Source organism: Phasianus colchicus, chromosome 1 (genome assembly GCF_987193195.1).
Source record: "Phasianus colchicus chromosome 1, bPhaCol1.hap1.1, whole genome shotgun sequence".
Lineage (NCBI taxonomy): Eukaryota > Metazoa > Chordata > Aves > Galliformes > Phasianidae > Phasianus > Phasianus colchicus.
In genome coordinates this window covers 94,194,495-94,316,390 of record NC_143436.1, presented here as the reverse complement: position 1 = coordinate 94,316,390, position 121,896 = coordinate 94,194,495, and the positions used below count along the sequence as shown (strand labels likewise).

Sequence of the window (121,896 nt, the reverse complement as noted above, 5' to 3'; positions counted from 1 at the left end):
CGCCCACTGCACCTTTTGCAGTCTCCTCACAGTTAGCTGCTAGTGACTCTGCTCAGAGAGCAACTGCAGTTGTTCTTCAGCTGATTTAGGAGAAGCAAGGCAAAGCCAGATACACACAACCTTGTTGCCACGAGGCAAGTACTTAATTTATCACTTTCCGACAAAGCAAAACTACAGTGAGGGAGATCTGGGTTTCTTGCAGAGAACATTTCCTAGTGGCCGAGGCACTGGGAAGGATTTCTGGGCAGCCTGGTGGCTCTCTGTCATTAACGGCTCCTGTGGAAGAGTTGAACAGCTATCAGGAAAAAAGGAGAGGTACTCATTCTTGCAATGAGTTGGGATCGATGTGATCTGATGGCCCTCCAAATTTCCCTTCTGTTTATGTCCATCTAGGTGTCTAGATCCGTGTGTGCGTAACATACCTAGCATATACAGTATGTGTGCTTTATAGATGCTATCAAGAAACATGCAATGCAAATATTAACAGTAACAGTTACACACATAAATCAGCAGGGGATTGTTTTTTACCCCCCTGGGCTTTTTAATTATTTTCACAAATCAGAACGACTGGCTCTCCCTGGGAATGAATACCCAGGATGCGCTGGCAATTTCAGGCAGGAGACAGCAGCTGTTTTCTCAGGGAAGCCCGAATCCCTTGCACCAAATAATGGTCCCTGAGAGACCCCCCTGCATGCAGCACCGGCAAGTACTGTGCTCCAGTGCGGAGGGGCACGTTACCAGCACTGGCTCTCTTTCCCTGCCCAGGTGAAACATGTATGGACAACGCACTGAAACTGGACCCGAGGAGACCAGAGACCTGGAAGGCTCCCTTCAGCCCCAAGGGGGGTGGCTGCGGGGCCGCCATGCGCTCCATGTGCATCGGGCTGCGTTTCCACCGTGCTGCTGAGCTGGACACGCTGGTGAAAGTCAGTATTGAGAGCGGCCGGATGACTCACCACAATCCCACCGGCTACCTGGGCTCTCTGGCCTCTGCTCTCTTCACTGCACTTGCGGTGAATGGCGTGCCGCCCCTGGCCTGGGGGAAGCAGCTGCTGGATGTGCTGCCGAGTGCAAAGGCCTACGTGCGCAGTGCTGGTTCCTTTGTGGAGGAGAACATGAAGCACTGGTGAGCTGCTGGGATAGGTTCTGTGGGAGCAAAGTGAACCTAGAGCACAGGAGGGCGAGCTCCGTTCGTTCCTAAGCTTGAGGAGTCACGTTATGGTGGACTCTGAGGAGGAGGAGCTGAGGGCTGAGATCGCTAAGGTTGAAGAAGGTTGCCATGGGATCCAATGGGCTTGGGAAAAATATATCTAACATACAAATGGCAGGTTTAGTGTCACATAGCGTTTTTTGGACCTGATATAAGGCAGCCAGGCTTTTCATCTCAGCCATGATCTGATGAAAGATGAGAAGCAGGGCTGGGGAACAGAACCAGGCATGGGGCTGAGCTCAGTCTGAAAGTGGTAACCAAATGGGGACGTGCACCCAGTGTGGCTCTGCACAGAGGCACTCTGAATCTTATGGGTGACTCAGTTCTCGGTCTGAGCCTTTAAATCCTTTGAGGTGACAGCGGCAGGTGCTAGGCTGCCTTCACCCATGTGGCTGAAGAGAGGGGAAATCTCAGTGCCTCTTACTGTAAATCCTGTCCCTTCCAACAACAGGGGATGCCTGCCATGATGCTGAGCTGCTGCTCCGGGCTCTTTTGGAGGCATGTTTTCAGGCAGTCAGGCTGTATAATTTGGCAGCAGGACTCCTCTTATTGTAGGTTCAGGTTGGAAATTAGGAAACATCTCTTCTCAGAAAGAGGCAGTGGGACAGGCTGCCCAGGGAGGTGGGAGAGTCACAGTCCCTGGAGGTGTTCAAGAACCGTGTGGATGTGACCCTGAGGGACATGGCTAGTGGGCATGGTGGGGATGGGCTGGTGGTTGGACTGGGTGATTTTAGTGATCTTTTCCAACTGCAATGATTCTGTGCTTCTAGGTCTTACTTTGAAGAGCAATGGAAAGCGTACCTGAAAGAGAGAGGCATCTTGGACGGGGTCTCGCCACCCACTTTCCCCTCCAAGTACGGTGTGGAAGAGAGGGATTCTTTTTACACCTCCCTCAGCTACAGTGGCTGGGGGGGCAGCAGTGGACATGATGCCCCCATGATTGCCTACGATGCACTGCTGGGTGCAGGGGACTCCTGGACAGAGCTGGCTCACCGTGCTTTCTTCCATGGGGGAGACAGTGACTCCACTGCTGCCATTGCAGCTTGCTGGTGGGGGGCCATGCACGGCTTCCGTGGCATTGCCTCCTCCCTCTACTCTGACCTGGAGTACAGGGAGCGCCTGGAGCAGGTGGCCAAGGAGTTGTACCGTATTTCCCAGGTTTAATATATTTGAGGGTAGGTCAGGATGAGGCTTGCATTTTCTGTCACTGTTTTCGCTTCAGCAGGAAGACCATTTGAGGGCTTGGTGGGGGTTTGGTGGGAGCATGCAGCAGCATACCCAACCTGCAAGCAGCTGAGCTGAAAATTCCCTCCTCCTCTGCTCCTCAAGCAGAGGAGCACCCACTGCAGCGCTGCCAGCAATGCTCCAGCAGCTGGACAGGCAGCAAAATGCACACAAGCTGCCCCAAAACAGGGTCCTCCCACTCTAAGCATGCCAAAGAGGGTCAGGGATTCTCATGCCTGACTACAGGGCTGGCAGAGATGCTTTGCAGTAAACCAGCGATGGCTAATACAAGCTCATTACCTTGTACTGTACTGTCAGCAAGAACTGTCACCAGCTCTAAAAGCTCTCCTCTTCTGCACAGTGATTACAACAGATATTGCCCCAGACAGCCCACTAGGGAAGGGAGCAAACAGCCAGTTGCCTCAGGAACAAAAAAGCCTTCTTACCTGATTATTTTAGCAGATTGCATTTTTTTGTTTGTTTTGTATGAGTGTAGAAAGAAACAGAAACTCTGCTGCTACATCTCGAGTGCATTGTGCAGCTTCATGGCACTATTGCTCTATGTGTAGGAATGTATCATGCTCAGTTCAGTTAACAGGGGATGTAGGCCCTAGTGACCACACCTGTATGTGTGGTATGGAAGATAAGGTATGGAAGATAAGGTATGGAAGATAAGGGTGGGTATAAAGAGAACATTAGGAGGTTGCATTTTACATCAACTTCAGTAGCTTCTGTAGTCAATTATACTTATCTGCTTACAGCAACGATTATTTGTGTTAATGGTTATTTGCTTACCACTTACCATGTATTACTCCATTAAAAAATGTTTCTTTAAATCCAGACTATTGCACAGTAAAATACTTATTATTCCAAGAACAATTTCAAAAACAGCGTGTCCCATTCAATACATCACCTTGGAATGTCTCTGTTAAACACTATTTTCCACTGAAGAAGGGGATGGGAAGGGGGAGTATGCTGGGAGAGCCAGAGGGGACACGGTGCCCATAGGCTCCACCTGGATGAGTGGTGAAGCACTGCTGGGGAGGATGGAGTTATTGCAGTGGAGAACAGGGCTGGAGGGAAAGGCTGCCCAACATGGGGAGTTGGCTCTGGAATTCAGCACACCGTTATGCAGAGACTGTGCATAAAGGCGCAATGAAACCCCAGATCAGACAAACAGCAGCAGCAGTACGAATCACAATTTCAACACAGTTTACTACAGTTCTCGGGTGTGTTGTATAAAACATGTTTTAGTGCAACATAGTACAAAGTTTTTTTTTGTTCTTTAAAAAAAAATCCCAAACATTTTTCCGACATCATGCATGGATAAGCTATCTCTCTTTCATCTTGGGTTCATAACAGAAAGTTACAGCAGAGAGAGTGGTCTGAAAAGCTTAATGTTGAAACTCATTAGAGTCCGCCTATAAAAACAGAGACGTCTGAGACTGGGCAACACACTGCCAAAACAATGAAGAAACGTCACTGGCAAGGTACTTTCTGGACCATCACAGGTGCCGCTTCCTGGCAAAACCTGGGCTCGGTGCAAGAGCTGCTGGGCTGGGGAGGGATGATTTTTGGCCATGGGGAGGGGGCCAGAGGAAAGCCCTCCACCGGAGCCCTGGTCTGGGCAGTGCTGTTGGGGCAGCAGGCTGGGAGAAGGAGCTCGGTTCAGATGCAGCGCATGCGCTGGAAGAAGAGCTCCTGCTGACTTTCTCTTTTTCCTTTAAAGCTGAAATGAATTGCAGTTCCTGCCCTGGAGCAGTATGTACAAGAGACACTACATTTATGAAACAATACCCACTGGCTGCAGCTGCTGTTGTTCGTGTCATGGTTCTTCAGTTCCATTCACTTTTCATCCCACTCCTCTCTTTGCAGTTTTATCCAGAAAGGGAAGACAAGTGCGTGGGTGCGTGGTATGTATATATATATATATATATATATATATATGTATATATATATAGAACTGTGATATTATGCATAATTATGCATATGGGGCCAGTAAGCAATTATGTCTCAAGGAGAGAGACTCTGCAGAGGGATGAGTTAAATTTGGGCTTCTCAGCAGAAGAACCAAATACCATTCTTGTGAAGGAGTAGAGGTGGTCGACATCAAAGGTCTGGTGGGCTCCCCCATCGCTGGAATGGGACTGTCTGCATCCATGTGGGAAGATGCAAGCTCCTCTTGTAGCTCATCTTCTAGAGAATGTGCTGTGCAGATCTCCCACCTGAGGCTTCACCACCTCCAGAATATCAAGGCATTGGGGATCAACCCATGAGTGCTACAGAGCATCTGCTGAAGTTCCCTTCTCTTCTCAAAGAGCTGTCTGACCCTCCTGAAGAGGACAGCAGCTGTAGGCATGGCACCTCTCTCAGACGAGGCAGGGGGTCTTGTAGTTGCACCCATCTGCCCCAGTTGGCTTCAGCCATGCTGCAAAAAAGAAATGGCTGGATTTGCCAGGAAGACATCAAGGAAGACAACAAAAGGCCGTTTTTGGCAAACATTTTCTTCCGCCAGACAAAATGCTTAGGGTGTATCGGGGAGGAGGCGGTTTCCTCCACAGGACACAGCAAGGGTACTTGGCAGTATGGGGTACTCGAACACAGGTGCCCCATTTGGAGAGAGCCCTGGTTTGCTTTGTGAGAGCCATATCTTTCACAGAAAGAACAGCATTTACTGTCACAGAGGTGGTGCACAACAAGAGCAGATGACTTTGCCAGGAGAGAGGTCATATGATGAAATGGTTTCTCCTCCTGAAGTCCTGGAGATGGCATACGCAGACACACACATAGGAGATTTCTCTCAACCCAGAGGGACATGGGAGCCCCCAGGGAGTAAATGTGCCGCAGGCCCCTTATCCAGTCCAAGCTCGCACTGGGAAGCAGTGCAAGGTGTGGGAAACCCTGGTGACACGAGGTTACCTGCATATCCTCACTGTGTGGCTGCGAATGGGCTCCTTGGTTGAGCCACCCAGGGAGTGGAAATCCAACCTCTGGTACTTTCCCCCTTTCTTTAGTCACTACTTTGGTCAAGTTGAAGCCTTCAGAGACTGGATCCAGCCACCCATCCCAGGCAAGCAGGGCACAGAGGGGAGCTGCCTTGTCAGAGGTGGCAGCATAGAGACACGGAGAAGCCAATCTCTGGTATGCTGGACCGTAAGAGGACTCTCTTGGCAACCAACAAAGTCAGAGCTTTCAGGTATCTTCCTTCCATCCCCTCATTCAGTTCCTGGAGATAAACAAAATTGCTTCTGTCCTCATTGTGATGCACTGAGCATTCAGCTTCTCCAATACCAGGAAATGCTCCCAAAAGGTGAAATGCCTCCTCCTTAGAGAACAGTAATGCGGAGGCACAAAGATGATGAGGACAAAGCCAGTTTTGAGATGGACTTCCTAATACCCCAACCTGCCCGTTAGGACGTGGTCCTGGCTTTATCTGACATCAAAGAGGGAGTGGCTGGCTCAGCACACCTTGGGAAAAAGACCTTCTTCACCATGGCACAGAGTAATGGGAGGAAAAACAAGGTCTGTTTTGGTAAACAGACACATTAACCTCCATAGAGATGGTCCCAGGACCAAAAGCACCCTGGGAACTTCTTGCTCTGTGGAGAGAGGGGGAAGCCTACAGCTCTTCAGGAGACTAAACAGAAACGACGACAAAAAAGTAATGTCCCAAAGGACAACAACTGATGGGATCAAAAATTAACAAGAGGAACATCTGCTATGTACAGCAAACGCACAGGCCTCCGGTCTGTCTCAGTGGCTGGGTGCGTTCTCACAGGTGCTGGAAGAAGCCTCAGACCTTCCCATCCACGCTGGCTGTGCGCTCCACAGAGCTCAGCTGCTGCATTGGAGCACAGACGCTGAAACAACTGAAACATGAACAACAAGAACCACTCTTCCTCAGGGCTCCTGGCGTGCCTCTGCCTCTCTCTCTCTGCATGTCCTCCTGAGAGCCTCTGCCCCTTTAGTCTATGGTTCCTGGGTGGATGCTGAGCACCGGTGGCTCTAGGCAAGTGGGTGAGTAGTTGAGGTGCGGCTCTTTGATCCACAGCAAGGGAACCCCATTCTTGCCCTCCGAATTCTTGCTGGAGTTCCGGCTCTTGAACCGCACCAGGAGGATGGTGATGATCAAGATGCCGAAGATGGGGAATGGGTAGAAGAAGACAAAGTAGAAAAGGGCATCATTGGAGCAGATGACAGACTGCAGGGTGGAACCTGAAAAGATGAAGGATGTCACATTTTACACCTTCTCTGCAATGCAACAGCCTACAAGCTTTCAGAAACATAAAACCAAATGCTTATTAATCTATATCAATTCAGGTGATTGCACTATGAGAAAGACATCAATACTGGAAAACGAAGTACCAGAAGAAAGGCATTACAGGCCATGTTTCAGGTTTATCTCCCGCTAAGAGTTTCATGAGTGCTAGAGAATTCCCTAGAGAAAGGGTGGGATGCGTGGGGACATCGCCTCTTCTCACCTGCATCCTGCACATGAACAGCAACTGTGCCTGACTCCTCCTCAGCCAGCCGGTACCACACGCCGCTGGGGTCTGCCAGCCACTCCTCCACACGGCACGAGTAGTTGCCTGTGTCAGTCCCACTGGCCTGCAGCACTGTCAGGCGGAAGAGCACTGCTGAGAGCCGCTGGAAGCACAGGCGGTCCTGCCAGCGACCTGTCCCGGAACTGAAGATGGTGTCACGGCCCACGCTCAGCACCTCCTCCTTTCCCTCCTCTTCTTCCTTCTCTTCCTCTTCAGCACGGCCACCCACCTCTTTGGCTCGGAGGTTGTACCACGTCACTGCAAAGTGAGACTCAGGGCTGGAACGGGACAGAATAGTGCAGTCCAGCTGGAAGGACTCCCTCTCCTGCACTGTGAGGTTGGCAGTGGCCGTGTCCACCTGCAAGGTGGGCTCTGAGATAATGAAAGAGGAGAGGTGAGTGTGGAGCAAAATGCTGTCTGCAAAGCCACCTTTTCCCAGCACAAACACATAATCACAGAATCATTAAGGTCAGAAAAGACCACTAAGATCACCCAGGCCAACCATCAGTCCATTCCCCCCATGCCCACAAACCACATACCTCAGTGCCACATCTACCCTTCTCTTGAAAACCACCAGTTGCAATGCCGGTGCAACTCAGGCAAAATCCAAAAGCTTGACACAACCTGCCGAGTCCCACAGGCACCCGTACTGCCAACCCCACAGAAGCAGCATCCTCAGCTCGCTGTGCTCTGCCTGGCCCAGAGCCAAAGTGGAGCTTGCTAACTGACAGCTCTGTGTTGCTGCAGCTCACACAGATACACTAAAGGATGTGCCGGGAGGTATCAGCAGGCACTGAGGAGTAATCACAACTGCTCAGCTGCCAGAGCACAGTGTATTTCACTCCACTCTTAGCATGCCCAAAACTGCCCAAAGGACTTGAAAAATCACTATGTCTAATGCGTGTGAGGACAGATTTTTTTTTTTTCCAGTGAGTAGGGAAGTTAATTAGTTAATAGGCATCTCTGCAGAAATGACCGCAGAACAAAAACAGCAAGGACGCTTCCTAACGTTTCTCTGTTTTTTTTTTCTTGCTGCAAGGCTAAAGGGATGTTTTTAGCTAACTGAGATACAGTAGCCAGAACCTAAGATGAGTTGATTAAAGGCTGACTTCAGGAGCAATTAACATCTGATTTAGTCATCCTGCCAGGGAACGCATACTCTGGGGATCACAATCAGCCCAGATCTAAGCTTTCATTTAAAGATTAAAAGCCCCTTCTAATGCACGAGTTCAGCACGAAGGGCAAGGCAGCAGCTCACTGAGAGGCTCCTTTCTTCTCTAACACTGACAGCAGGGCAAGCCCTACCTCTTGCAGGTAGCTGGGTGGGAGAGGGCCCTGTGGGAGAGGACACCAGGTACTGCTGTGCCCCAGAGTGAGGTCTACAGGCTGTGGGTGCCCTCCCCAAGGAGAAGGAGAATGGGCTTTGCACTATGGCACCAGTCCTATATGTTTTCCCTGTGGAAAATTTTCATTAAGGCCAGAGCTGTTAAGGCTGTAGGCAACAGCATTTTCAGCTCCCATCTTCCTCAGGAGATTCCTACAGGAATGAGGTAAGCCTTGAGATTTCAGGGACTTCTGAGGTAAAAAGGAGGAAGGGAAGGAAATGGCTTGTCAAAACAAACAGCCTCCCCCATCTCAGCAAGTTAAACAGAAAGAGAACTGCACTCTGAAGATGCCGAGAGGCTTTTTTTTTTTTCCCTCTTTGCTCACAACTATGGTACTGGAAAATGAGTATGGAGATCCTCACTAATGAGATGTGAGTCACAAGCTATCTATTTTTAAATTCAGTCATTTTTTAGGTACCGCCTGCCATGAAGGAAAAACAAACAACAACAAAACACTTCATACATATCTATATATCTTGAATTAGTGCACCCCCAACTCATCCTCTTCTTCCCACTCCACATCTTCCCACAATTCAGAAAGGGTCTAAAGGATTTCCCCTCATACTCAGCCCCTCATCCACTAAGTCTGGCAATGTTTAGCCTGAATGAGGAGCTGCACTCACACTGTGCAGGCACACAAGGTACAGGGACTGCCCAGGGGCTCTGGGGACCCTCTGCTGAAGCCATCTCACACAGAGAAGCTTTGAGAGCAAGGACTTTGAGAACAAAAGCTGGGCTGTCCCCTGAGACAACTCTTGCTCTGCAGCATAAATCTTCTCTGCAAGGAATTATAGCAAAAACCTTCCCAGAACTGTACTGTTTTGCCAGCTCTGTGGCAGAGCTACATGGTTGACACCGTGCTGAAATGTGCAAGCATATAGCACCAAAAGATACTTGAAGAGTGCATTTTTTTTTAAAAGCTGGAAGGTACCCAGCGAGTCAGGACTACAACTTTTGTTGGACATACAGCCTTCTTTTCCAACAGGCATTTAATATGGAGTCACTTGCCTCAAAGCTAGAGAATCTGTATTTCCCAAGGCAAATTGTCCTTGCCTCTTGTTATTTATTATTAAAACTGACAGAACTGGAATTTTCTCCCTGCTTTGAAGTTCTTCAGCACTTTTTCCCCCAAAGTCAAAGGAAAGTATGAAAAACATCCTGATCCCTGCCACTCTGAGTCTGGACATGGCCAAAACAGTGTTATGGAACAGAGGCTACCTGAACCACTATTATGGCTGAGAGGGGGGCCTCTCATGCTGCCTGGCCAACAAGTATCCACTTGTTCATACTGGCTGGCTCTTCCTAGCCAGTAACCAGTTGCCTGGTCTCAACCCACAAAGCCATGGAGCTGCATGCCCTACATGTGCTTCTTTACCTGTGGGACAGGGAGCAGCATCATGCCAAACTGCCTGCACATCAGCAAATGCCTTGATTCCACTGCTGCTTTCCTCCTATGCAAGGACCCTGCGCCTTGGGCACATGTCTGAGAAGCACAGAGTGCTTCTGTTGTCTCACTTTCAATCCAAATGTGAATAACATCTAAAGTTTATTCTACTGAATTTGACAAATGTGCTGTTAAAAAAAACAATAATAATACAGGTGTAGTGGTGACAAAAGCTTAGATAGATCTGGGATATGTCTACAGCATGCTTCTTTCCGAAAAATAAGGGGGTAATGAAGACAGCCAAGAAAGTGTTGTCATGGCCCAGAGCACAGTGCTCCCACCCTCTGCCCAGACCCACCACCAGTGACACACAGATGGTGCCCTGTTGCACTGATCCAAGAGGGCACAGAACTTCTCAAAGCCAGTGGCATGAGACCCTCCTCACCTGGCTGCTTCACGATGAGGGTGGTGAGTCCAGAGAGGTCCTCTGCCCGCTTATACCAGCGGTCGCTGGGGTCAAGCAGCCACTCCTCCACACGGCAGTCATAGGCCCCGCTATCCCGCACAGTGGCGTTCTGGATGGAGAGGAGGTAGAGGCCCGGTGATGGGCTCTCCAGGTGGAGCCGGCCCCGTAGATTCCCCAGTGTTGCCAGGTCCCCGTAGCGCAGAGTGCTCTGACGGCTCAGTCGGGCCACGGCTTCCTTCTCTGGATGGCCTGGCCGCCAGACGTACCATTCCACCTGGAGCTGTGAGGAAGGGCTGGTCCGGCTGCTGACCTGGCACTCTAACATCACCCACTGGTTCTCCAGCACTGTTATGTTTCTGTGGGTTTGGTTCACGTGCAGGCGGTTATCTGCAGGAAAGGACCACACACACACACACAAAAAAAAAAAAATAAAAAAAAATTAAGATTATGATCATTTAGTCAACTGTCAACTCATCACCACCATGCCCGCTAACCACTTCCCTCAAATGCAAAGTGACCAAAGGCTGCAAGGGTCCTTTGTCTCCCCACACGCCTTTCCCTCAGGTCTACAATCCTATAGTGTGATGAAGAAAAAGAGGAAAAGGAGGAAAAAAAAAAGAAAGAGAGAAGGAAAAGAAAATAGACTGGAGTTCTTCAGGGCCTTCTGACCATTTGGCATGGAAAAGTGGGAAACCCCACTTTTTTCTTCTCCTACTAGGTCCTGGGGGGTCCCGAAAGCATGAAACTTCGTGAAGAGAGGTCACACCTCAATCTTCTCACATTTTCCTGTTGTGGAAGGCACGAGCCTGGTCACACCCCAACCAGTAAGCTCTCCTGCTTTGGGAAAAGGGAAAAAAAAGCAGAGGAGGGACAGCTGATTATAGGGAAACACCACTGCAAAACAAGAAGTGGCACAAGGGCAAAGTCACACAGTGTTTCGCTGCACTGGGAATGCCCCTGGTTTCTGCTCCATAACTTCATTGATACAGCAGGAGTGATTGCAATCAGCTCTTTTATGCAAAATGACGTGTGGTACACTCCTAATTCCTTCACGGCCTCGATGAAGGGGCACAGCTTGGACTTTCCTGGTACAGTTGCCGCAGTAAGCAATTGGCACTGCACAGTGAGAGGTGGGTGATGAAGAGGAGGGGGCAGATAACAGTTTTCCCCTCCTGGACTGCCCCACAGCCATCTTGGGAACTTGCAGATGGAAACAAGCAGCTGGGACCAGCAATGAACAGTGTGCTCTGGCACTCTGTGTTCCCTGCACAACCAGGAGAACAAACACTTTGGGCATTGGCTGTGGACCATACCCGATACCCTTCCCACACCCTTTCAGATATAGTCTACACAGAGCTAGCCAAATCCAGACAAGAGAAAATTCACTTAGCATCTCACTCTGGTCCTGCTATCCAACTGTTTCCTCCCTTCCTGAAGGATTTTCTTTTTCTGAAATAGGGGCAAGCAGGAGCACGGCAGGCTTCTTTGTGAAGTAATGACGCTCTGCCTCAGTATGCATGGGGTGCAGACTGCTCTCAGAGATGGTCCTTGCCTCTCTGCCTCCCCTCTTTGCATGAAATCAGGGCTCTGTCCCCAGCTTATGCTGGCCTGTCATTACCAGAGATGTCCTTTACCACAGAAACCACCACCAGAGCAGATTTCTCCCCTCCTGGCAGCCAGCTCCCCCACCTCATTAAGCTCATTACTCACATCTCATGCATACAGTGCAGAGGGAAAAGAGATAAGACTCTCTATGCCTGCCAAGATACAGACTGTGCAGCAAAACATGACAATGCTTTCCTAGGCAGGCACACAGCAGTTCTTTCTCATTAGGTCGCTAGCTGACACTCTTGCTACATGATGCTCTTGCGGATAAAGAAACCAGGTTGGTTACCGCAGCTTTTCTGATAGAGGGAGGCTGACATCCTTCATGTGGGACGCTGGAATGTACATCAACCCAGCCTAAGTGAAGGAGGGTCACAATGCTGGGGGAATGTCCCTTTGTGCAAGGATGAGGCATGAGGATACAAAGAGTGGGTGACAAAGCTGAGAGGCAAGTAGAGTGGGGGACCTCAGCTGCTCAGCATGAGATGTGCACGAGAGCAAGCGCTCAATCAACCAGGGAGGAAGCCACCAGCGCGCTGTGCAGTACCTGGCTGCTTGACGGTGACCTCGGTCCGTCCCGACACCTCCTCCGCCAGCTTGTACCAGGCGTGGTTGGGGCTGAGCAGCCACTCCTCCACATGGCAGTAGTAGCTGCCGCTGTCGCGGACCTCAGCCCGCTGGACCGTCAGGCTGAAGAGCCCTCCCGACGCCGAGCGCTCGAACTGCAGCCTGCCCCGCAGCCCCTCCTCCTCGGCGTAGGTGCCGTACTCGAAGGCTGAGCTGTGGGTGGTCTTCAGGATGAGCTTGCCATCGGCGTCGGAGGGCTTGTGCACGTACCACAGCACGGCAAAGTGCGAGTCGGGGCTGGTTTGGGATTTCACCGAGCAGTTGAGCGGGATGGGGCGGTTCTCCACCAGGGTGATGCTCCGCTTTGACTTGCTCACCTGCAGCTTGGTCACTGCCAGGGGGAGACGAAGGAAGGTGAGAAAAGGTGAGGCACGAACACAGAAGAGAAACTCACCTGTTTGGGGAGGACTCTAGAGCTCTCCCCTAGCTGCATGTGTGGCTGCACTTGCCTGGGTCCCACTTGCACTGGACTTTCAGAACAAAAGCATTTAGATGTCCTCTCACCAAAGCTCTTTTTTTTGCTTTCCTTCTACTTCTGCATCCTCCCATCAGGTCCTTTCAGCAAGAGAGTTGCTTTTTTCATAGTTTCTCCTCTAAAATCCTTCCTTTCAACTCACTGTGGTCTAAGGCACCAAAAGTAGCAAGAAGGCTACACCCAAGCTCAACTTCCCTGTCTCTACAACGGTTCTCTAGACACAAGGGCGAGCTTTTTGACGATGAAATCACACAACTTACAGCTTATACCAATGAGCTGTTGAGTAGTTTCACAGAAAACCATTTCCGGGAAGAGTGAATTAAACAAGCCTCTACTGCTGTCACACTGGCGGGACAAGTAACCCACAGACACACTACAGCCAAGGAAGTGGTCAGGACTGCCAGCCCCAGGTCCACCATGCATTGTGTAACCTGAGAGAAGCCGCAGACACACCACTGTTCTTGCTTCCCAAGCATGACGACAGTCCCCATCCTGCTCGCTGAGTGGTCACAGCATCAAGGACAACATTAGGTCTTGTCCATGTAGGGAAGAGAGTGACACTGGTTTCCAATTTCCCCCTCCCTGTAGGAGCAGACAGAGCCTTCCCCTGCACGTGTTCAAGCAGCTGCAGTGAGTGTGGACCAAAGGCACTGCTGCTTGCAGAGGATACAAGGCGCCCTCATGTGACACTTGCACTGGGTATGCCCTGGAGGAAAGCTCACCAGCTAAAGGGCAGAAGAGACATGCAGTTTCTGCCCCCACTTTCGCCTGAGTGTCGACATTCAGGCATAACTGATGAAGGGTGTCCCAATAACAACCTATAATGGTTTGCGATAGCTGAGACGCAGAAGGCCCATAGCACTGTGCTGTTCCAGCCAGCCCATCTGGACCCCTCCCAGCTCCACCACCACCTCGCATGGCTGCACCCCTTGAACAGGGGGCTGCTGAGTGAACAGTCCCCGTGCACAACTTGCCAATCTCTTAATGAAACCCAGTGGGTACCAGAGGCACGACATGAAGCGCAGCACTACAGGCACAGAATACTGAAATCTGCCAGGGGAGCTGTGCAGATCCATGCCCTGGAAACCTGGCCCACGCATCCCGTGTTTGTAAGGAAGACACGCTGCCTCCTCTCTCACTTCAAATTCTGCCTTCCTTCCAGCTTCCCCTGGACCCCAGGGTCTCAGATGCCTGCTGGCACAAGTGATGAGTGACGAGTCCAGGGGGACAGAGGGTACACACAAACAACATCAAACAGAAAGGAGAAACTCCTGCTATAGTGACACTCTGTGCTTCAATACAGTATCAGAGATAGGCATCCTGGTAACTCATTCCCCTGGAGCCCACCCTGCCCACGGCATTAATAAGTATGCTAATAAAGCCTGGATGGCTGTGTTGCGGGCATGGCACGCAGACAGTGGAGGGAGAGAAGGAGGGAAAGCAGCCCCTTGTTCTTCCTCTTTAAAGACTTCAACTTAATGGAGAAATTTAGCATCACATCACTGTATTTCTGTGGCACCCCCCCCACCCGATGCACACCATGCATCCATCCCCTTTGTTTCAGCCCAGGACAGCAGCCTCAGCCACCCGCCCATTCCACCTTCTGGGCTCTTAAGGAAGGTTATTTCAGGCATTAATCAATCTTCTGAGTCCCCGAGAGAGGAGCCAATAACGTGGAAGGTGATGCTCGGCAGCTTCCTTTCTCCCCCAGCCCCCTTTCCAAACAGTTTATTTTTAATTGGTGCTGGATTATTTTCTGCAACCGTTACTAAGGAAACCTCTGTTACTATAGCAACTGTGTATGTTAAGTCAGTAGCCCTATATCTATTAAAATGCAGCATATACACACATGCTGTATGTGGTAGGGTTGCTCAGCACCAAGATATGTGTTGGAATTGGTGCTACCCCAGTGCCCAGGCCTGCAGCGATGGGACGATGACTTCTGCAGTGCTTCCCATGGGACAGAAGGGCCCGCAGGGAGCCACAGCTCTGCCATACTGCTAGTTAAGATTGCTTCAGTGCAAAGAGAATCTCATCATGCCCCGTGCGATTTGCCAGGTCATGTTTAAGTTACCACATGACATGGAAATTGCTGTAGTTGCTGAATGTGACATCCCAGGCACTCAGCCAGCCAAACCTTGCACTCTGACACTGGGAAACTCCCTTTCCTGGCCTGGGGATGTATCTGGGCATAGAGCCAGGAAGGGGCTCAGCCTCTACCTGCTGAACTGATACAGGCTGCCCCAGGGCACAGCATGCTCCACTGAGCACCCAGTGAGTTTGTGGGTGCCCCCTCTCAGGAGCCATTCGAGGCCAAGCTGGATGGGGCTTTGAGCTATCCCTACCTATAGCAGAGGGCTTGGCACTAGATGAACTCTAAGGTCCCTTCCAACCCAAATCATCCTGTGATTCTATGCCCAGAGCACCAAGGTGGTGGGTGCAGCTGTGTCAGCTGGCAGGGTTACGGGAGGCTGCTGCTGTGCTGTCAGGAGGCTGATGTTCTCTTAGCAGCCTCCTGAACATCTGCTTAGGGAGGGAAACAGGTGCACGTGTCTAGGTGAAACTACTCTGCATATTATCGACAAGCCATAATCCTGTTGCCACAACATCTCTCAGCTCCCTAGAGGGTGCCAGTAAAGAGGATATCATACTTTGACATGCTGTAATTGGCCCTGCATACGCTTTTGAGGCTCTCAATTTACACTGGCAACAAGTCACGGATGCAACCCTCATATTTTTCATAAATCAGCCACACAAAACTGAGTGAGTTCTTCAACTGTGCCGGGGTCCTTAAGCCGGGACCAAGACTGCAGATATCGGCTGCCCACTGACACAGAGAAATGCTGTCCTGCACCAGTGTGGGCATCCCATCACTTCTGCTGGAGGACAGTGGGAGGCTAAATGGATGATGATTGGAGCTGGAGCCTGGCCAGAACGTGAGGATGCTGCATCCCAGCTCGGGTGGCAAGGATTCTATGTGTCCACAGAAGGTCTATACGCTCTCTGGCCATCTCACCTCACACAGTGCTCTCCGGCATTACAGGCCCTTTACATTACTTCCCCGGCTAAGGGTCGGGCCCTGGAACAGGCTGTGGTCACAGCCCCAAGCTGCCAGAGTTCAAGGAGCATTTAGACATCACTCTCAGATATAAGGCTTGAATTTTGGGTGTTCCTGCACCGAGCCAGGAGCTGGACTCGATGGTCCTTGTGGGTCCCTTCTAACTTGGGATTCTATGAGGTCCTGGAAGCTTGCACCTGTGGGCTGAGGTCCAAGCCTGGCCCACCCTACAGTCACAGCAGGTGACAGTGTGGTTAGGTACTCTGCAATCTAATACATATTTTGTGGGTTTTCTGAACACCACAAGGCAAGCAGTCTCCTCAGGCCAAGCATTAGGCAAGCACAGTTATGCAGATATTTGGGGAAGGGAAACCAGTCATCAGAGAAGGAAGACATGATGTACAGTTCTGCTGCTGCTCCTCACAGTTGTTAAGGTGGGTGCCTTTCTTGCCTCTATTTCCTAATCATCAGGCAGAGGTTACAACACTTACCTTTATTAAAGCACTTTGCAATCTGTAACTAAAAATGCTCTGATACAAAGATGCTCTCTCTCAAGACTCTTCACATCACCTTCCCTCATAGCTGACAAGAAAATACAACAGCAGCCCTCTGCTAAAAGTTTACCTTCCATGTAGGGACCACTATCACTGTTGTGGCAATGACATAACTGTGTAGCTGTGTAGCTGAAAGTGCACTCCCCCCATCAGAGAAAATACCATACAAAACCCAACGTGTCCCCATTGCAAAGGAGAAGAGGTCTGCCAGCTGAGGGGCAACTGAGCTCTCCATGGCCCTGGGCAGCTACCACTGGGTAGAAGGAGCGGGTATGGAGAAAGCCATCAGCAACCCACAGAGTCCCCAGGGAGCCTGTTCTGGGCACAGGAAGGCAGCAAGGACTGCTGTGTCCCACTTTGGAGACCGTGACCCTCTGGGGAGTGCTCCTCCAGATGATGTGCTTTTCTGGAGAGAACTGGTGAAGTACTGCACAGTTTTCCTGGGTACTGCCCTACTTCTAAAAGCCTCCACTGGGATCTCACTGCTTGGAGGTGAGGGCTATAGGGAGAGAAGAAATGGGGACAAGCCAGCCTGAGCTCACACAGGGTTTGACAACAGGGATGGTGTCTATAAGGTCAGCCAGGAGAGACCTATTTCCAGAAGCCCCAAGATGATGTTCACGCATAGGACCTGAGGGGCACCAGTCACACTTCAGCACAGCTGACAGTGGCCACACACCCAGAAGTGTCTCATCATTTCCCCAAGAGCACTCTGTGCCCTAAATCCTACTTGCCTGGCTCCAAGAGACTTGTATGCAGGTGACCGCTCTGCCACAGGCTGAGACATGTTTTAACACTTGGCACCTCTGCCACTTCTTCCATAAAACACAGATGAAGAGCTTCCTCTGCCTTCTCATGTGTGTGTTGCAAGGGCACACACTGATGACCGTGGGGAACAGTGGCAATGGAAGCAAGCAAGCACAAGTCAGCACAGTGACCACATGACAAGGGATGGGTGCCTTGTGCTCACTAGGCTAGCTGAAAGCAAGTTAATGCACAAAGGAGAAGATGTAAGAGCTGCAAGAAGTGGCCCTTTCACAGAAGAGAGGAGCCTGAGGGATGGTGTTCACATTAAGGAGAAAGAGGAATGGGTCCTATGAGGAACTTGCTCGATAGGCTTAAGTGTTGCACAGAAATCACCGCAAAGACAAAGACTTCCAGTGCCAGCACAGTCTCCCAGAGGGGCCAGGAACATGGCAGCACAGCTACCGACTGCTGTTATTCTCTTTTAATAGAACACAATCCCTACTGAAACTGGATTAGTGAGTTTGCAAATTGCATTAGCCAACATGGGCCTCTGCTGGTGCAACAGGAGTAGGAGAATGGGAAATAGCATTAGACTTTGCCTGCCATTATTACTGCCGCTATTAACTTGTCACTTTACTGTAGTGTTCCTATAACAATGAATTATTGCCTGCAAACAGGCTGACATGATTGAATTACTGCGAGAGCAGCTCCACGGAAAGGAGAGGAAACGTTAACCCTTTCTGGAGGAGCTGTTGCCCCTTCTCAGGTGGGCCAGGCCTTGGTGAAGCGTGCATTTGTGACCTAGAAAGTCTCCTTAAAACCCAGGAGCATCTTCAGGCATAGCTGGAGAACGCTGTGTGGGATGGAGGAAGCTGGGAAGCCACTGGCTCTGGGGTCGAGGACCTGCAGCTAAGCCTTGGGACAGGCCTCACAGCCCCCCTGAGAAACCATGTCTCCCTGTAGAACAGCAAGGACTCAAGGACAATTTACCTTAGAGGAATAAAAACAAACACAGATATAACCCAAATCAAAATGCCCCACAGCTCTAAAATTAGAAACCTTGCTGTCAAACCCTGAAATAAATGTGTAAGTTGTGCAGGAGAGGGGAGGGGAGGGAATAAACGGCTCTCAGCATGAGTTGTGCCTGCTGTCAGAGAACAACGTACGGCTCACTGATCACTTGTAAATTAAAGTATGGAGATAGGATCACCAGAAGATAAATTCAGTACCAAGCTACAGCCGCCAAGGATAAAGAAAGGAAAAAAAAAAACCAAAACCACACAGATATTTTATCAGCCCTTCATCAGAAAGAATTCGAACAAAAGAGTACTACGTCAATTAGGAGCAAAAAAAAAAAAAGTAATTAAACATAGCCAAAGGGCAAGTTACAACACATATGGCAGCACCACGCACAAACCCCCATGTCATTCTGGAGTCTGGCTATTAATGGCCACAATTCCTCACCGAGTGTCAGAAAGACACCTGAAAAGTTCGAGGTGCATCCTAGCATAGAGCTGCTCCCCCTAACTGTGACTGCAATTTGTCCTCTTCCTGCTCACTATGTTTGACTAGTGCTGTTTCAGAGGCACCCACTGAACAGCAGGCTGCTACACATAGTGAGATGAGACGCTAAGAGTGACATGAAATGCCATTTTCTTGCCATCCAGGGAGATAGACCTCACATAGGATTATGAGGCTTTTTGTACTACCTGCACCAGCTCTGCCAGCTCCAGCTATCAGTGCACAGATACTGAGGAAGAGACAACCAAATCCATACAAGAGCTCAGTCACTCTGCTCATTGTTAATTATTTCTTTTCACCAGGTTAATTTGCTGCAGTGGGATCAATAGTGACATAAGGAATGGAACAGGACCATGTAACCAGCTTAAGTGCCAGAGCTAAGGATCATTTCCCTCTGCACAATCAAGTGCTAGATCAGCTCCACTTGCCTTGTGAAACCTAAACTCATGATTCATGAGTTCATGATACTGCTGCCTCCATAAACTAATTGATGAATCCATCTACTGTGTGGAAGAACAACTAAAAGAAATGAGCCATCTGACATTTCTCAACACATTGTCATCTTAAACTTCTTAAGGACAGAGGAAGTATTACAGCGGGATAGACTACAAATCCATCATTCTCTCCCTATTATACAGGACAGGGAAAACTGTAGGAATTTTCTTTGACAGCATCCCAAATTCCTATTTAAGCAAGTACAATGGCCCTGGGAGACAACTGTTACATATACACATTAAGATGAAAGACTCTAAGCCATAGATTTAGCATGTTCATACTCTCCCATTTTGACGTAAGCAGGCTGCAGCTTCAATGAACCTAGCATTTAAGTCTTCAACCAATGACAGAACAGGCAGAAAACCAAAAATAATCAGTCCCTTAAGAACCAAAGTTCTTGAAAAACACTGCTATAGAAATCGCCCTTATATGTTCTGCTGACATAGAGCCATTAGCTTCACAGGTAAAATTGCTGCTGGAAAAAATGGCTAGGCTTGTTTTACTGAAGTTATTTCCTTTACATGGGCATTGCTAAACCACCTGACTACGCAGGTGACTGTTGTGCTGAAGAGCAAAGTTGCTGAGAAGCCATCACCTGCAGTAGAAGACACCCCAGCCCATCAGTCGAACCAACACCCATGGAGGCCAAGAGCAGGGGATTCACAGTAATAGGGACTGGGCTACTCATCTCATGGAGCCCATCAGAAGGCCTTAGGCTCCATGGACTGGGGAAAAGAGAAGAGAGAAACCAGTGCTCTCTGCCCAAAGCGCTGGCCACCCTGATGGCTGCTTTTGAGAGCTTCAAAGACACGAGGGATGCACAAAGCTTTAGAGTGAGGAAATGCTGAAGGACTGCTCACTGCAGAATATTCTAGTTCAAGGAGAGCAAGCAGGAAATCAGTGAGAAGCTGAGGAGAGTGGGGAGAAGACATTCAAGACAACATCGAAGAAGTTTTATGGGCGCAGTCTGCCAATAGGCTGATATTCTGCTTCTGTATAAGCGTTCTCCAAGCAGCAGTGGAAGGCCACTCATGAGGTATCAGAGAGCAACACGGAATGCTCTAAAATGGAAGTGAAAAATGTGAAGTGCAAAAAGTAACTGGGAAGAACACTAATTTGAAAGAGCAGCGTATTCTGCACACAGCTCACATCTGATGTCATCAGTGTTGTTTGAGGGCTGAGAAACGAGACGTCCTGCAGTAAGATCAATGGGGACACATGAAGCAGGTTGAGCAGAGCTAAGGTCCTGCTAGGTGCAAGGATGCATTCCAGCTCCTCAGCTTCGTCAAATTAATCAGAGGTGCTTCACGCATTTAAAATCCAGCTTGTCGTGCTATGCTCTTGGGTGCATTTTGCAGGCTGAAGCCCCAGGGGAAGCCCTGATTTTTAACTGACTGCAGTCAGCAATGTGATCATCAGGCTTACAGCAACAGTTCAAAAGCAAACTTGCAGAGGAACCAAGTACATTCCCACTTCAGCGATGAGAAACCAATGGCAAGGGCAGGTGAAACCCAGCTCTGATCCCACAGAGCCAACATCAGCACCCCTGCCACAGGACCGGGAATGTCGCAGCACATTCAGCACGAACTCCTTCCCCCCACTCACAAGTGGGCTCATGTGGACATGGCAGTCTTTTTGTGGGAGCTTCCTCATGCAGATGTGTCCATGGGCAAAACTGCACCTCGAATCTGTATTTACAAAGCAATGCCCTGGAGACATTCAACGTGAGGCTTGATAGGGCTCTAAGCACCTGACCTAGCTGTTCATCACAGCAGAGTTAAGCCAGATGACCTTTAAAGGTCCCTTCCAACTCAAACAATTCCATGATTCTATGATATCAGAGGGTATGCTACACACCATAAGAGCAGTGAGAAGACTGGGCCCTCAGTATATGACAATAACAATACAGAGAGATGAGGGTGTTGGGAGCAGGTGTGGAGAAAAAGCACACCAGGGTACCAGTCCGAGATGAATAACTGTGCCAAACAGGCAGCAGCAAGTCCAGCTGCCCCAGGACACCCAACCCGGGCAAATGTGCAAGGCTGAGAGGCTGCCATGAATACGAGCCCAAGGGAAAAGAGGTGGAGGAAGCAAACCCACCTGTGCCAACTGGAGGAGAAAAAGGGCTCCAGCTGGGCTGTTAATGCAGGTCTGCACAAAGGCACAGCCCTGAATCATGCACAACCGAGCCCCCTCCTCCCACTTGCTCAGTGTGCTGAAAGCTGGCAAGGGAGGAGCAGCAGCGCTGAAGCAGGACAGCAGGTCTCACCTGTGGGCAGCAAGGTGGAAGGAGTGAAGTTCTGAGCACATGGAGGACAGGAGGCTGCTCTGCACCACAGTCACGACTGCAGACGAGCAGCCTCCTGTCCCTGCTGAGTGCCTCTTGAACTCCTCCATCACTCATGCAAGAGCACAGCTATTTGCCAGATGGAGCAGAAGGCTTTAAAGCAGGGAAGCAGTGCTGCTCTACAGAGCAAAACCACTCTGAGATCAAGCAAGCAGCAAACTTGAGATAAGTTTCCAGACTCCACTTGTGCACGGAAGTTTCCACCTCATTAACTTTTGTTGTTGAACTTTATTGTTGGATTCTGCCAGCAGCCAAAAGCACTGGGTTTTAAAGCATGCATCTTGTGGTCCACGCTCATTAGAGTCTCCACTGAAGAGTCTGGGAGTGGTCAGTACACCACTGGCCATCAATGTAGAAAAGGCCTTTTCCACATCCAAACACAGGAGGAGTCCTTGCACATAGACATTATTAAGAAACCAGAAGGAAGAAAGATAGTAGTACCCAATTTTTATCAATTAGAGAAAGTTTCACAGACCTCTGCAAGTGTCTTGGCAACTGTTTGAAAAATCCCGAATACCTCTCTCAATGTTAAGAATGCCATAAGGCAGTTTATTTTTCTTGTCCTTCCAGCATCGCCAGCATCACCACCTGCTTGGCTGCTGACCATGTCTTTAGAGAAAAGGATGAGTAGGATGCTGATCTGCCTCTCTGCAACCACCAGGGACATCTTGGACCACAAGGTAAGGGTCCTCTTCCCTCTCCTCAGGTTTCTCCAGCCACCCAAACTCAGCGAGGCTGCTGCCAGGGGTCACCTTTAGAGCAACAGCTCTGCACCCCTCCAGGCACAGCCTTGTCTCGTGCTCCCAAAGGCACAACTGTTCCCCTCCGCTCCAAGGCCAGCTGAGGAGCCTTCTCCTCTCCCTACATGTTAAGTTTCAAAGACAGCTTCTCATAAACCAAACTTTATGGAGCAGCCCCTGGAGAGACCCTGGAAGCTAATTAACGCTCTAATGAAGAGCCTGACGTCTTGTTTGCTCAATGGCTCCCAGGTCAATCAATCTGTCGTAGCCCAGCTTGCGAAAAAGCAGCAAGGAGCCCAGCACCCTGGAGTCTACTCAGTTCTCATCTCCCTTCACCCCTCCCCATCCTTCCTCCCACGTTCATTACTGTCAAAAAAACCCAGTAGCAAGAGGACAGATTTATAGAGGTGATTGCAGCTTCTCCCTTTGTGCCAGCCTCAGGATTAGTCACGAAAGGGCCAGCAGAGAGATGACGCCAGGAGGGAAGAATGGGAAGGGCAGAAGATGGGAAAAAGAAATCAACTTGTGGGCACAAGGTGGCCATGCATTTATCAGAGGCTAACTTTCTGCATGCAGCTTGCAGTGTGGGGCCAAGAAAGGCTGTGTCGAGCTGTACATGGGGATGGGGAAAGAGTGATCCCTGCAGTGAAGCCAGCCCACCTCCCCAGAGCCAGTTCCTGTGAAGGAGCTGTGATCAGACCCCCAGAGATCTGCCAAATCACCCCACACTCACTGCAGGGGAAAGATAAGTCAGGGAATGCACACAAGGACAACAGCAATTTAATACACCAGTACAAATCTGCTAGAGCCTTCGTGCCAAAAGAATCATACCCAGACATCCAAGCCTGCTCAGATCACAGCACAGCCCCCACCACCTACTGTGCTGCCAGGGACTGTCTGCTGCCCTTGTCTGTGTCCCACAGACTGCACAGACTCACACTGCTTGCAAGTAGCCTGCCCAGTCTCAGCTGCTCCACCTCTGTAAACTGGCCAGGGAGAACCATGATCTGCGAAAGAGCCCCAAACTAAGCAAGCCTGCCAAGCTCTCAGGTCCTCCCTGTCCCCCGTACACCTCCCGCATCCCTCTTGGGCTCCATAAGGCATCACAGGGCATGCGTTCTCCCAGCAGTGTGTGAGGAACTGATAAATGCACTTACACCTGGATTCAAAAGGAACCACTTGCACCGCATCTTCCTCTAACACCACAGCATCAGGGAGTGCTCTCATGTCCAACCCCTCCAAGGAAAGGGGTGCCAGGAACCCTCAGAGGAAGCCCCAACTTCAGGGGCTGAAAGACCCAGGGTCTGCAGAGCAGGAAAATGGAAGCCTCTCAAAAGGCTGCAGGTGGGAAGAGATCTTCACCCCAGCACTTGGGGCTTGCTCCAAGCTCAGCCCACGCTCCTCTGCGTGATCTCCTGCCAGCTTTGGCTTTGGGGAAGCAGCTGGCATGAACTGAATCGACTTATATTGTTCCTCCCCATTTGCTGCAAAATGAGCTCACCAAGAAAGAAACAACAGGCAGCTCACAAGCTGGAAGGAGAACACTGCCTTGGAAGGACATGAAACAGCTACAGGCAATCTAGCTAGTCACTCCTCTGGCCCAAAATCCTTCCCAGACCCCCAGAACCACCCCATAGAAGTTGCAACCCAGCACTCATTCTACGGCAGTGCAACTTGCTCTCCATTGAAAACACACAGCCTGTGGAAGTGTGCCTCTTAGCCTGACACTATGGAAGTCAGCCATGAAAGAAAAATACTGGAGCTTCAGGTATTACTGTTGCTGCTGGTGGGCATCCATCCACCAGTGTGTCCACCACCAAGCAACAAACGCCATGCCCTCTCAATACTTTGTTTTTCTACAATCTCTGACACATACAGATCACAACCTCTACAGGGCTTTTCTCCATGCTGCTAGTCCATGTAATAGCTTCATTCCCCAAGGGAACACCACACTTGAAGGTCAACTCTAGCTCCAGATGTCACGCAGGACACTTCTGCCATTCCACCTACAGACCTTCAGTTCAAAGCTGGGCTCTCACAGCCATTACCTGCCTTATTCCCTTGCAAACACCACTGCAAGACTGCCAAGAAGAGATGGCCAAAGTGCTGAAACAGCAAACCAGCACACCAAGAGAAGCTCTGGCACCTAAACCCTTGAGGATGTGGGACTTCACAAAGCGGAGAGATTAATGAAGGAATCGTGCAGACACTGTTATGCCTTCCTCACCATAACACACTTCAAAAGCAGACATATATCGACTGCCACTTCTGCACCTGGAACCTGTCAAACAGAAAGGTCACTCTGACAAATAGGGAGCTGAAGTTTTAAGGGAAAACCAAAATCCCAACATTAACTTGCAGTCTGGAAAGACATGCTAGCTCAATTTGCCAAAAGACCTCCAGACATGCCTTCTTCATTGCATATCCCCTAAGAGATCTGTAGTGGAGATAGCTCACCCCAAACTCACTGGTCTATGGGTCAAGGCGGGGGCTTAGGGCTAGTGGCAAAGGAAAGGAGACTGGGACAAAAGTCGTATCAGATTAAGGGGATGGGATTTCTGCGGCCACAGGCTTGGACTGTGACAGCATTCTCAGATGCTCAACTCTGTTCAGGGACCCAAACGACCTCTTCTGAAGAAGAGAGAGCAAGAGGAGCTAAGAACTATAGAGACCTAAGTCACTTGTTCTGTTATCCACTTGATGGTTACTACACCAGTAAAGGGGAACCAGCTGTCAGAGCATAGTTTAAATGTCCTCCTGGCCACACTGAGCTGTAATACAGAGGCTCTCTTCCTCCCTGTCTCACACACATACGCATGCACAGAGACATGCCATAAAGAAGCATATTACTCCAGGGACCATCTCCAGTCACTGCTGTTTCATAGGGAAATATGCTAAAATGATGAACATCAGAAACATGACCTTGAGAGCAGCAAAACGTCTCACAAGGCAGGATAATCAAGACAAATAGAGAAGATTAAACTGGAGATGAGGGCAAGGGAAGAGGAAGGGAGGGAGGGAGGCGGGAATGGAGGGAGGGAAGAAAGAAGGTAGAGAACTCATGAGGGAGCATGCAGCATCTCCTGACTTTTGCAAAGACATGCAGAGGGTTGGTGAAGGTGGAAAAGTACAAAAAAAGCTACTGAGGGAAGAAAAACAACCCTCAAGCCAGAAGACAAACCCTAGGGAGGCATTCCTCCGCACAGGAACAGGAGGGCAGGACTGACATTATTACAGAGACCTAATCCAAGAGTCTCGAAGGTGCAAAAAGCCTCATCTCAAACAGGAACTCCAGCCCTAAGGCCAAGGCAGCAGTAAATCATTCTGCTCAGCAGGGTTCCACAGCTACCCTGACCTCACGTCTTGGCAGCCTTCAAGGAGAACAAGGGGCACCACCCACCAAGAAGTCAGCAACAAAGCCTGCAGAAGGTGCCTACCACTATTGGCTGCACAGGTTTTCTCATAGGTTTTTTGACTGCCTCTGCCAAGCCAGATCCTGGTTGCCTAGATGGTGCACACTCCCCATTGCTGCACACCAAGGACTTGGTGACTTCCAGCTGGACAGGGCTCAGTTTCTAGCAGAGATGAAAGTCAGGCTCTTTAAATGCTAGCTGCTTTTGAAAATGTCACCAACAGTGCAAGAGATACAGCCAGTTACTAAGAGCTGCAGCACACCCTCTGTGATAGGTGTGCACATACAGGCTCTGGTGCAAGCATCACTCTTCTTTGCTCCTGTCCCTCTTGAGAGTCCGCTCTGATGAATGGATGAGGCATTCTGAAAGCCATCTTTGTTTCACAGGAATAGCCCACAGACTTGATTAAGCCTCACCCACCTTACCTCCCAGAAGCAAACCTTGAGAACAGCACACGAGGAGCAAAGAAAGTACACAGTTCCCAAAGGTGGAGAAAGAGACTCCGCCATATCCACCAGCAAAAAGTGCCACCCAAGTCTTTCCCAATGGTCTGACATCAGCTGCAGCCACAAGAGGGGTCCATCCTTTGGACAGACATCCACAGCACTGGCATGTCCCCATCCCATGATGCATCTCCCTGCTGCCACCCTGTGTATTCTCAGCACTTACCTGGCCGTAGGACCCTGATCTCCAGCAGGTTGGAGGTCCTGTCTGCCAGCCGAGTCCAGCTGCTGTTGTAATTCTTCCTCCAGAGCTCAGCCACACACTGGTACTTGCCAGCCTCCGTGTCGCTTGCCCGGCTGATGCTGAGGCGCACGTTGTTGCTAGACTCAGCCTTCTCAATGGCCGTACGTGTCCGGAAGCCCAAGTACCTGTCACCCCACTGGACCCCACCATCACGTGTGAAGGTGACCAGGTCATGAAACTCGCTGCTGCCTGCTGGCTGGAAGCGCCACGTCACTGACACCGGCACCCAGGATGGATAGTGTGGTTTGATGATGCACTGAAGGTCAAAGGACTCGTTGTAGGTTACCCCGGGGGTGCGGGAAATAGCTGTGACAGCAAAACCAGCCTCTGCAAAAAGAGAGAGAAAAGGGCCTTGAAGCACAAGGCTCGATGTTGCATGAGGAACAAGGATGTGCACTTGTAGGCGCCATGATTCACAGCATCTCTTCCAAGGGACCCTCCCCCCTTCTTCCCTGCTCCAGGTCTGCAGCTGCTCACTGCAGGTGAGAGAAAGGTGGGAGAAAGTGAGAAGAAACAGCTTTCTTCCACACTTTGGAGAGGTTATAACCTGGCAGAGGTTACGGAATCCCAGGATGGCAGCAATTTGAGTGAGAGAAGCTGGTTACTTCTCCACATAGCATGTTTTCCATTCTCTTCCAGATCACAGCCTTACAGTTCTATGATATATACAGTTATCCTCACACATGTACATCTCCACAAGCCAGTCAACATATTTTTACTTGTCTACCCCCAGTACTTTGTTGGTTAAGGGGAGTTTCAAACCAGCAGCCTATTAACAATTTGAAAATAGCAAAGATAACATATTCCCAGTTGACTGGCTCACATTTTGGGTCAGGGAATTTCCATTGCTCATTTGTTCCGAGCTGGAGAGAGAAAATACTTTCTGTTCTGATACTTCAGCACAGCCTGTAGACATAGCAGGGACCTTGTTCCCTGCCAGCAGCTTCTCCAAGAAGCGTTCATTTCCTGGAGGGCTCTGCTGGGTGTCCAGGCAGGCTTTGGTATTCCCTCCCTCTCTCACCTTGCTCGCCCTCTCCTTCCCATCAGTTGAGGACTGAAATCCCTTCTAGGCACTTGAGAGCCTCTGAAGTCCAAGCACAAGTAGTCTCACCTGAAAGCACATCTCTCTTCTGGCTGCTGCTTCAGAACCACAGAGTATCTAGATTTATGGATTTAAATATCATCTGTGCTGGTTCAGCTAAAGAGTCTTATACCCTGGCAGACTAGCAAGCGATTAGATCTTAACTTGAAATGTGAGTGTCAGTAAACCTACTGCATTTTTTTTTACTAGCATTTTTTGGTAGCAATAAAACTCTCTTATTCTTTCTTAGCACCTTCCATTTGAGTTTCTGAAGACATTTCGAAAGCATTAATCTGAACAAAAGATATCAAATTTGGCGGTAGCAAAACAGTATTTGGTATTTTCGTCACTGAACCTTACTGAGCTACTTCAGCTTTGTAAGTTATAGAATGAAGACCTTCTCAGCACTTGGCAGGACGTGCTCAACAGTCAGAAATTTCTCTGGAACAAAGGATGGAGGTAAAGGGACAACCTCCTTCCAATCCCACCTTTTGGAACTGCTGGGCAATTTCCAGCATCTTAAATTTTAGCATGACTAAAAATGATATGTTTTAAAATTTCAACTTCATCTACTCATTGTTTCACCTCCATAAACCTTCCGAAGTTGCAGAATAAAGAGAACGTCCAACACATGGACATACAGAAGGCCAAATGCCACTGATCCCAAGACAAAGTTACTGTCAAAGCCAGGTGAGAAGCTTCCTTGAGTTCTTCACAAAGTAATGTCCTTAACTGCCTTTGGATGCTTTACTGCAATGCTTTCTAGCTCTAAACAGAACAGCCTCTGAAAGAAGGTCAAAAGCAAAGGGGAGGAAAGGAGAAAAAAAGCAAGATTTTAATCAGAGTATTATATGACTTTAAAGTCTGGTCTCTCACACATCGTGCCAAAACTTAAGATTAATACTGTAGAGAATAAAAAAAAAAATAAAATTATATCTTGACTTTTCAACAGCATGCACCAATTGTTTATAGCTCTGGCATTCTGTAAATCAGTGGCCTTGCAGGAACAGTCATCAGTTCTTCAGTCTCCTGCAGAACAATTTGGGAACCAATCCAGGACTTGATATAACAAGGCCTGAGCAGGACCCAAGTAATACAGTCTGTGCAAAACCCCTAACATTCTACCTACCCCTCCCCTTACACTGATGTCGTTCATGTTTGAAACAGATGAGCTTTTTGGCAGAGCAGAGTTCCAGACTCAACGACTACGGCTTCTACTCTGGCTTGGCTTCAAGCAATGGTGCAGTTCTGGACCAGCTGCTCAGGGCCTCCCAGCAGAGGCAATGAGGACCGGTCCCATTACGTGGCTCCTGTGGGCTTCTGATGTCGCTGGAGGTGCTCATGATTTCTGGTGGGTGGGCCAACAGATACCTGGTGTTTCCTTCTCCTGATCTAGGGAGCTGAGCTGAGGTTTGCCCAGGGCACGCAAGGAGGTTTTGATGCACATGGGTCACAGATGGAGAACCACCACCTCACTTCCCACAGCCCAGCTCCCTTGCTGGTGGAACGTAGGGCACCGCGTCAGTGCAAATCACAGTATGGCCAGTTTGTTTCGTTGGAAGGACAACAGCCACTTTGCCTTCCTCAGCCACCCCCTACTTTGCCCCTGCCACAGCTACCCCTCAGATTTTGCCTTCAAACACCATAGGACACGCAGAAGTTTTGCACCAATATATCCAGAAGCTGCGGGTGGACAGCCAGTGCCTCCGTTTCACTGGCAATGGGGGTGAGCCAGGCTCCAAGGGGGCACAGCCCCTCTGCCCCCACACCTTGAGTACTCACCAAGAGCAGTGATGGTCACCGGGGTGCCAGCGTGTCGCTCCCCAGCTATTTGCCAGTCCCCATCCAGTGTCCGCATCCACTCGGCCACCCGGCACTCGTAGTGGCCCTCGTCTGCCCTGACACTGTTGAAGATCTCCAGGGTGAAGGAGCCAGGCCGGACCTGCTCCATCTGGATGCCGCCATAGCTACTGCGCTCAGCGTATAACGGCCCGGGCTGCAGGGTGCCGTCTCGATCCAGGCGCACAATTTCACTTCGCCGGTTCTGCTTGTCCACCAGCTGCCAGGCGATGGAGAGGCGGCTTTGGGGTCCCACATTTGAACGCACATTGCAGCCAAAGCGCAGGCTTTCCCCTTCCAAGACACTGCTGGCGTTGTTGATAATCTCCAAGGAGATGCTGGTCTCTAAGGAGAGAAACGCATACACACACAGGGGAGATGATACACACTTGCCACTTCTCAGTCTGCAAGAAGGACGCTGACGGCCAGAGAGGTATTCTACCAGGTGCAGGAAACTGCCCACGCATTTGGGTCCAGGCACGTCTTAAGCTCAAGAGTGACCACATCCAAAACCAGCCTGTGGGCAGCGAGCTGCTCCTGGTGACTTGCACATTCAAAGCACGTGTTTGCCAAAGCTGGGGAAAATCTCTGCCTATGGCTCAGGAGACACAGCCACGTTTTCTGGTCGCAGGTCCAGGCTGGGGTCTCAGCAAAGCTTGAGGGAATTTGTGTTGCTATAACATGCAGGGCATGCAACTGGTTTTGCAAAAAAGAAAAGCTTCCAACTCTCTGGGCTTTTCAGTTGGTGTCAATCTGATCAGCATCTTGCCACGTCCATTTCTGCAACACCTTTTGGGCGAAGCTGTTGCAAGCTCGCATTGCTACCAATACTAGAGGTAGCTATCAATGTTTAGCAACATCAAAAACTGGCATTCTGAGCTTCCCAGAGATGTGAGGCTCTATGGCTAGTTTTTCAGAGATACTGAGTGCTGGTTACTCCTATTGTCTTCCATTGGAGTTATGGACACTTAGCACCCTTGAAAAATCACATTTGTTCCTAGAGCTGGTGTTGTAAGAAATTTCAGCAATCATACGTGCCTAGCTTTGCTGTAAGTACTGTATTTTAGACAACTGTCCAGTGTGAGATTTCTAATTAGAGTAATTTTCAATGCCAAACAAATGAGACCAAATATTGGTAAGAGAGAAAATAATGAGAATTTATTTTGGAGAAGTGAGGAGAAAAAAAGCTAGAGGAAAGGGCTGCACTTCCCTACAAGCCTAAGTGAAAAGAGACAAACACTGCAGTAAACTTACTCCCAGACTCCTTCAGTCTGTTTGGTCAACCCCCTGGCCAGGGTAACTGGGGCAGCACTCTTGCCTAGTTTGCCATGCCAAGGCTACCTGCGTTATAGAGACCCCTCAAGTCAGTTGACCCTCTTTTCTCACTCTGCTATAAACCTTATTCATCACATCTGCCTGATAAAGACAAAAGGCACACAGGTGAGCCTCTAGCAGGGCTGTTAACCAAGGTTAACAGACACACAGCGACCACGACAGGGTTCCACGCTAAAGAGCAAAGCGGAGCTTGAGGAAGAGGTGAATCCTGTTTTTTTTTGCATTGCAGGGCAAAACCCCAGCACCCCGTACAACAACCAAACAACAGCCACTGAACGGTCTGCAGGAGCTCAGCAGCAATTTGGATAAAGTAGGGACAAGCCTGCTGTTACACCTGCTGAATGTTTCAGAACAGCTGGCTCTCTGCAGGGCAACGTGAGGGGAGAGATGCAAGGAGCAAGTCACACACACTTTCAGCTCATGGTCGAAACTGCCAGGCTGGGGTGATTACAGAGGTGGGGAGCATTTTCCTCCCCTATGAACCTGAGCAGCACACATCCTTCTTGCTTTACCCTTCCTTAGAAAAATGCCTTACCAATTGGGATTTCAAGCCTCCACAACATGCAAACTCTTACTCTCCCACTCTTTCCCCACTAAAGTCTAATTTGGGCTGGACACACCACGGCCTCACTAGCTGGCTGCCCAGCAGAGCAGGGTTCTTGGCAGTGTCCTGGGAGAGGGTGGTGAGGTCCCTACTTACTGAGAGGCAGGACGGTGATGGGGATGTTCTTTGGCCGTTTGCTCTCCTTGTCAATGAAGTCCCCTGTCACAGTCTTCTCCCGCTCAGTCACCCGGCAGTTGTACTTGCCACTGTCCTCAAGGCGGAGGCGGTAGATCTTCAGTACAAAAACATTGTCGCTTTCTTTGGCTACCTTGAGCTGGCCCAGAGCCTCACGCTGGGCAAATTCGTTGTTAAGCACCGGCACAGCGTTTGGCCCCAGACTGGCGATGAGAGAGCTGTTGAAGGCCCAGGAGATGGAAAAGTAGCGGTCAGGGATGTTCTGTGCCTCCAGGATGCACCGAAACTCCACCGGCTCGCCCACAATGTACATCCGCTTATCCGTCTCCAGCCTGACGCTGAACTCCTTATCTGGGGAGAGACAGAGCAGCTCAAGTCAGCTTGGCAAAGCCAACCTGGGGAACCAGCACACCTCACATTAGGTGGCTGTAACTTACTGCACTCCTGTGACACATGCATGCACCCACAATATGGAAGGCCAAGTGGTTTGCTTCAGCTGTGAGAGGCAGCTTGCTGCTCAGCAGCCAAAAATTTGCAAGGCCTCCTCAGCCAAACCGCCTTTTTCCCAGACCTTCCTCCTGGGAGCAGCTCTGCTGCCAGGCCAGGATCCAGTGGCACGGAGGGATGTGTTCTGGAGCCTGTTTCTACTTGTACCCTGCTCACCAGCTCAGCTAGGGGCAAAAGGCAGGGCCTTTGGGGGATATCAGAGGGGAAAAAACACTCATCCAGGTTTTTAGATCCTCAGCAGGAACCTGTGCTGCTGGCTGTGGAAGGATTTTGACTTGCAAATGGACCTCAGGGAATACAGAAACATTTTATTTTCTGCTCTGTCACTCCTATCTCCTCACTTCCCAAAATTCTCATTGCCTGTGCTAGCACCAAGAGCCCAAGGTATATGCTTCAGCTCCTGTTTCAATCCAGATCACTGGCTGCATAAGGCAGTAGGGTCTGCCATCAAGCTTCCTTGCTGCCTCGTTCTTCCCTGGTTGCTATTTGCTAGCATCCCCCCTGCCCTTCACCCTGCCAGCTCCTCTCAAGCAAGGTCATGTAGCAGAGGAGGGAGCATGGGCTGAGGCAGCCACAGGCACCTTCAAAGGCCATGCAGAAGACTTGTCAGGATGGCCAGGCAGAGGGAGACCCCTCACCTCACTCCAAAACATGGCTTTGTGTTGCCCTGCTCCAGGAGTGGCAGGAAAAAAAGCAGAGAATCTGTGGTGGAAGATGCTACTGGTCCAGGTCTCAGTGGTGCTGAGAGAAGTGGGTCTACCCTGGTCCATCTTTGGTTACCAGCAGTGAGGGACCTCAGCAACCCTTCCAAAAGCAGCTGCCACCCATGAGTGCAACCAAGTAGCGGCTGGGCTTATTTTAGGAGACCATAAAACCCCCATACACTCAACAGAGAACCACAGTCTGAGGCAGTGAAATCCCAGACCATGCATGGATTTGCGAGGCTTGCTCCACTCCACTGTTAAGTGTAATTCAGACCAAGGGAAGCTCTGCTGCTGGCCCTGCAGACTCATTTGTTTTGCCAGTAACAGCAAGCTGAAAGGGAATCTAACAACACACAGCGCTGTTTTCCACCTCCTCTGCTCTCTCCCACCACCCAGCCAAGCGAGAAAAGAGAAAGGAGACACTGACCAGTTGCTTGCACGTTGACGATGGTGCCCTGAGAACGTTTGCGGGTCATTGCATACCAAGACTTGTCCGGGTCCTGGATCCACTCAGCTGCTTCACAGTAAAACTCGCCTTGGTCTGAAGGGTGGAGGTTGTAGATTGTGAGCTTCGAAGTGGTTTCCCCCACCTTGTCCAAGCGCACGTCCCCTGTGGCGTGCCGTTGGGCGTAGGTGCCCCCTGCCCGCAGGACGAAGTCGCGGCTGAGGGAGATGATCTCCACGGGTGCCTCGCCGCCCCGCTGCCGGTACCAGGAGATGGAGACGTGGCTGTGCTGGGCCGTGCTCTTGGACACCTCACACTTCAGCTCCAGGGAGTCGCGCTCCACTCTGTGCAGCGTCTGCGGGACCGCGGTCACTCGTAGCGAGTCTGGGATCACTGCAGCGAAGGAGCAGAGCATTAGCGTGAGGGATGCTGAAACGCTGACCCAGGGAAAGGACTACAACCTGGATGCATTAAAGGAAAGGTTTCTTTTTATGCTTGTAATTAATCATGAGCAAAGCCTGTCCTTCCCAACCCCTTCTTGCCCACATCTTTCAGCCACTCCAATGCCCCCATTTGCCCTTCTCCCCTTAGTCACTGTTTGGCCAAACTAAATGTATTTAGCTCCTTTAATCTTCCCTCATAAAGAAGTCAGAAGATGCAATTCCCCTCTCCTTTGTTTATATCCTTTCACATCTTAATGACCCCCTCAGGCCAAGCAGAAGAGTTTCTGCATTCGGAGGGAACTGAATCCTGCATTCAGAGAAAACTGGCTCCAGTGAGGGCAGCAACTCAATTGCTGGGACAAAGTCACAGCCAGACACTGACTAACAAAACTGCCAGCCAAGCTTCATTTCGATTAACAGAAGAAAAGGGAGAAAATGCCAGGAGCCCAGCCCATGAGGAGCCTGGGCACAAGGGGAACTGCTGCTGCTGCTGCAAAGTCAATGGGTCACAGAACCAGTAGGCCAGGGCATGAAGCACTAACAGGGACATGGTATGGGACAGAAAGCTCTGTCATGTCTTCTCCATGGCAGTTTCAGAGGTGGGCACATCAGTGCAAGCTGAGGCCAGGAGGTATCCCATCCCAGCTGTGTCATCTCACTGTGCCTGCAGTGACTGGATGCAGGCAGTGACATCTGGAGAGAAGGGGACACATTCCCAGCAGACAGGCTTTCTTAGAAGGAAGTATTTCCTCGCTGGCTCGGGAAACATCGTACAGAAGGAGCAATGTAAGCCTTCCCCTAAAGTCTGCAGACAAGGCAGCACTAGTGAACCTGTCAGTGCCCACAGTTCCACCACGCACCAAGGGAATATCATTAACACATCTCAGCTCAGTTTCATTGACAACACTGGAAGATCTGACAAAACTGGTTACGTTGCCAAAAGCTGCATCTGCTTCATTCAGGCACTGCTAGAGAAAGCAATCAGTTGCCATGAAGACAACCGCTGGTGTTATTTATGGCAGCAAAATCAAAGAGAGGGAAGAAAAAAGCCACAAGATGGAGTAAACAAGAGGGAAATCTTTACTTGCCCAGCCCAGCCCAGCGCATTTGCTTTGACCAAGTGTGCATTTCCCAAGGAATTTACTGCCCCAGCAGTGCAGGGTTGGCAGCTGGCAGCCAAACTCACCAGCTCGCTGTGCCTGCACGGAAGACTTCAATTTCTCATTTTGAACCTTTCTGAATAATTTCCAGAGCAGCGCAGCTCCTTTCTCTTTGCCCTCCAGCTATGGACTCTCATAACTTTTCTTAGATTGTTTAAATAAATTAAATCCCATCACCGTCATCTCTCTGGAGTCACTTTCCCACTGGACTGCTTCATAGACAAAGCTCCCTCCTACACCTGCCTCCCTACAACGATGGGTGAAGGGAGTGCTCTGCCCACCCTCCTTCCTTTGATTTGAAAGCCCTGCAAATGCAACAAGAGGAAGCCTTTTCCCCATGCAAAGCCCATGGCAGCGGCTGCCCACGGCTCCCATGGTGGGAAAAGTGGAGGACTACAGACACGTCTTGCTCACCATCCCACTCCCCAAGCTGTTTACAGGCTGACACACCACCGTTGTGCCAACTGGATTCCATATTTCCAGGTCATAACCTGGTGGGAGGATGAGCATCTTACATACCGTGATTATTGCAAAATGCATTCCTGGTGGAAAACGCGGTGTGTAGCTCTGTCTCTCTGCTCCCCTCTCTCCTGCCCCATGCTTCTCCCAGCGCACAGCCTGGTCCTTAGCCCACCCCTCACTGCTGTCATGAGTCAGCAGGGTAAGAAATACAGCATCTCCTATTAGCCCTGAGCCACCAGCTGCTGCAGAGGGGGTGACCACAACCCCCAAGTTTGAGGAGCTGCTGAAATATTAGATGTCAATATTGCCACTAGAGGGTGTCAGGGACCCAGCCAGGGACAGGCCCAGAGCACTGCTGCCAAGAGGAAGAGGAGGAAGGAGCCCAGCTGTGCTCCCCAGTCCCCTCTTCCCAGGGATACCCGTGAGCAGCCCTCTGCTGAACACACAAGCTGCAGACAAACCCAACTCAAACACACACATCTCAATAAGGCACAGGTGAGGAGCACCTGTGAAGAAAGCAGGAGTATAGGCAGACTGGGAATGAAGATGTTTGCTTCAGGATAAAGAACTGGCTTACAGTCTCCAGGAGCACAGACCAGAGTCTGGACTCCCTACACACCTCAAGCTCTCCAACACACTTTCCTCCAAACCCCAAAACCAGCCCCAGTTCCTGAACTTTACCTCAAAAGGACAAAGAAAACCCAGGTGTCTCCCTTTCCCCATATTTGTTCTGGTTTGTTCTTGGCTATCCAAACCTCAATCACCCACAAGGAGTAGGCTGCAAAGCTGTTCTGTGCCAGCCACAAATCAGAGAGCTACTAACATCTCATGTGCTCCCAGGAAAGGCAGTGAACCTGGGTGGGATGCCATTTCCTTGTTAAGTGATGAACGAAGAGCAACAGGCTGGGAGCCAGAGGCTCGGGCTGGTAACAATCACTCATTTCTATGGCAGCGTTATACTGCAGGCTCCTCAGGGGTAAAGCTACTTAGAGAGGGCAGCCAGCACAGCAGGGCTATCTTGAAGGCCAAGCAAAGACCTACCAGCCTCTTCTTCCCTTGGGTTTCATTCTTGCTTTTACCCTCCAAGACACTTTGGAGGCACTGCATGGTGCTACTTTGTGTCCCCAACTGCCCAGTTCCAACCTTCTGGATAGAGCTATGCTTGCCAAGTGTCAAGTGTGAACTACTTAGGAAGAACAAATATGTGCACTCCCTACTCCTAGGGAGCTGCTTTTGGCTGAGAAATACTGCTCTGGATTTTAACAGGAATTAGTGCAAGAGTTATGTCTCCATCTGCCCTGTGACATCTTGCTGCCCCACAGGGATCCCAGCTCAGTGCCACCAACCCCCTTCCCATCCCTCCGGTTGTGTTTGCAAGACAAGCTGCTCAAGACAAAGCATGGTGCCAGCACCATCGGCTTGAGGCTGTTCAGCCTGGAGAAGAGAAGGCTCTGGGGAGACCCGAGAGTGGCCTTTCAGTACCTAAGGGGGGGCTGTAAGAAGGAATGAGACAGACTCTTTAGCAGGGTCTGTGGTAACAGGACAAGGGGAAATGGTTTCTAATTGACATGGGGGAGACTTAGACTGGATATAAGAAAGACGTTTTTTACAATAAGGGCGGTGAGACACAGAAAAAGGCTGCCCAGAGAGGTGGCAGATGCCCCAGAGACATCCAAGGTCAGGCTAGACAGGGCTCTGAGTACCTGATGGAGCTGTAGGTGCCCGTGTTCACTTCAGGGCAGTTGGACTGGATGGCCTTTAAGGGTTCCTTCCACCTCAAATGACTCTATGTGTGATTCTACGGTAATACAATTCAGAAAGGACAGGAGCCCACCACTCAAGCTGCCCTGAGGCAGCAGAAGGCGCCCTGATTTCCATTCCTTATGGAAACCAAATACCTGCATGTGTGTGCGGCACAGGGAGGGGTGGCAATGAGGCTGAACAGATACCTAGATTAGTGGTATAATCCTCTCCAGCCCTCATTCCTGGCAATTAGCTGCACATGCTGCTAATCCATACCTGCTGCAGCACACCAGGCACTTCCTACCTGGAATGCCTTCAGAGGAAGAAAATGTGCTGCTATATGCTGCAAAAGGAATGAAGACCCCCAAATGTCACCTCTGCAGGTGGACAAAACCAAGCAGATAGTGCACTGACAATACCTTCCGCTCACCTTATTCTCAAATTCCTCCTAGAAATCCCTGGCACCTTCAGCAGAGAGCAAGGGGAGCAAGAGAAATGGTCTCCACACAAAACTTGTCCTTTACCTCACCTAGCAGCACGTAGTGATGGGTTCCTGGTGCCACGAGGGAAATTCACAAGGGTCAACAGCCTGCTCGGGGTGGAGATTATTTTTCTCCAGCAAAGCCCAACCTGCACTGTCTTGTCTGAGAAGTGGGGATAGGTAAAGGCAGCTTTGAAATAAAAGGCAGCTGAAAAAATACTGATTTTTAAAACCCCTTTTAAAAAGAAGTCATGTACTTATTAAAATTGGTGAATTCCCTTCAGGATCCTGACAGGGAAGGCAGCATTTGTGCTGGGATACAAAGAAAAGCGGTCAGAACATGTTTGTAATTCCAGTGTGAACGTTTAAGACTTGCTTCGAATGAGAAGCCCAACCAGAGTCACTTTTACTTGCTCCACAACCAAGAAATCCACGGTGAAACACTGCAACTGTCTGCAATTATACCACTGCAGTATTCAGCAAAGAAAGCAGGAAAGCAACAAACCAGCACAGCCACAGCTCCCTAAAAGGGGCAGCTTGCTACCAACCCAGCCGCAAGCAGAGGCGAATGGGGAAATGAAGAGTTAAGTAAGCGAGATGGCACAGCAGTTGTTTCACAGCAGCGGCAATAAATCCCCAGATTACAATAGTAGCCTTGTTTGTACATTAATGACTGGCTGGAGTGATTACAGCGACAGAAACGCTTTTCTCAAAACAGCCAGACAAGTTCAGACAGACAGCGGGAAAGGGCACAGAAGACAAGAAAGTAGAAGAAAGGGGAGAAAAGAATCAGATGGAGGATGTGTGAACTGCAAATGAGCTCAGCTTTCTGACTCAGGGCCTGAACTTCTCCCTTGGTGCTGTGGGGCTTGTTAGTCACACCCACCCTGCCCCATGCTACCCATTACTCGCGCTCCTCCTGGTCCTGCTGTACCCATGCCCCAGCAGCAGCACGTTCCCTGCCAGCACACCCTATGTGCCACACATTAGGATGCACCAACTTATCCTGTGGAAGCATTCAGCTGCAGCATGCTGAGCCCCAAGTGAATTGGTGGGGATCAGTGCTCCTTCAAGTTGCTGCTGCCCTTTCCCTTGGCTACTCCTGATACAGGGGTAGTGCCCCTGTTCTGCCATGACCTGCAGCTCCTCTGCTCTCAGCCAAAGTAGCAAGGGGCAGGCTCCTGCCAGCCAGCTGCTTCAGCTCTCCCCACACACCCAGTCCCAAAACATCCTGAGGAGCATCTGGTTATTAGGACAGATAACTGAGGTGAAGAAGCTCAAGTGACTTCATTAAAAGAAAACAGAATGGGGAAGCCAGAAAGGAGTGGTGTGTGAAAGGGGGAGGTGGCACCCAGCAGGGAAAGTCATCATTTCTACATTAAGCAAAAATGAACCAGAGCAACGTTGGAGCCAGCCTTGAGGACTGGGATGCTCAGGACGCAAAAGTTTCCAAAGAGCCCAAGCATGTGGCAGAGACAGAGAGTAGGGAGGGAAACCTCCAAACGTGCATGCTTTTTTTGCAGTCCTGCTCCATGGTTGCAGCACTGCAGGAGCAGAGGAAACGACCTCCTGCAGCAAGTCGAGGTGACTCAGCTCCCAAATCCTTCTTCCAGAACTCACCTCGCTGAGGGTTTAGCGCTCCCTCTGATCCTGAGCTGGGCAGCCACCAGCAAGCCACTGCAGCTTATGCAAGCCTAAGCCACTGCAAATACAAGGGCAGAGCACACACCTCTTTCACACAGGGTTAAGCCGATGTGTTTTACTTAACAACACTTGAGAGCTAAGAGCAGAGATGTGGGAACTGACTGTGCCAGAGACCAGTGCCTGCCCGTCAGGGCTCAGCAGGCACATGTCAGCAACAGAGGTGGGCAAGCAGCGCATGCCTCCAAAAAGCTGGCCCTGGATCTCCTGTCCTGATTTGTCCATCCCCTCCAAAACCCTCCTTCCTAATGATCACCCAATAGAGCATTTTAGTCCCCACAGGCAAAGCACCAAAGGAAGGACAGAATTAGGTTTAATTTACATTACAGGCCTCATTCCTATTCAGCCTTTGTCTACATCTTAAGTTCCCAAGGGAAGATAAAATAAAAGTGCTGGCTTTCTGCTGCACAGAGAGGGAAGGAGAGACCAGAATCAAATACTCATGTTTGTCTCTAAGCAGACTGTTGACAGCCACAGGGTAGCAGATAAAGCCCAATCCCTCGAGACATCCAAGGTCAGGCTGGACAGGGCTCTGAGCACCTGATGGAACTGTAGGTGTCCCTGTCCACTGCAGAGTTGGGCTTTACGGGTCCGTTCCAACGCAAACGATTCTATAAGCAGAACGCAGAAGGCTCTGAAATCAAAGGACAAGAAGATCCCATAAAGACTACAATTGGATTTTTTTTTCTCTAACAGTCCCATTCAAAGCACGGAAATTGTTTATAATATAATATATAAATATACATCTTCACCAGACAGTAAGCTGTCTACCAAGCCGCAAAGTCAGCATGAGTTGGAGTTATTTCTGGAGCTGGAACGAAGGACATTGGCCCTTCTGGACATTTCCAAGTCACCTTCTTCCAACAAGGCCTTGGCAGCCTGGAGCTGTTACTTTGAAGCTAGCACCCTGGTGATGAATGAAAGGCACAGTCCATCTCTTGCAGGATGGAGGCCAAGTTCTCCAACCACGAACAACACCTGCTCTCTTCCTGCACTGAAGACAGCACAAAGCAGAATTAAGACAGGCAAATTCAGCTAAATAACTGACAGACTTCTGCAATCACAGAAAGGTTCCACAGATAAGTCCAAATAATATCCACTATTGCAAATCCATTTTCCCAATGAGTTTTTTTCTACTGTACTTCTATCATCTTGCCTCTTACACACACAGCAACAGCCACCTCTTCTCTTTAAGCTCTTCATGCTCCAAGCTTTTTCTAGCTCAGGTGGCAGTGATTTAGGACACAGGGGATAAGAACAAGAAGAGAGGAGCCAAAGTGCTGTGCTTGGTAGTGCTCTGGAGACTCTGTTAACAGCTGTTCTCCTGCTTCAGCTTAGCAATCAACCCCTCCACAAAAGCTAGGCTGGCTCACACATTTTCTGTTGGGCATCTTCATACTGAAAGCTTTTAATAAATATATTTTTCTTTATAACCCAGTGGTCTGGGCATCTCGAAATACCCAGTGCCATTCCCTTCCCTCAGACTCCAGCTGACCTCTCCGGTTGTCACCCCACCAACAGACAGCCACCATAAAATTGCTCTTCCTGCAGAGCACTGCCTACAGGATTTGAACAGCACCCTTCCAACAGCTACAGAATGGGACACCGCTTTGTCTACCAACTGTGCTACGTTTGAAGGAAGTGAAGAAGGGAACAGGGCTTCTTGAGGTGGTGGTAAGTTGCAAATGAGGACCATTTGATGGAAATGATGACACCTCTGCCACGAAGTTCTACACTGCTCTGGTAAGGTATGCAAAGAAATCCTTTTGCCTCCAGGACAGCTGCTCCGATGCCAGGCAGGCAGGCAGAAATGATTCACTCAGTAGTTCCTGCTGCACAAATGACATATCCTAACTATTTTTATGGCTTGTCACTAATACATCTCACAAAGACCAAAGGTCCTGAATTCTGCCCTTAGTGAATTCTGCCTCCCAACTTGAGGCACGGGCTGGTAGGTCTGAGTCTTGCAATATACTTGTAGGTCTTCTAGAGGTCAGGGCTCCAGGTTTTCCAGGCTATCCCACACACTTTGTAGTGCTGAACAAGGAGACGCTTTTAAATTTTAAGTATTCAGGAAATAAATTGTCCATTAAATAAAGATGTTTTTGGTGCTGCCATCATTAATCCAAAGGAACACACTGTATCAAAGTAGTGCATTAAAGCAAACAAACAAACAAACAAAAAAAGCAAAGAAAATAAGTCAAGAATAAACTAGTAAATAGGAAGTTTCTACGATGTCTCCAGTGCAGGATCAATATCACCGACTCCTGCAAAATCCAGGATTTTATTTATAGTGCTTCCAGCCTTCTACTGGTGAAACCTCTGAGCGAGAGCCAAGCACAGCTGACACACTGCTGTCCCCAGGTCTCCAGACAGCTCATTTTTTACCAGTCAGTGCCTGTTTTGCTACTGCATCAGAGTGCAAAAGGCGCTGAAAGCTGTCAGCTTCCCAGCTGCCGTTCACCGCCCTGTAGGTAAATGGCAAAATGACCAGCACAAAGCTTTCCGCTTGCTTTGCTGCTCAAGTGCTTGCCCTCAGTGGAGGCAGGCTGAGAAACTAGCCCAGGCAAAGCACAGATGCTCTGCTGGCTGTCACATGCTCAGGGGCTGGGAAAGGCAAAGCACAATGGAAACATCCAGTGTTTCCCATCCAGAAATGCCACCAGCTCTGCCTGCTCCTCACCTGAAGCTCAGCTTGCTCAGTATCTGTTCTCTCCAGCACCAACCAAGATAACAGCTTGTCTCACAAGCACCTATAAAGACTGAAGGCTCAAGATTCCTCATGCAGAGGAGCTATGGTATGCAAATAAAGAACATACTGTGAGCCTGATAAGACACATGATCTTGTATCGCCTATGTCCTGGGGAGACAACTTCTCTTAACTACCTGATCCAAATGGCTTTTTTTTTTTCCTTACACAAGCAAGCAGAACTGGATATGAACACAGAGAGATGAATAGTAGTCTCAGAACAAACTCTCACTGGTTTCATGAAACAGCTGAAAAGCAGAGGAGATACCCACTGCACAGAACTATTTCTCAGGAAAAGAGTGTAATGTTTGTTCAAACCTCAAACACCGAAGAAGTAACCCTAAAGACAACCATGGGAATATCCCAATCAAGGAAAAGCAATGATTACACTTTATTAGATACCCAGGAATTCAACCACGAAGCAAAAACCACGGAAAATCAAGCTTTACTAGTCCCTCTACTCACATCTTCCCCTCTTTCTTTCGTAAAAGAACTCTTACCAAAACTCAGCCCTGGTACCAGCACCAGTGGGGACCCATTCATCCACTCAAACAAAATAAAACCACCAAAGGTAGATTCAGGAGCACTGTTTGTGGCACAGCTAGGACACATACTCCCACCTTGCCTATCAAAGTCTTGTTCCCCAAAACCTAGACCTATAAAGTGGGCCAGTTATAAAGGCTATCATATTTCAAATTGTATCTAAGTTCCAGTAAACATAACCTTCAGAAAGGAGGAAGAAAAGAGCTTTTGGCTGTTCCCTTTTCTGCTACATTAAAATGACAAGAAAGATTTATTTTTCTTAATTATTCTGTACTTTTTCCAAAAGCCTTGCCTGAACACATTAGGTATTCTGGTCTCCTGTGCCTGGCAGACTCAAGGGTGACTGAAGAGCTCACGGCAGCGCAGAAGGAAGAGTGGGGAAATCAATGAGGGAAGAGAGTTTCTGTCAGACTCTGAGAGCTCTTAAGTCCTGGCTTATTTCTATTAACAAAACACCTGGGAGAAAACTTTGAGGAAGACATGATGTCTGTGACCATTTGCAAAGATGGGAAAAGGGCTGACACCTGAGGTTCTAGACAGTTCCACCAGGCTGCTGCTTCCAGATCATCACTCTACAGCGAAATGAATTGCACAGCATTGCTGCACCCTGCTTCCCCTAACATAAACAAGCATGGAAGTGATCAAAAAGGGCAAAAACAGCCCTTGTTTAAGAAAAATGTTCATTCTTCTAACTGTCACTGAGGAAAAAAAACAACGTAAAAGAGACAGAAAGCCATTTTCCCTTAAAATTCACTGCAAGTTTATTTGACTACTCGATCATCCCCAGACATCCTGGATCTATTAATGACTGGTTTATGCCAGAAAAATCCATGCAAAGTGATTTCAGTTAAACTAATGCAGCCTCTTATACTTGCATGTTAAAATAGTTTTACTGCATACTTCAATCCATGCAGTTTATTTTGATAATCGAAGGATGTCCACATGGAGGAGGGGGTCTTGAAGAGACTGAAAAGGATATACAAGTCAAATCCAAAATGAACTGCCTCCTACAGCGCAAGAAAAAGGTAAACCTCCAAGTTGCCAACGCCAACTCAACCTCCAAGAGTGACACAAAACAGTGTGAAAAGAATTTGAAGAACTTAAGAGGCTGACAACCATAGAAACGCAGACCTGTTTGGGTTGGAAGGGACCTCAAAGCCCACCCAGCCCCAGCTTCCAGCCACAGGCACGGCTGTCCCCACCAGCTCAGGCTGCCCAGGGCCCATCCAACCTAGCCTGGAGCACCTCCAAGGATGGGGCAAATAATTGCAAAATTTGAGCTTTGTTTGTTTTCACAAAGCCTCCAGTACCTGTCAAATATTAGAGGTGATTATGGAGCTTCTCTGCTGACATGCTCAACAGCACACACCTGCAAAAACCTCTCATTTCCCTTTTAAGTGTTTCTCTCCTTCCTGCCTTCCTCTTTTATTTATTTGTTGCTTCTTTGCAGGTTCCTCATTTACCTTCAGACTCAACCATTTAATTTTTAATAAAAGGCTTCACTGTCTATCCCCTTTCTCTTCAAAGGCCCAGTTTTATTCTTCTGCCTCCTCTCAGTCCCCCCCCCGTCTAATTGTTATTATTATTTTCACCTTCAGTAGTTTCATTTGCTTTTTTCTCCGCTCTGTTCCTGTTTTCCCCTTCTGTACTAAGTCCCTTTCATCCCTCATCTCCCTCTTGCCCCCGGCCAAGCATCCAGATACACACGGAGCAAGCGTAACCAAGCAGAAATATGAAAGGGATCATCAAATGCTTGCCCCTACCTATTCAAATATTTGACTTGTAATGATTAAGTTCAAGAAGATCATAAATATTTTTTTATAGAGCTCTGCATGTCTTTAATAAACCCCAGCTTCTGCCTCAATGGCAGGCAGGACTGCAGTTGCTGAGCTGTTTCCTATGCATTACGGGAGATTTGCTCCAAGGTAAAAGAGAGGGATGCCCGAGCTGGGAGCTTGAATTATAAGCAAGGAGATTTCATTCCCCACTGCTGCTTGATTGAAATTCAATGCCTTCCTCTCACCTGCTGCTTTGCAATGCTAACCTCTCCCAAATGGCCCACAGTTCCCCTCCACGCATGGCAGAGCAGCCATGCTCTCGCCCAACCCAGGGACCCTCACCACCCAAGATGCACAGGAGGCAGCTCAGCACAGCCTCTTTCAGGGCACGTCCTTGCTATGGAAGCAATGACTTCACTTCTTGCCAACCAAGGTGCTCAAAGCTGGCTGGAAAAGGAAACCAAAGATGATACACTTTGGTTTTTTTTCAGTGTTTGGTAACTTCTCTGTTTATTTATTTTAGGGGAAGCAGGGAAGCCCCTCCATCCCCAGACACACAGGACAGGCTCCTGCCAGGAGATGCAGCTCCTGTTCTCCCTCTGCAGGGGAGCACATGCTGCTGTTTAGCATCCCACAGGAAAAGCAGGTCCTGCCAGCACAACAAGCCCCACAGCAGCAGGCCATGAACACTGCACAAGACAAATCCTGGAAAGCACCCTCAAGCCCCTTATCCTGCTCCCAGTGCTCCCCAGATGTTTTCCCATAGGACAGAGCTGCTTGCTGGGACCTCAAAACGGCCTTCTGCCAGGAGGAAACAAATAAATGAAATAAAACATGCCCGCGTACGGGCTCATGCAATTTTAATCAAACTAATGCCTGCAAAAAGGGGGGTGGAAGGGCGGGGGCAGGGAGGGATTACGGTGCCACTTGTTCAAAGCTCTCCTGTTTATTCCACATCTGCGATCCCTCCTGAGCTCCCACCAGCAGCAAGGAGCACGAGACGCACAAAGCGAACACGCTGTGCGCACCGAGCTGTCTCTTTGTTTTAGTCACTGTCTGCCACTAATGTCAGCCAGAGAGCACTCCTGGGAGCGATGCTCCGCTGCAGCTAATGACACACCGACAGAAGCACGGGAATGAGGAAGGCAGGAAACTCAGCACCCCAAAGGCAGATGGAGGAGCAGCAAGTGGGAGTGTGGAGCCTAGGCTTGCTTCCATGGAGCTGGGAGAAGGGGTGCCAGGAGCACACCCTACATCCTGCTTACAAGAGGGGGGATGAGGGACATCCACAGCGATGTGATGGGGATGGAAGCAAAGCAGCAACGCTGATGCTTACCTGTCCTGTGGGAATCATTAGGAACCATTTGGGGAAGCTGGCCTCCACTCAGTGCATCACTTCCCTGTGATACCCAAGAGCTGCCCACCTGGGCACAGACACCAGGAGCAGGACCCCACAGGGCTCAGGCCTGGGCCTCAGGCACCAGCCATCATTCCCAGATGGGGATTAAAGCCAGGGAGATGGGAATTCCAAACATGCAATAGGCAAAGCCGTGTGCATTCCCCAGAGAAGCAAATAATCAGGTGCCAAGGAGGAGATTAACCCAAAGGAAACAAAGGCAAAATCTGCTGAAGAAGCTGCTGCTGTTCCCCCCAGAGGAGCACCAACATGATGAGTAGAGATAAGGGCAGCACCCGCATGAGCAGCACTGACTGCTGCCAAACACAGACTCCTGATTTTACATGGCTGCACAACAAGCAGCATGAACAACTTTGTTGGCCCAGCAATGCAATAGTACCTCACCAAGAGCAACACGAGAGGCTGCCCTGGCAAAGAGACTCTCTTTGCACGCTGCCAGCAGGCTGGTGACCAGGAGACACATTTATACGCTGCCTCTTCAACGGCCAGATGTGTGTCATGACAGGCTTCAAGTGACATGTCCCCAATGCCAGTGCTGCTGCCGCAGAGTACAGCTGCCTGCAGCAATACCACCTTGGGCTGTGATGCTGTCATGTCTCATAAGCCTAACCAGGTTGGGTTCTTGGTAGCACAGAGAGGCTGTCCCACTACTCCACGCACACACCCCAACAGCAGTCCTGCATCCTGCCTGTCAGCAGGAGGACTGGCATTTCTGTCCCGACGACGTTACCTCACAGATGACAAGGGATAGGACAAGGCTCTGGCCATGCCGGACCCCACAGATGTGAGCCCAAGCCACGGTGCTGCTACCTATCCCACCACACCGATAGCCTCCCGATTCTTCCTCTCCCCTCCACTGACATCAGACCCTTGGCAGGAGCCTCTTGAAGCTGATGAGATCTGACGAGCCCCAGGTCTCTGAGGATAGGCAGACAGCAGACGCTGCTCCGGCCGCAGACATAAGGGAGTGGAAATGATCTGAGAGCAAAGAGTGCCAGCATCTCATTTCCTACAGCTCGCCAGCCCGTTACTCATAAAGCCACTTCAAAAGGAGCTCCTCAAAGCGTGCCGTGCTGCCTCCTACTTCCCAGTCGCAAGGGGAGAGGAAGAAAGGGTGGGAGGCAGTGCAACAGTAATTACTGCATCCCGATAGCCCTGGTGGAAGGCAGTACTAAAATTCTACTCTCCTATTCCAGGGTCAGGAGCATAAAACAGTACCTAGGGTATTGCTGAAGGACACGTGAAAAGGGTGGCAAAAAGCCCCTACAAGGCCCACAGCAGGAGACCAGCCAGAGGTGGTAGTGCCATATTTCTGGCGGGCCTCCTCCCACTGCAGGAGAGAGTGAGCATGTTCCCTCCACCCTACCTTTCATCGTCCATCCCTATACACAGCCCTCCCTTTCTCCAGCACCTCCTGGATGCCACTCTCCTACACATCCCACTGTTCTTCACCACCTACACAAGGTCTTCCTCCCACCTGCCACTTCCACATTCCCTCCTCCTCCTCTTGCCTTCCCATCCCTTTTTCTCCCTGCCTTTTACTAGATTCCAACTGCCAGCACAGCACTCTGATAATCACCAACTTCCCCATCCCATCACGGACAGAAGCTCCTCCATTCACCCTGGCCAAGAGTTCCAGCTCTGCCTTGGCTCACTGTGCACCCCAGAAAGAAAAGGTAGAAGCCCTTCATACACAGGGGCACTGGTTACACAGGACCACCTGTACCAGTGCAACATCCTCTGGATGCATTCACACACTTGTGTGAGTTCAGCTGTCAAATGAGGCTTTTTGGATGACTGGCAACCTTACCTCCTCTCCAGCCTTTTCCCTGCATGCAAGTGCATCACTGCCAGGTGGGTCATCCCAGCACACAGCCATCACCTGTCATTTTGCAGGGAGGTGTACAAGTGCACAAGTGGCCTCTGTACACCTGGGAGCTCAGAAGGTGACAATGCAGTGCCAGACAGCTGGTGGTCATCTGCGGTACACTGACACAACACTGGATAACAAGGCTCCAGTGTCTCATGTTAACCCTCTAATTTAATGACAGCCTTACATTAACCCCCCTTAATTAAACCTCTAAATCATGGTTACCTGCTACTTTGGGACCTGCTTTCAGTTTCCACCCTGCAGCACAAATCAGGTGGACTTTGCACCTTCTCACCCTCAGCAAGAAGAAATCCAGTATTACAAGTTACAATCACAACACCCATTTGGTAAGGGATGGTTCCTTAAATACCTCGCTCTCAAAGAAGAGGCTGGAAAATCTGAAGAACAAGGTCTGAGAAGATCTGAGCACACACCACACCTGGGACAGAAGGATGTCCCCAAGGCAGTCATCCCTACACCACCACCTCTTTGCAGAGCCCTGCGCTGACATTTTAAGCAGCGTGAATAAAGCCCTACAAGACACAGGGAGCCAGAGTGCGGCCATCCCATCAGGGCTAGAGATGCTGGTTCTGGTGCTCTTCCCATTTGAAGGTGGCACAGAAATCCAGAACTGGGTGAAGGCATTAGCGTAACCATGCTGTGAGGTCAGCTAGCTGGTTCAGGGGCTGGGTAGGAGGGGGGAGATGCAAGCCCCTCCCCAGGGGACAGAGCAGCACTCTCACGGTTCTTGCTGCTCTGCTCCCCGTTACATCCACTTGCAAACAGCTGTCTGGCAGCATTACCAATCAGTGCCGCATGGAATAATGTTACATTTTCCCCAGCTCTGCTGTGCTATCTTCTTTTCTCCCCACCTCCAGCTGCTGCCTTCCTTCCACCGCCCCCAAGTTGGAAAGCAGTAGTGCATTCCTTCGTTTTATCCAGGATCTACTTTTCTAATAATGTAAACAATTTACTTGTAACCCATGCAAAAAAAAAAAAAAATTAAATACAGTTAAACCCACTTAAAATAAATACTTGCTGAAGGAATATCAGCTGGAGACTGCTCTCTGACTTATAATAATCCCACTGCGCCCAGGGAAATCCTCTTAAACCTATATCAGATAAAGATTGTAAAACTGTTATAGGGCTAAACTGACAGGGCAGCCACAGAGTCAAGATGTAAAAATTTCTCCCCCACCAGCTTTCTTTGCCCCCATCTCAGCTTTGGCTCCCAGCACATCTGAGGTCCTCCTGCACTGGGCCTGTGCCACAGGGCAGGAGGCAGTGGGGAAACTGTCAGAGTTTGGGACAGGACTGCAAGCTGTTCAGCAGTGGGCACTGCCCTTCCCCTCTGCTGTATGGGGGCTTTGTCATTCACCACCAGACCTGCTTTCCCCACAACACCCAAGCAAAGCATTGGCATCCTAGGAAGATCATGGAGCGGATCCTCCTGGAAGAGATGTTAAGGCACATGAGAGATGTGGAGGTGATCTGACTCAGCCAGCATGGCTTCACCATGGGCAGATTGTGCCTGACCAATGTGGCAGCCTTCTATGATGGAGTGACGCTATGGGTAGATGAAGGAAGGACAACTGATGTTATCTCCCTGGACTTGTGCAAGGCCTCTGACATGGTCCCACACCACATCCTTACCTCTAAATTGGAAAGATATGGATTTGAAGGGTGAACTGTTCAGTGGGTAAAGAGTTCATCTGATGGTCACAGCCTAAGGGTTGCAGTCAGTGGCAGGAGGGTCGGACCCAGATGATCTTCAAGGTCTCTCCAACCCAAGCCATTCTATGATCAGCTGTAGGAGCAGCTGCCCTCACCATTCTGGGCAGCAGATCAACAGGAATGCAGGGCAATCCAACCCAGATTGGCACCAGAGAAGAGACAGAGCAATTCTCAAGGGAAAGTGAAGATAAAAGGAGAAGAAAAAAGGAGCAAGCAGAGCAAGATGTCCCCAAAGAGGTAGCAGGGAAAAACCGGGCAGCGCAGAACGCAAAATTTTGCTGTTAACAGAAAAACGGCCAGCTCCATCGTGGGATTTCTCAAGCACCACAGCTGGCAGGAGCTGCAGGGATCGTCCTTCGCTTTCAGAGTTCACCGAGCAATTGCTGAGAGCAGGGATGGCTGCCATATGCTGCCAGCTGCACTCCACGTTAATGCTGAGAGGCTGTCAGGAGGTGGGGGAGAAGAGCACCCCACTCCCCATCAGCCTGGAAGAGCTGCCAGAAATGCCAGTGGGGTATATCAGCAGGCATGGCGTGGTCCCTGGGGCAGAGCCACCAGACTGACTGCTACTTGTCACATGCAGGAATGCACGACAAAGAGATTGTGCCCCACGGCCGCCCTCATCCAGTCAGCTGGTTCAGCTAGGAAAGGGTGAGAGCATCCAGAACCTCCATTTGGGGAAAAGAGTCCGGGACAACCCAGATGCCCTGGCTAAAGATTTTTCTATCTCACCTTAAAAACCTTTGCATCCTTTACCTCTTATTGACACTGAGCACCCAGACATGATGGCATCTATGTGAACAGCCTGTACACCACCCATTGCTCTTCTCAAAGCAACAGACTGAAAGACATCCTATTTATAAATAGGACATTTAGGACTACCAAATGCCTCATTTCATTGGGAACTGGCAAAGCACACGGGGGAAATGCTGGCAGGATAAGTGATACGGGCACACAGGCTGTTGTGCACGGCTCTAGCAGCAGAGGATGGCAAGCCTTGCACTGGCACCAGGTGAGCATCCTGGCCCCATTGGTTGATGCTGAGCAGAGCCAAGTGTGCCCCAAACCACTGAGAGACCAGGCTGGAGGTTGCAGCCCTGAGCCTCCTGGAACCAGGCTGCTGCAGGCTCTTCTCCTTTCCAAGATCATTTTGGCTGGCTGGTCCCACTTTACTATTCAGGTTCAACACTGCACGGAAACCTACTCAAGCCAAATGCTGTGATTCTTCACCAGTTGAAGGCACATTTCCATTTGGGCTTTTGCACTTCCCTTTATGACAGGTAAAAGGCATCATAAGTCTAGGAGGGAGAGGGTGCATTTTAAAGGCCTAAAGGCTAGAGCTGAGAGCAGAGTGCTGTGCAATCGCCCGAGTCTGTATTCATTTCCATTTTTAGAAATGCATTTTAAAATACATTTCTTTCCTACACAGTGCCTATGCATAAGTATACAGACACACAGAGAAAACAGCACACATTCCCACCTCAAACCTGTTCCACGTGCCAACTCAATTTTAAGAAGTACCCCAACTGAAAAGGGCCAGTGTAGGCAAAACATATGGAACACAGTGATGTGACCCCAACGTGTCTCATGCCAGGTTTCCCACGAAGGGGTAGGTGGGTGGGAAACGAGAAAGGGTTCATTCCACAGTTGAAAGCCCAAAGGTGCCATGCAACTGGGCTGCCTGCAGCTGAGAGTAATGGGGCAGGATGATGAGGAAGGGGAAAAATGCCATGACATGAAGAAGGGAGAGAGCAAACACAATGGGTTATGCATTTGTTCAGGTACAATCTAGCTAAAATTTATTCTATTTTGCCTGCAGATATAGAAGCAGAGATACGTAATACGATAACAAAAAAATAAAACTCAGGCAAGCAATCCCAATGTGAAAAGAGACTGCATGTTGCAACAAAACAGGAGTAATTGGAAGCATTTAGCAGGAAAAAATAACAGCAGAGAACAAGATAAAGATGCACACAATAACAAGTGAACCTTCTCCAGCAACGCAAGGATGCTTGGAGAGATTTCTGTTACAAGCTTTCAGTTACAACCAGAATGGCACCCACAAAAAGGTATTGTAAAAAGCACACAGAAGAACTGGCCCGTGCAATTCATTGCCAGATTGTCTACAGCTAAAGCCAAGATTAAAAATAAAAAAAAGAGAGGGAGGGAGGGAGGGAGACTGGCTCTGTGAGCAGGTCTTAGTGCCTTCCTCCTGCAGCAGGGTCACAGCTGGCAGGGCCCGGTGCCCCAGCCCTGCAGCTCCTGCTATCTGCACCACTTCCCCAGGGCACAGCCAGCGCAGAGCTGGAGCAGCACTGCTTCCAGGATGCAGAGCTGGAAACGAATCCCATTCAGGATCATTACCAGGCAGAGCAGAAATATAAGCCTTTGTTCCTAACTCCCGTTATCTGAGGAGCTCAAAGCACTTTACAATTATTTAGCTTAGACTTTGTGAAAGGCTTGTACGGCTTGTACGCTATTATCCCTAATTTCACCAGCTGGAAAGCAGGGAGGGAGATGGGGGGGGGCTGCACCCCGGGAGAGGCAGCAAGCTGGCGACTTGGTGCAGGGAGGACCTGATGCCCCAAATCTCCCAGCCCCACACTGCTCCAGAAAATGGGTGCTGTGCTTTGCTGCTGCCACTGCCCAGGCTGCGTCCATAGGAATGGCTGGAGGTAAATATGCTTAACCGTGCTCCCTGCTCCCTTGTAATCAAGCACTCCTTCTCCATACATAGGAATAGAGAGAAAAAGCAGAGCAGTGTAAGTCAAATGTTTTTTCTTTTTTTTTCTTTTTTCCAAGACTACTACAGGGAAATGTAGTCACGTGAAGGAGGATGGTAAGAACAAAATACCCTGTGTCTGGCTGCAGAGGACCACCTAGGAGAAGGTATTTGAATTTTTATTTTATTTTTTATGCCAGCTAAAGGGGAATTTGAAAGTGAAGGACATTTTACTCCTCTGGGGAACTAATTAGTGCAACAAGCACAGCCCGAACAAGCAAAGATGAATATAACTCACAGAGCAGGAATTTCAACAATAACCAACCCTAGAACTTACGTTGGTTAATTGACTGCTTGGCCAAATAAAACATACACATGCTTCACAGAGGTAGCAAAGCCACTGAGATGGCCTCAGATTTCCCAGCCTCTCTGAGATTAGGATCTCCAGATTTCACCTTCATACAAAGTAAGCAAGAGATAAACTCCTGCAAACTCTCAAAAGAAATATGAACATATGAAATACAAGAAATAGGCCAGAAAAAAAAAAACACCCTTCCATACCACCTAGTGCCTAATACTGCTTTCTACTGCCCCACAGCCTTTCTACTGCCACCATAGCACAATGCAGGGTGGAAGAGGTGGAAGGGACCTTCGAGGTCTGCAGTCCAAACTGCCCAAGCAGGGTCAGCTCCAGTTGCTCACTTGATCCTTGTGCTGAAAACTCCTAGAGAGGTGGTGGTGTGCCACCTCACTGGGCAGTCCGAACATCTTATTTTGATTTTCGTCTCCTGGCTCATTCTTCTACTATGTAGAGCTGGTAAGGATCTGGTTTCTGTCTTCCCCAGGATGAAGCCTGCTGGCATGTATGACACTTTCCCCTGTCCCTCAGAGAGAGAAATAAGCAAAGGCAGCATAGAAAAAAGCACATACTCAAATCAGTAGATCCTTGTCTGCATGACTGTCGTCTTACTCTTTGACACCTCCCTTCGGGGAAGCCACCTTCAGCCCAGTTAACAACTGGAATCATGCACAGCCAGTGAAGTCCATGAGACCCATGTGAGCAGAAGTGACTACTTTCATAGTGAGTGACCCCAGGCCCCCAGGGCAGCTGCTGCTCTCCCCAGCACAGCAAAGCTGGGTGAAGGCATATTCCCTCAGTCCTGTGTGCAGACAGATCACGTATGGCAGCAGTTGACAAAGAGGAGAAGCTGCTGGCAACAAGCAGCAGCAGCTGTTACAGGCAATAAAAGTTCACTTCATTCTTTTTGCCTCTTACGTCCCCTTCAGCTCTCCAAGACAAGTTCTTGAGATTTCTGGTTGCAAGTTTAACCAAAGAGAACAACCCTCTTCTCTCAAAAGCCTGTCTGAGACACACTTGGCTCCTTCCCTTCCAACACTGAGTGTTTGGCCTATATAAATCTTTACCTACAGCACCTCCAAAGTTTGTGATGCTGAATACCAGGACAAGAGGCAACAGGCCCAAACTTGGACACAGGAGGTGCCAACCAACATCAGGAAGTGCTGCACTGTGCAGGGACAGAGCTCTGGTTGCCTACATAGGGGGTGGGGTCTCCCTCCTTGTGACCTTCCAAAGCTGACTGGATGTGGTCCTGGACAGCCTGCTCTGGGCTGGAGGCAGGTGGCCTCCAGAGGTGCCTTTACATCCCAACCATGCTGGAATTCTGTGAAAGCCTCTCAGGTGCCCAGCTCATGCTAATGCTCTCTGCCCTCCTTTCATCAAACCCTGGGAAGACAGGAAGGACGGCGACCATCCCTGCAGGCACCAGCCTGTTCCTGCTCGCTGCCGAGGCCAAGTGCTGCTTGGCTCTCAAGTCTGCACCAATCGCTCCTCCTCGTTCTAAAGTACCTTGGAGGTTGCTATGCATTTCCCTGTCCTGAACCCTTTCATTTTTTTTATTTTTTTTTTTGCTTTAACTTGTTAAGGATTGATGCCGCACAGCTGCTTCCCCAAAAATACAGAGTTCAAGAGCTGCCACCTCCTCAAGTGCTTTGAAAGGCTTTCTCCCACTCTGTCGCTACCTATTAAAGAAAAACCTCAAAGCTTAATTTCCTCCCTCAAATCAGTTACTTTCTGAAGAAGAGCTCAATGTTTTTTGGAGCACAGATAAAAAACCCACTGAGATAAAAGTCTGAAACTTCTGAAGAGGTTAGACCTGGGCCTCTTGGCTGTAATCTAAGTAAGCATACAGGCACACAAACAACCCACTGCAGATACAGAGTGGAGTACAAATTTGCAGTGACTCACGCACTCTGAAGTAACTGCCATGTGCTCACTTCCACTCCTCAGCAACACACAAGTTTATTTACCCATCAACATAAGATGAGAAGCACAGGCCAGAATCTCAGACTGCACGGCACTGCTGCTGCTTCATCCAAATTACTGCACAGAAACACCTCACCAGCCACTACAGGAAGAACTTGACACTAAATGCCACATTAAGGCTCTCTTTTCAGTCAACCTAGAGAAAGATACCATAACCTAAACAAAGATGGGGTGCTCTCCAGGTTTGCCTCTCTGTCCTCTGACTGCAGACACTGCCTCAGCACCTAGCTTAGACAACATACATGGCATTAGATGAGTGGGACAACACTTCTGTAAAAAAGAAAACCTTCCCCACCCCCGACAAATAGCTTCAGCAATTTCATATTGGCCTTGGAGAACTGTACTCTATCAGCTCTACTCAGAAGGCAAACAATGGAGCTGCAGCTACATGGGCTTAATCCTTTCTCATAAATCAGTCACAAGGCCATGGTTCCATAACATCCAGCAGAGTTGCACCTGTTTGGTTTTTTGGTTTTTTTTTTGCTGCCTCACTCAGCACTTGCAATTCATCTAAGATGTGCTGGGAGGAAGAACGCAGGACATCTCCCAGCCTTCTTCCCAATGATATTGTTTGGGAGTAGAAGAGAGGCAACAAGATACAGGGAGAGACTTGTTTTTGAAGCAATTGAAGTGAACTTAAGGCTGATTAAAAACATTAAGCCTTGATATACATTCCCCTATAGCAGAAGGCCCTTGAACCACTTTACTGGCCTAATTCCTAGCATAGGCAAGATCAGTGCTTGTGATATATGCCTAAATTCAGATCAGTGGAGATTACAGTCACAAGAAGTGCCTGGGGAGCACTGTTTACTCCAGGCCATCACAGAATCATTAAGGCTGAACAAGGCCGCTAAGATCCTCTAGTCCAACCATCAACCCACCAAGGCCATGCCTGCTACACCATGTCCCTCAGTGCCACACCTACCCTCTTCTGACATCACATTAGAAAAGCAGTGCTAGATTCTAGCCAAGATCCCCAGTGAATAAAGGAACCTCATGATGAGACACCAAAAATGGTAGGGGGACAACCAGACATGTTTGATGACCATAAGGTGCACTGAGTTGTATTTTGAAGCCCAACTAGCTACCAACTCTCTTTTTTAGCAACCTCAGAAGCCCTTGATACTGCTCAGAAGGCAAGAGCAAACACACATCCTAGCCACTGCTGCAAGCCGAGATGTGCTGGTACTGAAAGCAGCCCACGTGTGAGCCTGTACTGCTGTCTCATCCAGCCCCAGCAAGCTACCCCATCACAGGGCTGTGTGCCTTGGTGAAAAGGGGAAAGTCTCTTCCCTCAGCTCTTTCTTCAAGCCACAGGGCAAAGGAACTTAAAGATCCCAGTGCAGTGAGCCTAAAACCATCCATTTCACACATAAACAGAGAGAATAGAGATGCTAACAAACCTATCTCCCTCCAGGCTTTTTTGCTGCCAAAAAAGAGCCACTCAATCTAATGAGTCAATTAAAAATTCATAACTGGATGAAAGAAAAAAAAAGTTTGGTTCTGTTTCTGAGAAAATGAGAACAATAACTCTCATATGTAGCATTCATGTAGCTCTTCTTGACTAGGGTCTGTAGCAATGAAGCCAGCTTGAAAACCCACCACCTGCTGACCCTTGTGTGCAGGTCCTCTCACATAGACTCACTGCCAGAAAACAGGACTTTGCAGGGACACCTCACAATGGCTCCCATCATTGCTTTCAGGCACGTTGCATCAGCAAACAAACTATTTATAAGAGACAGGGTGGCACACATGGTCCTGGAGCACAGTGGAGACACAGCTGTACCTACACAGCTGCAAAAGGTGCCAGTGGGAGAAAGGCTGAGGGTAGGAGCACAGGCTGGAGGTGCTGCTACTGCCCCACCCTCTATGAGGGCTTGTCCTTCATGAGGCATCACATGAGGGCACAAAAGAATTCAGTTTCTGTCAGAGTTTTGTTAAACCTCAGCAAACACGTACATAGATACACACTCAAAATGCGTGACCCGAAGTTAATTCTGAAGTGGATTTTTGGAAATGAATTAAGCTAAAGCAAATTAGGGCCACACATTCTGAGCGTGAGCATTCACGAAGGGGCGTAAGGCGATTTAACTAATCCACTAGAAGTCACTTTAGATCAATTTCCTTGACTATCCCTGACACACGTAAGCCCTGAAGCTGATGTCCTCAAAGCACTAACCATGGATGTCTTCAGTGCTGAGACCCAAGTTCCATGTGCCCTGTGTACCAAGCAGTAAGGGCGGGACAGAGCACAACCATCTCACCCAGAAAGCCCAGGGCTGGCCACCAAGGAAGCTGCTGAGCAACAATTAAAATTTGGAAGGCACCAGTTCCTGAGCCTTAGGGACTAAGGTAGCATCAGACATTGGCTATGCTCACTCATATCCCCTCCACACTGCACTCTATGTCCATGGCTAACACCAGTCCTCTCCCTTGCTCTCTGCTTTCCTCCAAGGACTGAGGCTCAGATGCTGACTCCTTGAGGTATAGTTTCCTGAGAGATTAGCCCAGTACAAATCCCATGGCCACTACCTCTCTCTGTCCCCAGGCACTTTCTGTTCTCTAATGGGTTTCACTACCCCAAGTGCTGTGCTGTGCCAGCCCTCATGTAGATTTGTTTGTATGAGGAACCACAAATCCAGTTACCTGAAGTAAGCCACCTAATTACAATAAAGGAGTGTTTAGGTGTGCACCTCTCCACTCATAGAAGCCATACACTGATAGTAAAAAGGAAGGCAGCCACCAAAATAACCATCTGAACTGCAGCCCTTGTGGCTTCTTTACAGCAGGTAGGAAAGTGGTTTTGCCACTGGCATGATACCAGGTTAAAGGGCTTACAGTTGGATCATTTTCTTTACTTCTCCACCCTGCTGATTCTTCTACCCTGTGGGTTCAAGTCCCATCCCTTGACCTAAGAAAACACCAAAAGGTAACACTCAGAGCCTGAGAATTCATTCTCTCATAAGTGCTGGGATGTGAAATAGTGGCTGTTGGGCTATGAGACAGTAGACGACGTGCCACAGACCTGCAGGTGAGCACATCTCCCCATGTGCAGTGGGAAACCTGTCTGCATTGAGACCCATACACACCCTCATGTCACTGTATACAGAACAGCACATCCCCCCTGGTAGCTTTACCATCACCTTGACACTACCAGTAAGAAAATGGACAATCAGCCAGGCCCCACAGAGCAAGCCGTCCTTTGAGACCCACCTGTCAGGTTTGTCTTGGCACTGTAGCTCCCAAAGTACCTCTCGTCGGTGTTGGGCGTGTGGCACTCGTACTCCCCAGCATCTCGGTCCTGCAGCTCCGTGATGTGCAGCAGCACCGCGTCCCCCTGCACCCGCTCCACGTAGATCTCCTGGGCGCGCACCCGTTGTGTGTAGATGGCGTAGGGGAAGGAGGGGTCGGCGGTGCTGACGATCTGCACCTCCCGCTCCGAGGCTGAGGGCAGGTAGATGGACCACTGGAAGGTCTGCTCTGCTGGGCCCTGGTAGCCGCTCACCTTGCACCAAAGCGTCACGTGTGAGCCCTCTGTGCGGTAGAGGGGCCCCTCCTGCACCGCCACATGCCGCTGAGCAAAGGCCATGCCTGTGGGAAGAGAGCAGAGCAGAGCAGCATTACTACCTAGCAGGCTGTCTGCGTGTCCCTCCCCCAAACGTATCATGGCCACAGTCAGTGGAAGCTCCACCAGCAGACTTCCAAACCCCACACAGGGCCACTGTGGCTGGCGAGGCACTAGCTTGGCACCCCAGAGGCGACACCGGCCAACTGGTGGGACACAGCAGAGATGTGTGTAAAGGCTCAGCTAATAGTGAGAAGCTCAGCAAGAAGATGGCAGCTCCATCACATGCCTGCAGCATGGGGCTTTGTGGGGGACTGCTCTGAGCAAGGCTGCATGTTCTCAGCAATGCTCCGCCCTCTCCACCACACAGCCACCGTTCTGTTATACCGTGCTCTGACCCTTCTTGGGTTTCAGGCCACAAGCCCCCTCCTCCATCAGTAAGCCTTGCAGTTGCTCCAGCTGGTGCAAAATCCCAATTTTTTTTCCCTCATATCCAGCACACCTTCATTCACCAGCCTCTCAGTCACACTTGTGAAGGCGTACCAGGATACACCACATTCCTAGCACTGCCATTCCAAGTCTATTCAAAAGGAGTATATTTGGTACATAACAAAAACAATTAAAGTTAATGGAGGAAGCGGGCACATTACACTCTAAGGCTCACCACCCCTGGCTGCTGGAAATCAAGACCTGGTATTGCACGCTGTACACATGCAAAGTCATAGAGCTCTGAACAAAGACAGGGCAGCAATTTGCTGTATTTTTACACAGATTATGGATGGCTGGCCCTTGGGCTCATGGCACATTACCAGCAGAGCCCTCCAGGGGCCAGATAAATTACAGCAATCTATCTTGTTTGTTGCTACATCAAAGGCTGGAGGTCTGGAGACCACGGTGGGTGTTCATCGGTTATTGAGTTACCAGCAGCATGTGCACATGGTGAGGCCAATCACCCTGGCTTCTGTGACTGCTTGCTTGCCATCATAAAACAGCAATAAGCTGATTTAAAGCAGGTCCTGCATAATCACGTTTGCAAATTTCATCCTCCCTGTGTTTTTGCACACACATGGTGATATTTTTGTTTTCTCTCTCATTTTTGACAACAATGTTCAAGACCAGAAAAGAATTTCATCCTTCAAAAACTTGCAACTTGCAAGCAAAAGCATCAGAGGATTAATGGCTCCATCTCCCCCTCTGGCCATCAGTGTCCAGACAAGTTTTTTTTGACAGACACCTTGGATGGGAGCCAGGAGAGACGGTTCTTACCAGCTTAAAGCAAATGGTGAAAAATGGGTTCAGTATGTCCATCAAGCCATGCAGCTGAACAGATGGAGTGCAATACAAACTATTAACTTGGGCTCGGCTAACTGCTGCTCAAAATTACGTTTCTTTTTACTCTCTATGAAATAATGTGATTTCAAGAAATGGCTGGATGGATGGGGAAATCTAGCACATTTGAAAAAATAGCGAGAGGAACTGCAGAGGCAAGCACCCTCCCCACTTTGCTCTCCATCCAATCTCTTCATCCTGAAGACAGATGCCACCAGAGACAACTAACATCTATGGTGCAACCAGACCCTCCTCTCTCCCTGCAAAGGCCAAAAGACAAAGCAAAGACTACTGCCTTTGAAGTGAAGAACTGTTTTTAAAGCAGGAAGGGCAAGATCTTTATTGCATACAAAGGTGGAATACACATTAGGGAGGCACATCTTAGCCTTATTGTAGCATTCAGACACCCTGCTTGCAAGAACAATTAAAATTGCACCACCGCGCAAACATGCAGTGGCAGGAACTAACAGTTGCAAAACCAACACTCATTTAGTTATTTCTGAGTTTCTAAGTAGATGACTGTTTTACAGTTGGTTTTGTCTAGGAACGCTTTGAGGAGCTCTCCAACCAACCACTGCAAAACGACGTTCCATCAGAGACTGACCCTTACTCAAAGGCAAAATAACAACCTCAGGCACACAAACTGTGGATCTCCATGTCCCAGTGTGTGCAGATAGGATCCCCTGAGCTGCACAGCAAGCACTACGGTGGGCTTCTTCCTTCCTTTGCCAGTGGCTTTTGGGAACTAGCAGAAAACACTTCTCAAATGAATAATGTAACTGAGAAAGGGGAGGAGAAAAACAATCAGCTTGAGACAAGCATCCACCACTATAAGGGCTCTCCCCAAATGGTTAACTTCTTGTGCGGTGAAGTACGCTTGGCAGTTTTCAAGCTCTGGGAATTGCTGAATTCAGGCACGCTCAGTATCAAATAGCATTTCTTAGTGAGCAAGCGTTTTGATTAGCAAAAATAATATGCCGAAGATCCCATTTTAAACTCTTATCTCGTCCTCTTGAAGCGAGAGAAGAGCTCACTGAAGGAAGAGTTCTGTGCTCCACACCTCTCCTTGGAAGCCTGGGAGACGATTAAGGTTGGCATTTGGCTGGTACTTCACTGGCACAGCTGGCTTTTAATTGCAAATCCAATATAATTTACTGACAATGCAAGGGCTGATACGGAGGAGGTAGAGAGCCAAGAGCAACTTTAAAATTAATAAGAAGTGATATGTTCATGCATCTGCTTCCCCACCCCTCCTCCCCCCAAAAGAAGTCAGCAAATACTGCATGCTTTAGAGGAAGCACTCCCTGATCCTTATCCCTTCCAGATAAGGGCTGAGTCATGGGCCTTTTGAGCTAAGAGCAAGCAAAGCAACAGCTGAGCAAGCCCCTTACACTTCTGCTGGCATTTCTCTCTCCCAGACCCCCCTTTGGAGGACAGAAGGTGCACAGGGAGAGGAGGTCTCATGCAACACAACAATAAAGCTCTGGGTCACACTGCAAGGGGATGGGCAGATGCTCATTCCCAGCACCTCCCATACGCTCAGCAGTCTCCACGGGCTGCAGTTTCATGCTGAGCAGCTTGGAAAGGCAAGCAAAGAGGGATAGCTTCAGCAGCACAGCAGGGGAGAAATGCAGTGTCTCAAAGCCAAGACTTCAATGCCTTTCTGTTCAATCAACAGGCCAGAAAGGAGCGTTGAATATCCCTGTTAGTTAGACATTTCATCTAGAAGAACTGCAATTCAGTCTTTTCAGAATCAACACCCTCCCAATAGTGTCAACTGACTACAGCCAGAGTAGCCTTTCCACACACAGACACGCAGAGCTCAGGTGTTCAAGCACAAGTGGTCCCATCATATGTGTGATCTGAAACACTACAATGATGCCACCTTTCAGAAAGGGCCAAACACTTATTCTCTGGGAAGGAGGCGGACCTTCAGTTTTGTCTTAGACAAACAGGCGTACAAACTGGGAACACTGACACAAGGCTTATCACGAGAAGTAAGTTTCTACGATGTAAGAAATAAACTACCACAGCATCCACTCACCCATAAAAATTATGGAAGAATCACAGATTCATGAAGGTTGGAAAAGACCACTAAGGTCATCTAGTTCAACCACCAATCCACCACCACCATGTTCACTAAGCCATATCCCTCAGTGCCACATCTACAATGAGTTATCAGAAGCTTCCTGCACAAACAATCCCCCCACTGCTGAAAGCGTGGGTCACATCCGCACCGCACCCAAAGGCACCATAGCAAACTGCATCAAGGTATATTAGAAAGCAATAGTCATTGCCAGCATAACTTTAATCTAAAAGAGAAACTCAGGAGTATTATCCTGGGCCTCTAGTCACTAGAGAGCAATTAAAAAAGTCTTCATATTTTCTATATCTTCCAGAAATGTAGGGCTGACAGCTCTGAACACCAAATGGATTACACAGCTTAAGGGGCTTTTTCTAGTCCTGCAGCTTTACAGCAGTTCTCCTTCTCTTGGAGGCTCTGAAGCAGTATTTGTCAATAACTGAACTGCATGCTAATAATCCTAAATTCTCCTTAAAAAATTACTTTGTGCTATTGACTACAGTTAGCAGACAGTAAACATTTCCAAAGAGATCCCTCTTCCTCCTCTCACGGCTGCCTGCACAAATACACAGAGCACATTTGTGGTTTCTTTTGTTGTTCCTATTGTTTGTTCAATTTATGGGTTTTACAGGAAGAGCTTCAGAAGAAAGCAAGAAGGACAATAAATGGTAGAGAACGGTCTCTACGTAAGAAACTATGGGGCAGGCAAGGCCTTGGAAAATGATAATCTCTGAGGAGATCTGACAGAGGTCTGTACAACTGTATGTGTCATGGAAAGGACGGTCAAGAAGTGACCATTTATCATCTCTTCCTGTTTAAAAACCTAGGGCTGCCAACCAAAATCAATCAGGTCCAGTTTCACAACATGGATCACTCTTGCAAACTGTACACAGCTGAGCTGGGGACTTCTGTGTCGAGGAATACTGTGAATAGGAAAAGATGCCCAGGTTCATACTGGGATGGGAATTACTTAAAAAAGGACTATAGGTAGGTAGTAGATCCCATCAGGTTTGGGAGGCTCCCAAGATGAGCTACAATTCCATATTAAAGCTGTCCTCGTGCCCCTTTCATCTTTGTAATTACAGGCAATATCCTTCAGTCATACAGCCACATCTGATCTACAGGCTGTGCTACAACAGGAGCAAAAAAAAAAAAAAAAAAGACACCATTACAGCTTTTTTCCTAACAGCACAGCCACCTCAGTTCCAAACATGGCAAACTGAACTGGTTCCCCCCCAGATATCCTCCGTACTAAAGCAGGAAGCATCACCTGTGTGCAAGGCAGGGAAGGGGAGCATGCATAAACCCCATATGGCTATGACAAGGGAATGTCTGAATGAGACCACAGGAACTGGCAGGATATTTCCAATAATGAAGACAATTCATGCACAAATGCTAAAGAGCAGCTGTGCTAAAAACATCTACTCCCTAACCTGAGTGAGGCTCCAGGCAAACAGCACCCATGAGCAGGCGCCAAGCACACCATGCATAGCGCTGACCACAGCACCATGGGAGATGCCATGCCATCATGGGCAGAGCACCATGGAGAGCAGTAGGGCAGGTGGAAGCATCCTTGAGCTGCAGCAGCCCGTGTGTTGGCCACCCTCATACCACACTGTTGGCTGCAGCCAAGCAAACTTGGCATCCCTGCAACCAATTCCTCCTCCCTGTTGCTATTCCCCCCACCCCAGAACAGGAACACCGTGCTCTGCAGTAACCTGGCTTAGTTCTGCTGCAGAGCCAATGGAATAATCAGACATCCACAAAACCCTGTTTCCTTTCACAAAGGCTCTTCCAAGCTCACAGTTGTCTGGCCACTGACAGCACTTCCCCAAGTGGCCGTCTTAATTTTCATCGACTGAGGACTAATGTAATCTCTACGGGTGACCCCACTACAACAGGCAACACCAAAACAGGGCCAATCTTCTAGCAATGCACACCTGCTATTCTGTGAAGTCTCCTGTTAACATGCACAAATAAAAATTAGGTTCGAGCTTAATTTTTGCATAAATGAGTCACAGCAGGGAGAATCTCTGTACGCTGCAACCTGCTGCCAGATGGAAAAAACAATGCTATCAGAAGAAAACATGCAGCATACCCCTTTGTTCCCTCCCCCCAACACCATTATTACTGTGAAGCCTCATTCTGGGAAAACAGTATTCTGCTCGATGCATTTCTTCTCATGCCAGGACGGTTCACTGTACCAATGGACTGGATGGAACCAGCTACAGTACAACCCCATCCCTACCCTCTTGTTTTGATGTTTAAATCATGGTATCAAGGGGGCCTGATCCTGTCTCCTCCTCCTTCGCTCTTGCCACCATCCCACCACTCGGACTGTCCCTCCTGAACTGACCCCAGAAGCTAATCATTCCTCGTTCAAATTCCTCCCACTGCTGAGCCAACTAAGGATGGCTAAGTGGCGAGGTCAGCCAGGAACAATTTATACAATAATTGGTATGGAAATATCACAATCAGTAGGGAAATATCAAAGCGCAGGGAAACGAGACAGGAGCAGCCAGCGAAGCCCTTTGTTCTTCCAACACAACTGCTTTCACTCATGTCTGCATGCTGCTCCCTTTCACATCCACTCAGTTCCACAGCAGATGTTTACTGTCTTTAAAGAAAAATGTTTTCAATAAATATGAAAGAGGTGACATTTCTTTTAATCACCACAGATTGTTCTGGCCTGTGACTAGCTTTCCAAGTTCTGACTGCAAAAGAGGTCTTGTACCTCTCTTATAATTATGCAGCCAGTCAAACATCCAAGCCCCTCACCAAGATCAGAGTCATTTTTCATCCTTTGGTTCCTCTCAGATCTGGTCCTTATATTGACAGACGACTCCCTTCCTTTCCACAGTACAGAATTGGTATTCTGCAGCTGCAGTGTTAAATGTGATCTGCCCTTGGGATTTTTTAAGCAAACCTCATATTATATGAATGTCACACTCCTCTAACTGCTCCTTCTCTGCTCCTACAATTAGAGATGTTAAGATGCACTAGTTTTAAACACCGTCTTAGAATGGCATAATCTCGAGCCACAAATCATCTCTATTGCTACAACTTGTACATTTCTGCAAGTGCTGGAAGGAAGAAGGAAATCATTCACAGTACTGGATGTGGAAAAGACAAGAAGCAACAGACTTAGGTGTGAACAAGAGCGATTCAGGTTGGACATGGGGGCTAGGTATATTTCTGACTTCTCAGCAGCCAGAAAAGCGCGGCACCAGAGACTGCTCTGTGAGATTATGAAGTCTCTCACACTTTAGCTTCCTCTAAAAGACATTCCACTTCATCAGAAATATCCTTGGTGGAGATCAGCCTGCTATGGGAGATGTACAGGACAAGAACTCCTGCTCTTCCACTTCCATTGTTCTTAATCAGCCCATCAGAAAACACATCTAAAACCTACTTGACTGCACTAATTCTGAAACTGTTCTTTAATCTAATATAGCTTCACTTGAAATGTCAAGGAACCAAGCACACAGAAGCCAGCCAACTACACACACGGTCAGAAAAAAAGGTGAAACCCCACTTGAGCAAAAACAAAGGAGGATGACAGGGCACCCACTCTGCACATAGATTCCTGAGCTCAATGGGCCTGTGATGATCAGCCTCCTAACTTGACATGGCCTTTAAGGAAGTTGGTGAATCAAGCTGTACCTGATATCAAAGATGGATAACATTACTTGATGAAGTATGAGGGAAAGACTGAATTGACTGTTCTATTGGTTAGGATTCATAACGGTCAACACAATTGCTGAGGTCTCCAGTATCTCTGCAGCACACCCACTACTTACTATAGTTTAACTGTTTTCCTGCAAAGTTGCTGAGAAGATTTCCTTGTATTCTGAAATCCTTGTATTCCCCAAAGAACACGTCAGTTTTGACTAATCCTAGAAGATGGCCGAGCACTCAAGTAGCACTATAGGCATGTTTTGCAGCATGGGTTCCACCCTAAACGTTGGGCCTACTTAATCAAGCATTTCTCTTCTTCCAAGGTCAGAACAGGACTTTACCAGCTCTTGGATCAGCATGTTCTCCATATACCGTTCCATCATTACCCTGATCATGATGGGAAAAATACACAAGCAGAAGCTCTCTAGCAGATTATATTTATATTGGGAATATGAAGGCAGGAAGTGTTGATTTGCCCACGCATTACTTAAGACACAAGGAGCTGTGCAAATTTTATCCTTAGAAGTGTTTTTTCCTCCAGCACACTGAATACATGCCCTGGTGACTTTTATCGCTGCTACTTGTTCAAGGTCTGGTTTAGCACTACTGTACTGACAGCAGCACTTGCAGAGGCCTGGCCAGAACATCCAAGGTATCGCCTACTTTCATATTTTGCAAAGAAAGGCAGCTGCGGTTCCATTACTGCCTTCCCAGCCTGAGCTTTGAAGCCATAACCACAGGTGCTCACATTAAGATTAAGAGTAGACCCACACAAAAAAGAGAAATCTCTCAAGATTGATAGGTGTGTTTTTTCTTCTGTTCTTTCAGGCTCTCAAAACATGTGTAAGGGCACACCATTTATTCTAGCGCCTCTTGCAGCGCTCTCAGACTTCTAATAGATTCAGTATTGTCGTGTCAGTACCAAAGATGCACAGCATCAACACACACTTCAGGCCGCTGGGCTCTTAGATGGTCTGAGCTCCCAACCTATCCAGAGGGGGACAAAAAATGATATGTTAGAGCAACAAAGCTAGCAACAAAGCCAGGCAGGAAATTTCTGACATAGTTCCTTATGCCCTGCAGCCTCTGAATTTCTTTTTATTATCCTTCTTTAGTCTTCAGGTCCTGCATGTTCAACAGCCAGGGTCAGTTCTGTGATTGCCAAACACTACTCCCTGAGCAATCACTCCGACAATAAGAAACTTCGTTTAGTTTCACAGTCAATAACATTTTAGTGTCGCTTCTTTTTGCATTTTCCTGCATGCTCTGCAGTCCCTTCCAACAACAGAATGCCCTTATTATTGCTGTAATTCACTTCATAACATCCCACGTGCTTTAAACATTCTCCTAGGAGAGAAAAGAGTAGAGTCCCAAGTCTCACCTTCACAACATCCTTGCCAGAAGGAAATGCTTTTTACTACCTAGCCTTTCTTTAAAGGAATCCCCTCTCTTTCATGAGGAAGTCTTCAAAACGCTTCTGATCCATGAAGAGCTTGGTTCCTTATCTTTTCTTGAACTTCCTTTTTCCCCAAAGGAAAGAAAACTTTTTGCTGTCTTCATGTGAAGCAAGCACATGCTCCATCCCTCACCCCAAATCCTCCTTTTACCTTCCAAGACAAACTTCATTGTTTTGGTCCATCTTTACATGCTCATGGAATTTGCTTACTTGGCTCCACCCCCTTCTAGTTCTGATCCTGGGTTTTCACTCATTTCGCTAAGGATGACATTTAGGAGTTTAGCACTCTAAGACCTTTACTTGCATGTTTCTTCTGGGATGGGGCAAGAGCATCTCCTTTTCACACTGTGATCCAGTTCCTTCAGCTGTACATCCCCAAATCATTTCCTTACTAAGAAGAGAGATTTAATAATATCTTAGACACAAAAAAATTGAAAACCCTGATGACAGATTCCACTGATGCACACTCTTCTCCATCTGTCCCACTGTCCCCAGTAGCACACTGCTCCTCCAGCACTTTGACAGGGTCCTTTGGCACAGGCTCTGTGCTTGGTCCTCCCTCCCTTTTTAGGGCATAGTTCTGTAGAAGCAGCACAGCAAGAAGTTATGAAGTGTGATATCTAGAAACAAACGCAGCCAAGAGCAATCTCTCCTGCTTCCTCCTAGTGTGCAGAAGAAACATTTGTGCCCCTCAGCCACAGCCATTAGCATGAGAGAATATCCAATTTGCAAGGCAATGCTGACACCTTGTACCTCTTCTTCAGCAGAAACAGCTTTCAGGTAAACAGTAAATTAAGTTATCCCCAAAGTCAAGTGTACTGCCTAAAAGCATTCAATTCTTTAAATAGATTTTCCCGTCCCACCACAAAGGATCACAAGAATGCAAAATGTGGCTGTACAACAGCAGACAGTTTCCATTTTTTTCCCCTAAATTCTCCTGGGTTCCACTTTGTGCTCTATTTGTCAGCAGGGTGCCAGGATGCTGCCTCTTGAAATTTCTGTGATTTGGTTACAGACCCTCCCTGAAAGACAGATACAGATCAGGGGAGATTCTTCAGCTACTCACTGCCTCATACTGCTAATTAAGATGTCAGAACTCTTCAGCTCCTTACACTATAATTTATTAGTTTGACATGCTACAGAGACTTCCAGCAGTTGTCACCAAATTACCAAGGTTCCCATTTCAAAAGGGAGGACAGGTGCTTTCTGTTATTTGGGAATTAAAAAAAAAAAAAGGGGGGGGAGGACGGGTATGCAGAAGTATTTACATTACTATTGCTTTCAGTCTAAGAAAAAGGCACAGTCCTTTCCCCTACACCCCTTCATAATATGATGCTATCATCGAGGAATAGGAAGGAGAACCAGATGCAATTCCCCACTCTTGGAAGGAACCACTCCCTGCACCATGACACACTGGGGCCACCCATCTGGAAAGCAGCTTTGCAGAAACAGCCTTGGGGGACTTGCAGACACCAGGTTGAACGCGACCCAGCAACGTGTCCTTGCTGCAAAGGTATCCTGGTATTCTGGGCGGCATTAGACAGCAGGCAGAAGGAGGTAATGCTTCCTCTCTGGTCAGCACTGGTGAGGCTCTCTGCAGTGCTGGATGTATTTCTGAGTCTCCCACTACACAGAAACAAACTGGAGCGCATCCAAAGAAGGGTCACAAAGATCACAAAGGGACTGCGGCACCTCTCCTACAAGGAGGCTGAGAGAGTTGGGGTGGCTCAGTTTGAAGAAGAGGTGACTCAAGAGGGATTTTACCAATGTGCATAAATACCTGCAAAGAGGATGAAGCCAGGCTCTTTTCATTGGTGCCCAGTGCCAGGACAAGAAGCACTGGGCACAAATCAGAGCACAAGAGATTCACTCTGAACATCAGGAAGCACTTCTGTGCTAAGTGAGTGATGGAGCACTAGCACAGGCTGCTCAGAGAGACTTTGGGGTCTCCTCCTTGAAGATCCTCCAAGGCTGTCTCCAGGGTGCTGGGCAGCCTGCTCTGGGTGTCCCCAGGACAGGAGTTGGACCGGATGGACACAGAGGTCCCTTCCAGTCTCAGCCATGCTCTGATGGACACTAAGATGGGATTGCATTCACTGCCGGTTGCATTTCATCAGCAGCTGCAGAATCTCACGAGCCCTGCCATGGAGCACCTTCAGGCAGGCTGGGAGGCCGGGGCAGGCCATGCTGGCAACCTGCATACGCCCTGTGGCACTGCACCAGGTGAAGCAGCACACTGGAGCTGCTTGCTGCAGGCCGCTCCCAGGCACACTGGAGAAAATAAAAGGGCTCTGAGCCATCGCTTTCAGCAAACAGCCCTAAGAGCAAGGGACTTAATGAAGCCTAGTTTCCTCTGCCAACAGGAGGGAGGCTGTCTCTAAGACTAATGATGCAACTGGAAGTTTCAGCTGAGGCTTTTGTCGCACTGGCACAGTAATTTGAAGGCACAGCTAGAGCTCGTGAAGAAAAGGGTCTCCTTCAGTCCCATCATCCCCTTACACTCAGCTACCTCCTCTTCACAAAACCTGTAGGAACTCGTTTATCTCCAAGCTCTCAACTACTGTCATATTTGCCTGAAATTGGCCAAAGGGCTCCCAGGTTATCCAGGAAAGGGAGGCAACACGATCAGATAAGCCACGATTCTCTGAGAAACAACCCTGAGGAAACCAAACTAGAAGGTGGGAATCACACAACAGGGAGAGCTAAGGCTTCAGCACTGCTAAAGGCAAGGCAGAACGAGAAGAAGGGCTTTGAAAGACAAGCATCTTTCAATTGGCAGGGCAGAGGGGGAGGAACTAATTTAAGAGTTCACAGGAATGAGCAGAAAGCACAAAAAGGTGAACAAATTTCAGAGGCAGAAACAGATAGGAAGTGCTGCAGTGCGAACAGAAAGACAGGCGGGCACATGCACATACATAGGTGCTAGAGACAGAGGTCAAGATTTTGGCTCAAAGGGAAGTGTGAAGCCAGTTGTAAAGCCAGCAGAGGCTGGTCGAACTTTAATAGTGGATAACATTACCCTGAGACAGAGACTCCAGGAAGAGGTGGGCAGGATCACGTAGAGAGCCCCTTAAAGCCTGAAAAAAAAACACCCACAAACAGTTCTGAGGCTCAGTAAAGAATACTCATGAGGACGTCAGAAAGGCTCTCCTGGAGAGGCTGAAGAAAGCACATAAAACAGGACATGGAGAATACTGCTCCAGAAAGAACAGATGTGGTTATTGCATGGACTATTGCTGAGCTAAGGAAAATAGTGTTGGAGCACCACTGAGATACACAGCAGCAGGATCCATCAAGAAAATCCTTGCAGTGTAAATCATGGAGACGGAGTAAACTGGCAGAGATCTGGGCTGGGAGGTAGAGCTCCAGACAGAGCACCCCATGGGGCTTGCAGAAACAGAACAGCTGCTGAAGGAGGAGGGGATAAAGCAGATTTGCACTGAGAGAGGGAGGCTCTGAGTAGCAAAGCAATGGCAGACACGGGGAAAATGAGCAGGAAGCCTTAAGGAAAACAAAAGGGTTAGAAAAGTCTACATTTGGCAAAGGCATGGAGGAGAGGAGCAGAGGATGAACAACCAGGTCAAGGCAGGCTTTGATCTGCATACCAGACCTCTTGGTACCGGTTGGTACCATTTGAGGAACAAAGCTGAAGGTGGAAAAGGGGCTGCCCAGGGCAACCATCATCAGTGTCACCCAGCAAAGCAGGAGAAGCAAAAGCATCTATGAAGAACACTGCAGAGAGCAGGAGCCGAATACTCTCTGTGATGGTGAGGTCAGCGTGCCCAGGAGACATACGCCAGCGCCATGTCACTGTGTGACAGCAGGAGCAGAGGCAGCAGATGGTGAGGACAGGAGAGAGGGTGGGAAGTGTTCTGGGGTGGGGGCAGGTGCCACTGCCTCAGTGGTGTGAACAGCTAAGGGATACATACTGATGGAAGGTAAGGGGGAAAAAACAACAAAAAAGTTAAACTGGCATTCATGAATGATGGTCGTGACAGGGAAGGGAAAAGCAGAATGACCCAAAGGTACCCAAAGGGTAGAGTAATGTTGGCTGAAAACCAAGACAAGCTTAAGCCCAGCTGAGCACTAACAAGCCAGGCACCTGGCTGCTGCAAGTGGGAGCTGGGTTCAGGGGGGAAGGACCCCAGATTAACCAATAGCCTCTGATGCACCAGAAGGACCCCAGCCTCCAGCACCACCCCAAGAGCTGGTGTTGGAAATGAGATGAAGAAAGGGGCATGCCCTCCATAACCACAGCCACCAGGGGCTTTTGATGGATAGAGGGAGTCCAGAGAAAGCTGCAGGCTGGATTTTTTCAGGGTGACAACATCAGCTCAGCCACACCACAGCTTGGGAGGCACAAGTCCAGAGGTCCTCCTGCTGCAGCACTTCTCAGCATCCATGTGGCATGAGGTCTGCATGGCTGAGATATGCTCCGAACACAACATTTGCCATTGCAATGAGAGCAGGCTCGCTCCTTCCTACAGCTGCAGGCTTATCTGAAGGCTTGGACGAAAGCACAGCCCCAGCTTCTGAGTATAGACCACACATCTCAGAGTGGCTGAGCAGCATGTCACTTTAAGCACAAAATCTTTTCCAATCAACTGCAGTAAGGGTGGTGAGCAGGAGACAAACTCCCCTTCTGCCGATACGCAGCACTGATCGTCCTGCTGGCTTAGTTCCCTGACAAGCAGATGCAGGCACAAGTTTTGATCTCCAGCTACGTATTTAGCAGAGCCTGGTGGCTTCTGATCAGGGAGTTAAGGGAAAGCTTACACAGCTACCAGCGAGAGAGGCTTTTCATTTATCTGATTTCAATGTGCTCATGTTATCAGAGTCTAGAAGAATTCAATTAATGGGAATAAAACTCTTATTTGATGCAAGTCAGGAATGGTTCCCCCTGCCTGCCTGTAAATAGCTATACCCTTGAGATTCTGCCCTGATTAGGAGCCTTAGCAGCAACTGACTGGTACCAGCTGAACAGACACAGGGACCACACCAAAAGGAGTATAAACATCACCCAAACCACCTCCAAGCCACAAAGGCAACGCAGGGCTGACAGTCTCCATCAGGCCACGAGGACAACCCTAGCACAGTAGCACAACAGTGGGTCAGATAAACCCATCCAGATCAGCCATCAGCACCATGGAAGAGGGAGAAAGAACCAACACTGATAGCAATACACGCACACAAGATTTTTACCCAGCTACCTTCTCCTAAGGTTGGTCATTTTTAGAAGAAACATAAAAAGTAACATTACAAATCACTGAACCAGTGTAAACTAAATACACAGTGCAGAGTTCTTCTTAGGTGAAGATTTTTCTTAAAATCCTGCCATGGAGACAATCATGGTTCCAGGCACCAGCAGCGCTTGTCCTAGGAGATTTACCCAATGTTTATTCAATGCACATTTCACTAAAACATGCATTATTACATCCAGCCAGGAGACCAAACAAACATCCATAATTTCATTTGACACCTCCTAGCTACGCTGCTCTGACAAAAGCAACCAGAGGCATCCAGTGCTACTACGTGCCAAAGAGAAAAGAAACTTCAACTATTTCGCTAAGCCACTTCTACACAGCAAGAGGAATCACAGGCTGAGCCAGTCAGAATCCATTCGTTGGTTAACGCAGCACCAATAATACCTCCCTCCCGGCTGCGTACTTGGGAAACACATGTAGGTGTTCCTGCAACCTTCTTATCCAGAAACCTCAGGAACTCTTCTTCCTCTTCCCTAAGGGAAATTCAAGACATTTGAGGTTTAACAGCTGCAACAAACAGTCTCCTCTCACAAGAGAAAATATTCAGGAACAAGATAACAAGAGACACGGTTACAGAAACAGGATGAAAACACAGAAAAAGCCTCTAGGGTCTAAGCACTGCCCTAATGACTGCCGACTGCTTTTCAGAAAATCAGAATTCAAGTATACAGCTCTCATCACTGCTCACAGATCAAATAGGAATGGCAAGATGCAAATACTGATGCCTGCAAGAGAGGTAATCTAACCCACCATTTGTGAGCAACCTGCTAGCAATACCACAGCCCCTTCCAACACAGAAATATCTGCAAATGCCCTTGATCTTGCATTCATTCCCCAGTAGATTACTGTGCTTAACCCAAACATCCCTACTTCTTGGTCTGTGGGAGTTGAGAGCACAGTCTTTATTACACTTAATATGGCACAGGAATATATTCTCTATTTAAATTTGGTTGCAGATATATGAGAGAGGTTAAAAAAAAAAGGTTAGAAGGGAGATAGTGCCAGCTATGCTCCTTTATAATAGCTTTAAGAAAATTATTTCATTTAACTTACAGCCAAGAGGCACAGCAATTGTATAAAGCCAACTCAAAATTAGCAAATACATTTTGCCTCTACACAAGAAAAGAATGCAGATGCTAAATACATTATATAGACATTGAAGTGTCATCAAAGCAAAGAAAGTAAAAATAGCAAAGTTATCTGTAAGATGACTACTAAGCAAATGGATTTTCAAAAATATGCTTTCAAATACGACACCCTTTTCTAGGAGCTGCAGACATCCATTTAGCTTTATTAATTTCTAAATTCTTTCTTTTGATAATTTATTTTTGGCCTCATACAGTTGAACACACTATTGTACTTCCCAAGAAGCCTCTCTGCACTCTACACATACTCAACACTCAGGCATGTAATGAGAACGATGCAAAAACTGGTGCTCATCACCACAGAGCATCCTTAACATGGCATTTCTAGCATCACCTACACGCGTTCCCTCTATGTGAGACCATCCATTGGAAAACTGGAGTCTCGCTGTCTTCCAGCTTCACTCCTACCCCCTCCTCATCAACTCTACGGATCTCACTGGCCTTCGTGGCTCTGTTGGTGGCTTCCAGGACCTCCTCTGACAGGCAAGTCTCACTTTCAGCACTCCTAACATCAAGAAGTGGTACAGCTTTTTTCCTTTTCAAGCCAGTGCCTGGAGGAGATCAGATGTTACCACCTGAGGAAAAGCCTTAGTTGAAGGAAGCATGAGCAGTAGAGCCAGGCACTGTTCCTACTGTGTCTCCCAGTGGGTATGTACCTCCTGGTGTGCTGAAAAGCAGACAGTAGCCCAGCCCTCCTCCTCCAGGAGCTGCGTGTCAAATCTGGGCTGCCCTTCCTAGGGAGCACATTTCCAAGGCTCCAAGCCATTACGTTCAGATCATTAGGATGCTTTTAGCAGTGTATTCCAGTGGGTCTGCTAGCGCAGCTATTAGGTGTTGGATACACAGTAAAACTCCTCGTGCTCACCCCCTCTATATCCTCTGTTCTATATCCTCGTGCTCTTTTCTATATCCTCCTCCAAAATGGGCCATCCAGAAGATGAGGACAGCCTGATACTTGAAGCACACAGATTTCCATGCAGATGGGAGACAGGAGAGCCTCTCCAAAGCACAGCTACCTCAGCTCAAGTCAGTCTCAGGTGACACAGCTACACATCAACTTTGCCCAGGGGGAAAGAAACCTCCCTCCCAACACCTCCACTTTCAGTCAAGCACAAATCTGAGTAATTCCTCCACTAAGTGCTGCCCTTCCTGCTGTGGGTACAGCAGCTCTCAGGCAGAACGCAGCAGCTCAGCTCACCCAGGTCTGCTTTCCTTACGGAGTACAGAGCAAGGGCTTGGCGACTTAGAGCATTTGGCAGTTACGTGATCTGGATTAGATTTAACTGCTGACTAGCTCGTGGCATGGGACTGATTAGACAGAACAGCTCTCCATGTGCTGGTGACCCACAGATCAACCACGCATGGGTAAAGCATGCCACACAGCTCCAAGCAAAAATTCATCTTCCTCTGCTCCTAACACCAACTGTGAAATCAATCAGGGCACAGCAATCTTTTCCACGCTACACTCCCAAGGTGTGTAAGAGTGGCCTGCTTGGTTAATACCAGCAGGCAAACCCGTGGCCTCAGCACCATGTTTTTCCCCCCACACACTGGAATTTGCACACTGCAGTCCCACTGGGCAGCAGGAGGGTGACACCTTGCAGCAGAAGCTGCCAGGACACTCTGCAGGCCAGGGGCAACCAGCAGAAAGCCAGGTGGCAGCACAAAGCCAGCCAGCACCTCACAGTGTCCGTGCCCTCCATTGCAAAGCGCCTTAGCACCCGGCCAGGCAGCTCAGCAGCAACCCAGCAGGATTAGGCAGCAGAAGGCCAGCTGGCAGGAGCCAAGGCAAAGAACACAGGGGAGATGGAGCAGCCAAGGAGCAAGGGCTCTGTATGGAGGAGGAAGGGAGCAACACGTGCTGAGCCAGAGAGATGAAACGATAGGGTAAGAGGAGGCAGAGCAGTCTGAAAGCACACCGGAGATAAACGCGTTCAGATAATCACTTAGAAGGGAATAAATATTAGTAAGTACTATAATTACCACGAACACTTTACAAAGCCGTATGAAGAAACATGACTAGAAGAAGGGCTGGCACACATGCTTGTTGGGAGCTCCTATTTCAAGCTTGCAAGAAAGAACCAATGAGGCTTGACACCTGGGCTAGTAATTTGGGGCTGGCAGCCAGCCACAGCCCGTCGGCTAGATCCAAGTACTGGTAACCAGAGTTAATAAGTGCCAGACTCCAGCAGCAGGGCTTTCTGGAGCACAGGGCTCCCGGACTACTTCCGACAACAGCCTCCAGCCTTCTCCCTTGGCTCTCACCCCAGCCCAGCTCCACCTGCAGAGATGCAGAGAGACCTGGGCAGGTTCCTGTGGATGTGTCTGAATATAGGCAGCAGTTGTCCATGGAGTAAAACCTCAATTTACCCAAGCAGTCAAGTCCCCATACCCACGCCCTCTTGAGCTCTTCTTTCCTTATGAGGCAAACAAAAAACTTTTTGTTTTATGGAAACTCAGCGCCTCACTCTCAGGTCTCCTTTACTCTGAAGACCTCAGAAAACTCCCGTTTAGCTCAGCAGCCTGGCTCAGTGCCAAGTTCCTCTCACATTTAGCTCTGCAGAGTCCACAGAGCAATGCATCTACCTCACCCTGCTCCCAGCTGCCTCTAACAAGTTTATCAGCCTCCATACAAAGGCCAAAAGCCATAAAAGTGACAGTGTGCCGCAGGCAGGGACATCAGGGACACAGCTGGGGGTGAACCGATTGCCAAGGAAACAAACAAACAAAATCCCCAGAAAAGCCAGACATGCCTCCCATTTCCACTCTTCCCCTGTAATCACAATGGCTCCAGAAGGGAATTTATTTGCTGGAAAGCAAAGCAATCCGCATACGGTCAATTCTGAACTAGAAGTAAAACCAAACCACGAAAGACACCACTTGGCAGCACCACAACAGCTATGCACCAAAACCATCTCCAGTCACGTCAGCCCCTGATGAGCTGTTTGCAAGGGCTGCAAGAACAAAACCCAGAAGGCCAAACTGACCAAGCTTTACAGTAGCACTAGCGTTGCTCATGGCTACATCTCACTCCTCCCCTTAGTGCTCTAGCTCAGAGTATCTCCCATCTCTGCTTACTCCTCCACGTCACAGTGGCTTGCCTCTTCCTCCCCTCTGGGCCTGGAGGAGACATGCCTGCGAACAACAAGGAACAATAATGATGGAGTGATATTTGAAAGGAGCAGCCATAGAAGCAGTGCTGCTCTTAAGCACTTGTGCAAGTGAGGCAGAGACATATAGAGTGGCAAAGCCTTTCCCTTTTTGAGAAAACCTTCCCATCCTTCTACTGAGATGGTTTGGTTTTGTGATATCATTCAATTACTCTCAGGCTACTGAAATGCAACTTTAGCAGCAGCTAGAAAGGCAAGATGTTCTTTTGTCTCCTTGCCATTTCCTACTTAAGCTTTTTGTCATTAGGTGGTTTACTAACACACCTCACTGGAACACACTCTCAGCACACTGATGGAGGCAGGGTGAGCAACAGGTTCGAGCTGGCAATGACACACATGCAGCCACCCAGGACTCACAGCAGACAGCTGCAGACTCTTTGCTTTGTGATTTGCTCAAGCCTCACTTTATCTAGAGAGGAATCAGCCTGAGTCTCTGCAGAGCTGATAGGAAACAGATGCTGAATGTCACCAGACATTTAGTTAGAGAACTACTCCTTAAGAGTATGCTATATGAAAAGAGATGGCAATATAAAAATGGTGTTGAAACAAATTTAGCAGGTTATCATTATGGGGTATTTAGTAACCCAAAAGCCAGAGGCAAGTCATAATACTGTAGTTTTCCAGACACTGGCTGGAGGGCTGAACATCCATGGTATGAGCAGACAAGTCATACTGCGAGCTGAAGAGCCCTAGCAACAAGAACACCACCCAGTTGTGCTTGAAAAGCATTCCTCTTTCTTTTAGGCAGTTTTCCCAGTGCAGTAAGTTTGTGGGCAGGGTCTGCAGATAGCTATCCATCACACAGTGAGGAACACACTTCCAGGCTACAGCACTCTCCAGTTCATCTGAGTTCAACTAGCCAAGACACCTCTGGCTTCATACCAGCCTGTATAACCTTCAGGATAATGGCTGGACCAGGATTGATTGTGTAGGGGTACCAAAGAAGGCCAGGACAGGGGAAAGGAAGGAAGGAAGGAAGGAAGAAAACAACAAACCACAAGAAACAAAACACATATCTGGTCCTATAAATTCCTCAAGTCCCCCAGCGCTGAAGAACTCTCCTTCCCAAACTCCCTGTGATCCTCTCCCCCGCAATGACCACGGGTCTCTTTATTCTGTCTTTCACTTTAGTTAATGGGTCTGGTACAAACGTTCCAAGTATGCATTTGATTTACAATAAAAACTGCTTTAATAAAGAAATCTAACATGACGGAAGGTCAACTAGAAGACAACAATTTGTTTTAAAGCAAAACCTCCTGTGTAAATAAACAGGATTTGCTGGAGCCTCAGGAGATCATGCAGCCTGGCCAAGGCAGAAGGGAGGGAGCCTTCCCATGAGGAGCCCCATTTGGGGATGGCAGGAATGACACAAGAGTGGAGCCTGCCAGCTCAGCGTTGGTGGCTGAGGTAGGCATACAGCCTCTGCTAGGTACACAGCTTTGGCCAGACTGGGTTTGGAGTCTCAGGAAACTGTGTAAAGGCAGCACAGCCACATCCTGCCTTGAGTCCTGCAGTACATACCCAAAGGCAAGAGAACACAATGCAATGGCAGTATAGTCTGCTTGCAAAAGGAAGCTTCGAGTGGAGCACTTAGAGCACACCCAGATGGAGCAAGCATGATCTTGGCCACGGAAGCTAATAATGCATCTGGAAGCAGATGAGGTGCCACTGATGCTCCGAAGCTGCCAGCTTTAGTACACACAAACAGCCCCAAAGCTCACGTGGGCAAACACCCACCCTGCTGCCTTCTTTGCCAGCAGCAGCAAAGCAGGGGGAGCAGCAGCAGTGTGCTCCGGCAGCGCTCTGCTGCTCCCCAGGCAGCAAGCTCCGGTAGCAGACAGCCCTTCAGCTCATCCCTTGTCTCTTCCGGAGTCACCCCTGCATCATTATTCCCTCCAACATGCCATTTACAAGTGATCTGCAGTTTCAAGACCTTCCGCAGGCTGTACTCCCCTCCAGGAATCACAAATAAATCACCAATTACTATGCATGAATAGAGAGAGGAAGAGGGTAATGAGTCTATGTACATATATACATATGCAATGTTTGAACACAAAGAGCCGTAAATTGCATTCACAGGTGGCATTCTGGATACTGCCGGAGCCTCACAGACAGAACTATTCATAAACCAGTCACCAACATGAATGGATTCAGCATTCCCCAGAAGCCTATTGTGTTTCCTATATATTACACCATAAATATGAGTAGCATCAGACTTTACATCCCTGCAACAAAAAAAGAAGGTAAATCTTGTGGCTACATGCAGGATTAGCACTGGCTGGCACAAGTATTAATGGTCTCCTCGCTGCATGAGGGTTATTTACAGCACTTGCTCTATGTTCCCATTTTGTGCTCGCTGTGATGAAGTGCCACTTGTTTAGAGAACCCTGTAACAAACATCGCAGCCAGAGGGAAAGAAGCACAGCAACCCACCCACTCTATGCCCACACACCAGATGTGGGTTGCCAAGCCCTGGGTTGGCAGCTACACAGGTCCCGTTAGCTCGTTAACGCTCGATGCATTCCATTAAACCGTCCGCTGACTCCTTCCATAACCACCACTCCTCTCTCAGTGATTTTGATGAGTTTGCAAAAGGGGGCAGAAAAATCGAGTTGCGTTTCTTGTACGCTCAGCCCACGGCACCTTATCCAGGCAGGCAGCCTAGCGGTAACATTACTTGGTTGGAAAGCTGCAACCCCTTTACATCCAGCTGGAGCTTTACGTTATGAAACGAAGCTTTTCCCTCTCCCCCAGCCAATCCGTTACGCCTCAGTCGTACACACAGCACCCAAAGCACTGCGTGCAGCGTGAGGCTCTGAGTCGCATGGCCCCGCTCTTGGTGAGACCGTCAACTTGGTGAATGCACACTGGCTGCCTATGGTAACCCAGGTGAAAGCACCTAAATACAACTCGACATGGCCACGGGGTGCCCCTCGCTCCCACCCTGAGGAAGCCTCGGGCCGAGCAATGCCCTCTGCTGCTACATCACCGCATCAGCCGGGTGCGCTGGGACACCCAACCGCTCGCTCCATATTAGGAGCGCTTAATCCAGCACACTGTTATTGTTCTTCAGCCAGAGAGAGCTCTGGCGTGCAGAGGCAAAGCAGTGAGCATCTGCTGCCCAACTACACCCGTTCCGTGGGCTGGGTGGGCACCCGGCTAAACTTAGTTGTGAGACGGTTGGTTTCTGGGGGAGCTGCTGTTAGGGAAGTTTGAGCCCTCTCCAAAACCATCTCAAAGAGCCTTCACTCTCTCTCTCTCACACTTTCCTGAGGAAAGACAGCAGCATGAGAAACCACACGCAGGCATGCACAAGCACAAATTACAGATGTGGAAGCACGGCTGCAATTCAAGCGAAGCTGTCGTTTTCAAATTGGCAGGGCAGGTACGTGACAGCTCCCTGGGCAGGGGAAGCTGCCAGCCTTGCTCCTGCTCCAGCAGCATCGATGCGAGGAGGAAATCCCCCCGACAAAAAGGCAAATCAGAACAGCTCCGAGGTGACTCCACGCTCGCGGGCTGCCCCAGCACGAGGGTGCTTTCCGCAAACGCTCCCACTGACTCATGGGCACGGAGCCAGGCTGACAGCAAAGAAAGGCGTTCTGATCGCCTCGCGCTCTGCCGTTCCCAAACCCGTTGGGAGGGAACCTCCGACAGCGGGACCGAAAGGGACGCGTAACACGCGGGCGCCGTGGGACGGGACAAGGCACAAACGGCGGCGGGACGGGGAAAGGGAACTGCTGGAGGAGTTCGCGGAGACGGCACACAGCACGCCAACCGCGTTCCGCCGGAGCGGGGGCCGCCCTCCCTCCGCGCTCACCCCGCTCCGCCAGAACGCAGCGGAGGGCCCTCGTCCGCCCGCACAGACCTGCCAGTCCCTCCCGGGGCATCTCCCCTCGAGCGCCCGCCCGCCCGCTCCCACGCGGGACCCCCTCCCGCGGCGGCGATGCCGGCGGTGGAGGCGCAGCCCGGGTTCTACCCGCATGCACACGGAGGTGCTCCCCTCCTTCCCCCGCCCGCAGGACCGCGGCACACCGCGAGCCAGCCGCTCCCGGGGGGTCCCGTCCCTCCCGCCCCGCCGCCGCTGCTACTTACCGAAGAGGAGGACGAGGAGGAGGAGAAGCAGCAGCGAGACCAGCAGCGGCCGCGGGGTCCGCATGGCTGCGGGGCGCGGGGGCGGCCGCCCTTACCTCCCGCCGCGGGGCGCCGCGGGCCGCCGGCAGCCGGGGCGGGAGTCGCGCCGGGCCCGGCGGCACAAAGGGAAGGCGGCGGGGCCGGCACGGGGAGGCGCCAAGGCGGGCGGGGGCATCGCCCCCGCAGCGGGGCGGCCGCCGCGCCTCCCCTCCTTCCCTCCCTGCCCGCCGCCCCGCTCGGCTCTCCGGGGAAGAGGCAGAAGGAGAGCGAAAATCCTCCGGGCGGCTCGGGAGGAGGCGGAACGGCGGCCGGAAGCCCCCACGCCGAAAAGTTGCAGAAATCAACGGAGAGCGAGCGCCCAGCCGGCCCGCCGCCCTCACCTGCCCGCCCGGCTCTGTCGTCGCCGCCGCGGGGTGCCCGGCGCTTCCTCCGCGCCGCCAAACTCCGCCCCCGGCCCGCCCCGGCCCGCCCCGCCCAGCGGAGAGCGAGGGCTGCGGCGCGGGGTCCCGGCGGCAGGGCGGGGGGAACTGAGGCGGGGATAGAGCGCGGGGGTAACTCGGCTCTCTTTGTGTTCACGAGCAAAAAGCAGTCTTCGGGGCTTCGTCGGAAGCCGGCTTGCTGGAGAACGTCCTAAACGCTCCCTTTGTTCTGCGCGAAGCCAGCGGGGAGGGCCGAGTTTGGGCCGAGCCCGTCCCGCTGTCCCGGGCCCGCCGCGGTGCCTAAGGGGTGCTGCCCCGTGCCTGCGCCTGGGCCGCGTCGAAAGCGCATCCAGGAGGCTGCGAAATGCTCGAGTACGGTGCTGGGCACTGGGGGTTGTGTGGTTTGTAAATTAAAGATGAACGAGAAAGCCCTTCTCAAGAGTGCTGGTGTTCGACCGTTCCTGCAAACGAATTCCCCAGCTGCTCGCTGACTCAAGGAAGTTGAATTAGTGACAGGGAGAGGTAGCGAGAGTGAAGCTGGGGTCCCGCACAAACCATCCCTGCCTGCGCGCACAGCGCTGGATGAGGCCCTGGTGCCGTGCATGCAAGGAGCCAGCCTGTGTGTGTCACACGAAGACAGGGCACAGCCCCGACTTCCTGCTGCCCTGAGGAGCTGTGCAGCAGGAGGCAGGAGCTGCCTGGGTTGCCATATGGGTGCACTGCTATCCCCAGCGTGGCGGTGGTAGCAGATCCAGCGGCAGCCAGCACTCAGTGACCCAGCAGATTCTGTTCCTGCGGGCTAATAGCGTTAAGCTGTGACATTTTCCGAGTGGGAGGTTTAATTTGCAGCTCTGTCATGCGCTCGGAGCGGAGGAGCAGAACGATGGGAGAGGTGTGGAAGAGAAAGGGTTAGCAGTGTCTTTGCACTGGAAATGAAGCTCACGCTTTGGCCCTTGAGCTTTAATTACATCTACATTGCCTTCGAGTGAGAGTTGGAAAAGGAACAGGGGTGTTGATAAGAGCGGGTGGAAAGTGCTGCTGTGTTTGCCTTCTCTCTTAGGAGATTGTAGGGCTGAAACGTCACACAGGGGATCCAGCACATTCTTGTGTGGACAGATTATTTCCATCTCGGGATGGAAACAGAGGTACGATTCAGGCAAGCTGCCCAAGCAGGCAGGGCAAGGCCAGGAGCAGTGTGCAGGTTTCCTAGTGCTGAATGCACATCCCTCACCAGCAGAGCCTGTTGCAAGGGAATTCAAGAGGAATTTAGGTGCGTTCTTGCTATTTACAGCACATGTGTGAGCACAAAAATGCCCCGCGAAAATGTTATCACAGACACACTGAACATCCGCATCCCCTTCTCAGAGCTCTGGCAGGGTATTGCATTAATGCACAGGAACAATAAAAATGTAAAAAGAGCATGGAAATGACATTATAGCATTATAAGATTAATCCAATTCCAGTCGAATTAGATTACAATAATAACTGCATTTGCTAAAGTCGATTAATGGGAACCTGTGTTTCCAAATTTTCATCACCTTTGCACTTGTTCTTCCGCTTGACCCCAATAACAAAAAAGGTGTTAGTGTACACCCGAGCACTTCAGAAGGCTCTGCGATCTCTCCCTGATCTTTGGAGGAAAGCCCCATCCCCTATCCTGTATCTGTGGGCAACTGAGCCACCACTGGGGCTCACTGGCTGTTTCTAGCTGCTGGTGGGGCTCCCATGTCCTGCGGATGCTCATCCACTTTGGGCTCCATTCCCATGCCTGGAGGAGGAGGAACAGGATGGCCGCCTCTCAGACAGGCATGTGCAGCACGTGGTGACCATGAGGAAGCTTCCCAGGACAATCGTGCCATTGAGAAGCATCTTCCCCATGGCAGCCAGACTGTTTAGGTCAGGCCATGTGCGTGCTCTTTGGCAGGAGGATGCTGCAGTAGTATTTGCAGCGGGGAGCTGCATCCTTTGCCCTGGGAAGCAAAGTGACATCGTTGCCCCAATTCCGTGTGCTCTGCTCACCCAGGTAATGGCAGCAGAGCACGGCAAAATGCAGTCTTGGCCCATGCCAGGCCTGTGACTATGTGATTTGTCCCAAGATCCATGAAAGAAGATCCACAGCATTGGGGTTTTCAGGCTTGAGGACGTGCATGGGAGAGGTCATGATCAGGTCCAACCTCCCCTGCCATATTGCTGAAGGGGAGACAGGAGGCATACCTGGAGCTCAGGGCTACGGTGGGGAGGGATGGCCACAGCAGGGAAGTGGTGAAATCAGTACTTCTGGAGGTGTTCAATAATTTTGTGGGTATGGCACTGAGGGACGTGCTTAGTGGGCATGGTGGGTGTGGGGTGGTGGTGGGACTGGGAGACCTTAGTGGTCTTTCCAACCTTGTTGATTCTGTGATTCTATGATTTAGCTGGACTGAAATGTTGCTGAAAACATTTTCTCCAGATCTTATTTACGCTGCAAAGTTTTCAACATCGGTTTCACCCAGAGGAAAAAGAAGATATTTATATTTAATGGCCAGCATTTAAACTGCTTTAAAACGATCTGAGAGGCTGCAGTTGGAACAGAGATAAAACGCTAACTGCACTGGCACGTGGCACAGCGCTGCCATTGCAGGAAGGCTGGCATCAGTATTTGGGTGCAGCACAGCTCGGGCTGCACCCCTGCACCAGCACATGTTGTGTGCTTGGCACCAAGGCAGCTCCCTGGCTACTGATGAAGAGAGTTCCCATTTCTACTCTGGACAGAGGGATGAGAAGAGACAGAAGGAGGGAAAAGCACAAAACCCTATGTATAGATAGATCAACATGCTTCCAGATTTCCAGGACATCTGTCAGCAAGCACCAGAGTGTATGGCAGCTAATCCCTTTGCACATTTTCTTTAACTGTTGCTTGACGGAAGAGTATGCCAATTATTTCATAAACGTCCCCACGTCTGAAGTGGCTCTCTGCCTGGGGTCATGATCTGTCTGTGAGGCAAGCGTGACGCTATCAGCTTGGGAATGCTGCTAGGGAAACATCTCGCTGAGTGATGTGCAGCGACCCCCAGCATGTGCTGAGCTCAGAGTGTTTGCTGGAAACGAAAAAGTCTGGAAGTGAGGCGGCCGCTCAGCTGCTTTCTAATTCTACCTGCCAAAAGCAAGCTCGGGTCCCAGGTTTGTGACGTTCTGTATGTTGATAAAGATTTCCTGGTGATTTGTGTGTGTGCCAGCGTGAGGCAGGTGAGTAAAGGACTGGATTCCAGCCTCGTGGTTATTGGCAGAGCATCAGTTTGTTTTCTTATTTTCACTGGGAAGAAAAGTGTCATAGAGAAATGGGCAAATAAACATTCCCATCATCAGCGTTTCTCAGGGGCAACCAGAAAAATGGTGAATGTTTCATTAGCAAAAAGAAGAAAAGAATTCCTTTGCCAAAGTGACTTTTAGCCTCCCGTTCCACAGGACTTTGAGCTCCTGGTCATACTTCACATTTGTCCACACAATCATCTTGAAGAAAGAAAATTGATTGCCTGGCGAGATCTAATACTGTGGGACTCTCTGGGTGTGGCTGAATTCTTTCTGAACAGTCCTGGGCAACTGTACAAAAAAAAAAAAAAAAAGCAGTTTCTCTGCTGCTGTCATCTATCGTGAAACATTTCTTTCATCCAGTTAGCTATGATAAGCACTTTGATTGTTACTCTGAAAGAAGTATGTAATCATTAGGCTTCAGAGTCCACGCCTTCATTTCCGTGATTGAAGCCAATTCATAATTCATACTTGTTTCAATATTGGCCTGACAGCAGATTTTGGAAGATAGCAGCAACCTGCTTGCATTTTGTTGTGGGCGTGGGTCATCTTTAAGCAATAACCAGGTGATTTGGGAATCATCTAGGAGGGAGAAGTCCAGGATGCCCTTCCCGTACTTCCAGGACTGTTTTGCATTTTACATTTGGGAATCACCACATACAACTTGAAGTACTTATGAAAGCAGGAATGAAAGGCCAGGACTCTCACCTTCTGCCTGGATGCCTGAATGTGAAATTTGAAGACTTGATCCTCTTGTTTGTCCTCTCCACCAAATTGTTCTTTTTTAAAAGGAAAAGTCCTGGGGGACCTGGCAGGCAGCAAGATGAACAAGAACCAGCAACTCACCCTTGCTGCAAAGAAAGCTCAAATGGTACCATGGCTCAAATGGCTGTATTAGGGGAAGTGCTGCCAGCAGGTGGAAGGAGGAGATCCTTGTCCTCTGTTCAGCACTGTGGGTCCAGTCCTGGCCCCCCAGTACAAGAGAGATCTGGACATACTGGAGAGACTCTGGTGAAAGACCATGAAGATGACAAAGGAACTGGAGCATCTCTCCTATGAGGAGAGACTGAGAGCTGGGGTGGCTCAGCAGCTCAGCCTGAAGAGGACTCAAGATGGATCTTAGCAATGTTTATGAATACCTGCAGGGATGGTACAAAGAGGACAGATCTAGGCTCTTTCCAGCATTGCCCAGTGGCAGGGTGAGAGGCAATGGGTGCAAACTAGAGCACAGGAGGTTCACTCTGAACCTCAGGAAGCACTTCTGTGCTGTGCAGGTGACAGAGCACTGGCACAGGTTGACCAGAGTGGATGTGGGATCTCCTCCTTGGAGGTCATGGTGCTGGGCAGCCTACTCTGATTGTAGTGGTTGTGGAGAGCAAACAGAAACAATGAAGGCTCAGTGATTGGTTTAGGACTCCAGTAGTTGGGAACCCTGCTTTAGCTTTGGTCTCAGCTCACCTCAGGGTTACAAAGCTTTGTGGTTCAGTCCTTCCCATTCAGCATTTCATCCCCCATCCGAGGAGCACAGCCCCGCAAGGCAGCCCTCTCCAAACACGAAAAGCTTTGTTCACTCAATTCCAACCCCAACTGCAAGCTCAGAACATGGGCAGCTGGGCACCTGCCTGCAGCACACAGCTTCTGCACCACTCTGCCTGTGACTCATCACCTCCGACTCCTCAGCTCCTGGAGTCTCCCAAGGGAGGCAACAGGTTCTGTGCATTAGTGCTGTAGCCAGCTATTTTAAATTAGTGCACTGGCAGAGCAAACGTTGTCCTGCTCCTTTCATTCAGATGTTGGCAGCAGCTTCCCCAACCCGGACCCACTCTGCCCTTATAACAACCAAGCGGGTAAGCCTGCAGGTGAAAAAGCAAACCTACATCTCCAGAACCAAATGAAGCCAGGGACACCTCTCTCACTTCTCTTTACTGTCATCTCCCACCCTTTTGAATTGGGAGAGGAGGCAACAGGTCTGTGGGATGCTCACTGCCAGGCAGATTTGCTGTCCTCAGCAAACGTCTTTCCTGCAGACTTGTTTTAGGATAATAAGGTCACTAACGCATCCTTCTCTGCTTTGGTTTCCACCCCAGGATGAAAAAGTAGCACTCACTGCAGCATCTCATGCACTTTCTGGCAAGTGCCCCCCCTGCAGCAGAGGAAGAGCTGCCAGTCAACATGGTAGCACTTGGACTGATCTGTGTGGGTGCGGAGACAGAGGTCAGGTCTGATCCTAACCTTCTTCCAACGCAGAAAGCAATTAGGAAAACATACCCAAAGCATTCTGGCAGAAATACACCAAAATGAGATGTTTGCAAATATATCACAGATTGGACTAGATGATCTTAGAGGTCTTTTCCAACCTTGGTGATACTATGTATGTGCTGAACAGACCAGCAACAGAGCCCAAGAAGGAGCAAGGCAGAAGTGTTGCAATGTGATAAGAAGCTAAGTTCCACTTCCACCTCAGCAGTCAAATACAGCAGCATTATAATGCAAACACAGCATCATCATGCTATTTCACAACTCACACAGATGGGGTGGTCCTTCACACTCGTCACAGGATCTTCCCCATACCAGCAGGACGAGTCATCCTCTTGCTGGGCAATGGGGTGATCTTGGAAACTGTCATAGTTGTTAGGATCAACAGGCATGGAGTGGGGCTCCTGTGCACGTTGGGAGAAAAGGGAAAAGAAAATGCCCTGATTCACAGCTGTTGATCAGTAAGCAAAGCTGCAGCAGATGCATGGAGATAGAGGAGCATAAAGAAGCCATGAGACAACATTAATCATTGTGATTAAGTTACTGATGTGTCTATGTCTGCAGTAACTTTGTTTACTTTTTAATGGCCACGTATGACAAGAACTCAGGAGGGATGTGAAAAGGGTTGAGAACAGAGTGCTATGGATGTCCACAAATGTCTCCTCACTTGTTGCACAGGTACAACCCAGAGCTGTTTGTTGTGCAGTGGCTCTAGTGCAGGCCATGTGCTGTGGGGCAGGGATGCCATGCAAGGTATTGGTGGGGAGGACTGGGAGCAAGAATGGGCTGGGCTTAACATTGCTGAGCTTGAGCTTTTGACGGCCATCCCTAAAGAAACAATAGACAGAATTACGTTTTAGCTCGGACTGGAGAATATGGATGCAAAGAAGAGCAGCAGGATGATTTGTAGTCAGCTCTAAGACAGTGGTTGGAATTCTGTTGGTAGGTGAGGCTGGGGAGTAGAGACAGGACCAGTTCTGCCCTCTCAGAGCCAGGAAGCTGGCAACCTAAAACAAGGAGGATTTAATCTGTATGGAAGCATTTCCACTTCAGGTGCTTGTCAGTGCCTGAAATGAAAGTGCCTTTGTTGAGAGAGAGAAGGAAAAATAAGAAGAGCAGGATCCCCCTCTGTGTCTTGTGCATCTTCCCCTCCCTCGCAGGTCAGCCATCAGCAGCCCTGCAGGAGGCATTGCATTAAGTGAACAGCAGCAATGCTGCACCGTCAGCACAAAGGGGTCCTACAGCTGCTCAGGGAAGCCATCAGCCCCCTCTGAGGGCAGCACATGAAGTTTAGCAGAGTGGGGCTTAGAGCAGGATATAGGGGGATCAGTATTAAGAAGGACTCACTGTGCCCAGCTATCCCATTTGCAGTACAGCCCAGCAGTCCTGCCAAACAGCAAGCAGCATAACTAGGTAGAGCTTCCCAGAAGGGAAATTACAGTCCAAGTGCATTTTCTCTATAGGAAATCCAAAAGAAGGGAAAAAAGAAGCCCTTATCTATATTTATAAGATGAAGCTTTTCCTACACGAATAAACCTCTTAACACATTTTTCTGGGCGCTGAGGTTATATATTTAATAGGTTTTTCTGGTATCACTTAAAAGTAGATCACCACCATGCAATGACGCCTGCTGCACTCTTTTTCTGGCATCCTCACTAGCTCCCTTCACCCGTGCCCCCAGTAACTGGAGCACCGAGTGTTATTCTCACCAGACTGCAAGAGAGGTTTTTCCTTTACTTAGGAACTTCTCCTGCAGAGCTGCTTGATCACCTCCTTTTTTGACCCTTCTTCTAACAAAGAAAGGATAAGACACTTCTTGGCAGGGGAGGGAAAGCTCGAACCCTAATATGACCCTAATATAACTTGGCATTTGGACTTCTGTCTGACCTCTTTCCCCTTTCTGCTATGCTGTGGACAGAAGTTTCATTTTGCTGCTTTATCATCTCTTCCCTCTTTATTAAATGCAATAAGTTAAAACTGCTGCTGTTTCTGCTGTCTCTCAGGAGGGCAGAACTGAGTTACTCTGGTGTCATTCCTGTGCTCCTGACCTAAGAGAAAAACAGTGGTGGCACTGCACTCCTTTGACTCTCCAAGGAATAAATATCATGCACTGATTCTTGAGCTGTAGCTCACTGCAGAGTCCTTCTCTGTTTCCTCCATCCACTTCCCACTCAGGACAAAATAAATGCCTCTTCATCTCGAGAGATTTATCTATTCACTTTCTTGCATGGACAGAAAAAACATTTCTTCCCCCGCAACAATGCAGCTAACTCTGGGGTAGAGCATGACAGCTATTTCACAGCACAGAAGGGGTGGCAGGGAAAATGCAGTTGTTTTTGTCTGTAGAGATGGAACGGCAGATTGGAATGGCAAAAACTGCAATTTAACTGGAACCTTGAGAAATCCTTCACGGTTTTCATAATTTAGTCCAAACGAGAAAAAACGCTGCCTGTAAAGACTGGGTCACCAAAGCGCAGGCTGACTCAAAGGGAAGGGCTCTGTTTAGTGAAGCACAGCACTATCTACTATAGCACCCACGTACTTCTTAGAAGTCTTTCCATCTCCCAAGTGAGTAAGCTCGTTTCTGCTTACTTGTGAAACCGGGCAAGCTCAAAGGCAGGAGCATGTAGCTTGCAGGTGAGTGAGAAAAGGTGTGGGTCGCTGCTCCTTCTCCTGCCCCAGATGCCGCTCACAAGACGTATTCTTATCTTACCAGATTAGAGGGCATTTTACCCTTGTGAGAGCTGGTATTATTTCTAACAGGTAGGTATTAGCCAACACTACCCCTTCTCCCCGCTCTTACCCCAGTTTCCCAGCCCAGATCTGCTCCAGAAAAAAAGGCAGAACTGCATCCCCGCTGAGGCTGGATCTGAGTTTGCACCTGACGGAGAGCACAGGAAGGTGAAAGCTCCCAGGTATCATGGTAATTAGCTCAATGTAATTATCTGCTCAAGACACTGCGGATAATTTGGGTGTTTGATAATTGGAGCTTCTGCAAAAGCAAACCCTCTCTGCACGGTTAAGAATGGAAGGCCCTGCGTGGCAGATGCAAGCAGAATCCGAGCATTCACAAAGGCAGACACCTCTCCCACTGCCTGAAATCAGCTCTACAGAAGATGCAGGATGTGACTTCCAGTCACTCCTAAGACACGTGTGCCCTCTCTCCAGCCCTGGCCATTTTTTTATTCATTTGCCTGGAAGTATTTTGCAGCAGAGATCTCTGAGCAAAAGAGGCTATATGAGAAGCGAAAGAGTGACTGATGCATTATGCAGCATCCAGTGACAACAAGGGAATTAGATTTTGATATGCTTGCTGAAGTCTGCTATTTCTACTCTGGTACCTGGTGGTCAATTCCTTGCCAACATCTGTATAACATCAAACATTTGCATCCATATGGAGAATGTATAATTAAGGCTTGCTGCATACAACTGTGAAAACTTTCTCATATCTTCCCTAAATTGCATTGCAACCCCCAGATGAGGGCTGAGAGCCAAAATGGAAAAAGTCTGGCATAAATATTTAACTAACTTGAAATACGTATTTCTTAACTATTAGCTAATTATTTTGTGCCATCCATAAACGGCATCTGGTTCTTTAGCACAGGCTAGGTACACAAGGATGATGAGGCTTGGACACGTAAGTGGGAAATGAAACGTGACTTTATGCTAATTAATATTAATGAATGGATCAAGAACCAACATCTCTTTGAAAATATGAGCTCAATAGGAGCTCGAGTGTGATTCATTATGATTAGTGCTAGGGTGACAACCACTACCAATCTCAGAAAAGCCTCTGTTTCTCTGATGTAGCATCTCTTCGGGAAAGACTTAATTGGCTTCTAGAAGATGCGAAGATGAACAAGTGAGGTGGCTTCAGACCTTACTGTGGGTATGTGTGTGATTATACCCTGGAATAAAAGGAATAACAGATCTCTTTATGTGGATGTGCTGAGGGTCCCCTGCTTCGGTTTGGTTTGCCCCAGCAATAGCAGCAGCAATGCTGTCAAATCCCTGCCATACTCAGTCCCTTCTTTCAGCCCTCAGTCTCTCTTCCTTCAGACTCAGTCTCCTCCTCTCCATACACCACCTGCTCTGCTGCTGTTGCAGACCACCTTGGCAGCCAATAGCTCAGCTCTGAGAGTACCTGAACTGAACGTGTTTCACCAGGGAAGGAGAAAGTTTCCCCTCTCTTTTACACAGCACCTCTCTGGAACATGCTCACCACAGTGGAATGTTTGGAATATTACCGGAACAATTTTCTTCCTTATCTACTTCACAGCCATGTGATGGGAACTGTTTCTGCTCTCTTCTTTCAAGTCACTCTGGACTACTCTCCATTCCTGAAACAAGCTAAGCAGTAACAGAAATGCTTTTCCTCATCTGAAGAACTTGAACAATCATTATTTGGTGGACAGTCGCTTTGCTTTGCTGAGATGTCTGCACATCACTTAATTTCGGCAATGAGCTCCTCTGCGGATAGATCTGTAGCTTTAGTAGGGCTCAAAAAGAAATCCTAGACCATTTTTCTTCAGTTAATCTTGTTCGTTTAAGGAAAAGGCCTCCAAGTCGGCTCTTGCCCTCAAAGCAGCTCCTGAACTTGCATTATTATACACAGTTAGAAAGTATATTAGTGTTTGGGACTGCATCCATCTTTTTGCTATGAGTACCTAGAAATTACCATTCATCTCATCATTCACCAACTATTTCTGAACTGCATTCTCCATTTCTCAGTCAGTGTTCTCCTAAGAGCCAGTCTATCAGCTAATTTCCCTCCGGTCTTGAACAAACAGCAGCAAAAATCAGCTGAAGGCCTGATGCAGTTTTACACCATCATTTTCCTGAATCAAGCAAGTCCTAAAGATCCACCAGGACCAATCGTATATCCCCAGAAAGTGAAAAAGTCCACTGTCTCTGAACTGTCATTACAGCTCCCATTTTAGCATTGCCACTCCTGCATTATCTTCACCACTCTCTCAAGTCTTTGTAAAATCAGTCCTGTCATTAAGACTAACAGAGAGAGAGAGCAATCAATGCACAACTTGTGTTGCTGGCTTATAACGGGAATTGGAAACTAGATCTAGGAATCCTTCCCCAGGGTAGTAGTCTATCATGTCTTGTGACTTGGTCTAAAACTCTTATCTTTCCTCCCATCTTGCTCAAGACTGGATGGAAAACTGAGTTAACAAAAATGTAAAGAATCTTTCAATGCAGCAGAGACTGCTTCAGATTTGAGCTTCCCAGGGGAAATAAATGATGAACAAAAACAAACAACAGCACAGCTCAAATGATTCCTCCCCTCACCACAGTCCTGAGATTTCATAATTGCTCCCTTCATGGCCATTTTGGTTTGTAATATGCAGAGAAAAGATTTCCATTATAGCTGTGTTTACTTAATCACTATAATTTTTTTTAAGTGAAGTTCAGGCTGTTCAAAACACCAGGCTGCCAGCCCCAAGAAAATTAGCCATCAGCTAGTTGCAATGGAAGCTGCTCTACTATGATCTGTTTCAAAGGGTTGCTGCCTAGCCATCTCTTGGTGCTCAGATGAATCATCCATCTCTAGGAGTGAGAAGGCTATTTACCACAGTCTGTTACACTCTTGGCCTTATTGGGCAAGATGAGGAAAAATTTCTGTGTTCTTATATGTAAAAATGAAAATAAAAATCAGTCTCTGGAATGGGATGATCACATGGGATGATCTGAGACTAGAGTGAAGTCCACCTTGGGGAAGCTGGAGGACTGACAAATGAAGAATTCATTTCAGAAAGCAGCAGCACATTGACTACACCTGCAACACAGTCCTTCTCAGCGAGGTTATATTGCATATTCTCATCATGCATGGCAGAATATACTGGCATGAATATTTAATCACGCAGGGTAAATATAAGTAGATTGAAATTCTAAGTGATGACAACTTTCAGATGACCTGGGGCCAGACTAGAATTTGTGATTTAGAATGGGAAGGCTCTACATCCCCTTCCCATCCTCCAGCACCATTTATCCCCTGCAATGTGAATTGGGAAACACCTCAGCCTTTATAAAAGCAGCAACAGCTAACACACAGGAGGCTTAAGAGAAAAGGAGCTAAGACATGGAAATAGTGAAAACCTGCAGCTGCTGGAATGAAGACACTTGGACAGAGTGTATAAGGTTTCTTGTCACTCCAGGCAATTGGCAACATTAGCATTTTGTTGGCACTCTAATAGTTTCCAGCACCGTAAATCAGTATGGTCAAAACCCAAAACAGATTTCCACTGCTATTTTCAAGCCAGATTGACCTCAGTTCAAAACTCCCTCATTCTGCTTGTAAACAAAACCCAGTAGTGCAGAAGATGAACTTTGTTGGTCCTACTGTACTTAGGACCCCAGAAGAGATTTCACAGAGCATACTAGTGGTCCTCCATCACATAGTCCTTTCTGGAGGTGCTCCACCCTCATCCACCACACTTTCCAAAATCTTTACAGGTAAGAGAGAAGAGAAGAAAATGGAGCGCACATGCATTGGTTCTGGGAGATGCAATAGACCAGCTCTATCATAATGTCAGGTGCCCAAGTCCCATAGAAACAAAAGAAAGCAGACACCTCAATTCTTTTGGTCTGAGGGCTTGGTGCCTGATTAGACAAAAAAAGATGTAAATTGTCAAGAAGATGGGGCATTAACAATCTCATTTCTTCCCGTAGGAAATTGTGCAAAATCCTCCCTTTCCTTTTATAAAAAAAACTGTAACTCATTTCATACTCTCTGCTGATAGGAATGTAATTAAGACATTTCAGCAAGATTGTCAGGCGCCATGAAAGGTCCCTGCATTGACAGCACCAAGTATTATCCTCATTTCCTAGTGGGAGAGATTGAGAACGCAGAAAGTTCAATATCACGCCTGCGTGCAGAAACAAATCCATGTAAAGTGGAGCTATCATAGCAAATTTTAGCAAACGTGTTTGCATTGCAGAGGTAGAGGGAGGATGCAAGAGGAATCTCGCTGCACAGGCGAGATTCGGAGATTAGAAGAGCACCAAGTGGCCAGGTGGTGAGGGAACCTACTTCCGAGTTACAATCGCAGTGATTGCAATGAATAGGGAGAGTCTATGATTAAAGACACGCCTGAAAATAACAGTAATGATTTCCTCTTGTATGCCTTTGATCAGACAATCTTACCGTACTGTATAAATGAAACCTCCCAGCATCTCTGTGAGGTTGGAAAGCCTTCTACTGACATGAACATGTCAGAAATAAATAGCAGCTGAATGGTGCTAGACAGGTGATGGCTTAGGTAATTCACCCTCTCTTGGAAGAAGAGCATCTGGATATGGAATTTGCCCCAATTATAGAGAAGGAATAGATCCTCAATATGAGCTATATTGGACTAGATGCATAAATTACTGTGCAGAATGATCCTCCAGCCCATTCAGTTCTTATTTCCACAGGTGAAAGTGCCAGTAAGGAAAATAATCACCTGTCTGTAAGGATGATTTTAAAAGATGAAGACATTGCCCATCAGGAACACCACTGGGACTCATCAACACTTTTCAAACAGACTGCTATTGGTAACCACCAGGAGGTAAAGACTGCGGTTTTAGTCACTAGCTCCATAGGATTAATTTAAATTAGCCAGCTGGAGAGTAAAAATGTATACTTATTACCCTTGTGCACTGTATTGCCCAGAACAGAATTGTACAGGACCATCGTATTTGGCTGTGATCCAGACCTGAAGTGTGCAGCACTTCACCTTCCTCAGTAGGAATCAGGAGCTGTATGGGCAGCTTTTGAACTCAGCTCACTGGGCCTTACTGCTAAATCCCATCAAAGGTCAGGAAACATCACTGAATATTTCTCTTGCAAAAAGAGACGTGGACCTGAAACTGAACAGTACGTATTGCTTACTTTGGCAAGACTATGTCTTATTTTTGTAATTATTTGTGTTTAAACCAGTTATGTTTGGTCTCGATGAAGTGCTGAGAGGGTTAAATGTGGCCTGGCACTTATTCCTCTTGTGATTATGTTCATCCTCCTCTCACCAAGAAAGAACCCAAAATACATTCTGATATTCAGATCTAGCTATTTTGGTTTGTGCTTTTCTCTATTAGTCAGTGAATATGAAATGACGCTTTACTGATTCAGAAGCTATTTGTATAGTATTTTTCAAAGATAAGTTGTAGGGGTCAGACACCCCAACTTCACTGTTATGACTGATTACCATAATTCCCGGTCCTTCTCAAGAGCCAATAATAAGCTGCCTACTTTAATCCTATTTAGATGTTTGATTTGGGTGTATTTTTCAGCAGAAAGATTATATAAATACAAAGTGTTGATGGAAAGCCTTCATGCAGAAATGTAACCAAATGCAGTTTTACCCCTAATTAAGGCAAGCAATCATTACCTGGCTAGTCAAATGCCAGAGGTGCTCTCCAGTTGTCCGGAGGGTCTTGATAGTCCTTAATTTATCTAGGGCCATGTCAAAACAACATCCTTAAGAATTTATATTTTGAATGTGTTTTGGGAAGAAAGACTTGATCTGCATGCCTTGAAAGCCTTCAGAAAGGAGAGGAGGTCCCAGAATAGTGTATTGTTCATCCCTCACTGCAGGAGCAGGGTGTGCAGGCAGGGGTCTTCCCTCACCGTTTTGGGGGCCATGAGAGCTGGCCAGGCTCAGCACTCCTCTGCAGGCAGAAGAGATGGAGCCAGAGGCGAGCTGCTCTGTTCTCCCCTGGAGCAGACTGAAGGCTTTCCACAAACAGCATAGAAGGCATTAGCTTTGAGAGCCCTCCAGCCACCAGCCCAGAGCTATGGCTGCAGAAGAGTCTGATGTATTTGTTTGGGAAGCAGTCATTAGCAACACCAGCCTCAGCACACATCAGCTCCCTCTGCTCCTCTCTCAGCCCTCATCCCCACTCATCTTGAGTCTAGCTGGGACTCGCTAGAGGGAGGAGAGCTGCTCTGTCCTTCTTCTCTGTACTACTCTCCCACCACTTTCTGCCCTTGTAACAGGTACTCAGCTAAGTACTGTTGTGTTTAATGGTCTTCCTCCACCCCCATGTAACCTACTTACACATTTTCTGTGAGCCCTCTGGCCTGGCGTGCGTATTCCGGTCGTATGACAGCTGCTTCAGGAAGAGTCATGTGGCTGCTGTAATTAAAACAGGGTGAAAATGGGATTCCTCTGCTTTCCAAGAGGAAAAAAAATGGAAGAAGGGAAAGAGACTGTTTGCTGTGAGAGTGAGGGTTAAGAGACAAGGCTGGAAGATCTTGAATGTAGTTGTTTTCACTGAGTTGCCCTGAAGTGATCAGGCTCTGAGATATCAACAAATCACTCAAGTGACACTAATGATAATACTCATATAAGGAAAGAATATGGTCATGTTTGATTTTTTCTGGCTTCCTTCCCTTTCCCTAGCTTCCCTGAAATAACTCGTGAGGACTGAGCACACCAAGCAGAGATTTCTACTTCTGTTCCATCTCTCTTCAGCATCCCCAGTTTTGCAAAGAGCAGAAGCAGAGCACCCTAGAAGAGTTGCTGAGCACAAATCTCATTTGAGTTGGTGCTGCTAGTTCATTACCTGGGGTTTATACACAGTTCTGTACATTCTGCATTTGTCATGGTGTACATCTTGGTGTATTTCAGGTGGAAAATCCTTGAGGCAAGGAAGGAGTCTCCTGAGTAGCACATGCACACCATGTCCCTGAACTGTGAGACAGGGAGCAATTTCCCAATTGCAAGGCATTCAGCTCCTGAAAGATCCAGGTCAGTGCTGTGCCAACATGGTCTCCTTCCTCTGAATTGACACATGTTGTTCTCTAATTGAAGGTGAGTGTTACATGGTCCTATTTGGCATTGTGGTGGCATTGCACATTGTTAGGGGCCACCCTTATATACGATAGATGGATAGATATACACAGGAGGCAATGTAGGGTACCTGAGAGCTGTGGTGCGTGGGCTGTGAATAGTGAAAAAACTGGAAGGTAGATGGGATGAGGGGAAAGAAAAGTGGGACAATGCAAGTGAGAGCTTCTGTGGAGGCAGTTACAAAGATAGGCCATGAGTTTAAAGCCCACTCTAGGATGATGTTGGTCCATCAAAGCAAGGTGAGGGAAACCTCAATTTCTCATTACCTGACAAAAGACAGAGGTGGTCCTATGCCACAGACTGAGTCAGCAGGAGGCATCATTAGTATGTCCTGTGTGGGAGCACCATAGGGTAACTCAAGTTACAGATGTCAGAATACAGTGCATAAATTATAGGGGAGGGGGCTGTAATGATAAAGAAGTATGGGCTCTTTATGCATGAAATCAGGTGAGAGAGCACATTTTAAGTCATTTGGAAGAGGAAGAGGGGATCCAACAGAGAAATGGCTGTAGCATGCTGAAGAACTCACATACTGAGTAATGTGGAATATGCTGCAATGGAAGCTTTGAGTGCCATTCACATGACTGATTCTGAAGAGGCATGGAAGCAAAGGTTGCACTGCTTCCCTTCAAGTTAGCTTGAAAGTACTCCACGAGTAGTCTTGCAAATGCTGTGTGGCTGAAAGCAAATCCACTCTATAAAGAGAGCCCCAAATTAGCATAAAATAAACGAGTACTTGTAAAATCCCCAGCAATATCCTTCACTCTACAACTCTCCTGAAAAGTTAGGAACATAAATAATGAACTGGAAGGAAAGGAGAGGCAGCTACTTGAAACCTCACTCTGTCAAGGAGAGCATTTGCTAGAATAAACCCTTGGTTTGTGGGTTGATTAGAAGAAAGCTGGATCTAGCAGGCAGAATGGAATTAAGCTTTAAGGCTGTTGTTGAAGCTTTCTGCCACTTTCTCTTTCCTTAACCTTGTTTCCAAATATTGCAGTCAGATGCTTAACTTTTGGGGGGAAGGTGTTATAGTAAACTAACCTTGCCGTTAATTCTGTCTGGTAATAAGATGTAAAGCTGATTTGTAAGTCACTTTTTTTTTCCTTTTTTTTCTTGTTACAAGGATCAGAGATGTTTCTTCAGGGAGAGCAAGATTCTTTCCAAGTCTCTCCCAGCCGGAGCTAACTGTAGTATTGCTGTTAGCCAGGACACAAGTTTTGTATCTCTTTGCTAGGGCTGATGCCCAGGAGAAGGGAATTATCTTTGGGGTGCAGCAAGAGAGGTGAGAGGACAGCTTGTGATGCTGAGAACGACTTGCTCATAAAAAGTGACTGCAAGAATTCATCCATGCGGGGGGAGCTGAAGGTACCGTCTGTGCCAAACAGTCTCCTGCACATTAGCCCAATGGGCCATGAGGCTCAGAAGGAAATTTGGTCATTATTTCTTCTGACAGGGATGGAGGTAGCATAGGGCCCTAGACACCGAGTTACCCATCCTGCCACAATAATTCTTTCAGAAATGCCATCACTCCTAAGGCCATTTAGCATTTGGGCAGTTGTTCTGATATACTCTGTGTGAACTGCTGCTCAATAAACTATAATAAACCTATTAGATAGCTTTGCTGAAGTGGACTGCCAGGTTGGGCCGGGGAATCTCAGAACCATTTTTCATGGCATTCAGTTACATCCTAAGCAACGGACTAATATGAATTAATGTTGATGTGATGGAGCGGTGTGGTCTGAAGATGACCTTTTCCTTTTATCCTCATGTTATCTATTTTCTGAAAGCTCTCCCTCCTCTTGCTGCAGGGCAGGGCTGGTCTCTGTGCAACTGCAGAGGGGTATCATGCCCACATTTGACATAGGGCTGCCATCGTTTGGGGCTGGGGAACCACGCTCCAGCAGCTCCTAAATTATAAGAGAAAAAGATTTTTCTCCTCGCTATCTGAGGGCTTTTAGTAACACAGTACACTTTTCTTTATTAATTAATGTTATATTTAAAATATAAGTAGCTTCTTATTTCTGCTCGCTACTTATTGTAATGCCTCGTCAGCACTTCAGGCCTTGTCTTTCTCATCAGCCCTTGAGTTCAGTTCTACCCACAACGTGTTGGCCCCGGCCAAAATTACAGCTGGCCTGAGATCACCTGCAGCAGGAGGATAGGACAGGAGCACATTTTTATGATGTGAATGCCTGTATGTTCCCTACTGTCTGTCTGTCCTCCTGCCTCATGCAGGACAGACCCCTGCCTGGCCAGCTGGAACCGCAGGCCAACAGCCGGGTGGGTGCTCACTCGTATCCTCAAACCGTGCTGTATTTAGAGGCAAGGCAAACGAAGTGACAACGGTGAGCTGCTGCCCATCAATTATCCAGCAGTATGCAATGCTGAGGGGCGAGCGGGCGCCATGCTGCTGTAGGTGGAGGGGGACGAGGATGGAGAAGAAGCCATTTTCCCAGTTCTTGCGCGGCTCTCCCCGCATCGCCCCCGTCTCGCCTGCACTCCACCTCCCTGATAAGCCCAGGCAGTGTGAATCGCAGTTTAGCAGATGGTTGCCATGGGTTACCTCCCTGTGCAGCAGATATTCCCTTCAGAAATAGTAACGTTAATTGAAAACAGGAGCTCAACCCTTTCACTCGGCCCTGCTGCAGTGGGCCGGCCAGCTCTGGCTGCAGGCACAGCTGGGGCTCTCTCACTCACACACCACTCCTGGGCATCCAAAACAAGAGGAGAGGCAGAAGGACAGGGACCCTCGGCAGGCAGTGGCCTTGGGTGAAAGCTCAGGTTTCCTCGGTGGTCAGCAGCCGAGCTGGGAACAGATCCCGCATCTCCTGTCCCCATGATGAAAGTCTCCTTTTAAGAAAAATTTAGTGGGGCTTTCCACAGAAAACTAGTAGGTTGGCCACAGCACGTGGGGAAGAGTGATTATAGAACAAGAGTACCAGAGGTGTCTGGTGGGATGCTACAGGGTTCAGCAGTAGGTCTCATCCTGCTTTAACCTATTTATTTTTCAGGATGATTAATGCATAATCAGTAGGCTTTGCAAAATTTAGGTAGTGCAACCTGTTGCCACCAGTTAGCGAGGCTATTTCTGTTCTGCAGAGGATTCTTAGCTGGAAGTGCAGGCTGATGTTGCAGGCATGACATCTGCAAGCAAGAAGGTCTGCTCTTGGCTCTGGGGGCAGCACTCTCCCACCCTCCCTGCCCATACCCAGATACTTCCTATCTCCTCCGCACATCATACATGAGTTGCTGTGCCCACAGTGCACAGGACCTCATTTCTGCCCAACCTGGGGTGCTCTGGCACAGGACCTCATTTCTGCCCAACCTGGGGTGCTCTGGAGGCGTACACAGGCAGGAGGTGCTCAGCATGGTGGGATCGAGAGTTCCTGCACTCTCAGCACTAATAACTCAATCTCTGTGTTAAGTTATTACACTTCTGATCTATTCGAGTCCTACACTAGGAACATTTTACCTGAGGCTGCACCACTTCACATGCAGATAAGACTTTTGCCTGTAAGGTGGAAGATATCCTGCTCAGCTATTACTTTTCTTGTGTAATCCTTTCTGAAGATTCATCTCTGCCTTCCTTGATGCCAAAGCAAAACCTCTCATCTCCCACTGTTTCAGTCCTAAGCACCACAGGGTTTGATCCCCAGTGCTGCAGGCATCTCCAGGATCTGCTCCAATAGCTTGTCAGGGCTTCTTGGTCTTTTATGTGAGCTCAGAGGGACATCTGCAAAATTCAGCCTTTGGGCTCTGATTGCATCAGCAGTCTTACCATCCTAAATTTCTCTTGTCACATAGCTAAAAATGGAAAGTACAGGAGAGGTAACTTCAGCCTTTTCATTTTGTCAGTCATTTTTTCAAGGGATAAGTTATCAGGAATTTTTGTGCCCTCTCACTTCACTGTCCTGACTGTATGCTTACTATGCAGATTACTCGTAAGATATGCAAGAAGTCCTGCTTTAAAAAGAGCTACTCCAATTATTCCTGAATAGTGGTAACCTGCCCTCTCAGCTCCCGCAGGGTTTGCTTTGTCCTCTGCTTGCACAGAAGAACCTGGGAGGTCAGTGCTGTTCATACCAGGGAAACCCCATGACATTCAGAAAGCTGAAGCATGAGCAAATCTGAGGTTAACAGAATCGTTCTGCATACAGCAACGGCATCAGAAGGCTGACATCATCTATGACATCTGCAAAGCATCAGTGTCTGCAACACAGAGCAAATTAGCTTCGTAGAACAACTGGGAAAATTATGCTTCTTAAAAATGCATTAGCACAATGGGCGATGATGTGTTGGACCACAGAGAGATGATATGATGCACTGGAAGAAGAGCAGTCTTTCTGCATCCACAGAGGCTGCTAAGTCCCATTCTATGCACTGTGTTGTCAGAAAAGCATTATCCTGCTAGGAAAGCTCAGAGGAGATTTGACTTAGCAAAAACTGAAAGAGTTTAAGATGTCTTTCCCAGCCAAATGTCAGCTAAGAGTGCATAAGATCCTATTCTACAAGTATTCCAGGAGGTATAATGGCCACAGTGGGAAAGTAATTGCATCCAGAAACCAAAAGCAGAATTGATAAATGGAGCGAGATGAAATTGAGTTAAAGAAATTGGACAAAGATTTTCCTAACAGTGAAATCTGTCGAGCCATTAAGAAGCAGACTAGAGGGTGCAGCCCATATTGCTCTCTGGAGCAGAGCAGAGTACGCGCCAAGGAACAGGTCTTTTCTTTCGTCACAAGTCTGTATCATTGGGAAGGCAGTCCTTTATTTCCCTTTTCACAGCCAGCAGAGAACAAAAGCGGGATTTCCATGCCTACCTAGCTCAAGCCTGGCAGGACGTTATCAAATGTTAGGGAAAGCAGCCAAATCGTACAGCAGAGCATTGCCAATTGCTCCCCAGAGCAGTCGTCTCCTGCTCTCAAACACAACTCTGCAACGTGGGCTGTGAGCAGTGGGGCCACGGCCACTTTGCTGTCTGGCTGAGAGAGCACGTCTCATTAGCGGGGATTCATCAGCACCGTTGTTAATAATGCAGGAGCTGCTTGTCTCTGGGGGAGTTCCTCAGCAAAAACGGCACCGCTTCTGTAATTCAAACACAACCTCCGCTGACATGATGGGCTTCCATGCTGACAAAGCATTTTGGTTATTTGTTATTCTCAAAAGGTATCTCAGCGCTAAGAAGTGACTGAGCTAGGAGAGGTTCATCCCGAGCAGAAGAGAGCAAAGCCAGCCCTGTGCCAGCCCTGGAGCTACCTTTGTCTTGGCATCAGCAGGGAGCAGTGTGTTGGCTGATGAGAGCACTCTGGTCCTGAGGAATTCAGCCTGCCTTGGCTTTGTTCTTTGTGCCAGTCTCTCCACTTGTTGTGGTTTAACCCAGCAGGTGGCCGAGCACCACACAGTCCTTTGCTGCATGCACTTCCCAGTGGAATGGAGGAGACAATCAGGAAAAAAGGGTAGAACTCATGGGTTGAGATAAAACTATTTACTAAGATTAAAAAAAGGAAAAGGATAATAATTATAAACTATATCTATCTATCTGCATATATCAATGTAAATAATAAGCAATGCACAAGCAGTTGCCCACTACCCCACCAACTGATGCCCAGCTAGCCCCCCTGAGCAACAGAGGAGAGTGAGGTGAACTCCCACTCCCTTGTAAAACTCCTTCCGCATGATATCATATGGTATGGAATATCCCTTTGGCCAGTTTAAGCCAGCTGTCCTAATTCTGTTCTCTCCCAGCTCCTTGAGCTCTTCACTGCAAATGGCCTTGGCTCTGTACAACGCTGCTTAGTAGCAGCTATAAACACTGGTGTGTTATCAACATTGTTTTTCTCCTAGAACCATAACATAGCATCATAGCAGACACTGAGGAAAACAGTTCTGTCCCTGCTGAAACTAAGACACCATTGGAAAGAAAGCAGTGGTCCTGCTTTCTCTGACCTAATCCTTCTGAGCATGTCCTCCCTGGAGCCTTCATGGTGGCTTTGATGGCTCCACCAGCACATGAGAAACTGCAGCTGGGGCCAGCAATTCACATGGAATTGCTCAGTCCTCCCCATATTGCAGCCTGCATGAAGGATGGAACAGATGTTGCAATTCCCTGATAGAATCACTTGAAAGCCTTATTTTGTCATTACCCACTTGTGCATTGCAGCACACAGGATAAGGGATAATTCCCCATATTACAGCAGGGACGCTGTACCACGTGCTCTCTAACACTAGTCTGCCTGATGCCACCTGCAAGCCTTGCAGCTGGTCAGACTGGGCAGCCTCCTGGTGAAGACTGCCCTTCAACATTTTCCCAGAAAGGAAACCTGCAAGGAAGGAGAGACTTTAGAGCAAGCAATGTAGCAAAGCAACCTATTAAAACAAACAAACAAAACACACTTAATTACCATGGACCCCCACAGAGCAGCTGGCTCATGCTGTGGGATGCGTGCATGCTCAGTCCAAGTTACGCAGTACATGCCATGGAACCAGCACAGAAGTGGCATCCTTCTGCCCTAAGCTATCACTGCTCCCTGCAGACGGCAGCATGGCAGATGGCTGCACAGATCAGCTACCATCTGGGGCTGTGTCCTACCTGCTGCCCTGCCTGCCACAGACAGGTCCCAGCTCATGGGACCAGTGCAAGAACAGGAACGTTGTGAGACAAAGCCAAGAAATGCATAGTTTCAAGGGTGGTTCGGCTTCTTCACGTAGTATGAGGTCCTGCATCCAGCCATGTTTCAAAGCAAATTTGGTGGCTCAGCCTCAGAGAGGTGAGACATGACCTTTCTTGCAGGCTTGTGGTGTGCAAGGAATGGGCAGCCATAATGGCACGTGGTATGACACCCCTCACACTGGGAATTAAGGCAACACCGTCTGTGTAAGCATCTCTCTCATGTAGACGCTATTGCTTGTGTGGGAGCACACGGGAGCAGTCAGACCAGCAGAAGAAGGGAGGAGCACGGTTGACAGCACTCTCTGTGACCACTAGGGAAACCAAATATGTGCTTGTAAAGCCACACAAAAATTCCAAATATTGTAATGACTTTAGCTGGGTGTAGGTATAGGTCTGGTTAACGCCCGTTCTGCTGCTGAGAGGGGACAGGGTTGTGACGCACATGGGAATTTCAGAGGATGCAGGGAGGGTGTTATAAAATAGCTGTGAGGCCACACCAGCCCAGCTGCCTGGAAAGAGATCATCATCTGGTTTCTGCAAGGAGCTGAGAGCAGTGCAGTCCCAGGCCACGCACTCAGTTTGTCTGGGGAGCTGGGAAGTTGAGCTTCTTCTAGCCTAGGGTTAGAGTTGCTCCAGCAAGCGTGGTTGGTCCAAGACTCCAAAATCTCAGTGCATGGGAGGAAGCTTATTTTAGAACCTTATTTCCTTAGGTGTGTCTGTGCTAAGAGGTACAGTCAGGCAGGTGGTTGAGGACATCTCCCATTCCCAAGCATTCTAAAGTGTGGACAATGCAGCCCTGCTCTGTGTTGCTGTGCTTCAGTCCCTCTCCCACTGCTGTGCGTCTCCACTCCACTATCCAGATATCCACCACTTCTCTCTCTGGTGTTCATGTGCCCATCCTGATATCTTTATGTTTCTGCAGCTTCTGCTGCTGTATCCAGAATATGATATGCTTGTTGTGCTCCGCCACTGCCTGAAAACCCTCTGCCATCCTCTGAACTCTGCCAATGCTGCCAAGTAAACCATATCTAAACTTAGAAAACTGGCTAACAGAGGTTGGGAAAGCACCCAAGAACCCAGATCATTTCTATTCCCTCCTAACACCCACAAAAATTTCATGAGCTGTCCAGCCCTATACACCAGGCACTTTAGATGCCAGGCTTTGAAAAATTACCATGATTTCTCTTTTTGGCTCAGTATTCACACAGCACTAGCCATTCACTATAGGAAGATGAAATATAAGGAAACCACTAAAAAGAGTGACATGAAAAAATGACAGAAACTCCTTGAAAAGGTCCAAATATAGTCACAATTCTGGGAAGAAGGTCTTATTTTCTAACTTCTCTCCACCAGTCTAGTAGCTCAGACTCTTTGAACTTCATATCCGTGCCTGGCAGCCCACAAAAGTAAAGCTTTGATCCCACAGGGACTTTCCAGCTCAGTGCTTGGAAAAGCATCCATCAAGACCCTAAATTTCTGCAGAGCCTTTGAATCGACATGCTTGCCCACATTGCCCAAGGGAAAGGAAGGCCTGTGGGTCAGTGGTGGCTGCAGACCTTGGCTGCTCTATGCAGGCACCCAGAGCCCTGCTTTCCCAGGCTGGGACGGCACAAGGAAACAACAAGCTGTTGTTCCTTCCCCTCAGGGGCTCAGCAACAAGGCTGCAAAAGCCAGGAATGAATATTGTAACAGTGCAGTAAGAGATTTTCCTGAGCACCATTGGACCACCTGAGGTGCCCACCTTTGGTTGAAGCTGGGACAAAACCCTACTGGCTTCTTGGGGCAGACAGAAAGAGCAAGGTTCATCTCCAAGTAGGTTAAATGGAAAGGAAGGATGCGGAGCAGGAGCCCTCACCACCAGCCATGCATGCCTGCTTTCAGAGGCCAGATGCCGCCAAACACAGATCTCCTTACGTTTGTTTTAAAGCTTGAAGAATCTCTTGAGATAAACATCCTAAATTAAAGATAAAAGCATTGTGGGCTTGCTGGCAGCCTCCGCCCCCCTCCTGGGCAGATAAGCTTGAGTCTCACACCCCTTTGCCCAGGCTGTCACCTAGGGGTGCCCTTCCCAGTGCCCAGAAAACCCTACCCGTGCTGCTGCAGCTCCCCGAGATGGCAGGGTACCCGCACAGCACTCGCCCCACTTTCCGCTTTTAGGATCCCTCAGGAGAATGCTAAACCCCGGTTGGCCCTGGCTGTATTTAAAGTGATTGTAATTCACATGGATTGGGCCGCGGTTATAAGCTGAATTACATTCTGATTTAGCGGCGGGGATTAAGGCTCTGTATTTTAACTTATTAACCCAAGCTGCATTTGAAGACTCCTCTTACTGCCCCTCTAAGCTCCCGCACAAGGAGACACGGGGCTGGGTGTTGGGGGGCAGCAGTGTGGCAGGAGGGGATCAGGAGCACACTGCTGTGCAGCCTGGCACTGCTGACGGAGGGAGCAGCTCCTGCCCTCACCTTGCTGTCCTGCAGCCCCTGCTCTGGGTAGGGTATGCAGCACAGTATGAAATGATCCCCATGGCTACAGCTCCTGAGCAGGCAGCCCTGGACCTCCAGGCCTGGGTTCACCCACTTGACTTCTCCTTGTTGCCGTCAGATAGACAATCGAAAGCAGCCCAGGCACGCTCTGGAAAAACTTCACTCCATTTAATATTTAATGAAAACCCACTGTAACTGTCATGTCCTTTTCTGTTTTCTCTTGCTAACGCTGCTGGCTGCACAGGTATCTGTGTGTAAACAGAGCCATTTTCCTTTCCACTCGGTTGCATCCTCAGCTTGGGGCACAGCTTGTGATATCCTTACTCACCTTCAGAGGAGGCCCTGGGGCAGGCCTGCCAAAAACTGTGGGGATCCCTGGATGGTGTCAAGGCCATCACCACTGTGGGTACCTGAGAACATCTCAGCCCAGCCCAGAGGTGCGGCAGCTCTAGAGATCATGGCCACTTCCCAGTGTGATGTTGCAGTATCAGAGCTGCCACATGGCATCCATCTCACATCTGTACCAAGTGCCCAACACTGCACACCACACTGTTTCCATACTGGAACCCAGCCATTGTTGGCAAGGTAGGAGACAAGGCATTGCACTTTCATGCTGCTGCCACTACTGAACTATTGGCTTGTAATGCATCCTACTTGATCCTGCTGAGCAACGTGCAGCCAGACCTGCTGGCAGAGCGAGGAAAGGAAAAGGGGAATACGTTGTCACGAAACAGTTTGTCCCTTACAAACTAAGGAGCAAATCCCTCTCATTTTTTGCCTTCTAGAATGAAGTGCAACATAGAGGGAGGTATCTCCTGGTATATGGGAGACAGGAGAAAACCTTAAGGGCTTCTTCTTCTGCTCCAGAAGAACTGATTGTGCATGAATCCTATCAGGGGATGCTCCTGCCCTCCTCCTGCTCTGCAGCATGGACAGCAGCTGTGGAAGGAGCCTCGGTCGTACAGAGTATAACCCTCTCAAAAGGAGCAGACCCAAGAAGCATGCCTACTGGGAAGAATAGAAGAGAAATAGTGCCTAAGGACTTTTAGGCCCTGTTTTAAGGACAGGACTGCACCCCATGGCCTCCATCTTCTTGAACTCCATGACAGGGATGTTTTGCTGACAAGCTTAGTTTCAGCTGAGCTGTGGCATCCTGTTATGGGAAGGGAAAGTTGGCACAGAAATTCTTCACTTTTACAAGTAACTGGAAAGCAGAAACTCAGCTTCTCCTACTCCCAGAAAAACGATAGCAACTCCTTTCTCCCAGAGTGATTTCATGAAGGGCACTAAATGCCTCAAGCTGGGGGAGGCAGAAGTCATAGGGATGACTATGTTAGACATAGAGAAGTCTAACAAGATGCAGACTGTCCATCTCTTGGCCACCCTTCCCAACCCTGCTTGTACCATTGGCAAAGTCATCGCAGAGCAGTGGTCCCAGTCATGCCCAAACCAAACCCTTAAGGCTAGGGGTTGCAAATGGATTGGACAGGGATCCTTCCCTACAGAGGGACCTGTCACTGACTGGAAGCCAAGGCCATCCCTCAGATCTGCTAGCTGGCAAACTCTCTGCTGTGGTCAGGCAGAGAAATGCCATCTCCCAGGCAAGTCTGGCATGCCTCAGTGACAGTAAATTTACTTAAAGGAGAAGAAAATGGCTTAACTAATCTTTGGTCACTCAGCTTAACTTCTGTCGCTGACACAGCAGGAGGTACTCACAAGCCCAGTGGTTTTATTTATTTAAGTGTATTGATTTTAGCCTAGATTGGAAGAAAACAGGCGGATAAAGGGCAGGAAATTCCTCAGCTGTGAGAAATACACAGAGTACTAGTAGTCAGATTTAAACTAACAGATGAAAATACATTTGCCAGAGCAAGGTAATGAATCATCCTGCAGGAGCACAGAGATCTGGCCAAAAGCCAAACCCTGCCCACTTACAAGCAGCAATTTGGGATATTAAGTGGTCACTGCATTCCTATCGCTGACCATCATTTAATATAACAGTAATGCTCAATTGCTCCCAACCAGAACTCGAAGTCTGCTGCGAAAAAACAGTGCAAGCCTGTCAGACCTGCCCCCAAGATCTTATTTATAATCAATGGCCTCAGAGTCAATGAGATTCCATAAGGGAGGGCTAAACGAGAAGAACAGAGGAGGACAAAACACACCAGAAGTGTACTCAGCCACAGAGGCTGCTGCGCACAGGCAGTGCTGCACTGAGATGTGCAGGGAGATGACAAGGGAAGGATTTTTGGAGGGTAATATTTTGTTCGTGTGTCAGCTCTGATTATCTGATTAACTTTTGCGATAGCCCAGTGTTTGGGACTCTGTGGGAGAGGTCAGCAGCTCTGCTGCCTGTTGCCACAGATCTTGCCATGTCTGCTGGCGCAATGCAACTTTATCCCTGTCCAGGGAAAGCAATGCACATGAAAGGAATGCTATAATTAAATCTTGGGTTCTAGTGGAAAATGAACACTCAGAGCCTGTGAAACCATCACTACCATTTCTGCTGCAGGAGACCTTGAGTAGCTCAGAACAAGAAACTCAGCTTCAGGCACTATTCCCTCTCCATCCAGAGAGCCTCTGAAGACATGGAGGTTCTTTGAAGGAACCCTGCTGTGAACACAAAAACATCATTCAGTGCAGAAAATGGTAGATGCAAAGAGATAGCAAAAGGAACGGTTTGGCAGCTCTACTTGAGAGATTAACAGGAGATGAACAGTAGATTCCTCTCTTCCCAGGAAGCACTATGCTCTTTCTCATGCCAATCAGCTATGGCTTTGCCTGTTCCTCCTGCAAAATAAGCCCTAGACGTAGATATAGAGGTAGAAGCTTGGCTCTCCACAGTCCTTCAGACCCAAGGACGAAGGCCTGTGCCCAGAAGCCTTGAGAAGAGGGTCTTTGTTGGGTAACAGTCAGTGAGGCAGTGTGATCTAGTGCCTGGCAACCCTGCCCATGGCAGAATGATACGAACTGGGTGGGCTGTAGGTCCCTTCTAACCCAGGTCGTTCTATGATTCTATGGCAGAAGCCAGCAGATAGGCAGCATTAAAGTGAGCAATACATGGAGCAACAAGACAGGCAGCAGCTAGGAGCACATCTGTAAGCAGGCAGCTTGGCTAGCAGCACAGTTACAGTGGCATAGAGCCCAACATCTTTGCAACTGTGTGGGGAAACTTACCTGGTTTAAGGTAGTTTTGCGTGGCTGATGATCTGTAGGCTGCCAAACCTATTCTCCTAACACCATGTGAACAGCTAGCAAGCCTTCCAGAGCTGTGTCTCCCTACCTTGGTGCAGGAAGCAGGGAAGAGTTTCACCTCTGCACCACCTCTGCTGCAGAAGGCTTTGAAGGCAGGTGACTTGCAGCCACAGAGATGGAGACTCACTTCTGTCAGGCAAGGGCAGAAGGGATTCTCTCCAGCAAGGTCAGGCAGGTTGCTATCAGAGCAAACCAATATTGCCATAAACATTCATTACTTGCTGCCCTGCAGGCACAGCAAAGGGCAAAGTTTGTCTCTGTTATTGAAAACAAAGATAGGAGCATCCGATCTGATTTTTGCAATTCAAAGCCCTGGTGACCCATCTAAGCCTGAGGCAAATACACAGCAAGAAGAAGCTTTGGGAAACCAGTTTGTGTTTGTAGAGCCAGAATCCAAGCTGAGATATGGGAAATCCTGATACCTGCTATCCTGCAGTGGACCTGACATCTTTTACTTAAACATTTGATAAGTGATGTGCTGAATGGCAATGATATTTTCTTGAGCAAGTTGTTGAGTTGCCTCGACACCCATCCCACCAGGGAAAAGAAAAACATAGCTTTCTGAGAGCCTCCACTGAACAAGAAGCTGCAGGACTGAGCATCTTCACAGAAGCAGCACCTTCCCATCACATCCAAATATCACTGGGGAGAAAAGTTCAGTTCTTAGAGCCAGGGGGAGCTGCCTTATCACTTGGCAGGGCTCACACAAGCCTATTCACAGTCCATACAGGTTTTCAGTCTCTCAGGCTTTGTTCTGAATCCTGTATTCAGGACAAGTCAAAAACTTCAGAGCAAACACAAACTAAAGGGGCAGATCGATCTAGTTTTTCATCAGAGTTACACCCAATGAGTTCTTTCTTCCAAGGAAAGACATTGTGACACTGTTCATCTAGCACACTGGGATCATGGTAAAAATGCCAATACGCAGGCAGAGCCAAGGCTGAACTATATTTTATTCTGCAATTTTTCAGATGACATTAAATGTGATAAAAATCCCCCAAACTGTGCAACTAACCCGTCAAAACCACAGCTTGCTCACAAAGGAGTCAGTGAGAATTGTACATGTTCAGCACTTCTGGAAAAAGAAAAGCAGACAGCGCAAGGCAGGCAGTCGGTCAGCTCATATCAAAATGACAAGCTATTTTCTTTCCACACAAGGGCTACTGCTTCCCCAGGAGCTCCAGAAAGCAGTGCAGGGAATTTCAGTCCTACCCCCTAGTAAAGCCTCAGAACAGACCATGGGTAAATCCAACCTGGTACTAAAACCTAATGCTGGCAGGGCTTTGCTTCCTCATAAGTGCTGTTTTCATCTTTCAAATCCTTTTGTCCAAATGGAAGAAATTGAGATAGGGCATAATTTAGTGCTGCACACAACCGTGTTCAGGGAGAACGCTCCACAATGACATTGTGTGAAGAAAAGCACTTAAATTATTGAAATAAGCCTTCTTACATGGTGTTTTCACTTAAGAGAAGACAGAAGATGCAGGTTTAAACAAAGGTTCTGTGAAAAGGGGCTATTTTGAGTGTGGGGTGAAGATCCCAAGCAACAACACTGTCTTACTAGCTTACTCACAAGGGCTGCAGGGCTCCCAGGAGTAAGGCTTCAGAAGTAGAACTCTCCTTCTAGCTGGTCCTGATGGCTTGGCAGGCACCAGGTCTGCTGTAGGGTTTGGGACAGACACAAGCTCTGTGCTGTTCAGGCACTGCATCACCTCAGATCCCTCTTGGACTTCCCACTGAAACCTAAGATGCTTCCCCTGCTGAGACAGCATTTTGCCATTTTAGCTGGCCACAAAGGACTTTCCCGTGCTTGTTCTCTGCACGCAGCTCCCAGGAGTAGAAACACAGACCTGTGTCTGTGCAACACACAGCTGCCTCACCCTGCCCTGCCAAAACCCATCGTGGCTACAGCTCTGAGCATCTGGCTGGCCACAACTGAGGACTTACACCACTGGTAAGCTGGTGAGATCTGAGCCCAGCTATTTTGGTTCTTAGCTTGCCTGGTGACACTGCCCCTAGAGAGGACTGTAGGGACCTGCTTCCCTGGATGAGCCCCTGCAGGAATGAGGAACCAAAAGGTATGGCCAGGGCTGTGGGATAGAGCACCCTTGGACAGACACCACCAAGGGGCCATAAGGAGACAGAAGCTAATTGCCACTCTGTGAGAAGCACATATGCCTGGCCTCCTTCTGTGCTGCAGCCTGTCTGCAGTGATGTTCAGGCAGCTCCCTTCCCTCCTGAATGTGGCCCCCTGGTTCAGCATCCATACCTTTTCCTAACAGAGAACACAGTGAGAGGATAGGGAATGATTACACCAGCTCACAGAAAAAGTCAAAACTCAGAGAGGGTGGTCTGAACCTGCCTCTGCAGGAAGCATCCTGAAAGTTCACAGAGGAAGGATGGGGCTGTGCTAATTGCTGAGGTGTCTGGCAGCAGAGAAACAAATTCTGGCAGGGGAGAATTTATCCTCTAAGCTTGTTATTCTGTCAAAAGAAGTAAATGAGGTTAGTTGAGGCTCATTTATTTGTGCCGAACTCCTGTCTCTCACTATTTATCATTGGGTGTGATTACCAGCTGACTTACAGCGAGTGAATCGTTGTGGCGAGGCCAACGGTGCTGCAGAGAGGAAGGGACAGCCCCCAGAACAACGCCTGCCATCTTCTACACACACCAAATGAGGCTGCAGTGGGCTCAGCAAGACAGAAATGAAGTTCCTGAGAGTTCCATGGTGGGTCTCAAATGGTAGCACATCATAGGACAGGAGTATATTTAACAACTGGCTCTGTTAGTTTTGTTGGCTCTCTGCAGTAGGATGAGACATCTCCATGGCAGGTGTCACACCTACCTCCTGACTCTAAGGTTGACTCTAAGCCAGCTTCAGGGAGGACTGCTGTAAGGCACTTGACATCAGACCGTACAACACTGATTAAAAAATTAGCACTACATAATATCAATAAACTGCACGTTAACCAGGTTAAGCACTGGCTGACAGTTCTCAACAAGTAATTGCCAGTGGTGAATCATCTTCAAATGGCAGTATTTCTAGCAGGGCTCTTCAGGGAGCTGCTTGAGGCCTGCAACTTCCCAGCGTTTTCATCACAGAGAAGCAAATGCAAATCTCAGGCCTGGTGCAGTGCATAAATGACAAAAAGATTCAAAGTGATGAATAACAAGGAGCATAGGACAACCACGCAAAGCATTCTACTGCTTAGTGAGAAAGCCTGTTTAAACAAACATCATTTTACTGCAGAAAGTTATTCCTGGAATAAGGAATGCCAGGCAGACCTCCTAGGGCGCCATGTCTGGAAAGCAGAGCCTCTGGGAGGAATTTTGGAGATTGTGACAAACTGGCTATTCAATATGAGCTAACAGCAGAAAGCTGTGGCGAGGGAGCAATAATGCAATTCTGGGACATACGCTCTGGGAATAATGAGTAAGAGTGTCATATACACCTTTGATGGAAGTGAGCAAGACAAATCCCTCCCAGCTCACTGCCTCTACAGCTGTGGCAACACCCTGCAAAGCCTGCTGAAAGATCAGGGCGTAAAGGGGAGCCAGATGATCTCAGAGCTCAAGAGGGAAAAACCCCACACTGCTCTGGCAGACCACAAAGCACTCAGTGTTTTTGTTTATCAAGAAGAACTCAGAGATGACTTCTCTACTTTAAGGAAGGAAATGCTGTCTTGAGTTCACAGTGAGGATGATGCACACGAGAAGAAAGGGTGATAGGAACAAGGATTTGTAAGGGACTTTTCAGCTCCCAGATGAGACTGAAAGGCTACTGAGCTCAGCCTTGAAGCTGAAGGGCCTTGAAGGCAAGCTGCACGCCCAATACCCGGAGAGCTGTCAGAAGGAGACAGGGGCTGGCAGCAGGGCATCCTCAGGGACCAGGCAAGAAGGAGAGGAGGAGGAGGTGTAGTACTAGATGGCTAGAAAAGTCTGTAATAAGCACCCAGGCAGCATGGAAGCACTAAAACATTGCATACCTCATGTTAAGGCAAAGCCTGTAAAGAAGAGAAATATAAGTAAAATTCAGACACGAGTTGTGCTTTCCAGCAGGGAGTCATGCTGTGTGCCCATGTAATTACCTGGTGAAGTGCTTTTTTAGACAGAGGCAAGACAGTACATCTCATCAATCTGGACTTCACAGAAGGCGTTTTCTTGTGGAAAATTAACAGTTAGGCCAACAAAGCTGAGAATTAGTGCACATGGGGGAAGCTGGATAGAAAGGATTTGGTAAACAGCCCTAGCACAGACATACAGGGGTGTGCAGATGCAATTTTTTTGGAGACAGTGGGGAGAGCATTGCCTATACAGTAGAATACCAAAACACACAAGAGAGAATAGGTCACTTTTAGGAGCCTGGCAACAAAAAACAAACAACAGACGACAGCCCAGAAGTGAGGGTCTGACAGCCAGGAACAAATAGTTAGAATTCTTAGTACTAAGTAGAGGAGTACTGATATTGGAGAGGAAAGAAAGACTCGAGTTTGCTAAGCAGACCTTTTCCCTGCTGGTTTTCCACACAGTATAGTGCCTGGACTGGATGGGTCTCACTGATAAGCCCACATATAGCATCATTTTAACCTTACTATCCAGAAACCAAGTATTTCTTGTCTTTTGCACTCTGGCCAGCAGTCTCCCTGAAGAAAGGGTCAATAATCTCTTAAGGGACTGTTCTCTCAAGTTCATGCTTACAGCATGGGGGTTTACATCAGATACTAGTGATCTGATTTTCATTGCAGCCCTGTAAAATAAAGCAGAGAGGAAATGGAGCTGAGACTGAAACAGATAGTGAGGTTTGTTATTTAGAACTTGATACGCTCAAACAACTCCATCATCCTCCTAAGGAGACTGCAGCATCCAAAACAAAAGAAGAGCAGCAGAGGTGGCTGGCTGGGCATCGCCACATCGTTCCGTGTTGGAGATAGATGCAGGGCGGGCAGCGGGTCCCCTCTGGGGATGGAGATGCCTGTGGTTCTCAAACATAGCAATAGTTTCTATTAACATGTTTTCCCTTAGTCTTGCTCCGAAGAACAAATCAGCATTGCAGTTGATACATTGGAGGGAAGGGAAGCCATCTAGAGAGACCTGGACAGGCTGGAGAAGTGGGCCCATGAGAGCATAATGAGGTTCAACAAGGGCAAGTGCAAGGTGTTGTACTTGGGCCGGGGCAATCCAGATGTTTATACAGACTGGGCAAAGAACCCCTTCAGAGCAGCCCTGTGGAGAAGGACTTGGGTGTCCCAGTAAACAAGAAGCTGGACATGAGCCAGCAGTGTGCGCTTGCAGGCTGGAAGGCCAACTGTGTTCTGGGCTGCATTAAAAGAGCAGTGGCCAGCAGGGAGAGGGAGGTGATTGTGCCCCTCTACTCAGCTCTTGTGAGGCTCCATCTAGAGTACTGTGGCCCCCGGTACAGGAAAGATGTAGAGCTCTTAGAGCGGGTCCAGAGGAGGGCACTAAGATGATCAGTGGGCTGGAGCACCTCTCCTGTGAGGAAAGATTGAGGGAACTGAGCTTGTTTAGCTTGGAAAAGAGAAGGCTCCGGGAAGACCTTATTGTGGCCTTCTAATATTTGAATGGAGCTTATAAACAGGAGGGGGAATGGCTGTTTACGAGGGTGGATAGTGATAGGACAAGGGGGAATGGTTTTAAACTGAGAGAGGGGAGGTTTAGGTTAGATATTAGAAGGAAGTTTTTCACACAGAGGGCGCTGACACACTGGAACAGGTTGCCCAAGGAGGTTGTGGATGCCCCATCCCTGGAGGCATTCAAGGCCAGGCTGGATGTGGCTCCTACAAACAGGAGGGAAATCAACTCTTTGAAGGGGTAAATAATGGCAGGATAAGGGGAAATAGTTTTAAGTTGAGGGAGGGAAGATTTAGGTTGGATGTCAGGGGGAAGTTCTTTACAGAGAGAGTGGTGAGGTACTGGCCAGGCTGCCCAGAGAGGTTGTGGATGCCCCATCCCTATAGGTGTTCAAGGCCAGATTGGATGGGGCCCTGGGCAACCTGGTCTAGTATTAAATAGGGAGGTTGTTGGCCCTGCCTGTGGCAGGGGGGTTGGAGATTCATGATCCTTGAGGTCCCTTCCAATCCTGGCCATTCTGTGATTCTATGGCTCTGCGCCGCCTGGTCTAGTGGTTGGCGACCCTGCACATAGTAGGGGGGGGTTGAAACTAGATGATCACTGTGGTCCTTTTCAACCCAGGCCATTCTGTGATTCCATGACTCTATGATTTTATGAACAAATGAACCATTTTAGCTGAAGCTTCTGTTTAAAGGAACAAAAAAACCTCCTAGCCTTGGGCAGACATTTGGCATGAAAATTCTCAGCTGCAGATTCTTGCTGAATCTGGCAATGCTACAAGTAAACCAAAGAAGGCTCTGGTTATCAGTGTCTGGCTCCCACCTTAACAGGGGCACTTCAAGGCCTGCCCAGAAGAGAGGCTTGGTGCCATTAGGACCAGACAGCCACCAGAAGCCAGAAGCTTATGCACATCTTCATGACCCCTGGCTGAAACCATAGCTGTCATCTCTTTGCTGCTGCCTTCTCTTTCTGTAGACATTTCCAGCAGCCTGGCTGGGTCCAGGGCAGCAAGCAACAGAGGTCCAGCATTCACTGTGATGTAAGAGCCACTTGTTGGGTCATCACTGTTCTCTCTGTAACGGACCTGTCAGGCAGGGAGCAGCCTTACAGATGGAAGCTCTGTGCTCCAGACACAGGTATTAGGAGCTGTTCTAGATAGCCTTTCCTTTAAACTCCAGTTTCACAGCAGTGCAGAGCAGCAGGTGAGAGCACTCTGCCCTAGCATACCATGGGCAAAGATACCGGGTGGAGCTCCAGGGAGCAGTGTTCATATCCAGCATCTCCTGTGCATGGCACGTAGGAGGGGCAGTGGTGGGGGAAAGCCAGGAGGGTGCAGTACATACCTGTGGGCAGCTATTTGCTCAGCAGCCTGGGTCACCGGTGGGGAGCAAAGGCAGACTCCTTTAGGAGTTGTTTTAAAGGCAGAATGCTGTTTTTCTTCTTTTTGTACTCTGATGGCTGTGATTCATGATTATGTATCGTCTCTCTTTTACGAGTACTTGCCCAGGCTCCCAGTAGGATTGCTGCTGCCCAAACCAAAGCCTCCACAACAAATGTCTCTACCCAGAGTTGCCCACAGCTAGGTGAGCAAACAGACAGGAAAACCTGGTCCACATCTCTGTGTCAAACAGACCGAAATTTTTACCCTAGTCACTGACAGTGCCTCCAGCATCCATCCTCTGGCTCAGGGTCACACACCTGCCTGGAGCCAGTTCAGTCCTGTTGCACTCTGCAGCAAAGGCAACTTCATCTGACTTTATCACTCTGATGAGCCATTTTGCTGGCTCCTCTTTCAATTCCTCCCAAAAATCCAGCCACCAACATTCAACATTCCCTCTCACCTCCTTTTGTTTTGGGAAAAACCAAAATTATTTGCCAGTTGAAGTTGCACTTTTCAGTGCAACCCAGCAGAGATTCACTAGGGTCTGCTCAGGACTTCAGCTGCTGGTGGTTTGTAGACTTGTTTCCCTGCAGGAAAGAAATGCTCACAGGGTTCAACTACAGAGTTTCTTCCTCTTATAAGTGGTGCTCACCTCAGGACTCCATGTTTTGAAAAGTTTACAGCAAAACCTCAAAAATCCTAAAACAGCAAGACTGTTCAGAATATGAGAGTAGAAAGAGACTGGAGCCTCTAGGGAGAAAGAGAGTGAGAGCTTCCCAGCTCCTGTTACTGGGCCCAGGCAAGCAGAGTAAAATCACAAGCAGCAGGAAGGATGCTGCTCAGGACATCACCCCTACTGCATATCCATAGCCTCTTCCCATTTCCTTCGCTACCGTGTCCTCCCTGAACCAGCACCCTCCAGGGGATACAGGAGTGGGCACAAGACAAGAACAGGCAGGAGCTGTAAGTTGAGAACTGCTGCCTTGCATAATGGAGCAGGTCTGAGGCTGGAGGACCTGGGCTCCAGCAGCAGCTTCCCTGTGCCTATGTGCCAGCTACTTGTGCCGTGCCTCCCTTCTTCCATGCAGGGGTAATATTTATATCCCTCTGTGAGATATCCAGGCCCTCCAGAAGAAGTAGCACTGCTCAGGACTGAAACATTAAAAAATAACCACTGCTAAGGTTAACAGTAAGCTAGCCTGGAGAAATGTTAGCATTCCCAGGTGCTCATGCAGACAAAGAAGCACTGCCTGCCAACTCGCACAGACCTCTTGGCAGGTAAGGGATGTGCCAGCCATTCAGTTGGCTGCACAGACAGCAGCCTAGGCTTTGCAGCCTGTAGATGCCCTAACTGTAAGCTTCAAGGGGTTGAAGGGATGTTTCTTGCTCTCTGCTGGGCCACCCAAGTGCCATGTGAGTCAGGGACCAGCAGGTTCCCACTGCACACAGCTCTGAGTACCAGTGCTAGGACCTTCATCTTTCCTCCCTGACAAAGGCAGTGCAGTTCTTGGCAGGCCCTTGTTATTTCAGCTAAGGCTCATCAACCATCCTTCTGTCACTAAATGCCTTATTATGTGCAATTAATGGACTGACTGAGAGCAGCTACAAAGTCATTCTCCCTGTGAACTGACGGAGGCAGCTGAGCTACTTCTGGTGACTTTCTGATGCTGCCAGCCTCATTACTAAGTGCAGCTGTGTAAGGGCAAAGAGGGAGGCAGGCAGAGAGCACAAAGTGGAAGAACAAGCTGGGATCCAGCAGCCCTGCTTTTCACATGGCTGCAGGCAGTGTGGCAGAGCCCCATGCTGTCCCCAGAGCTGGCCATGCCCCTGTGAGGGACACCTGTGCACCATCATCAATGACTTGTAGGCAGACGTTGGCTCCAGCCCTGCCCCATGCAGATCTGTCTTTACCAATGTCTTCAGCTTTTTATTATTATTATTAATAATACAACAAGAGGAAAGAGAGATGAGAGCAAACTGACAGTGCGGGCTGAAACAGCTAATTTGACTGTAGCCAAACTGCACTCAGATGTGCAAAGCAAGAGAATAATTTCCTCTCTCTGATCTCTCAAAGATCATCCTCTTAGGTGTCACGATTACATCTGAAAACAGTCTGACTGTGCTTGAAGGCTGTGTCCCTTGACAATTAACCTACATGTGCACACCTTTTGTGACTTTGTGCTGCATTCTGAACTATTGCTGTGCTCCCGATATATGCTGAACACAAAACCTAGGTGGAAGAAGATTCCTCAGCCAGTCCCTGGCAAAAGGACACTGGTTTCATTGGAGCGTGGCTCTGAATTAATCTGCCTTTAGTAATGCCTTGTTACCAAAAATAAGAGAGTTACAGCTGGCATTTATGCAATCAATTCTTCCACTGTGCGAGGCAATTCCTGAGGACTGAAAGATAGCATATTTTCTGTGCCTATTTCAAAAAACAAAATGAAGCATTTCATGTATTTTAAGTCACCTTGCCTTTGCTTCCTGTGTGCAGAAAGCCAGGTGCCCTTCTACCATAGGACATCAAATCTTTTCTTGGGGTCCAAAAAAAACCTCAAAACAAAATAAAGCCACACAGACCTGTAGACAGAGAAATTCAGGGGCAAAATTCATCTCTGAATGAAATGGATCTTAGCCCTTTGAAGGAGTAGGCAAGGGAAGTGCTTAGATTAATCCTAATGACCCACACCAGAACTCGTGGGCAAAACCCTTGCAGGATTTCCAGCTCTTGAGTAAACTTAGCCTGAGCAGCTGTTACATTTTGGAAAGTAAAACAAAATCCTGAAGATTTGCCTTAAAGCAATTTGTGTCCATCCTAATAGCAAGATGCTCTGCTTTGCATTTTAACCAAGGGCTAGCCAGCCTGTCATGACTACAGAACTGGGAGATGTTAATAGTTCCTCCCCTGCCCTGCTAGGAGTGATCACTTTCTACACCTGTATGCACCTTTGGGAGAACCACAGTGTCCCCTCTGTGAATGGAGGGACCCTCTTCAACAGCACTGGCCAGGTCTGCTAAACCAGAGCCATAGACTGCTCCAGGCAGCCCAACAGCCGTCATCGGCACACTTGCCTGACTTTGTTTTTCCACACACAGAATTGTCCAATCCCATTGGAGAAAGGATGACCTCTTTTTAATCTGGCAAAATTTCAGATTGTCCTAGACTGTCCAAACTGGGGGTCTCTGGATAAAACCTGCTTTGCAGACCAGTAAGGAACTGCCTTCAGACTCCTCTCAGGCTCTCCCTGAGAAGTGGTTTAGCTTAGCCCTTTTTTCACGCTGGATTTGTGGAGTGCAACCACCATACCACTGCCAACACTAGGCCGACGGGTCAGCAGACAGTGCTTGGGGACAGCAGAGCAGTTCCCCATCTGCTACAGGATGCACGAGGCCAGAAGAAGGTAGGATAGGATTTACTTCCAAACACGTGATTGAGTGCTCTGGGATTACGAACAATGCAAGGGCACAGGCATTACCAAGGTTCAGGAAAGGGAGAAATTAATATTAAAGACAATAACTATAAAATAGATTTGTTCCTGTGCAGAGTCAGATTAAAGACTGAGGGGAAATCCCCCTCTAAAAACTCTTATTGGGATGCTTGTTGAAGTCTGGCAGTAGTTAGGATGGCAAACATGAATGCTAGAGGAAAAGCAGAGGGGGTATAATAATACTGGCCCTCTTCTCCCTCCTCCTTCCTGTCCTCCACCTACAGCTCACCTCTCCTCAGCAGAAAGGACTTCTTACAGCCCCACATAAAAGAGCAGCAAAGTGGTTTTCTTCACATGTAACCCAAAGGAAAACATGAGACGCTGTTTTCCACTTCAGCCAAGATGTCTTTTTAATACTATGCAAGCTGGGAGCATCTTCAAGGCTTTGTTGTTTCTTAAGCAGAGAGGAAAGGAGTAAAGGTTGAATGAGAATGCTAAAAACATTTCTTTGAACTGGTGAGATTTACTGGTATGCACATGGCTCCCAATACGGAGGCATATTTGGAAGAAAGGGGAAAAAAAAAAAAGCAAAAACATATCTATTCCCCCTTGGTTTCTGTCTCTATTTGATTCCACTGCACTGCAGTTTTACCAGGGAAATTATCGGGGAAAGGGAGTTAGGCAGCATTTCCCTGACAGCAGCTTGTCAGCTTGTTGTTTTAGCATCAGGGGAAAGAACAGCAGCTCACATCCTTAAAGCACCATCCTGCCACACCAGAGATGGGAAAACACACACGCATCTGGCTTCCTGGGGGCCATGTGCAACACACTCCTTCTTCCCCATCCAGACAACCACCGCTGCACACAAGCCAACAGCCCATGGCCTGTGTCCCATGACCTTCCCAGCTCTGTGTGCTCTGACCCTCACTGGAATCACTACTGGTCATGTTCAGGGGCTGGAGAAACAAGCAGGGGTTTTTTGGTACTCTTAATAAAATGGCTTGGGTTGGAAGGAATCTTAAAGATCATCTAGTTCCAACCCTCTGCTGTGGGCAGGTTTGCTGACTGCTAAATCAAGCATTAGATCAGCCTGCCCAGGGCCCCAACTAGCCTGGCCTTGAACATCTCCAGGGATGGGGCATCCACACTTCTCTGAGCAGCCTGTGCCAACACCTTACTATCCTCTTGGGTAACTACCCTCCTGTTTGTAATTTCCCTTTAAATACTGGAAGGTCACAATGAGTTTCTTCCTGGAGCCTTCTCTTCTCTAGACTGAAGAAGTCCAGCTCCCTCAGCTTGTCTTTATAGGGAGGGTACTCCAGACCTCATAATCTTTGAAGTCTCCTCTGGACCCACTCTAATAGCTTACATCCTTACTGTACGGAGTACCCCAGGCCTGGACGTGGTACACCAGATGAGGCCTCACAAGGGCAGAGCAGAGGGGGACAATCCCCTCCCCCTCCCTGCTGGTCACCCCTCTTTCGGCACAGCCCAGGGTACAATTGAACTTCTGGGCTGCAAGCACAAACTGCTGGCTCACGTCCAGCTTCTCATCCATCAGGACTTCCAAAGTCCTTCTCAGCAGGGCTGCTCTCAATCAGTTCTTCTCCTAGTCTGTACACAAACCTGGGATTGTCCTGACCCAAGAGCAACACCTTGTATTTGGCTTTGTTTAACTTTTGGGCTCACTTTTTAAGCCCGTCCAGGTCCATCTGGATGGCATTCTTTCCTTCTGCTATATCAACTGTATCACTCAACTCAACGCAAGACCTCAGAAAGCCTAATACCCAAACCCTTCTGTGTAGTGAAGTATTTACTGGGCCAGGTAATACTGAAAAACAAAAAGGAAGAGGTGGAAAACCCATACGATACTAAGATCAATTTAGGGCCAAAGCTGAACCGGAGTAGCTGACAGAGTGCATGGTACAGCAGGAGGAGGCAGATAAAACATGAACATCTCCTGCAGAGCTCCAGTCCAGCCCTGCAGACTGGGCAGCTTAGGGCTCCAGGAGTCCTTTGCCTTCCCCACTGTGGAAAGTGCAGAGCCAAGAACTGGCCACCTGACCTGGGGCTGAGCATAAGGAGAGTGTGTGCTCAGGCCTCATGATACTGATATACCCTACAGCAGCAGCATCAACTCTGCTCTTTGTCCTTGACCAGCAAGATAGCATACTGGCGATTGCTGGACACAGCCAAGACCAGGCAGATCTCCAGCTGCTTGCTTGTCATCTCCATGGGGCTCCAGACATCATCCTCTTCCCTCCTCCCCCGTGCCGTGCTGGTAGTTAGTGTCCACACACCAGGCAAATGCTCATCCCTCACTGCTGATGGCATAGCTGACCAATGAGCTGCACACAACAAAAGAGATGTTGGGGAGGTCCAGGGTAACAGTGGACATGCTCTTTTCTTCTGCTTCAAAGAGAAATACCTTCCAAATATTCTTGCTTCAGAAGGAAACATCTTTTGGTCTGCAAATAGCCTTATCATCCAAGGCCCCCCTTTCCTGAGATGAGATACTTACAACCAAGCATTGGCGTTTGTGGAGGTGCCAGCTGGGTTTCTGAAGAGAAGGGGACCCAGATTGCAGCTGTGCTCAGGTTATCTCCTGCAAGGTTTCCCTGGCAACCAAAAAGCTCAAGGTCTGGGTGACAGTTGTGAAGCATAATAGTTTCTGAAAGCAAAAATACACATTTTGTCAGTTGGTGTTGTGCTTCCCTTGAGATAGGGCAAAAAAACAAAACAGAAATTCCACTGAGAGCTGATTAGCCTCTATGTAAATAGAAAAGTTATCTGCCATCATTTCCCAACACGTGAGGTGTAGCACTGTGCTTCTATACTGCTTGTGCACTTAGTCACCATTCACCTAGCACCTCAAGATAACATTTAGAAAGTGTATGGGAACTGTTGAGCCATGGCCTGAACCACTGATTGATCACATGGGGAAAGGACCAGCTCAGCCCTGGTAGCACAGATGAAGGCACCTCTTTTTTTTGACCCCCTTTAAGGGCTGACTGTCACTGGGGAAGGATGTCTGGTGGGAGATTTCTCCCTTATGGAGTTTTTCCCTGTGAGCTCAGACCCTTGGAGACAGGCGAGCATTCTTTTCCTGTTTGTCCTTTTGCCGT

The 121,896-nt window shown here is 48.7% G+C and overlaps 2 protein-coding genes and 1 long non-coding RNA gene across 5 annotated transcripts; 2 read left to right on the top strand and 1 right to left on the bottom strand.

The window, feature by feature from the left end:
* Positions 1-776: 776 nt before the first annotated feature.
* Positions 777-6,384, top strand: LOC149919872 (ADP-ribosylhydrolase ARH1-like). The gene is made up of 4 exons (XM_090140796.1): positions 777-1,126; positions 1,981-2,357; positions 5,295-5,427; positions 6,213-6,384. Exons 1-4 carry the CDS (start codon positions 777-779, stop codon positions 6,382-6,384), a joined length of 1,032 nt encoding a protein of 343 aa, XP_089996922.1.
* Positions 3,630-95,189, bottom strand: IGSF3 (immunoglobulin superfamily member 3). 3 transcript variants are annotated; one of them, XM_090120737.1, is made up of 10 exons: positions 95,171-95,189; positions 57,553-57,930; positions 33,175-33,585; positions 31,498-31,887; positions 29,406-29,807; positions 26,465-26,869; positions 12,366-12,776; positions 10,193-10,600; positions 6,916-7,350; positions 3,630-6,649 (listed from the first exon to the last, which is right to left on the bottom strand). In XM_090120737.1, exons 1-10 carry the CDS (start codon positions 95,172-95,174, stop codon positions 6,399-6,401), a joined length of 3,495 nt encoding a protein of 1,164 aa, XP_089976863.1. In that variant the 5' UTR covers positions 95,175-95,189; the 3' UTR covers positions 3,630-6,398. The 3 variants fall into 3 exon arrangements, with proteins under 3 accessions (XP_089976863.1, XP_089976854.1, XP_089976864.1); XM_090120728.1 differs by lacking the exon at positions 95,171-95,189 and adding an exon at positions 80,122-80,239; XM_090120738.1 differs by lacking the exons at positions 29,406-29,807; positions 95,171-95,189 and adding an exon at positions 80,122-80,239.
* LOC149919871 (uncharacterized) lies at positions 29,817-33,226 on the top strand. Its single transcript, XR_016458683.1, has 3 exons — positions 29,817-29,895; positions 31,027-31,107; positions 33,144-33,226. It is a non-coding gene; the product is annotated as an uncharacterized LOC149919871 (long non-coding RNA).
* Positions 95,190-121,896: the final 26,707 nt, after the last annotated feature.

Excerpts from the sequence above, each read along its gene's own strand:
- IGSF3 (XM_090120728.1), bottom strand. The coding sequence starts at position 80,185 with ATGCGGACCCCGCGGCCGCTGCTGGTCTCGCTGCTGCTTCTCCTCCTC. Across the intron at positions 33,586-57,552 it reads TGCCAAGACAAACCTGACAG|TGATCCCAGACTCGCTACGA; the intron begins GTGGGTCTCAAA and ends CCTTCGCTGCAG. Across the intron at positions 29,808-31,497 it reads CATCACCGTCCTGCCTCTCA|AGACCAGCATCTCCTTGGAG; the intron begins GTAAGTAGGGAC and ends TTCTCTCCTTAG.
- LOC149919872 (XM_090140796.1), top strand. The coding sequence starts at position 777 with ATGGACAACGCACTGAAACTGGACCCGAGGAGACCAGAGACCTGGAAG. Across the intron at positions 2,358-5,294 it reads GGTGGCCAAGGAGTTGTACC|TCCAAGCTCGCACTGGGAAG; the intron begins GTATTTCCCAGG and ends CCCCTTATCCAG. Across the intron at positions 5,428-6,212 it reads GAGTGGAAATCCAACCTCTG|GTGCTGGAAGAAGCCTCAGA; the intron begins GTACTTTCCCCC and ends GCGTTCTCACAG.